This window comes from Salmo trutta, chromosome 16 (assembly GCF_901001165.1).
Source record: "Salmo trutta chromosome 16, fSalTru1.1, whole genome shotgun sequence".
NCBI lineage: Eukaryota > Metazoa > Chordata > Actinopteri > Salmoniformes > Salmonidae > Salmo > Salmo trutta.
Genome location: NC_042972.1, coordinates 20,005,734 through 20,148,867, shown reverse-complemented (window position 1 = coordinate 20,148,867; position 143,134 = coordinate 20,005,734). Strand labels below are relative to the sequence as shown.

Sequence of the window (143,134 nt, the reverse complement as noted above, 5' to 3'; positions counted from 1 at the left end):
TTTTACATTATTATTATTATTATTAGGAAAGAAATCCTTACAGTTAACATCATTCAGTGGAAATGTTGGAAACTGAAAAGAAAACATATGCTTAAAATATTTTTGCTTCCTCTTTCAAACTATAATTTGGTGAATCATGGATAACTCCATCATTTGTAACGAGTTTCTATAAATTATTTTTGGTAGAATTTATGTGTTGAAGATTCAAGCAAAATTTTGTGCATTTTTCCCCATTTTCCATCCAATTCGCTTTTTTTGTAATACATTACACTTGATCGTTCTTGAATAAGTACCTCCATTTCTTTTGTTTTTCCTCTAAGCTATTTTGTGCCTCTATAGTACAGTCCCATTACCATTTACCTGCGCTGTTACTTCCTCTATTTCCTTTATTAGTCTAATCTCTTGTGACCTAAACTGATTTTGTTTTAATGATGAGTATTGTATTGAATGGCCTCTAAAAGTGCATTTGAAAGTGACCCATACAGTAAGGGGATCTACTGTACCTATGTTGTACAAAAAAAAGTAAATTGTGAATTATTTTGTCTTAGTTAAGCACAAATTGTCATCCAGTAGATTTTGATACATTTTCCAATATCCCCGTCCACGTGGAAATTCTATTAGAGTTATATGGAGGCCAGTTAGAAGGTGGTCCGATCGCATTCCGTCTCCTATTAATACTTTTTTTGCAAGAACGAGACTAAGAAGTAATCAAGACGGCTAGCTTGATTAAGCCTCCTCCATGTATATCTCACTAGGTCAGGGTTTTTCAACCTCCATATATCCACTAGTTCTAATGTTTCCATGATCTTTGTAATCTCCTTAAGTGCTTGAGGGTGATAGCTTGTAGAATGATTTCCTTTACGATCCATTGAGGTACTTAAAACCGTATTATAATTTCCCACCATAATAATACATGATTTCGTTGCTTGTGAGCTCAAAAGATTATTATACATATTTTAGAAAAAGTGTGGATTATTATTATTTGGCCCATATAGATTAATTAGCCAGATCTGTTTTTGGTCCAATAGAATATTTAAAATGAATGTGTATTAATTAATGTAATCACCCCTTTTGAGTTTCTTTGACCATGACAAAAATATATTTCTCCCTCCCAGTTCTTTTTCCACCCAACCTCCTCTATATTTGTAGAATGAGTTTCCTGTAAACAGTATATATTTGATTCTTTCTCTTTTAGCCATGTAAAAATGGATCTTATTTGTTTATCATCTGCTAAGCCATTACAATTATAACTTTCTATACTTATTTCCCCACTTACCATAATGATACCCAAGTTTCAATTATACTTACCACAACCAATGTTTGTAAACTTACCATTCAAAAGCACCATGATGATTAAGTGTCCATATAGCAGTACCAGAATAATTTGCACTGTTAAGCATACTGTAGCTGCAACTTTGTAAACCTCCAATTGTCCTAATATTCCAGCCACTAAAACCTCCCCCCATATCTAGGTCTGTTGTCACTAAGACCATCTCCCTGACTCATGACGCACCTTTGAGTCCTAAGGCAAACCCTTGGCCGCCAATTGGCGTTGGCCAGAGGGGAAATATGGGCAGTCCCATGATAATATAATTATCTATGAGGATGCCTAAGATAACTAACCAAATAACATGGAAAACAGTCAGGGAATTAAAAAAAAAAAAATAATTGATAATATTAATATAAATAATAACAGCACAATCTTATACATGCATGCTAATATTTGAAACTCCTAACAAGGCTATAAGCACGTCCGCCCAGGCTGCTCAGTTCATTGGATCCAGTTGTTCGTAAAAAAAAAAAAAAGAGAAAACGACCTAAATATATCACAAAACCAGTCCGTTTTGTTATGTCCATTACATGCAATCATATTTCATGTAGTCCTCATTATATCCTGTTATATTCCGACAAAAAAAAGGAAGAAGGAAAAAGGAACATAGATTCTAACGGCCGCTAATGACTGCAATGAAAACTTCGTCTTAGGTATCACATTATATCCTGTTGTATCGTGCCATGGCTGTGCCAGAGCCGACCACAAGCCAACCCCGGGCACTCCCTTATGGGAAGGCATACTCAAGTTCAATCTCACAATCGATTCCGACACAGCCACGGCACGACAGCCAAGAACACATGCAGTACTGACAATCCAGAGCAAGTAAACATTATGTTTTTTATTCCAGGGTCGTTGCTCTATCACCTTGGCTGTTTTATACCTAGGCCTATATCATTAGGATCAAGAATATAAAAGGTAGCATAAATAGCTTATATAGAAATATATAATATACCTTTCCCTCGCTTTGAGAAGTGCTTCCATAAGCCAATTATTGTATTAGTTCTACCGTTAACTTTATCCCAGTGTTAACCAGCCCACACACTCTAGAGACAACAACCCTGTTGACAATACCTCATCCATCCATTCACCCGTGTGTTTCGGAAGAATAATCATCCTTTACATTTTTTTATATTGACATTTATTTTTTGAAAGTAAAAGGGCAATACCAATTATTTTAGGATCGTATAGTCCTATTCCAATAGAGAACCTAGGCAGGTTTTTAATTATGTAAACCTTTATCCTAGCCCTATAATACATCTATTCATATTTATTAAGTTTTGTCTTAAAAGCTAATCATTCCGATTCACATCGGCGAACAAGGGCCGCACTATATAATACCTTTTGTCATAATATACCCGACCTCTACAATTAGGACATATCATATTAAACAAAAACAAAAACTACCTTGGTATTTCTAATGCACAATCTTCAAATTAAATACATAAAAAATCATAAAGTAAAAAAAAGGTCAGCGTTACCCATCCTCGCTTTCCCTTATCAAAACCTGATATTACGTCCATATAGTCCAATATTCCATATTGCCTAAATAGAAAAAGGATAAGTTCATCATACCCATTCTGTATTGCCATACATTCAACCTTATATTAAGTCCACATAGTCCACGGTTCCGTAATGCATGACTAAAAACCAAAAAAAGTAGTTAACGCAACAAAAAGTTTTTGTAAAAAAACAATGAATCCATATTTGTACTGTGTAATGCGGTGCATTTTTTACATTTTAGTCATTTAGCAGACTCTCTTATCCAGAGCGACTTACATTTCATAAATGTTTTTTCTGGCCTGGCCCCCCGTGGGAATCGACCCCACAACCCTGGCGTTGCAAACACCATGCTCTACCAACTGAGCTACAGGGAAGGCTATATGTATCGGGGACTACTTCAACAGGAGGTAGCTATCACTCTCAGCCACGTTGTAATCTTCGAGTCCTTGAACATGTGATTATTTACATATAATTTATCGACCACTAGACGAACATTCTGCTTCTCTGCTCGGAGCCTTTTGAAAGTGGGGTACAGGGAACGTCATCTCTCCACAATTTCATGAGGAAATTGTTCCTTAATTAATAGAGAATGGGGTGTTCTTCAATCCCTACCCTGTTGTAACAAGGCAATTTTCATTTTGTAGTGGGTTAGCATAGCTACGATCGGACGGGGCCTTCCCTCTGCTCTGCCACCAAAACGATGAGCTCTTTGAAAATCAATTGTTTCCACCCGTTCGTCCTCATTTTTGAGATTGCGTTTCATGAACACCTTGACTATTTCCTCCGTTGACTGATAGTTTTCATTTTCATCCTCCTTTATTCCCATTATAACAATATTAATTCTCATACTTCTGCACTTTAGATCAACTTATTCGGCTTTCATTGTTTTATTATCATACCGTAGCCTCTCTGTAGTGTCTTTTAGGGAGTCCACGGTCATTTTCAATATCATATTTTACTCTCGTATTTCTTCCATCATTTTATTACTGTAATCCAATCCAAAGGTCTTCTCATGTTCGCTTCGATGTATCCGTTTCTTTTTCGAGCATATCAAAATGCTGATCAATAAATAGCTCCAGATTCTCTATATTATCCAGAATGTTTGTTTCGTAGTTATCAGCTAATCCTCAATTTGTGTGATTAATTAATGGGACAAGCTGTGCCTACCACGCTGCAACGTCATCAACTCTACCATTTCCCCTAAAGTTGATAACTATTGCTATTAAACGCTAAAAATCCAATCTTACCGAAACATATATCACTTGTTGGCCTATCCCTCTGTACTGGTACAGCTCTACTACTCACACCACTCCTCTCACCCCTCCTCCCACCTTGACCCATCTTCCTCTACGTTCTTCACTGCCTCAGCAGAGGCCAACTTCTGTACTACTTCAACACTGGAAACCTCAACTGGACATTTCAGATCCCCAGGCCCATGGGCACCCCTACAATTAACACATACTGCTTCTATCCCCAATGCTACACATTCCTTTGTCTCATGACCTTCTGCACACTTCTCACACCTAGGAACCTCCCTCCTACACACTGCTGCCACATGCCCATAAGCTTGACACCTGTAAAAATGTAATGTATTCGGCACAAAAGCTTGTACGGGATAACTAACATCACTGTTGGGCAAAGACTCAATATCAAAACTCAAAAGAACTGGCAACGACTCTTCTGTTTCACCACTCACGCCACCTTGTCTGCGTCGCACTAAACAACGAGCATCACAAACACCGGGAACCTTCCCCTTCAGTTGGTCAACTTTCACATTTACCACTACCCCAGTAATCACTCCTTTCAATGGTGCCCTTTTCTTGAGAGCAAAACAATTCACATCTCTTGTCCCCATTTGATTAACGCTGAAGTACCTGCTCCCTCTGACCAGCAGAAACACAAACAATTATCACAAGACCACTCAGGGTTGCCAGAACAATTACCAGAACAATTACCAGAACAATTACTACTCTAAAACAGCAAAAAGGCCTGAAAACTAGCCAAATTCCTTTTCACAGCAAGAGAGGATTGCAATATTTATACAATAAACTATTTTTCCACAACATTATCGAGCCAGTTAAGAAGGAATATAGTTGTAACTTGTAAGGTTTGAAGCAAAGTTAGTTTTTCCTCAAAATAATAATTATTGCGAGCTATGACATGATGTAATAAAGAAATGTAAATATATGTCGCAAGAGAAAAGATAATTTCCCTTATCCATCAATTGATGTCGATTTAACTTGTTTGACAGGTATGATCAAGCAATAAGGCACATGGGGGTATGATATTTGTCCAATATACCAAGGCTAAGCTCGGAGTGCCTGGGTACAGCCGTTAGCCATGGTATATTGGCTGTGGTATATTGGCCAAATACCATTGCTATTATAAACTGGTTACCAACGTAATTAGAACAGTAAAAGTTTTTTTTTGTCATACTGGTGGTATATGGTCTGATATACCACAGCTTTTAGCCAATCAGCTTTCAGGGCTTAACCAGGTTTATCATTGTAAATAAATTCTCTTTGCACATGTACATAAATATAGATACAGTGAGGGAAAAAAGTATTTGATCCCCTGCTGATTTTGTACGTTTGCCCACTGACAAAGAAATGACCAGTCTATAATTTTAATGGTAGGTTTATTTGAACAGTGAGAGACAGAATAACAACAACAAAATCCAGAAAAAACGCATGTAAAAAATGTTATAAAATGATTTGCATTTTAATGAGGGAAATAAGTATTTGACCCCCTCTCAATCAGAAACATTTCTGGCTCCCAGGTGTCTTTTATACAGGTAACGAGCTGAGATTAGGAGCACACTCTTAAAGGGAGTGCTCCTAATCTCAATTTGTTACCTGTATAAAAGACACCTGTCCACAGAAGCAATCAATCAATCAGATTCCAAACTCTCCACCATGGTCAAGACCAAAGAGCTCTCCAAGGATGTCAGTAGACCTACACAAGGCTGGAATGGGCTACAAGACCATCGCCAAGCAGCTTGGTGAGAAGTTGACAACAGTTGGTGCGATTATTCGCAAATGGAAGAAACACAAAAGAACTGTCAATCTCCCTCGGCCTGGGGCTCCATGCAAGATCTCATCTCGTGGAGTTGCAATGATCATGAGAACGGTGAGGAATCAGCCCAGAACTACACGGGAGGATCTTGTCAATGATCTCAAGGCAGCTGGGACCATAGTCACCAAGAAAACAATTGGTAACACACAACGCTGTGGAGGGCTGAAATCCTGCAGCACCCGCAAGGTCCCCCTGCTCAAGAAAGCACATATACATGCCCGTCTGAAGTTTGCCAATGAACATCTGAATGATTCAGAGGACAACTGGGTGAAAGTGTTGTGGTCAGATGAAACCAAAATGGAGTTTTTTGGCATCAACTCAACTCGCCGTGTTTGGAGGAGGAGGAATGCTGCCTATGACCCCAAGAACACCATCCCCACTGTCAAACATGGAGGTGGAAACATTATGCTTTGGGGGGGGTTTTCTGCTAAGGGGACAGGACAACTTCACCGCATCAAAGGGACGATGGACGGGGCCATGTACTGTCAAATCTTGGGTGAGAACCTCCTTCCCTCAGCCAGGGCATTGAAAATGGGTCGTGGATGGGTATTCCAGCATGACAATGACCCAAAACACACAGCCAAGGCAACAAAGGAGTGGCTCAAGAAGAAGAACATTAAGGTCCTGGAGTGGCCTAGCCAGTCTCCAGACCTTAATCCCATAGAAAATCTGTGGAGGGAGCTGAAGATTCGAGTTGCCAAACGTTAGCCTCGAAACCTTAATGACTTGGAGAAGATCTGCAAAGAGGAGTGGGACAAAATCCCTCCTGACATGTGTGCAAACCTGGTGGCCAACTAGAAGAAATGTCTGACCTCTGATTGCCAACAAGGGTTTTGCCACCAAGTACTAAGTCATGTTTTGCAGAGGGGTCAAAAACTTATTTCCCTCATTAAAATGCAAATCATTTTATAACATTTTTGACATGCGTTTTTATGGATTTTTTTGTTATTTTGTTTTGTTCTTTTTTTGTTATTCTGTCTCTCACTGTTCAAGTAAACCTACCATTACAATTATAGACTGATCATTTCTTTGTCAGTGAGCAAACATACAAAATCAGCAGGGGATCAAATACTTTTTTCCCTCACTGTAAATCCGACAGGAGAGTTTGAGTGATGAAAGGTGGACAGAGGACCTCAAAATCTCTGAGCAAAAAACACTTGGACTAACATAAAAACATCTAATGTTAGGCTATTTTCTAGCAATTGTGCTGTCATTATGTGCCAGATATTAAAACCTGTTGAGGCCAGGGGGCAGGATCTTATCCCGGTATTGGGATTCATTGTCATGTGACCATGGCGGGGAATTCAAAACTGCAAGAGTAATCATTTCAAATAATCAAATAATCAACTATTTTCCTCCATTTGAAAGATATATCTCCTAAATCTAACCACGCTGTCCGATTTTCAGAGGCTTTACGGAGAATGCATAAAGTTAGGTTATGTGAGGAGAGTACATTGACAATAGCTGCGTGTAATGTTTAGCCAATTCAAAGAAGGGCATCAACAGACAGAAAACTAGCTAGAATTATGCACTTACCTTTGACAATCTGCATCAGATGACACTCATAGGACATTATGTTAGACAATACATGCATTTTTAGTTCCATCAAGTTCATATTTATATCCAAAAACAGCATTTACAGTCGCGGTGAAATTCAGATTTTTTTTCGGCTTGAATGCTCCCAGTGAATCCAGCATTACAAATCACGGAATTACTATTCGAAAACATTGGTAAATTATAATATTGTCATTCAAAGAATAATATATTATCATCTCGTAATTGCTACCGAATGGCCAGATCTCAAAATAACTTTACTGGGAAATCACATTTTGCTATAAACTGGGTACTATGCTAACAACATAAGCTAAGCTATAAGCTAAGCTATACCGTTAGCATTAGCATCATCTAATATCGATAATAACATTCTAAATATCCCCTTACCTTTGATTATCTCCATCAGAAGGCGCTGCCAGCGATCCCAGGTCCAGAACAAATGTGGTTTCTTTTGACAAAGTTCATAATTTATGTCCAAATAGTTAGCGTTCAGTAGGCTCCCACAAAATGAGGTGGGCAGTGTAAAGTCACGCCGAAAAGCTAAAAAAAACCTAGTAAATAATCTATTTATGTTTGTTCAAACATGTCAAACGTTGTTTAGCATTAATCTTTTGGTCCATTTTTAACGTGAAACATCAGTAAACATCAGTAATATTTTCACACAACCTATCAAGTGTCTAGAATAAACGATTATGACAAAGACACTCTTCTCAGATTCATGCGCAGGCGCAAAAAATGAAGTGATGACGTGTCAACTTGTAAGCATTCTAATTCGGTCTGTATTCATCACAGACGCTTCAAACAACTTTCTAAAGATCGTTGACATCTAGTGGAAGCAGTAGGAGTTGCGAACTGAATCCTTTCTCACTGTGGTATCTATAAAACAATGACACTAAATAGTACAGTCACAAAATTCTCATTTTTTAAAATCTATTTTTCACAGGTTTTTGCCTGCAATATGAGTTTTGTTATACTTACAGACACCATTCAAACTGTTTTAGAAAATTCAGAGTGTTTTCTATCCAAATCTGGTAATAATATGCATATCCTAGCTTCTGAGTTGGTGTAGGTGGCAGTTAAAAATGGGCACATATTTTTTCCAAAATTCTCAATACTGCCCCCCGTAGCCCGTAGAGGTTATTAAGGCTACAAACTGTTATAAATGGCCCATTTGCAAGATTGACTTGTCATTTCAATAGGCATAGGCTACAGACTAAAATCTGTGTTTATGACAGTAATTCAACTTTGCCATGGTTTCTTCGATAAAGGCAGGTAGCCTATAGCCCCTGATAGGCATACATCTCATGTCATGTAATCTACAGTAGTCTAGACAAGATGTAAGCAAGATGTAAACTGAATGATTTAGCAGCTTGCTTAGTTAAAATTAACAGACTAATTTATTCAACATGAATAGCGAGGCGATTTCAAGGTAAGAAGTGCTTGTGTTTCCCAATAGCCTACTGAGGATGGGGTCGTACTTTCAATCACAGAATTAAATATTAATAATATGTATATGAACTGAATATGCTTGTCAACAACAGACAGTGTTTATTTGTAAAAAAAAAAATGTTTTGCCTGTATTGTAATCTGACTACTGTTACCGTCAATCTAATGCTTTCTAACAACTGATCTGGAATTGCGATAGAGCTTTGATAAATTAAACTTTAATTAACATCTACGGGATCGGTGTCCCCCCGTGGGACGGTTGAACTAATGTAGGCCAATGGGATTAGCATGAGGTTGTAAGTAACAAAAAAAAATCCCAGGACATAGACATATCTGATATGGGCAGAAATCTTAAATTCTTGTTCAACTAACTGCACTGTCCAATTTACAATAGCTATTACAGATTTAAAAAAAATACCATGCTATTGTTTGAGGGGAGTGCACAATTATGAACTTGAAAATGTATTAATAAACCATTTAGGCACATTTTGGCAGTCTTGATACAACATTTTGAAAAGATGTACAATGGTTCATTCCCCCAGTCTAAAACATTGCACATACACTGCTACCATCTAGTGGCCAAAATCTAAATTGCACCTGGGCTGGAATAATACATTATGGACTTTCTCTTGCATTTCATTGATCATGGTACAATTAAAAAAATATATTTCACCAGATCTAATGTGTTATATTCTCCTACATTAATTTCACATTTCCACAAACTTCAAAGTGTTTCCTTTCAAATGGTATTAAGAATATGCATATCCTTGCTTCAGGTCCTGAGCTACAGGCAGTTAGATTTGGGTATGTCATTTTCGGCAAAAATTGAAAAAAAGGATCCGATCCTTAAGAGGTTTTAATTAAACATGTCCATTAATAATTCCATAATAACACAATAAATGAAAGTTATAGGCTTTTTATTAAATTGGTTTGCCATGTTCAGTTAGGCTACACAAGTGGCACAAATTGATTTGCAATGACTCCAGTGATATCGTAATTTTAACATATTTATTGTATCAAATGGTAGCCTACAATGGCATTTAAATGAATAGGCTACTTGATGGCCAACAGAGGCAAATGTATCATTCTCCAAATTTAATGTCAGTTTCATTGAGACCTTTTCCATAATTAAAATAACCACCCGAAGTAATCCTATAATTTCCATTTCAAATTTCCACTTGTGCAGCCCCCGAGACCCAAGAACTGAGAATGCATAAAACTCTTAGCTTGATACCGTTTCCTTTAAGCAAAGTCAACATTAGAACGAAGTTCAAACCAATTTAGTAATTTTCCAGTGCATTGTCTACATTATTTATTGATGTGCATCAGTTCATGAGTATTAATATGTTTTACAAAAAAGGGTTGGAAATAGGTGTCTCCAAAATGACAATCTATACTGAACAAAAACATAAATGCAACATGCAACAACTTTAAAGATTTTACTGAATTACAGTTCGTGTGTTGTGTGACAAAACTACACATTTTAGAGTGACCGTTTATTGTCCCCAGCACAAGGTGAACCTGTGTAATGATCATGCTGTTTAATCAGCTTCTTCACAACATTTGAGAGAAATAATGTTTTTATGAGAAATGTCATGGCAGCTGCGGTGCAATTTACAAATAGCCCAAAAACCCGCAACTAATACATCTTGACCCGCGACATCGTTTACAAAGTAGCCCAACTTGGAATGAAAACCAAGAACATGGCACCACTGAGACCACTTCTTGTTACCTTCCTCGATTCCACATCACCGAAATCTGTTTTCACCCATCCTGAAACAATGGATCTGCCAAAAGACAATGGTCGGAGTAGGCGTTCCCTAACGGAAATATGCAAATAGATAATACAACGTGCCAATAGGAACTCGCTATCTCGTGCTTGGTTCTGCACCACCAACTACACCAATATACCACTATTTCATAAAAATAAAAATCAGCACCCCACTCCACTACTTTGACCCTAACTGATCCAACACCAGGCCGTTGGCCTGGGAGGACTGGACTCTTTCGTTAAAGCTTCCTTCCCCACTTAAAGCTACAATATGTAACTTTTTGGGCAACCGACCAAAATCACAAAGAAATGTTAGTTATAGATCTGTCATTCTCAGTGAAGGCAAGTCTAAGAAGCTTTATATATGTTTTCTGTGTGCACTGTTGCTATGCTTCCAGTTCTTTAAGTTTCATTTTTGTGTCTTTTACGTTCGGTTTTGTACATCAGCTTCAAACAGCTGAAACACAATATTTTGGGTTATGGAACAGATATTTCAAAGCGATTTAGATGGTATAATGATTGCTTGTTTTGGGATTTCTACATAATGCAGCATGAACTCTTCTGCAGTAAAACCTTGTACACCCAAGTACTTCTCTGTAGCTGCTATCACAACATCTATTTTCTGTGATTGACATTCCATTTCTGTGGTACAGTTGATAACCATGGCAATGAATGCTAAAAAGCCAACCTTACTGAAGCACAAATTCAGATCACTCTGTATTGGCCTAGGCCAGTGTTTCTCAAAGTCGGTCCATTTTGGGTTTTGCCATAACACTACAAAGCTGATTGAAATGATCAAAGCTGGATGATTAGTTGATTATTTGAATCAGCTGTGTAGTGCTAGGGCAAAAACAAGACGTACCCCTTGGGGTCCCGAGGACCGAGTTTAGGAAACCCGGGCCTAGGCCTACTAACCCTTGACCCATGATCCTATACTCTCATTACTGCCTCAGCACAAGACACCTTCTGTTCTACAATGACCCTGGCAACCTCAACCTGTCTCTCTTGCACCGGGCACTTCTGAACCCCAGCAACATGGGCACCCCCACAATTGACACACACAGTTTTTTCCACCGATACTACACATTCCTTTGTCCCATGCCATGCTGCACACTTCTACACTTCACAGTTCACCATAACAACGGACACTGTAGCTGGGTGTCTGCACCGATGCGAAATCAAAAAAGAAGCACAGTCGGTCACTAGCATGGACTTAGATATATATCAGATTAGGGCGTCTGTGAAAGCATGGGCAGCGCCATTGAGGCTATCTCCATTTTGAAGTCGTTAATTTTCTTCTTCTACTACTTCTATGAGTTGGCAAGTAAACTGAAAGGGTGCATTCTACCACTAGAGTGTGTGGTTTGAACAGGTATAAAGCCAAGTTAGGCAATTTACTATTTACTGCCACTTGCAGTTATGGAATGTTTGCTCACAAGTATAAATCAATGGCTGATCCCTCCTGATGATCCAGATGTAATCATGTGATCCTTCCTTAAACCATAGGAAGTCCCACCAAGTTGACCACTTCAAAATGGTGAAAGTCCTCAATGGCACTGCCTATGCTAAAATTAGGCTTTTGGGAACTAGAATCCCCTATCTATCTCTATGGTCATCAGCAACCTTCTCTTCTTCATTTTCTGCCATTGGCATCCAAAGTTATTGGTGCATTACCGCTACTGTGCTGGAGTGTGTGCCAGAGACAGGGAGGAACTAAATCAAATCATATCAAACTTTATTTGTCACATGCGCCGAATACAACAAGTGTAGACCTTACCGTGAAATGCTTACTTACAAGCCCTTAACCAACAGTGCAGTTCAAGAAGAGTTAAGAAAATATTTAACAAATAAACTAAAGTAAAAAATAATAAAAAGTAACACAACAACATAACAATAACGAGGCTATTGTTTAAACAAGGGGTACCGGTACCGAGTCAGTGTGCAGGGGTACAGGTTAGTTGAGGTAATTTGTACATGTAGTTAGGGGTGAAGTGACTATGCATAGATAATAAACAGTGAGTAGTAGCAGTGAACAAAACAAATGGAGGTGGGGGTTAATGTAATAGTCTGGTGGCCATTTAATTAATTGTTCAGCAGTCTTATGGCTTGGGGGTAGAAGCTGTTAAAGAGACTTTGGATCCTAGACTTGGCGCTCCGGTACAGCTTGCCGTGCGGTAGCAGAGAAAACAGTCTATGCCTTGGGTAACTGGAGTCTCTGACAATTTTCTGGGCTTTCCTCTGACACCGCCTATTATATTCTACCTGCCAGCTCTGTTTCTCTAAGAAAATAAAACAAAAGATTGGATACTGTATCAACTCAATAAACTCTTTACACTTAATTCCTGTATCCCATTTTCTCTCATACATATTCTCAATCTCTCTCCCTCCCGTACCACCCACACTGTATCAACACATGCTCTACTGTTTACATTTCCTGGCAATAATCACACCTTCCTGTTGGATGTTTTCCTATCAGATTTGATGACTTATTCAGCCAAATGTGACCCAGCCTAAGTCTTGTAAAGTCTTCTGTCTCGTGCTGACTTCCCCCATCCCCAACGTTTCTACAGTTCTACAGCTGCACCATCACGAGCATCCTGACTGGTTGCATCACCGCCTGGTATGGCAACTGCTCGGCATCTACCCTACAGAGGGTAGTGTGTACGACCCAGTACATCACTGGGGCCAAGCTTCCTGCCATCCAGGACCTCTATACCAGGCGGGGTCAGAGGAAGGCCCTAAAAATTGTCAAAGACTACAGCCACCCTAGTCATAGACTGTTCTCTCTGCTACCGCATGGCAAGCAGTACCGGAGCACCAAGTCTAGGACCAAAAGGCTCCTTAACAGCTTCTACCCCCACTCCATAAGACTGCTAGACAGTTTATCAAATGGCAACCTGGACTATTTGCATTGACCCCCCTCCTTTTTTACACTTTACATTCGCTGTTTATTATCTATGTATAGTCACTTTACCCCTACTTACATGTACATACAGTTGAAGTTGGAAGTTTACATACACCTTAGCCAAATACATTTAAACTCAGTTTTTCACAGTACCTGACATTTTATCCTAGTAAAAATTCCCTGTCTTAGGTCAGCTAGGATTACCACTTTATTTTAAGAATGTGAAATGTCAGAATAATAGTAGAGAGAATGATTTATTTCAGCTTGTATTTCTTTCATCACATTCCCAGTGGGTCAGAAGTTTACATACACTCAGTTAGCATTTGGTAGAAATGCCTTTAAATTGTTTAACTTGGATAGCCTTCCACAAGCTTCCCACAATAAGTTGGGTGCATTTTGGCCCATTCCTCCTGACAGAGCTGGTGTAACTGAGTCAGGTTTATAGGCCTCCTTGCTCACACATGCTTTTTCAGTTCTGCCCACAAATGTTCTATAGGGTTGAGGTCAGGGCTTTGTGATGGCCACTCCAATACCTTGACTTTGTTGTCCTTAAGCCATTTTGCCACAACTTTGGAAATATGCTTGGGGTCATTGTCCATTTGGAAGACCCATTTGCGACCAAGCTTTAACTTCCTGACTGATGTTTTGAGATGTTGCTTCAATATATCCACATAATCTTCCTCCCTCATGATGCCATCTATTTTGTGAAGTGCACCAATCCCTCCTGCAGCAAAGCACCCCCACAACATGAAACTGCCACCCCCGTGCTTCACAGTTGGGAGTGTGTTCTTCGGCTTGCAAGCATCCCCCTTTTTCCTCCAAACATAACGATGGTCATTATGGCCAAACAGTTCTATTTTTTTTTCATCAGACCAGAGGACTTTTCTCCAAAAAGTATGATCTTTGTCCCCATGTGCAGTTGCAAACCGTGGCTCTTTTTATGGCGGTTTTGGAGCAGTGGCTTCTTCCTTGCAGAGCGGCCATTCAGGTTATGTCGATATAGGACTCGTTTTACTGTGGATATAGATACTTTTGTGCCTGTTTCCTCCAGCATCTTCACAAGGTCCTTTGCTGTTGTTCTGGGATTGATTTGCACTTTTCGCACCAAAGTAGCAGACAGAAATTATGTTAATTGGCCTATCAGAAGCTTCTAAAGCCATGACATCATTTTCTGGAATTTTCCAAGCTGTTTAAAGGCACAGTCAACTTAGTGTATGTAAACTTCTGACTAACTGGAATTGTGATACAGTGAGTTCTAAGTGAAATAATCTGTCTGTAAACAATTGTTGGAAAAATGACTTGTGTCATGCACAAAGTAGATGTCCTAAACAACTTGCCAAAACTATAGTTTGTGAACAAGAAATTTGTGGAGTGGTTGAAAAACGAGTTTTAATGGCTCCAACCTAAGTGTATGTAAACTTCCGACTTCAACTGTAAATGGCCACAAAATCCTGATATACAGTTAACAGCGACCTCTACTGCATGGACATTGTACATGTACATTGGGAACGCGCATTGATTCCTGACCTAAAACTGTACTCCTCCAAAAATAACGTTTGAAGATTTACTGATTTGAATATAGGAGGACCTATGTGTTGTACAGGTTATTATAGCTATATGTTTAAAGATCCATTCTCTATATGACTTCGTTTGTCCCAACTTTGTTATTGTAAGTGACCTTTAATTTAGGTATGGCAACTTGGTTTAAACTTCATCCAGGTGCAGAAATAGAGATGGTCTGTTTACTTCTGTGTAAAAAATAAAATAAAATGTTATTTATTGGTCGCGTACACATATTTTGCATATGATATCGCAGGTGCAGCGAAATGCTTATGTTTCTAGCTCCAACAGTGCAGTAATACGAACAATCCAAAATAATAGACACAACTCCCAAAATGTCAACAAATGAATTAAGAAAAACCGGAATGAGCAAAGTCAGAGTCGGGAAGATAAATGTATTTGTATCAAATAAAACTTTATTTGTCGCATGCGCCGAATACAACAAGTGTAGACTTTACCGTGAAATGCTTACTTACAAGCCCTTAACCAACAGTGCAGTTCAAGAAGAAAATATTTACCAATTAGACTAAAATAAAAGTAATAATAAAAAGTAGCACAATAAGAATAACGAGGCTATATACAGGGAGCACCGGTACCGAGTCAGTGTGCGGGGTACAGGCTTGTTGAGGTAATCTGTACATGTAGGTGGGGGCGAAGTGACTATTAAGTGACTAACAAACAAACAGTGAGTAGCAGCAGTGTACAAAAAGGGAGGGTGATGTAGATGATCAAATTGGTATCAATGCAATAATATAAAATGTGGTCCATTTCTTGATTTGATAGTAATTTGATTCAATATGTTGTGTTTGTTTGTCATGGTAGAGTATTTTAGTCCAATAGACCTAGCTATACCGATTATTACCAATCCACTTAATTTCTCTAGTTCTTGACCATGACGATTTACGTGCGCGCTCCCGCGTTGCAGATGATGTTGCCACTGATGAAGATGGCGAATGCTTGGAGTATGGCGATTTACTGCAGAAGCTGATAAAGGAATGAGAAGAGATAATTCACAAGATAGAAAACCAACTAAAGAATACGTGCAGAATTACGGTGAATATCAATGCTGTTGGGGTTATGATTGGAAGGGAAATATGGTCCCTGAAAACCTGACAGAAATAGAGCAGAAACCAAACAAACCACTAACGTTAGTAGTTTCTTACTGCATCCTAGCTGGCTAACTTAACGCGTTAGCTAGCTACTTTAGCTATACCTACTAGCTAGCAAGCTATCTCTAACGTTATATTCCAAAGATACACTGGCATTTTTCATTACAGTTTTCCTCGGATTGGTAGCAAAATATACATTATTTGCCACAGTGTTAACTAATTTGATGCCCTACCATAGATGGAAATTCTAATTAGTGAGGGCGGGCCAGAAGGGATGCGTTTATCGGTGGACGTTAATGCTACTAGTAGCTAGCTAACGCTATTGTGCCAATTAGCTAACAACTTTCCTTAGTTATCCAGCTAGCTAGCTACATTAATTAAGCAGGTTGCTAGTTAGCTTTAGTTTAGGACACAACATCGGGAGTCTGTGTATTGGTTCCAGCAAATACACATACTCCCTGTCCCAAAGCTAGCAAGCTAACTTAGCTACAGTATGTCTATCCCCACCCTGTTGTAAAGCACATGTCACGTGATGGAATTGATGGAAGGCACTATTATTGTTTGTCTTTGAGCCCACCTTTTTAGTGTCATCTCCCATCCATGTCCAGGCACAGAAAGAATGTCCCGCTCTTCAGACAGTGACGATGGGTACTTTGTTGCCATGGATACAGAGGAAGATGTATCAGGGCCTTTTGGAATGGCACAGGGGGAAGATCCGAAATTGGGGACCAGCAGAGGAGAGGGGGACATAGAAGGCGGCAATGAGGGTGAGGGGACAATGGTGGAGCTGCCGGAGGAAGTCCTAGAATACATCCTGTCCTTCCTCTCACCATACCAGGAGCACAAGACCGCTGCGCTGGTGTGTAAACAGTGGTATCGCCTCATTAAAGGTATGTCTCTCTACTGATGACACAACAACCTCCACCACCATTCTAAACCCAAATACTAGTGCTGTGCAAATAACCCAAATAAAAATGTTTTGGTTATTAAACAACTAATTGACGAACGTCGGTTTAAATCACATTTTATTAGTCACATGCGCCGAATACAACAGGTATTCGAGTGGAATACAACAACAACCTTAGAGTGGAACGCTTTTTTACATGCCCCTAACCAACAATGCAGTTTAAAAAAAATACGTCTAAGAATAAGAAATAAAAGTAACAGGTAATTAAAGAGCAGCAGTAAAATAACAATAGTGAAACTATATACAGGGGGGTACCGGTACAGAGTCAATGTGCGGGGGCACTGGTTTGGTTAGTTGAGGTAATATGTACATGTAGGTAGAGTTAATAAAGTGACTATGCATAGATAATAACAGAGAGTAGCAGCAGTGTTCCAGAGGAGGGGGGCAATGCAAATAGTCTGGGTAGCCATTTGATTAGCTGTTCAGGAGTCTTATGGCTTGGGGGTAGAAGCTCTTTCGAAGCCTCTTGGACTTAGATTTGGCGCTCCGGTACCGCTTGCTGTGCGGTAGCAGAGAGAACAGTCTATGACTAGGGTGGCTGGAGTCTTTGACAATTTTTAGGGCCTTCCTCTGACACCGCCTGGTATAGAGGTCCTGGATGGCAGGAAGCTTGGCCCCAGTGATGTACTGGGCCGTTCGCACTACCTTCTGTAGTGCCTTACGGTCGGAGGCCGAGCAGTTGCCATAGCAGGCAGTGATGAAACCAGGCAGGATGCTCTCGATGGTGCAGCTGTAGAACCTTTTGAGGATCTGAGGACCCATGCCAAATCTTTTCAGTCTCCTGAGGGGGAATAGGTTTTGTTGTGCCCTCTTCACGACTGTCCTGGTGTGCTTGGACCGTGTTAGTTTGTTGATGTGGACACCAAGGAACTTGAAGCTCTCATCCTGAACCACTGCAGCCCCGTCGATGAGAAATGGGGGCGTGCTCGGTCCTCTTTTTCCTGTAGTTCCTTGGAGTCGTGCCTGGCCGTGCAGTCATGAGTGAACAGGGAGTACAGGAGGGGACTGAGCACTCACCCCTGAGGGGCCCCTGTGTTGAGGATCCCCTGTGTTGAGGATCAGCGTGGCGGATGTGTTGTTACATACCCTTACCACCTGGGGGTGGCCCGTCAGGAAGTCCAGGATCCAGTTGCAGAGCGAGGTGTTTAGTCCCAGGGTCCTTAGCTTATTGATGAGCTTTGAGAGCACTATGGTGTTGAACGCTGAGCTGTAGTCAATGAATAGCATTCTCACGTAGGTGTTTCTTTTCTCCATGTGGGAAAGGGCAGTGTGAAGTGTAATAGAGATTAGAGGTCGACCGATTATGATTTTTCAACCCCGATACCAATTATTGGAGGACCAAAAAAAGACGATACCGATTTTAATCGGCCGATTTAATAAATACATTTTAATTTTCTTTTCATTTAATTTATTTGTAATAATGACAATTACAACAATACTGAATTAACACTTATTTTAACTTAATTTATACATCAATAAAATCAATTTAGCCTCATAATGAAACATGTTCAATTTGGTTTTAATAATGCAAAAACCAAGTGCTGGAGAAGTAAAAGTGCAGTATGTGCCATGTAAAAAAGCTAGCGTTTAAGTTCCTTGCTCAGAACATGAGAACATATGAAAGCTGGTGGTTCCTTTTAACATGAGTCTTCAATATTCCCAGGTAAGAAGTTTTAGGTTGTAGTGATTATAGGACTATTTCTCTCTATACGATTTGTATTTCATATACCTTTGACTATTGGATGTTCTTATAGGCACTTTAGTATTGCCAGTGTAACAGTATAGCTTCCGTCCCTCTCCTCGCTCCTACCTGGGCTCGAATCAGGAACACATCGACAACAGCCACCCTCGAAGCAGCGTTACCCATGCAGAGCTAGGGGAACAACTACTCCAAGTCTCAGAGCGAGTGACGTTTGAAACGCTATTAGCGCGCACCCGCTAACTAGCTAGCCATTTCACATCGGTTACACCAGCCTAATCTTGGGAGTTGACAGGCTTGAAGTCAAACAGCACAATGCATTGTGAAGGGCTGCTGGCAAACGCACGAAAGTGCTGTTTGAATGAACGCTTACGAGCCTGCTGCTGCCTACCACCGCTCAGTCAGACTGCTCTATCAAATCATAGACTTAATTATAACATAATACACAGAAATACGAGCCTTAGGTCATTAATATGGTCGAATCCAGAAACTATCATCTCGAAAACAAAACGTTTTTCCTGTCAGTGAAATACGGAACCGTTCCGTATTTTATCTAACGGGTGGCATCCCTAAGTCTAAATATTCCTGTTACATTGCACAACCTTCAATGTTATGTCATAATTACGTACAATTCTGGCAAATTAGTTCACAACGAGCCAGGCGGCCCAAACTGCTGCATATACCCTGACTCTGTTTGCAAGAGAAGTGACACATTTTCCCTAGTTAAAAGAAATTCATGTTAGCAGGCAATATTAACTAAATATGCAGGTTTAAAAATATATACTTGTGTATTGATTTTAACCCCTGGTCGGGGGCCGGACATCCAGCGAAAAATCCTATCGCCATTAGCATAACAACATTTTTAATTTTTTTTTTTTTCAAATATAGGACTTATATCGTTTTATAGATACACCTCTCCTGAATCGAACCACGTTGTCCGATTTTCAAAAAGGCTTTACAGCAAAAGCAAAACATTAGATTATGTTAGAGGAGTATATCGTAAAAGTAGCCACATAGCCATTTTCCGACCAACCACATGCATCACAAATAACCAAAAAACAGCTAAATGCAGCACTAACCTTTGACAATCTTCATCAGATGACACACCTAGGACATCATGTTACACAATACATGCATTCTTTTGTTCGATAAAGTTCATATTTATATATAAAAACAGCATTTTACGTCGGCGCGTGATGTTGACTAACTATTTTCCCTCAAATGCATCCGGTGAAACAGCGCTACAATTTACTAAATTACTATTCGAAAACATTTTTAAAATGTAATATTGTCATTCTAAGATTTATAGATGAATATCTCTTGAAAGCACCTGTAATGCCAGATTTAAAAATAACTTTACTGGGTAATCACACTTTGAGATAAAAGGGGATGCGATACTCAGAATAGGCTACCGTTACAGGTCAGCGCCATCTTGGAACAATCGCATATCAAATCTACTCTTGTATACTATTGTCAATAATCCCTTACCTTTGATTATCTTTATCAGAAAGCACTTGCAGGAATCCCAGGTCCACAACAAATGTATTTTCGTTCGAAAAAGTTAATCCTTTACGTCCCAATAGCTTGTTCTTGTTAGCACGTTCTGAAGGCTGCTCCAAAACTTCCTTCGGCAGCCGTACTTCTCTCTCAACAAAATGCATTTTTTTAAAATTTAGGTTCGTTCAAACATGTCAAACGTTGTATAACATAAATCTTTAGGGCCTTTTTCAACCAGATCTCCAATAAGATTCAAGGGGGACGATTGCATTGTGTTTCAAAACGTTTCGAAAGGGGAGGGTAGCCAGGGGCGCAGGCGTCATAATGGTGATGGCCCTCTCCGTGTGACCACGTTCCACTGCGTCTCATTCATTCAGTTTTCACTTTGTAAAGACTGGGGACATCTAGTGGAAGCAATAGGAAGTGCTCAATGAACCATTGCTCACGGTGTGATTTATAGGCAAGGTGCTGAAGTTGAGTCCGCAATTCAGAATTCCACATCCTGTTACGATCGGTCTCGGGGTTTTGACTGCCATATGAGTTCTGTTATACTCACAGACACCATTCAAACAGTTTTAGAAACTTTAGGGTGTTTTCTATCCACAAGTATTAATTATATGCATATCCTAGCTTCTGAGTTTGAGTAGGAGGCCGTTTAAAATGGGCACACATTTGTTTTCAAAAATCGCTGTAGCGCCCCCTATCCTAGGCGACCGTCAAGAGGTTAAGAAAGGCATTGATGTTTATGGTTGGAGCAACGTGTACCTAAGCGATTATATGCAACGCAGGACAGGCTAGATAACTACACATGATTGATGATATTACTAGTTTAACTAGTGATTATGAGTGATTGATTGTTTTTCTAAGATAAGTTTAATGCTAGCTAACAACTTACCTTGGCTTCTTACTGCATTCGTGTAACAGGCAGGCTCCTCGTGGAGTGCAATGTAAAGCAGGTGGTTAGAGCGTTGGACTAGTTAACCGTAAGGTTGCAAGATTGAATCCCCGAGCTGACAAGGTAAAAATCTGTCTTCTGCCCCTGAACAAGGCAGTTAACCCACCGTTCCTAGGCCGTCATTGAAAATAAGAATGTGTTCTTAACTGACTTGCCTGGTTAAATAAAGGTAAAAAAATATTTAAAAAATGGGCGTCCAAAAATACCGATGTCCGATTGTTATGAAAACTTGAAATCGGCCCTAATTAATTGGCCATTCCGATTAATCGGTCGACCTCTAATAGAGATTGCATCATCTGTGGATCTGTTGGGGCGGTATGCAAATTGGATTTGGTCTAGGGTTTCTGGGATAATGGTGTTGATGTGAGCCATGAGCAGTCTTTCAAAGCACTTCATGGCTACAGACATGAGTGCTACGGGTCTGTAGTCATTTAGGCAGGTTACCTTAGTGTTCTTGGGCACAGGCACTATGGTGGTCTGCTTGAAACATGTTGGTATTACGGACTCGGACAGGGAGAGGTTGAAAATGTCAGTGAAGACACTAGCCAGTTGGTCAGCGCATGCTCGCAGTACACGTCCTGGTAATCTGTCTGGCCCCGCAGCCTTGTGAATGTTGACCTGTTTAAAGGTCTTACTCACATCGGCTGTGGCGAGCATGATCACACACTTCCGGAACAGCTGTTGCTCTCATGCATGTTTCAGTGTTATTTGCCTTGAAGTGAGCATAGAAGTAGTTTAGCTCGTCTGGTAGACTCGTGTCACTGGGCAGTTCTCGGCTGTGCTTCCTTTTGTAGTCTGTAATGGTTTGCAAGCCCTGCCACATGACGAGCGTCAGAGCCGGTGTAGTACCATTCGATCTTAGTCCTGTATTGATGCTTTGCCTGTTTGATGGTTCGTCGGAGGGCATAGTGGGATTTCTTTTAAGTTTCAGGTTAGAGTCCCGCTCCTTGAAAGCGGCAGCTCTAGCCTTTGCTCATTGCGTATGTAGCCTGTAATCCATGGCTTCTGGTTGGGTATGTACGTATGGTCACTGTGGGTACAACGTCAACGATGCACTTATTGATGAAGCCAATGACTGATGTGGTGTACTCCTCCTCAATGCCGTCGGAGGAATCCCGGAACGTATTCCAGTCTGTACTAGCAAAACAGTCCTGTAGCTTAGCATCTGCTTCATCTGACCACTTTTTTACAAATTGATTTAGTCACTGGTGCTTCCTGCTTTAGTTTTTGCTTGATAGCAGGAATCAGGAGGATAGAATTATGGTCAGATTTGCCAAATGGAAGGAGAGGGAGAGCTTTATATGCGTCTCTGTGTGTGGAGTAAAGGTGGTCCAGAGGTTTTTTTTCCCTCTGGTTGCACGTTTTACATACTTATAGAAATTTGGTAAAACTGATTTAAGTTTCCCTGCATTAAAGTCCCCGGCTGCTAGGAGCGCTGCCTCTGGGTGAGCTTTCTTAGTGCCAGCCTCTGACTGTGGTGGTATGTAAACAGCTATGAAAAATACAAACTCACTAGGTAGATAGTGTGGTCTACAGCTTATCATGAGATACTCTACCTCAGGTGAGTAATAGCTAGAGACCTCCTTAGATATCGTGCACCAGCTGTTATTTACAAAAATACATAGTCTTCCGCCCCTTGTCTTACCAGACGCCGCTGTTCTATTCTGCCGGTACAGCGTGTAACCAGCCAGCTGTATGTTGATAGTGTTGTCGTTCAGCCACGACTTTGTGAAGCATTAGATATTACAGTTTTGAATGTCCCGTTGATAGTTTAATCTTCCGCATAGGTCATCTATTTTATTCTCTAAATATTGCACGTTTGCTAGCAGAATAGAAGGAAGTGGGGGTTTTATTCGATCGCCTACGAATTCTCAGAAGGCAACCCGCCCTCCGGCCCCTTTTTCTCCGCCTCTTCACGCAAGTCACAGGGATCTGGGCCTGTTCCCGAGAAAGTAGTATATCATTCGCATCGGGCTCGTCAGACTCGTTAAAGGATTCTGCCAGTCTGTGGTGAGTAATCGCAGTCCTGATGTCTAGAAGTTATTTTCGGACGTAAGAGATGGTAGTGGTAACATTATGTACAAAATAAGTAAGAATTTGTTTTTATAAACAAACAAAAAAACACAATCGTTTGGGGACACGTAAAACGTCACCCTTCTCCGGCGCCATTGTTACTCTCAAATACAACTCAAATACTTGAATTGCATTTAGAAAAAAAATAATAATAATTTGTGATCCAGTGAGCTGTTTCTCTAGAGAGAAATCAAATAATTTGAGAGAATCAAGTCGAGAACTATGTGGGATGCTGGCGTCCCGAGTGGCAGTGGCGCAGCGGTCTAAGGCTCTGCATCGAAGTGCTGAGGCGCCATTACAACCTGAGGTTCAATACCAGGCTTTGTCACAGCTGTCCGTGATCGGGAGCCCCATAGGGCTGCGCACAATTGCCCCAGCGCTGTCCAGGTTAGTGGAGGGTTTGGCCGGGGGCCTTTCCTTGGCTCATCGCGCACTAGCTACTCATTGTGGCTGGCCGGGCGCCTGCAAGCTGACTTCGGTTGTTGGTCGAACGTTGTTTCCTCCAATACATTGGTGTGGCTGGCATCTGGGTTAAGCGAGCAGTGTGTTAACCTCTCTGGGCTAGGTGGGACGCTTAGCCCACGCTTGCGTCCCACCTACTCAACAGCCAGTTGAATCCCGTGGCGCGTTATTCAAATACCTTAGAAATGCTATTACTTCAATTTCTCAAACATATGACTATTTTACAGCATTTTAAAGACAAGACTCTCGTTAATCTAACCACACTGTCCGATTTCAAAAAGGCTTTACAACGAAAGCAAAACATTAGATTATGTCAGCAGAGTACCCAGCCAGAAATAATCAGACACCCATTTTTCAAGCCAGCATATAATGTCACATAAACCCAAACCACAGCTAAATGCAGCACTAACCTTTGATCTTCATCAGATGACAATCTTAGGACATTATGTTATACAATACATGCATGTCTGTTCAATCAAGTTCATATTTATATCAAAAAACAGCTTTTTACATTAGCAGGTGACTAGCATTCCCACCGAACACTTCCGGTGAATTTACTAAATTACTCACGATAAACGTTCACAAAAAACATAACAATTATTTTAAGAATTATAGATACAGAACTCCTCTATGCACTCGATATGTCCGATTTTAAAATAGCTTTTCGGTGAAAGCACATTTTGCAATATTCTAAGTAGATAGCCCGGCATCACAGGGCTAGCTATTTAGACACCCAGCAAGTTTAGCATTCACCAAAGTCAGATTTACTATAAGAAAAATGTTATTACCTTTGCTGTCTTCGTCAGAATGCACTCCCAGGACTTCTACTTCAATAACAAATGTTGGTTTGGTCCCAAATAATCCATTGTTATATCCAAATAGCGGCGTTTTGTTCGTGCGTTCAAGACACTATCCGAAATGGTAAATAAGGGTTACGAGCACGACGCATTTCGTGACAAAAAATGTCTAAATATTCCATTACCGTACTTCGAAGCATGTCAACCGCTGTTTAAAATCAATTTTTATGGCACTTCTCTCGTAAAAAAGCGATAATAATCCGACCGGGAAATCGTTTTTTATTACAAAGAGTGAAAGTAAAAGCATGCTATCCCCTCATGCACGAGCCTCAGTCTTTATGCCCTCTGATAGAGCACTTGCCAAACGCGCTAGTGTGTTTCAGCCTGGGCCTTGAATTACGTCATTCAGCTTTTTCCCGGGTTCTGAGAGCCTATGGGAGCCGTAGGAAGTGTCACGTCATGCCAGAGATCCCCTGTTTTTGTTAGAGATGATCAAGGAGGGCAAGAAATGGTCAGACAGGCCACTTCCTGTACAGAATCTTCTCAGGTTTTGGCCTGCCAAATGAGTTCTGTTATACTCACAGACACCATTCAAACAGTTTTAGAAACTTTAGGGGGTTTTCTATCCAAAGCCAATAATTATATGCATATTCTAGTTACTGGGCAGGAGTAGTAACCAGATTAAATCGGGTACGTTTTATATCCGGCCGTGCAAATACTGCCCCCTAGCCCCAACAGGTTAAGAACACATTCTTATTTTCAATGGCGGCCTAGGAACGGTGGGTTAACTGCCTTGTTCAGGGGCAGAACGACAGATTTTTACCCTGTCAGCTCGGGGATTCCATCTTGCAACCTTACGGTTAACTAGACCAACGCTCTAACCACCTGCCTTACATTGCACTCCACGAGGAGCCTGCCTGTTACACGAATGCAGTAAGAAGCCACGGTAAGTTGCTAGCTAGCATTAAACTTCTCTTATAAAAAAACAATCAATAATAATCACTAGTTAACTACACATGGTTGATGATATTACTAGTTTATCTAGCGTGTCCTGCGTTGCATGTAATCGATGTGGTGCGCATTCACGTAAAAGGACTGTCGTTGCTCCGTGTAGCTAACCATAAACATCACTGCCATTCTTAAAATCAATATACAAGTATATATTTTTAAACCTGCATATTTAGTTAATATTGCCTGCAAACATGAATTTCTTTTAAGTAGGGAAAATGTGTCACTTCTCTTGCAAACAGAGTCAGGGTATATGCAGCAGTTTGGGCCGCCTGGCTCGTTGCGAACTTTGTGAAGACTATTTCTTCCTAACAAAGACAGCCTACTTCTCCAAACGGGGATGATTTAACAAAAGCTAATTTGTGAAAAAAGCACAATCGTTGCACGACTGTACCTAACCATAAACATCAATGCCTTTCTTAAAATCAAAACACAGAAGTATATATTTTTTATCCTGCATATTTAGCTAAAAGAAATCAAGGTTAGCAGGCAATATTAACTAGGTGAAATTGTGTCACTTCTCTTGCGTTTATTGCACGCAGAGTCAGGGTATATGCAACAGTTTGGGCCGCCTGGCTCGTTGCGAACTAATTTGCCAGAATTTTACCTAATTATGACATTGAAGGTTGTGCAACGTAACAGGAATATTTAGACAGGGTTGCCACCCGTTAGATAAAATACGGAACGGTTCCGTATATCACTAAAAGTATAAATGTTTTGTTTTCGAGATGATATTTTCCGGATTCTACCATTTTAATGACCAAAGGCTCGTATTTCTGTGTTATTATGTTATAATTAAGTCTATGATTTGATAGAGCAGTCTGTTTGAGCGGTGGTAGGTAGCAGCAGGCTCGTAAGCATTCATTCAAACAGCACTTTCGTGCGTTTTGCCAGTAGCTCTTCGCAATGCTTCAAGCATTGTGCTGTTTATGACTTCAAGCCTATCAACTTCCGAGATTAGGCTGGTGTAACCGATGTGAAATGGCTAGCTAGTTAGCGGGCTGCGCGCTAATAGCGTTTCAAACGTCACTCGCTCTGAGACTTGGAGTAGTTGTTCCCCTTGCTGTTTCGAGGGTGGCTGTTGTCAATTTGTTCCTGGTCCGAGCCCACGTAGGAGCGAGGAGAGGGACGGAAGCTATACTGTTACACTGGCAATACTAAAGTGCCTATAAGAACATCCAATAGTCAAAGGTATATGAAATACAAATCGAAATACAAATCGTATAGAGAGAAATAGTCCTATAATTCCTATAATAACTACAACCTAAAACTTCTTACCTGGGAATATTGAATATTGAAGACATGTTAAAAGGAACCACCAGCTTTCATATGTTCTCATGTTCTGAGCATGTTCTGAGCAAGGAACTTAAACGAACTTAAACGTTAGCTTTCTTACATGGCACATATTGCACTTTTACTTTCTTCTCCAACACGTTGTTTTTGCATTATTTAAACCAAATTGAACATGTTTCATTATTTATTTGAGGCTAAATAGACTGAATTAACCAAATAAATACATGTTCAATTAAAAAATAAAAATGCAATAAGTAATACTGCAAAAAGTGTGGCAAAGCAATACACTTGTTGTCCTAAATACAAACTGTTATGTTTGGGGCTAATCCAATACAACACAATACTGAGTAACACTCTCCATATTTTCAAGCATAGTGGTGGCTCAGAATTAAAAATATGTTTGGGATCATTCAAAACAGACTTTGGGACAGTTGTGGGACGATGGGCCAGAAAAATATCAAATGCACCAAGGGGTTGAATACTGATTCAAGACATTTCAGCTTTTCATTTTTTATTAATTTGTTTAAAGAAATCCCAAAAAAGAATTCCACTGACATTATGGAGTATTGTGTGTGTGTGTGTGTGTGTGTGTGTGAAGGCCAGTAACAAAAAAATCTCAATGTAATCAATTTTAAATTCCGGCTGTAACAAAGTGGAGAAAGTAAACAGGTGTAAACACTTTCTGAAGGCTCTGTACACACAGACCACATAGACAGCATGAGAGAGGAATGTACACCACAGCGGTGACAGAGGGATAGAGACAGTTCGTGAAAGTAGGCCTTATCTACTTTGGAGAACTAGTAAAATGATTTTGTCAGACAGCTCTGCAGCATACTTGGGCAGGCTAAGCTAGCTAAATATAATGACTAATGACAGTACAGTATGGAGAGCACACAGAGATAACGTTGTCTGGCTGGCTGGCTGCTACTGCCTGAGCAGAGATAACGTTGGCTGGCTGTCTGTCTGGCTGCTACTGCCTAAGCAGAGATAGCGTTGTCTGGCTGGCTGCTACTGCCTGAGCAGAGATAACATTGTCTGGCTGGCTGGCTGCTACTGCCTAAGCAGAGATGAGATAATGACTTTAAGGAATTAAAAATATTAGTCATCAAATAAAATTAAGTAATATACACAACTGAAATATTTTATTATGTCATAGTAATTTCCTTTTTCTCAATTCATGTCTACCCAATGTGGACCTGACGGAGACAATATAATAGTTTCAATGTTTTGGCAATTGAATGTTTACAATTTTTGGCTTATTTAATAATGAATTTAATGTAAAATAAATACATAGTGAAATCGAAAACCGAAACCGAACCGACCTCAAAGCACTAATCACTCAGAATGACCAAAAAGGCAACAGCATGCCATTATGCTGCGTTTTGAGACACCCAAGTGGAAACCCAAACTACCACTCAGCTGTTTGACTGAAGTGGGTTCTTTTTTACAATGGGTCAAGTAACGTTTATCCCATTTTCAGATGGGACACTGAGTCAACCATGACAATAAGTGACTTATTATTTAAAAAACAGTTAAGATAATGACGTGTTACTTATTATGTTGCTTTTATTGTGGCTGTGACTCACATAAAACCATAGTAGTCACTCACCTCATCTCCAATCTCTTTCTCCCCCCAGGTGTTGCATATCAGTGTTACCATGGTTTTCTGCGGGCCGTCCAGGAGGGCAATATTCAGTGGGAGAGTCGTACCTACCCATATCCTGGAACACCCATCACGCAACGCTTCTCACACAGTCAGTATACAACATACTACCGCTTTGTTGAATTGAGTTGATTGGCCATGGTATAAGCTAGATAATCAACTCCAGGCTGTGCAGTCCTAAGTATTATCTTTAAAAAAGTAATGTCATACACAATTTAAATTGAAAGTATTAGGGATAGAGCATTGAAGTCAGTTGAATAGCCCCATCTTCTTGCGGGGGTTGGATTTGAAAAAGGTTATTTACGGGGGCCAGATATTTTCTACATGGGATTACTCTTTCCTAAAACCGGTATAAAAAACAATGCACAAACACAATTCTAATCTTATGAAGCTCTTTTATTAAAATGAAACGTTGCTAAAATTTCATTTTAAGTGCTTTTAAGATTAGCCTAATTCAGTGCATCAAATTGTTTAATTACATACATAACTAAAGATGAAGCTTTTATTTACACATAGGAAACTTTTATGCATGGCATATCTCAGTTGACTAGCTTTTGCGGAGAAGTCTCTCTCCCCCACATCAGTAGAGAACGTGGGGAAGAGTTGGTTGTATGTGCAATAAGCATAGAACACTATTTTATATAAGGAATTGGCAACTCGTTCTCATTCTGAGAAATAAGGTAGGCCACTTGATTTCAACATCTGAACAAAGTGGACAGGCTAGCATGCTGTTCAAACAGTTGGATAGAAGGGTGTGTTCATAACAATTCAACTGTTCAACCTTGTTAGCTAGGAAATAGATCCAAGTTGGTTTAACTTGAAATATAAAGATTAGCTGGCTGCTCACTAGCACGTGAGATTGTTTGAGACCTTGTGTTCATTTTCTATGTCTGCTACAAGAAGTTAGTCATTATTAGTGAATCTGCATTATTCATGTTTCTTTTTAAATTTGTAACAAAAAGGGCATTTTCATTGACATACTTGAAAGCCAGATCAGTGATTATTGCAAAAAAAGCAGGTTAAACTATTTTGATAAAATAATGTAATTATTAGTGGGGCTTTATACACTGAGTGTACAACACATTAAGAACACCTTCCTTTTCTCCTCAGAACAGCCTCATTCGTCAGGGCATGGACTCTACAAGGTGTCCAAAGCGTTCCACAGGGATGCTGGCCCATGTTGACTGCAATGCTTGCCACAGTTGTCAAGTTGGCTGGATGTCCTTTAGGTGGTGGCACATTCTTGATACACACGGAAAACTGTTGAGCGTGAAAAACCCAGCAGTGTTGTAGTTCTTGACACAGACCGGTGTGCCTGGCCCCTACTACCATACCTGTTCAAAGGCACACTTCAATCTTTTCTCTTGTCCATTCACCCGCTGAATGGCACACATTTTATACACTCTGTGTATTTAGCCTAATTTCACATGCACGGAATTAATCTGATTATTGCTGACTGTTTGAAATGCAGTGTATTTGACCTTTAATTGTACATCAAAGATTATTTAGAGAAAACATTTAATAAATGTATGTATATCGTGAATCACCCATGAACTTGAAAAAATCCAGATGATTTTCAGCTCTAACTGATGGTGACTGAATATAGTTGCGTAGTGTAGGGAAATGGAGCCTTTTGAAAATGTATTTTGAAAATAAGTCTGTTTTTCAATTGTCAATAACTCTTTTATCCCTCACCTGTAGTCCCAAATGAAGTCCATTCAGTTGGTTGAAGATCACTGAAAAACATCTGATACGAACTCATCAAGCATTTTCGTTAGATATGTGTTAGTTGCTTTTCTCCGCCACAAGAAAGCTATGTCCTCCCTAAGCTCACAGGCTGTTCTCTTGAGTGTTATTACCCTTGCTTAGCCACCGATCATCATTATGTAAAAGTAGATCAGGATGCTCAGCAGACTACGTTGCAGTCTAGATGTTGATCGGATAAAATTCATGATCGCCGTAACTGAGTCCATGGTCTTTTTCACTCACAGCTGAGTTAAGTACAAAGCACGCTCTGGTGTATCGGGCAGTGTAGTGATCTCATCTGCGGCGAAAGAGCCGACAGGCGGGCAGACCCTTGTACCCCCGTTAGCAGCTCTGATTGGCTGTAACTGGTATGTTGGGTGATATTGATTGACAACAATTAAGGGGTGGGACGACAGGAATACAGATTCTCCCATTGGAGAATATTGAACGAACGCTCCTCTTGGCACTAAACACCGGATTTTTACGAGGATTGTTTTTTTTTTAAATGAATATTCATAATTGATCAAAGGGCCATTGTAAATTGATAAACAGGCAGGATCTGGACCACGGACTCCAGTTAAATAGCCCTGGTGTAAGTCATTATGACAACCATGTGTGTGTTGCAGGTGCATGCTACTACGACTCCAACCAGTCCATGTATGTGTTTGGGGGCTGTACTCAAAGTAGCTGCAACGCTGCCTTCAACGACCTGTGGAGACTTGACCTCAACAGCAAGGAGTGGATCCGCCCTTTAGCCTCGGGTAAGAAATCAGCCCTTGGGGTGGATACTGCCTACTTGTAACAAGGAAAGTGAAAATAACGTTCTTTGATGGTTTGTGTGCTTTACACATGGCGGTAAAAAAGAAATTAACATTTTTGTTTTAGTCATTTTTTTACTCTGCTTGCAGATGTGATTTGTCATGTTTAAATTGACTTCCAACCTTTGTATGCATGACATAGGAGTATGTACAGTGCATTTGGAAATTATTCAGACCCCCTTTTCCACATTTTGTTACATTACAGCCTTGTTCTAAAATTGATTAAATAAATAAAACTCCTCATCGATTTACACACTACCCCATAGTGACAAAGCCAAAACAGGTTTTTAGAAATGTTTGCAAATTTATAATATGTAAAAACAGATACCTTTACATAAGTATTCAGACCCTTTGCTATGAGGTGCATTCAGTTACCATGAATCATCCTTGAGATGTTTCTACAACTTGATTGGAGTCCACCTGTGGTAAATTCAATTGATTGGACATGTCTGTTTTAGGTCCCACAGTTGACAGTGCATGTCAGAGCAAAAACCAAACCATGAAGTCGAAGGAATTGTCCGTAGAGCGCCGAGACAGGATTGTGCCGAGGCACAGTGGCCAAGAACCACCCGATTGTCACTCTTGACAGAGCTCCAGAGTTCCTCTGTGGAGATGGGAGAACCTTCTAGAAGGACAACCTTTTCTGCAGCACTCCGCCAATCAGGCCTTTATGGTAGAGTGGCCAGACGGAAGCCACTCCTCAGTAAAAGGTACATGACAGCCCGTTTGGAGTTTGCCAAAAGGCACCTAACGGACTCTCAGACCATGAGAAGCAAGATTCTCTGGTCTGATGAAACCAAGATTGAACTCTTTGACCTGAATGCCAAGCGTCACGTCTGGAGGAAACCTGGCACCATCCCTACGTTTAAGCATGGTGGTGGCAGTATTATGCTGTGGGGATGTTTTCAGCGGCAGGGACTGGGAAACTAGTCAGGATCGAGGGAAAGGTGAACGGAGCAAAGTACAGAGAGATCCTTGATGAAACCCTGCTCCAGAGTGACGGTTCACTTTCCAACTGCAAACAGCCAAGACAACGCAGAAGTGGCTTTGGGACAAGTTTCTGAATGTCCTTGAGTGGCCCAGCCAAAGCCCGGACTTGAAACCAATCTAACATCTCTAGAGAGACCTGAAAATAGTGCAGCGATGCTCACCATCCAACCTGACAGAGCTTGAGAGGATCTGCAAAGAAGAATGGGATAATCTCCCCAAATACAGGTCTGTCTAGCTTGTAGCGTCATACCCAAGAAGACTGGAGATTGTAATCGCTGCCAAAGGTGCTTCAACAAAGTACTGAGTTTAGAGTGAATACTTTTCATTTAGAATACATTTGCAAAAATGTCGAAAAACCTGTTTTTGCTTTGTCATTATGGGGTATTGTGTGTAGATGAGGGGGAAAAAAACTATTTTAATCAATTTTAGAATAAGGCTGCAACGTAGAAAATGTGGAAAAAGTCAAGGGGTCTGAATACTGTCTGAATGCACTGTATGAAGGCTTATACTCCCTTTGCCCACACAGGCTCCTATCCGTCTCCTAAAGCGGGTGCTACCCTGGTGATGTACAACAATCTGCTGGTGCTGTTTGGTGGATGGACTCGACCTAGCCCATACCCACTACATCAGCCTGAGAGGTTCTTTGACGAGATCCACACATACTCCCCCTCCAAAAACTGGTAAGAGGAAGAGACCAGAAGGTTTGGGGAGAGGCCTAGACCCAGTGGATGAATTAACTCCTTTAGCCATACAGTATGTATCAACATCACATGTTGACTAATGTTCACTCTCATACAGGTTGATAGTCAGTACTATTACTCATGACAGTTCTTTCTGTGTAGAGACTGAAAACCCATAGCCCCACAATAGTATGGCATTGGTTGAAGCTCAACATTATATTAAAATCTCCATGCCAATGACACCAATGTCAATGAAAATTCGCAAATCAACTTGGAGGTAAGACACACTCCCCGCCTATCGTCATGAGCCGTCCGGCTGTTACCAGATTTAACAGGGTTGTTAGCTATTGAGTTTTCAGAGTTCTTTTCTGTGCCCACCTCGCTCAAATTCTAGATGTCGGATTAAAATGAGACTATATTGTCCTGAAAGTGACCATTGGACTTAAAATGTCTACGTTTGTAGGTTATACATTATTAAATGTATAATTTATCCCTCTCAAATGCTAACTTCTGTCCATTAAGATTCAAATGATGTGCTACCTTTTTGTAGCATTTGTGACATGCTACCACATTTTTCAGTTGAATTTCAGAGTTCTAACACCATGTCGAACAACTCTGTTGATAGGCAACAACACAGCTGCTGCTGCAGAACCAGGCTGCCAGTTATAAGAAGTGGATGAGAACAACCTTAAGCTACTGTATGGTGTATATTCAAGCTGAGGTTAATCAAAAATGCAAACATATTGATTAGTTAGCTGGCTAGTAAACGTTACCTAGCTAATGTTAGATTGCTTATCCAAAGTCCAGAAACTAGCGCCTCTAGCTAACTAACACCAGTTAGCCGTAAGCTAGCCAGCTAACAAACAGGCAAAGTTTTTACACAAATCACTTCAGTCATTAGCTAGCTACAGCTGACCTCGACACAGACGCTAGCTAACATTAGCTAGCTTAGGACCAAATGCCAGCCCTACATTTTTCCACAAAACATAGCTACATCATTTCAAAACCAACACCCAACTTTGGGCAAATTGTCACACTGCTACCTAACTCTTGAACATTTTTCTCGGTTGGTTTTTCAGCGGTTAGCTTGGTTCAAGATTGGCTGCATGTGAACTACAATTCCAATGTTGTGTTTTAACGTTTAGAAATGTCAATCATCGCTTGCAAAACGGTTTTCGAAACATATGCTGAAAAGCCCCTTTTTCATATCAGCGAGAAAGAATCTTTCAAATAAAAACAATGCTTACTGTAGCAGTTTTGCCCAGATCCATACGCTGTGTGTGCTTCCAGTTGATTAAATATACTTCCTCCCCAGTTACGCTTACACTCAGGTGTTCGGAGCATGCTAGATAGCTAGTTAGCATAGGTGGCCGTCTTTGTCTTCAGTCTGTCTTCTGTAAACAAGCGCTGTTGCATGGAGATATGGCTGAGTGGGAACCCTAACCCTATAAAGGTGTTTAATTTAACCTTTATTTAAATTATTTCTCACTGATATGATACATTCCTTATGTTTCCAAAACCATACCGCAAGCGATGGAACAACTCAAACTGAGAAAACAAATTGCTAGCCACATGTAGCTAGCTATGTTAAATCCCCAATGCACATTTCAACAGCTCTTCGCTTGTACATTATAGTGTGCAAATGCATGCTTGCTAGCATCAGAACAATTCACCAGTTTCGAACATCCAGAATAAATTCCGGTACGCTCCTTCTCCTGTCTTGACATTTGAATCCAAATGTGTGCTGATCAACACTGCCAAACTAACAACTCATTGTATTTACAGCTCTGATCTGGATGCTGGACTTGCCCATGTGTTGGATATTTGTCAACAACTAATGCCCCACCAAACCTGGATTATATAATTGTATAGAATGCGTAGAATCTGTATAGGATGCTTAGGCTAGAAACAAGCTGTAAAATGCACAAGAAAGACGCGGCTATGGTGTTCATGGGGATATATTTTAGACTATGGCTGAGTTATACAACCTTCAAAAGGCAATGACCTAAAACCATTTTCTTTTACACAGAACAAAAATAAACACAACTAGCAACAATTTCAAAGATTTTACAGAGTTACAGTTCATAAGGAAATCAGTCAATTTAAATAAATTCATTAGGCCCTAATCTATTAATTTCACATGACTGGGAATACAGAGATGCATCTGTTGGTCATAGATACCTTAAATAAAAAGGTAGGGGCGTGGATCAGTTAAAACCAGTCAGTATCTGGTGTGACCACCATTTGCCTCATGCATCGTAACACATCTCCTTCGGATAGAGTTGATCAGGCTGTTGATAGTGGCCTGTGGTATGTTGTCCCACTCTTCAATGGCTGTGCAAAGTTGCTGGATATTCTGTGGGACCTGGAACATGCTGTCATACACGTCGATCCAGAGCAACCCAATGAGTGACATGTCAGGTGAGTATGCTGGCCATGGAAGAAGTGGGACATTTCATGAGGTGATGGTGGCAGATTAATGGCACAACAGTGGGCCTCAGGATCTCGTCATTCAAATTGCCATTGATAAAATGCCATTGTGTTTGTTCTCTGTAGCTTATGCCTGCCCATACCATAACCCCACTGCCACCATGGGGCACTTTGTTCACAATGTTGACATTAGCAAACCACTCGCCCACACGACGCCATAGGAGGTGTCTGAAATCTGCCTGGTAAAATTGAAACCTGGGTATCATCCGTGAAGAGCACAATCTCCAGCGTGCCAGTGGCCATTGAAGGTGAGCATTTGCTGAATTGCAGTCAGGTCAAGACCCTGGTGAGGACGACGGGCACGCAGATAAGCTTCCCTGAGACGGTTTCTGACAGTTTGTGCAGAAATTCTAAAGTTGTGCAAACCCACAATGGGTGGCTGGTCTCAGATGATCCCGCAGGTGAAGATGGCAGATATTGAAGTCCTGGCCTGGCATGGTTACGTGGTTGTGAGTTCGGTTAGACATACTGCCAAATTCTCTAAAAGGACGTTGGTAGAGAAATGAACATTCAATTCTCTGGCAACAGCTCTTGTGGACATTCCTGCAGTCAGCTTGCCAGTTGCACGCTCCCTCAAACCTGTGGCATTGTGTGACAAAACTGCACATTTTAGAGTGGCCTTTTATTGTCCCCAGTACAAAGTGCACCTGTGTAATGATCATGCTGTTTAATCAGCTTCTAGATATGTCACACTTGTCAGGTGGATGGATTATCTTGGCAAAGGAGAAATGCTCACTAACAGGGATGTAAACATTTGTGTACTACCTTTTAGAAAAATACGCTTTTTGTGCGTATGGAACATTTCTGGGATATTTTATTTCAGCTCATGAAACATGGAACCAAGACTTGACATGATATTGCATTTATTATTGTTTAGTATTGTTCATTCTCATTTTTCAGAGTAAATAACTCATGGACACTAGAGAAGCTTAACCAAGTTTAATTCTTCCCAAAGGGTCGTTACAGCTGTAATTCAGAAAAAACATTTCACACAAGCACTGATATTTAACGCTGTCTCCTCCACAACCGAACTGCCAATGCATCCCTGTTGCTAGTGATATCTGTTCTTCCTCACTTCATCTGACCTCTACCCCAAAGTGCTCACTCCACCCCAACTCAAGGCTGTCATGGTTATTGATACCAGACTCTTCTCCCAGAGGATCCCTGATGGCTAACAATAACATGCTGACATAATGTAAACGTTATAAATTACCCTCTCTCCCTCAGTGACATTGTTAGTTTCTAAGGTCTCCACTCATCTCCCCTTATCAATGTCTGCCACACGCAATCGCTTCCCTGCACTCAACACATTCCAAGCTTAGTTGCAGCTATCTACCTTCCTCCCCTAACCCTTAACTACTGGTGTAGACCCTCAACCTTAGCCCTCCATCAGTGACATGAATAAGTAACATTTCATATTCTCAGAACCCAACAGTATACATTGTTTTCAATGGAAATGTTCATATTTTACTGTCACAATCAATTGAGCTATTCACCTTCTGAAAACAGCAGACAATTACTTTTGACTATCCATGGTAAATTCTACACATACTTTTAATAGTTAGTTCAAAACTGATTTCAGCTGGCAACAGCCAGCAGACCAGGGTTTAAACTAGCAACCCTTGCAGTTATGCAAGCACACAACCTGTACCATTTAAGGCCCAGACCTTTTGGCAGATGACACATTTAGATGTTACAATAGCACTGCCAATGACAGACTTTTGGTTGCTTCAACAACAAAAAAAATCAAGCTTTGCATGTGGAAATGTTGTATAATGCACCTTTCACAGAAAATCACCTTCCGGTGCAAAAATCATGGAAACACAACTGTTTTAAGTGAGAAGTAGGTATTGGTCTGAAGCTGAAAAAGAAAGGAAATTCATGTGAGCACCACAATGCCTACTCCACTCATGCTTTACCAGGGGTTTTCAGCACCCAGCTTTGCCTTACTACACTATGTTGGTCTATTGTACTTAAAACAATGTATATGCGGGTTGCTTAGGATTCAAACTTCTCAAACGGCCTACTTCGTACTCTTCAGAGGAATAATATACTTTACAGTGTTCTGCTGTATGTCTTTTTAGATGTATTCCTATTGTAAATAGTGTATTGTAGCTTTAAATACAAATACACAACTTTAAGCTACATATTCATTTGACAGAGGTAATGAACTGACCATTGATCAGTACAACAATTAAAACAGGACCATATTTGCAAAACAAGTGTTTCTGAACTTATGTCAATATTACACAGGTTAGCTAACGGTTACAGAAATCCAGAATGCAGACAGGCTCTGTAGACCTCTATAAATTAGTGACTGTGTCCAACACACTTATGTTGGGTACCTACTGACCCAAAAAATGTGTTATGAAATGTATTGCTAAAATAGAGACAGGCACCACTACTACAAGACAAAACAGCTCACTCAAATAAGCTTGCTTTCATATAATAATAAAAACAGCTTGAAAAGGTAGTGGAATGGGATTAGTGTGGCATGTGTGAAGATCCAATACTTTAACTTGTATGCAGTACAAATCACATTATTATGGAGGCACCTCTAAGAGTAGGAATTTGGCTGTTTGAGAAGGTTTGAATCCTAAGCAACCTGCATACACATTGTTTGAAGTACAATAGACCAACATAGTTACTGTAGTAGGTCAAAGTTGTGTGCTGGAAAATCTTGGTAGAGCATGGGTGGAATAACATTGTGGGGCTTGTGAATTTCCTTTTTCTTCAGACCAATGCCTACTTTTCACTTAATTATACTTATAGCCTTACCTAGCCATCAGTGCTTGGTCTTTTATCACTTTACCCTCATCTAGCTAAACCCGTAAACTTCTCCCTGTGCCCTCAGGTGGAACTGCATCGTGACAACCCAAGGACCCCTACCCATGGCCGGTCACTCCTCCTCCGTCATAGGGAGCGCCATGGTGGTGTTTGGAGGGTCACTAGGGGCCCGCCAAATGTATGTCATTACTTTGAGGAGCTTTTACCTTTTGAGTTTTCTGCACATTTTACTATGCTGTGCCAAACCAGACACTACAATGGAATAACCTGACACATCAGTTAAAACACTTAAAATGAATACAGTTGTGGTGTAGCGAGACAATGTACAAAGGTTAGTGTGAATGTCTTGAAAGTAAAGGGAAATAATGTCATTAAACTGTGTTTTTCAATGTTGATAGTTGTCTGTGAATCTGTCAAGGTGTGTGCTTTTGGCTTACCGTGTCCCCCTGCTCTCTCCACTGGTCCCTAATCAGGAGTAACGAGGTGTGGGTTCTGGATCTGGAGCAGTGGTCCTGGTCCAAGCCCACCATCTCCGGCCCGTCCCCACACCCACGAGGAGGCCAGTCTCAGGTCAGGATGATGTTTTTCCTTCACACCTTCTCCCCTCAATACCTCCATTCCTCTCTACATATCTCAATTCCTGCATTTCCACCACACACCCTCCATATCCCCATCATGCAGTATTTCAGATTATTTAGTAAATACACTACCGTTCAAAAGTTTGGGGTCAGTTATAAATGTCCTTGTTTTTGAAAGAAAAGCACATTTTTGGTCTTTAAAATAACATCAAATTGATCAGACATACAGTGTAGACCATGTTGTAAATTACTATTGTAACTGGACATAATTTTTTTTAAATTATGGAATATCTACAGAGGCCCATTATCAGCAACCATCACTCCTGTGTTCCAATGGCCCGTTGTGTTAGCTAATCCAAGTTTATCATTTTAAAAGGTTAATTGATTATAGAAAACTGTTTTGCAATTATGTTAACACAGCTGAAAACTGTTGTTCTGATTAAAGAAGATATAAAACTGGCCTTTAGACTAGTTGAGTATTTGGAGCAGAAAACACCAGTCTCAACTGTGAAGAGGCGACTCCAGGATGCTGGCCTTCTAGGCAGAGTTGCAAAAAACAAGCCATATCTCAGACTGGCCAATAAAAATACATGTTTAAAATGGGCAAAAGAACAGACACTGGACAGAGGAATTCTGCCTAGAAGGCCAGCATCCCAGAGTCGGCTCTTCACTGTTGACGTTGAGACTGGTGTTTTCAGTGAAGGAAGTAGTATACACAGCATTGTACGAGATCTTCAGTTTCTTGGCAATTTCTCTCATGGAATAGCCTTCATTTCTCAGAACAAGAATAAACTGACGAGTTTCAGAAGAAAGTTCTTTGTTTCTGGCCATTTTGAGCCTGTACTCGAACCCATAAATGCTGATGCTCCAGATACTCAACTAGTCGCAAAAAGGCCACTTTTATTGCTTCTTTAATCAGAACAACAGTTTTCAGCTGTGCTAACATAATTGCAAAAGGGTTTTCTAATGATCAATTAGCCTTTTGAAATTATAAACTTGGATTAGCTAACACAACGTGCCATTGGAACACAGTGATGGTTGCTGATAATGGGCCTCTGTACGCCTACGTAGATTTTCCATAAAAACATCTGCCGTTTCCAGCTACAATAGTCATTTACAACATCAACGATGTCTACACTGTATTTCTGATAAATTTTATGTTATTTTAATGGACAAAATGTGCTTTTCTTTCAAAAACCAGGACATTTCTAATTGACCCCAAACTGTTTTTACAGGGAATACAAGTTACCTTTTTGTGGCTCGTATAGATGGTTATCTATATGTTTTAAATGTATATTCTCCTCTCTAACAGATTGTGATTGACAACGAGACTCTTCTTATTCTGGGAGGCTGTGGAGGCCCTAATGCAGTGAGAGCCTATGTTCTCTAATGAAAGGCAGCATTATTATTGTCCATGCATAAAAAGCTCTGCCCTCTTGTTTTGCTGTTTGTGACTCTGCACCTCCCTTCTCTCTCATGTCCCTGCTAGCTGCTGAAAGATGCCTGGCTCCTGCACATGGGTGCCCCACCCTGGACATGGCAGCAGCTGAGGGTGGAGAACGACGACCATGGAGCCCCAGAACTGTGGTGCCACCCTGCCTGCAGGGTATGTGTGGCTCTCTGTTTGTCAGCTATCCCCGGTCTTACTGCACTAAACATTGTCGGGATATTGTTTTGTAGGTTTACTTTCATTTTACATTTACATTTTAGTCATTTAGCAGACACTCTTATCCAGAGCGACTTACAGTAGTGAATGCATACATTTCATACATTTTCTCTCCGTACTGGTCCCCCGTGGGAATCGAACCCACAACCCTGGCGTTGCAAACACCATGCTCTACCAACTGAGCCACACGGGACCACTTTCAACTCAACTTCCTTCATTGTTTTCTGTCTGTCCATCTCACGTTCTCTCCAGGTTGGACAGTGTGTAGTGGTGTTCTCCCAGGCTCCGTCTGGCCGTGCGCCACTCAGCCCCAGCCTGAACTCTCGGCCCTCCCCCATCAGTGCCTCCCCTGGCCCCCTGGGCCCAGAGCCCCCCTCGCTGCGCTCCCAGTCCCCTGTAAGGAGCGGCGCTGCCGGGGTCGTCCTGGGGGCCGTTGAGGAGGCCCCCTGTGTGAACGGCCGCTGGGGGACACTGAGACCACGTCCCTCGGCCAGAGGGGGTGCCAGAGAGGGTAGCCCCGGCTCCTCCTCTCAACAGCCATCCCCCTCCCAGGGGCCTGACAGCCCGCCTCTGCCCTCCCTCCATCCTCTACTCAACGGTTCATCCCCCTCTCCCCGGACCAGCCCTGCCCAGGATGCCTCCCCGCCCTCTCGCCCCCCTGTCTCCTCGGACTACGGCTGGGAGTCTCCCCCCTCAGCCACCCACCCCCTTTCTGAGGTACCCAACACTAACGGCGTGCACACGCCTCCACCTGCCCCTGGCTCCCCACGCACTCCCCCGGGGGCCGTGTCCCCCGCAGCCCTGAGACGAGGCCTGGAGGCTGTCAAAAACCTGTCCTCTTCATCCTCCTCAAACCCCTTGTCCCAAGGAGCTGCTTCAGGAGGAAGTGGGGGAGGAGTGGCTTCAGCAGGAACATCCCCCTCTTCCAGCCCGCCACAGGCTGCTGCTGCCGGGTCTGACGGACACTCCATCCCGCCTATCGCACGGCGGCTTGGCCACCACCCGCCCCAGAGCCTGAACGTGGGCAAGCCCCTGTACCAGTCGCTCAATTGCAAGCCCATGCAGATGTATGTCCTGGATGTGTCCCGAGCCAAAGCAGCTGGTCTCGTCTCCTGGAGGGTTTACGGGAATGGCACCCCTGCTGCCGTCACAGGCCCCCCCGAGACCAGCCTCCACACAGTGGTCCAGGGTAGGGGCGAGCTCATCATATTCGGGGGCTTGATGGACAAGAAGCAGAACGTGAAGTACTACCCTAAAACCAACGCCTTGTACTTTGTGCGCGCTAAGAGGTAAATGCAGCTATGGACGGGTTTGTGAGTGACGCCAAAGTGTTGCTAGGTAACGGACGATCAATCCATCCTAACCCATACAAGGGAAGTAAAACAAGGCCTTTTTCCTCTACCGCTGAGGATCGTGGGAAAATAATGTGTCACATTAATTCTTGACGTTCCTCTCCCCTCTCACACTAACTTCTCTCCCTCTACCCCCATCTTCCTATCACATAACCTAAAAGAAAATAACATTTCAGACAGTACATTTAATAAGACACTTGAGGATGTTGTTGCTATAATGGTGACTGTTGGATGAATGGGCATCCTGACCTCCCAACACCTGCTCTGTGTGTGTGTGTGTGTGTGTGTGTGTGTGTGTGTGTGTGTGTGTGAGACAGACAAAGGTTGGTCAAATGGCCTGAGTGGACAACAGTTTATCCCAAGATGTAGACAGTTTCTTTTCCTCTTTGGTCGCCCCCCTTTGAACTTACTGAGAGAGAGAAGAAAATGGAACGAGCCTTGCGCTTGCTTACGAGGGCGCTACAGTGGACAACTGACTACCTTGCTTTTTTTAACTCACTCTTTCAGCCTGCATTGTTTACATTGGAAACTGCGTGAGTGTGTGTAATAGCGTGGATGTTGGTGTGTGTGGTGTAAATGCATGTTGATTGTTGTTTGGGGGGGTTGGGGCGCTCGGGAGGGTGAGGGGTGTTGCAGCGTACTGTGTAAGCATAAGAAAACAATAAAGGCCTCCATGTCTTAACTGTCAGGTTTTGTTTTATTTGTTGTTGAATCAGTTGACTGGATATGTATGCTAGCAGTTATTGATGCATTCCTGACTGGACTATAGTTATCTGAGGTTCCAGGTCTAAATCCGGCATTTATTGTAAGAATGAAAACCACCTCACAGCTTTTGTAGTTCAGCTGCTTTTTTACATGATTGTGAAAAGAGCAGGAGTGCAATCTATATACACCAATGATCTGGTTGTGATGACATCACCTGTGTTAAGAAGTCATTGAATCTAGTGGTGAGAGTTTGGGGGGGTTTATCACAAAGAGCCTAACATACAATACTGATTGGAATGCACACAGTGCTCATAAAATGATCTTGATTTTTATCTTGGCATTAGATGTGTAGTTCTTAGACACATTCATCAACCTTCAGTGGAGTGGCTAAGCTGATTTGTGTCCTGAAAGTATTTAGATTCTGGGCCATCACATTTGGCAACCATCTTACAAAATAAAGGTTACAAATAAAAGAGAAAATGACAACAGTTTTGACTTGAGGTTGTTTTTAGCGGTGCCAGGTAGGTTGTACCTGCCAGAGAAAAGATTGATTTCTCCTTTTTGTTTGGGGGGGGAATGAGTCCCATCTGATCGGTCAAGTCTACACCAATACAAAGGACTCATGTAAAAGTCGGTATGGACATACACTTTTCATATACCCTTACAACATTGGAAATAACTTAAACTGGGTTCTTTTGCATTACCAAAATAAATGATCACATAACTATGAGCTCTGGTTCCTCAAGAAAAGTCCTTTACCTCTGGCCTAAAAGCGTCCAGCCCGGTGAAGGAGTTCAGTGAACACACGTGACCTCAGTATCGCAATTGTGCTTTCAGAAAGTGATGGGTAAACCCGGTCTCATTAATACAATCAGATTGCAATCAGCTCTACCACACAACTATAAAGAGTGTCGGGTCACGTCAATTCGAATCTGGTATTAGAACAAATTATTTAGCAAAGAGTAACTCAAGTTTTCTTTGTTCTTTAATTATTGCAAACACTTGAATGGTAAATATGTTGTTCGTATATACGGTCTCATTGTGACCACGCAGGGCAGACAGAGAAGAGAATGTCACATCCTTTGTTCTCCCTTATATACTCTGGCAGAGATAGTTCCCGCTCATTGCTGGCCTGTCAGAGCGAGGATGAGCGTGGTTTAAACTTACTCATCCTATCGCTGGCATGCAGGCTGGTCCCATCCTCGTGATGCACTTCCTATCGCCGGGTGTAGTTCTTGTCTTCAGCAGTTGACTTATCCGTAGTTTATTTTCTTAATATTGTAGCATAGCTTCCTCGGTATATTATATAGGTTATGCATACAAATAGCCAGTTCAACCCTAACAATCCCCCTTTTCACACCCCCTGGGGTGTGAATATACTCCTAAAAGAAATTTCAGAGAAATGTAGGATTCCCCCTTTGTAGGATTCCCCCTTTCAACTCAATTTGTATATCTCCATTTTAATGATTATATGATTAGTTAAAAACCCTCACATCCTTCCGGCTACACCTCACTTGTACTAGGTTGACTACCAGTCACCCAGGAACTTCAAACCTTCACATAAGGAAAGACAAATAGTATACAGGATATATTCAGAACATATTTAACAAATTTATAAAAATACCTTTTTGCGACAGTGGCTACACCTAACATGTGTGGGACGGACTCTTTGTCCCAGAACTTAAAACCTTATCATCCCCCTGCCACTACATTCAATACATATGAGAACACTGTGGATAAGCTTTATTCAACCACTTCCTCAACAGCAAACCAAGGATCGTCCTCAGACAGACCCGTCTTTGGCCCAGAGCTGGATTCAGTGTTCTCCGGGGTCAATTCCATCAAAGGCATCATTCCGGTTGCTCTGACAACTTCTGTAAGAGACTTTCTTAAGCAAGGGATTATACAGGCAGCACAACACATCAATAATAGGAACACAAGCACTAGGGTCAGAAATCCAGTAACCACCATAGATGTGTACTTACCAAAAAAGATATTCATCCAATTCTCCTCGTCTACCGCTGCTACACCCTTCATTTCAGCAGATAGCTTGTCAAGTCTCAGTAGGGCTTTTAATCATATAATTTCCTTTACAATCCACCTGTTTTGCTAAATACTTCACATACATTGTAACACATCTATTTCTATTTGATTCAGAAATTTCAAACTAATTCAGCAATCCCTAAAGATGGTCTCGTCTAACACGTGCTCCTCATAATTAAATGAATCCTCCACCAGGCTCGGCGGTAGGTACTTGTCGTCCCACTGGTCTGAACTTTGACTCGGTCCGTATCTCACCATCTGCTCCGTTATCCATCTCCCTATAGTTCTGGTGATTAAACCTCATACAGGTGAAAGCAGCCCATAATACAGTTCTTACAACACTTTTCCATTTCCCAAACATGAGCTGTGTTATCAGGAATGTACGTACAGCAATGAACTTACTCATTCTACCTACACCATCTTTTGCCAATAACATATCGAGAGTCAGTCTATTTTACCAGGTCATGAGGGAGGTGGCGGATAATTGGTCAGAGAACCTCTTTACTGCATCCCCGGTTTCATTCATGAAACTCTGTTGATTATAAAAGATGTCATTAATTCAATCCACATTTTTATTTATTGTCAACTACCATAATAATGTAGTGTTAAATCCTTCACATATTTGATTCATAGCTTTGTATTCATCTGGAACCTCCCTGAGGATGCCAATAGCATCCATCTAGACAAGGCTACTCCCATCCTGGTCAAAACTCCTCCTGTGCCTACTTTAGCCTCCTATAACTTGAACTGGTTGGACCTATAACCCCAGGGCGCAAGCTCCTAACCACCCTTTGTGGTAATTTCTGTCGTATGCGTCCTTTGCTGGTACTAGCCCACCCTACATCAGTTATAGGTGCTGTGAGGTTAAGAATTGTCTATTCATCTTTCAAACCTAAGTCAGTCACATTAACAATTACTTTCCATCTATTAAAATCATCCAAGTTCTCGGTGCCATTCTTGTATCTATAACACTGGTGCTCATCAGGAATTTAGGTGAACCCGAGGTGGGTTGGCTGAGTACTTCAATCTGGCCCACCCAGTCCCTGTACAGTTGTCTTCTTTCCCAGGAAATTGTTTAATGTTTACCTTAAACCTACATCCTGATCTTCTTTGACTCCTTATTCTGTAAGTCACTCATCAGTGTAATATATAGTTTATCTTCTACTTCTTCTCAATGACAACGGTATCGTATGATTAGTACCGGAAGGTGGTGGATCTGAATGTATCATAAAGATTAGACTATGATGCAGCTCAGAGTCTCTACTCTTCCCAAAAACCGCCAACCCTCTCCTGCCCTTAGTCTCTCTGCTAGGTACCACCCCATACTCACACCTCTAGGAGCACACACAGTGATGGACGGTCGGGATAGGAAATCTTCGTTAAGGAGGTAACCCCCGGACCCTGTTGGTACTCGGTTCTTCTCCTAACTCTGTGTGTGATCAGCAGTGCTCATATGTGTACATACCTCCTTGCAGTGGGTAACGTGGACCCAAGTGACTCTCTCAGCTTCTCTAATGGCAAAGGCAGTGGTTTAACAGAACCTGGTATGGGCCCTCCCCACGGGGCTGCTCCCAGTCTTTTCTCCTCAGGGACTGGATCCACACCCAGTCTCCTGGTTGTACTGAGTGAATTACCTTCTCCTGTAATTCACCTGTTGGACACAAAATCTTGGACATACGGGTTTGGTTAACAAACAGTCTTCTCATGTGTTCTGCTAGTATTTCTTCAACTTCTATGTCTTCCTGTTCTGGTATCTCTATTCTGCCTAACTCTGGCATTCTATAGGCTCTACCTGATTAGCTAAAATGTCATCCATCATTTAAAGAGATAGATCCCAGTAAACCAACTCTAGGGATAATATCTTGTCCTAATATTCTAGCTACCATAATCATGTCCACCAAGTAAGTTGGGAACGCTTCTACCCATTTGCTATACTTATCTGTTATTGTTAAACACCCCTTCTTCCCCTTAATTCGGAATAGTTCAATAAGTCCATTTCCAAATGTTGGAATGGAAATTCTACAAAAAATGTTTTTGTTTAAGTAATATCCTAACCTGTTCTATCGTCTGCTCTACCATACTCCCCCTAATTATACATGGCTCAAGCCATGTATCAATTTTGCTGCATATCTAAACAATGTCTTTGATAAGATCAGTAAATTATCCTTATGTCAGCCCTTCTCTTGTAGGATTGCCCCCTTTCATTTTCCACATGTCCAACTCTCCCTGGGGCATTCATCCTTAGCTACCTTGTAACAATTCTCTGTCAAGTGTCTTATTTAAGATTTATCTGTGCTGCTTTGTGTGGTTTTAAATGCCTATGTGCTCGTCTGTGTAAATAGTCATATCTCTTCTTAGAGAATTTACCAAACATAACCTTAAAATCACAACTAAAATACATGCCAATGGAGCTGATAGTCTTCCATGTCACTTTTATCTTCTCTTCCATGTATTAATATCCTAACTAAACAAACCTAACTAAATTATCCTTCTATCTTCTATTCTTATGTCTTTTCTGTCTCTCCCAGTGTTATTTCTGTCCTCACCTGTTTATAATTTAACTATGCTGGTCGTCACTCACTAACCGTTATATAATTCTTCTGTGTCACTTTTATCTTCTCTTCCTGGCTTATGCTCTCCTCCTGCTACTTCCAACCCATCAAGGTCTCAGCAGTGCAGGGGAGGACTTCTCCTTCTGCCTTTCCTTCTATCTGTCTGTCGCTCTTTCTCATAACTGTCAGTATCAAATATGGTTTGTTTCCAAATATTGACTAAATGTCTCACGGCCTCCCCTGTTGCACTTCTGAATTTTTTGAAAAATCAACCTGTCTAGATATTCGTTTAATTTTATCTCGATACCCTCAATGATCCTGGATTACCTACAAATGAGTCATATATCTCTGTCCTGTTGACATAAGTCTACCATTATTAAACTTATTCACAACAAAATATAATAATACTGTTATGTCAATTCCACAGCCTTGTTGTGTTAAATCTCTTACACTGCTTACAACCACAGCTGACTTCCTAAGGGAAAATACTTATCTAGATAATGTAAAAAGTACCCCTGCTTATCAAAAAGATATTCAAATAACATAATCAGATCAAAATGACTAATCTGAACTACTCCTCAAAGAAAAATTATTGTACCCTTATCGTCCTTCTATCTTCTCATTGGCTCAAATGATCAATTGTGTCTAAGAACTTTATCTCCATCATAATTATTAGTTCTACAAATTTCCTTAAAATCAATATCACCAATGACCTTAAATTCACCATCCAAATGGCTTTTCATTGCGGCTGATCAGACCACAAAGGAAAAGTCACCAGAGGGGTCAAAAGTCATACCCCCTTTTCAGAACCGTTTTTCTTACTACATTAGACAAATGAAAGCTAAGAACTTTATCTATATTTTGTATCTCAAGTTCCCAGAACATTCCCTATCAAAATAATTTCATGTGCTTAATTCAAACTCAGAAAACAAAACTTACAAAATGCCATGTGTATACCCGTTTAAGATATCCTGTCCCTAAGAATTTTTCCCAAAGAGAGCTATGCGCTCCTTTTTCTGGCTGTGGGCGCCTGGCCTTCTTCTCGCTGTATTTGTCTCAACCCCCTCTCTGGCATCTCTTGCCTCTGTTACTTCCCTCAGATCTGCTAGCCCCCCACCCTACGAGGTTCTGTTCGATGGCACGACTTATCTCGGGACGCATTCCACTGAGGAAAGCAATTTTTAATTGCTGATAATACGGGGCATCAAATCCATCCACTACCACGGGTTCTATTAACCCACTATTAGCGTTGGACACGTCCTTTAATCTCTCTAGGTATTGGTTTATATTCTCACTGTCTTCTTGTTTACACTCGTGAACCTTAGAGAAATCTGCATGTCGGTAATGGTGGTCCCTCAGATTATTACACAGCTGTGTGATTTTCTCGACATATTGTCCATCTGTCGTCCAGGGCACTACTATCAAATCACCATATCCTGGTACCCAATTTATTTATTTAACCATTGACTCCAATCTTTCAACATTTAAAACGCAAATGAAAAAGGTATTTCAAATACACAAATGCAACCTAGCTAATTTCCAACGCATTTGTAATTGTTTTATTACAGAGGTACCAAAACTATACTTCAAGGGCTCAGAGCGATTGACCTCACCAATTTAAACGCTATTAGCGCGCACCACCGCGGTTACACTCACCCCCCTTACAAATAGCGCGTCCTCGCGTTAGCTTGCGACTCTACGTCCTACAGGAACGCGCACGCCGGCCACGCACACGCACACGCACAACTATGATTAAATTGCACTGTTCCTGCGAAATAAAATTAAACTCACTCTGCAATCCACCTTTCTGACCTGACATTGTTTCATGCAATGGAAACATTATAATGTTAGCATACATTCACTTCCCGTTCATTTCACTGGTGTTACTAATCAATCAAACCACGAATCAATAACCAGAATTTATCACATCACAAAATGCTTCCTTCCAGCTAAACATAGCCCAGCGCTCACACCCAACTCTCCTCTTTTCACCCGTAGGGAAAAACATTACCTCTTTTCAAACAGCGTTCTGCCTTACCTCTATCGTAAGATTAAAACCAATGTTACAACTTTATCTCATTTTCGGCTTCACGCTTATGAAATGTCCAAGACTTTAAAAAATACAATGTATTTCTCCAAATTTATAAAATACTTCTTTCAACACTTTAGCCTAAAAATAAGACACCTTTCGGTGTTTACAATTCTATAGGATTCGGCGAATGTTCCACACAGTATCTTTGGTTCCCTTCTCTCTGTCTTTTCCTGTTCCTCCTCGTTACTTTGTTTTTCTTTCCCCATTTTCTTAAGTTTCTCCATCATTGCCAGTCCTATTCTCTCCTTCTGTCTGGCTTTCTCCATTGCTTCCTTGATTTGACCTTTTCTGGGTTCTCCCGCTTTCCTCCATTCCCCCTCTGCTTTCTGAGTTTTCCGCTTCAATGCTCCCAGTATTCTACCTGGCTCACCTTCTGTGGGAACTCCATCGGGGGACAATACCCAACCATCCTCTATCCATATAGAGTTTCTCTCCTCGTCTCTTCCATTCCTTCCCTCCATTTATTTCGAGCGTGGATTTTAGAGCCTTTAATACCCTCTCCGCTTCTTCACTGGTAGTCATGTTTTTGTTTTACTGTATTATTTTCGTATTTATTTCTAACCAATTTGATAATCAGTCCGTTATTTAAAGTATGTTAACCTATTTATTTAAACCAAATTGTTTCAATCTATTTAGTTGAACTCTGTGCTTATTTCAACCTAATTATTTGGAACCGGAGTTCTTCAATATACATCAAACATCAAATCAAATAATAATCCAAATGATTTCAACCCCATTATTTAAACCCGTGTTTTATAACGTCAAACAGCAACCATCAAATCGAATACTATTCCAAATTATTCCAACCCAATTATTTAAACTCGTGTTATACAGTGTCCAACATCAAACATCAAATTATTTAATAAATTATCCCGCTCTAGCCCATCTATCTGAACTTGGTTATTGTACCCTTGTCAAACACTAAACATCAAATCAACTGATAAATCCCCAATAGAGCCAACAATAACCCATAATTTAAAACATATTTTTTCCCAAACCTAACCACACCCTTAGTATATCAAATCAAGTAATAACTTTCCATTAGAGCCAACATTACCCCACCATTTAAAACATATACTTTTCGACCCTAGCCACGCCCGTAGTATGTGCCTTGCCAATAGCCACAATTATCGTCCAATCTAACATATTCCTCCAGTCCCTTTGATGCCTTTTTGTTTGTAAATTCCATCAGCTATATATCTCCTTTTATTCTACACCTACATTTATCATATTATTTCCAATCCTTTTATTATACCATTACTCTCTCGTCTTTAAATTCTTAATTCATTATTCCTCTTTTACCTCGCCTATAACCTCACCTCCTTTCCCAAGAATTACTCCGCCGAACCCAATCGTACCCTCGAAGTTACGAATCTTGCCGGTCACCCAGTATTCTATCTAAAATGTCCTGCTTCTTACCGGGGTAATTCCTCGAACCTAACCGTATCTTTATATTTACGAATCTTGCCGATACCAATTACTAAACCAATTATTCCCTATATCTTCGAACCTAATCGTACCTTTATCTTTACGAATCTTGCCGAAAGATTTCAGTATTTTCTCCGAACCTAATCGTACCCTGTATGTTACGAATCTCGCTGGCAGAACAATACTCTATGGTACCAAAGTAATAACAACACATTCACCACTGGTTTGCATGTCACAATAATATTTCTTATCTACTCATAACAATTCATAATTTAGTTCACTTACATCGAACAGGTGCTTCACAAAATTAATTTGGATAAAGCCAATATGCAGATCTTTAGTTATTATAACAATAGGTGTCTGCTTACCTCTTTTTAGTTGTCCGGACTCTTTGTGAAACACACCGTCCCACGACAGCGATGTCCAATCGGCTGATCAATACTCAGCGAAGTTCCTATACCAGATCACGTCGGGGTCACCAATTGTCGGGTCACGTCAATTCGAATCTGGTATTAGAACAAATTATTTAGGGAAAGAGTAACTCAAGTTTTCTTTGTTCTTTAATTATTGCAAACACTTGAATGGTAAATATGTTGTTCGTATATATACGGTCTCATTGTGACCACGCAGGGCAGACAGAGAAGAGAACGTCACATCCTTTGTTCTCCCTTATATACTCTGACAGAGATAGTTCCCGCTCATTGCTGGCCTGTCAGAGCGAGGATGAGCGTGGTTTAAACTTACTCATCCTATCGCTGGCATGCAGGCTGGTCCCATCCTCGTGATGCACTTCCTGTCGCCGGGTGTAGTTCTTGTCTTCAGCAGTTGACTTATCCGTAGTTTATTTTCTTAATATTGTAGCATAGCTTCCTCGGTATATTATATAGGTTATGCAAACAAATAGCCAGTTCAACCCTAACAAGTGTCAAATCTCTGTAGTCTTCACTACAACTTAAATCATCACGGTATACATCACACTAAAACAAATGAAATACCTACATGCAAAAAGTTGTGGTCAGTCAGACAATCCAATCCGCCAACAGATCTCCAGCTGGGAAAGGCCACGAAGAAACAGAGGAGACCAACGTAGATCAGTAGTCAAACAATAGACATAAGTAGATCCTGCGACACGGCTACAGTACACACTTTTTTACTACAAACAAAATAAACTGTCTCTTAACAAACTTCCAAGCTGAGGGTAGAACACTTCCTCTCTCACCCCACTTTTGCGCAGCTGGTGCTGGCTATTTAACAGGGAATTAAAGGGAGAGCGACCTTTTGGAAGGAGAAGCACTGAGGCGGTTCAGACAAATTCAGGGCGGTCATAACACGACTGACAGGAATGACTCCTGGGTCAATTTCCTGATATTTAGGCCCAAAACAAAGGATGGGACGTTCTGATGGAACACTATTTACTGCACTAGCTAAAGTCTAGGCCTCTAGTGGCCCCTGCGGTTATAGCCGAATCAAATGAATGGGTATGGGAAACACGAAAAACTAACGTGTTGCCATTAAAAGAGCCCTTGGCAAGAATGTAGTAATTTTGAAACTAAAGCTACGTTCTAAAAGAGACAGCTTGATTACAGTACAATGACTGCTAAACCATCTATTACAGCATTTCCCAATTGTCAAGGTCATTCCCACATGAAAAAATACTACAGTTGACTATAGAATACTACAGTACTTACTATAGAATTCTGTACTACAGTATACTGTAGAATACTACACTGCACACTATAGGATCGCTCAATCATGTGTAGCACTTATAGAATGTTTTAGTATGCTGTAGAATACTATGGTAAATACTACAGTATTATCCAAAGATTTGTTTTTAAATATTATAGTAATGTCGTCAAAAACACTACACTTTTTAACTATAGTAAATATTGCAGTATTTAATTTGTATATACCCTGCCCATTCACTCCCCCATATCCCAATTTGTGCCACCTACATGCCATGTATAAATAATGCGTTCCATACAGATTATAGAAAATAAACATTGTCAATAGAGAAATACAGAAAACAATATATACCAGAAATTCGACATCAGTAGACCATCCCCTCACCCGCTCTGTTACTATTGAAGAAATTAAGACGAAAAACAAAGCACCTGGGGAAGACAACATTGACAGCACACTCATCAAACAAGCACCTGATGAATACCTGCACCTCCTTTCTAACCTCTTCACCACATGTCTCATGGAAGGCTATTTTCCCTACCTTGGAAATCTGCAGTTGTCACAATGATTCACAAACCTGGTAAAGATCCATACAACGTCACCAGTTATAGACCAATCAGCCTCCTCAGTCATGTCGGGAAGCTGTGTGAGAGAGTACTCACCCAAAGACTGAGCAGCCACACTGAGGAAATGGGCCTCCTTGGAATCCACCAAGCTATCTTTAAAAAACAAGATCAACTACCGATAACATTCTAAGACTGTATAAAAATATATCTTTTTTTACAAAATACAAAAGTACAAAAAATGTGTGTGTATATACAAGTGTGTGTATATAGGTGGATGCATTCCTTAGCCCCACCCCCCTCTCCCGGCGCATGGCTGTGAGCTGTAATTTTAATGAAGTCGATTTTAAACACAATAAACTTATGTTGGGAAAGGAAAATCTAGATAAACTAATCTATGCCTGTTCTAATAAAACCTTAGTGCACTTAGACTCGGGGATGCCTTGCTTGACCACACCCTCCTTCCTTGCTCCTGGCCTGCCCTGCCTCTTCCACCAATTCATTGAGCTGCCCAATCAGGTCTATTGCCTATTGTCGCTATAGAAAAGAGCAGACGCTGTGAACTATTGTTCAGACCCCAGTCATACCTACTTGCTCTTTTAGTATTTCTCCAGTAGGTTTCCTCAAGGAGAAAGACTCCACTTTATTTCAATGATAATAAAACAGAAACACTATAGTAAATACTACAGTAATGTCTGCAAACAAACTACAGTAAATACTACAGTCTGCAATAACATGACAGTAAATACTACAGTGTACTACAGTCTGCAAAAACCTTACAGTAAATACTACAGTATACTACAGTCTGCAAAAGCACTACATTAATTACTATAGTATATACTACAGTTTTCTTTTACTGCAGTACTTATACTATAGTTTACTGTAAATACTAAAGTATTCACTTTAGTGTTTTTGCGGACTTTAGTTTGGAAAACACTACAGTGAATACTACAGTAAAGTCAGTAAAACACTGGTCAGTACTATAGTATCTATACCATAGTATACTATAGTATTTTTCATGTTGGATGTTGTAATTTGTTCATGAAGAAATAATTTTATCACCTAATAAAAAGCATAAGCTTGCGGACACAAAAAAGTTGGTAGAGTTGCCGGCTAATGGCGAGTAAACTATATACAAGCTCCCAGTAATGTATTGGGTAAACCAGTTTTTTACCAACCATAATTGCCTACCACCATGACTATGATATAATACCAGCCTAACTTTAATTAGGGACCGAGTGTAGTAGCCTATAAATGTGTCACTTCTTTTGTTGTGGTTCGCAGATGAACCTGTTTTTCCTTAGCACAGGATTAGGAATCCTACTAGACAAATATCTAAACCACAGTATCAGAAGCACAGCAGTGGTCAATATGCTTTCCCCCTTTTTCCTGTGTGACACACTTCCACTCCACCCCCTCTCTCATAACTATAACCCTTTACCCAGAGAGAATCAATAGGACCAAGGCAGGGGACAGAGCTGAGCTTTCGATTGGAACAGAGCTTTTGAACAAAGCAGGGGATGTGGTGAGGTGTCGGACAGGGTTGTCTGGATTGGTTCTGGCCTAAGGCAGTAGGAGGAGACTTTCACAATGAATGGGAGTGCTGGAAACATGTTAACTGAAGTTGTCTGGCTGTGCAGGGAGGGGAAGCAGAGAGAGGAAAGGAACACAACAACAGTAAGATCTGCTTCATTTGCTATCAGAAATGTAGACATTTGTAGATATGTGCAGATTATGCAGAGTCACTCTGGGGATCAGACTTCAGTGTCTTAAGTGCTAGATTTATAACTTGTGGGCCCTCCTTACGTCCGTAATTGTAGAGTTAGTATATTTATGTGTGTGCTGTTATCGGAAGTTAATGTGTATTTTTCTTTGTACAATAAGCTGTAAAGTGACTAAACTGTAGAGGTGGAAAATATGAGTGTTATGTGACTGAGTTTTGTTGAGAAGAAATGTAGTGTCAGCTGTCCTCTTTCCTCACTTTCCTGTTACATATTATTTAAAGAAAGGGAACCAAAGAAGCAACCAAAGCAAGACATGTAGTTCTTCCTCATAACTCCTCTTTCCAACTCATAACTCCTCATAACTCCTCATAGCTCCTCTTTCCAAACTCATAACTCCTCATAACTCCTCATAGCTCCTCATAACTCCTCATAACTCCTCATAGCTCCTCTTTCCAACTCATAACTCCTCATAACTCCTCATAGCTCCTCTTTCCAACTCATAACTCCTCATAACTCCTCATAGCTCCTCTTTCCAACTCATAACTCCTCATAACTCCTCATAGCTCCTCATAACTCCTCATAACTCCTCATAGCTCCTCTTTCCAACTCATAACTCCTCATAACTCCTCATAGCTCCTCTTTCCAACTCATAACTCCTCATAACTCCTCATAGCTCCTCTTTCCAACTCATAACTCCTCATAACACCTCTACATAACTCCTCATAACTCCTCATAGCTCCTCTTTCCAACTCATAACTCCTCATAACACCTCTACATAACTCCTCATAACTCCTCATAACTCCTCTTTCCAACTCATAACTCCTCATAACTCCTCATAACTCCTCTTTCCAACTCATAACTCCTCATAACTCCTCTTTCCAACTCATAACTCCTCATAACTCCTCTTTCCAACTCATAACTCCTCATAACACCTCTACATAACTCCTCATAGCTCCTCTTTCCAACTCATAACTCCTCATAACACCTCAAACTCCTTTTTTCCACCTCATAACTCCTCATAACTCCTCTTTCCAACTCATAACTCCTCATAACACCTCTACATAACTCCTCATAACACCTCTACATAACTCCTCATAACACCTCTACATAACTCCTCATAACTCCTCATAACACCTCTACATAACTCCTCATAACTCCTCTACATAACTCCTCATAACTCCTCTTTCCAACTCATAACTCCTCATAACACCTCTACATAACTCCTCATAACACCTCTACATAACTCCTCATAACACCTCTACATAACTCCTCATAACACCTCTACATAACTCCTCATAACTCCTCATAACACCTCTACATAAATCCTCATAACTCCTCTTTCCAACTCATAACTCCTCATAACACCTCTACATAACTCCTCATAACACCTCTACATAACTCCTCATAACACCTCTACATAACTCCTCATAACTCCTGATAAGTTCCTTCATTATTTTACAGGCTCTGCTGTCTCTCAAGTTGGGCCAGATCTCTTGGCTGGACTTCCTCAATGATCATTGCACATATAGACATGTTAGCTCAGTGAACAAACACAATCCTTTAACCCATGAGTCTAAGCCCTGTCTAAGCCTGGGGGGTTCTACTAAGCTATATGGAATTATTTTAAGAAGGTCATACCAAGGATCATTTAGCTATTTGATTTAGAATTTTAAGAACCCTTGAAGTGTCAAAAAAAAATATACAAATATTTTTTGATCTTACTGCTATTAGCCCATACAAATGCATTGAATAACAGATTCACTACATGGAACAACAGATAGTCCACCCAAAAATCAAAAGGAAGTTTGTTCTTAAGTGTCTGCCTTATATCTGTGAGATGTAAGAAACAGGAAACATTATTATTATATATATTGTTTTACATGTATTTAACCACTTATTTTTTGGGCACTAAACAGTCTCCTTATATACTTCCATTCATTTGTTCAACTGGTACCAGGGGATGTTCAGAGGAGTCTTGTGAGGCCTGTGGGTCTCCTAGAGGAAAACAACCAACATGTACGTGTTCTTGAGAGGCTCTGCTGTCTCTCAAGTTGGACCAGATCTCTTGGCTGAACTTCCTCAATGATCATTGCACATGTAGACATGTTAGCTCAGTGAACAAACACAATCCTTTAACCCAATTCATCAATGTTTTCAAGAACATTGAGGACCTCAAGATGTAACTATACTTATGGACAGACTGGCATGAGGCATCTAAGACCATCATCCCAGAAACACTGAGCACCAATGGCAGAGGAGCACAGTAACAGGAGCACAGTTCACATGTGACGTCATATCAGGCAGTAATCACGGACTTCTTATCATACCAGTCACCGTCAGCCGTACAGTTCTGACCTCTGTTTCCAAGATTTCATGATCACATGCACCATACCCAGTAGTACACTCCATACCCTCTCACCCATCTGGAAGCCCTGACATAGCCTGGGCAGTGGGTAGACTCATCACCCAGGACACAATTGGACACTCCGCACTTCAGAGATGACCGGTACCCAGCTTCTAAACTACCCTGCCACAGACTCTCCCTTCAGGTCTCCCAACTCCCACTCTATTCAGCTCCATTCAGTTGCCATGACATCCCCAATCCCCCCTCTTTCCCGGGCCGCCACGGTCACCTCGCCGCAGCTCCCTCTGGCCCTGTGGCCCCCGCTGGACTTTGCCTTGGGTGCGTTGTCGTGTTGCGGGGCCTGTGTGTTCACTAACCCCCTGGAGGTGGTGAAGACGCGACTGCAGCTGCAGGGAGAGCTGCGGGCGCGGGGGACCTACCAGCGGCACTACCGCGGGGTGGTCCAGGCCCTATGGGTGGTGGGTAGGACAGACGGGCTCCGCGGGCTGCAGAAGGGACTCTTGGCTGGGCTGTTGTACCAGGGTTTGATGAACGGTGTGAGGCTGGGCTTCTACTCCTACTGTGATGCCGTGGGGGTCACTGCAGCCCCAGGAGGGAGTCTGATGTCAGGAGCCATCGCCGGGGCTCTGGGGGCCATCATCGCCTCTCCTGCCTATCTGGTGAGTAGCATGTTGGTTTTGTTGTTTCTCTCGTAGTCAATAGCTTTGTAAAAGGTAAAGCGGTATTGAAGGCACTTGGGGTCATAATGTACATACATAACATATATAGCATCTACAGTATTTACAGTGTGACGTCCCTCCCACTCTGTCTGCTGGGATCTCCTGTTTGGTGGTCTGCTTGTTGCAGGAGGCCAGTGGGCAGAGCTGGGAGGATCGTCAGCTGATGTGGCGCACCTGGGCAGGCTTGGTCTGCAGGCTATAAAGGGAGGCCACATCAGCCAACACTCTCTCTCTTCCCTGACTGGCAGGCTGGTTTCCACCACCTTATGGTTTTTTTGGTCTGTTTTCACCATATAACAACCTCTCCACTCATCCACACTGCATACACTACTGATCCTACAGACGTCCACAGCTTGTGTTACATTGTTGTATTTATTATTATTTAGTTTAATACATGTATTCCTTTATACATTTAAGTCATGCGGGGTCTCCCTTTGTTGTTACCAAATATGAGCCAGGTCGTAACAACAGTATTTACCCTATATTGTAAAAATTGATAAACAACAGCAAATCAGCTCAAATTGATTTTAATTTAGGAAATCTCTTCCAAAGTTTTCCCACAGAATAGAGAGATATACTGTATGTTATCATATACAAACGTAAGCAACGTTTGAATTGATTATGTTTTAATCAAATGTTATATCTGTTTGGGCTTCTTGCCGTCAATTTGCAGTCTATAAATTATTTGTAATTATGTTATGGCCCCCTTACCATCCGCTCAAGAAAAAATCGTCCCGCGGCTGAATCTAGTTGATGATCCCTGTGTTAAGGACAGACGCTGGGAGACGAGAAGCAAGTACAGGGAGTGAATATATAATAAATAACTGACATGAAACAGAACACGGACAGCGTCTGCACAGGGGAAAACAAATCGACATTAATGCTGACACTGAGAACAAACTGAGGACAGACAGATATAGAGGGGCAAACAACAAAGTGAAGGAGTCCAGGTGAGTCTAATGAGCGCTGATGCGCGTAATGATGATGACAGGTGTGTGGAATGATTACGTTCCAGAGAGGCGTTCGAGGGCGCCAGAGAGGGTGAGCTGGAGCAGGCGTGACACCCTGCCCTACAGTATGTGCCCCAATTTCACAACAAAGGCTTTTTGAGCACTCAGTGCATCATACCTTATGGAGTATAATCATAAGTGTCATAAATATTGCACCAACCACGTTCCCTGTTATGAGAACCTGGGGCATTTGTGCAGGTACTGTAAATACAATTATAAACTGGGTGGTTCGAGCCCTGAATGCTGATTGGTTGACAACCATGATATATCAGACCGTATACCACGGGTATGACAAAACATGTATTTTTACTGCTCTAATTATGCTGGTAACCAGTTTATAATAGCAATGAGGTACCTCGGGGGTTTGTGGTATATGGCAAATATACCACGGCTAAGGGTTGTGTCCAGGCACTCCGCGTAAGAACAGCCCTAAGCCGTGGCATATACCACACCCTCTTGTGCATTATTGCTTAAATCTATCAAGTCAGCCAGCTCAGCGTGTTACGCATCATGTTATGTTCAGGGATGCGATTGTTACTGTGTGAAGGGCAGTGGCTTCTACAGTGGCTGTGTATTTCCCCATGCGTTCAGGCAGTTGCCCCTCACTTGTATAATTTCCTTATAATAACCCATATAATAACCCAAGGTGGCCCTCATATACTCATGCTACTGTTGTTGTTGTCTTGGCTGCATCTGTTGCTCAATACATCAATGTAGCCGCATAATCTCTTCAGCATTCTGAAAACACTATACATATAGATATGTTTCTGAGTATCTGGGTCACTAAATATACCTGGCATGTATCCACTTCCAAGCACTACCCAAAATACTTCCCAGCACTCCCTCCTGTCCTTTTTGGCAGTGTATGAAGGTAAGCGAGACAGAATGATAGAAAGAGATTTCTGATTGCACCCGGTATGTGAGAAAGAGCAGGGAGGGCTCGGCCTCCGGAATATGTGTGCATGTATACTGTGGGAGCCAAACTCATCTCAATAACCTAAGTAACGGACATTGAGAGAGAGAGCGAGAAAGTGAGAGAGCGAGAGAGAGATGAACAGTGAGGACAGACAGATGTGAAATTGAGGTCATGGACATCCTGAAGGGGTGTGTGTGCAGAGTGCTGAAAAGCGTGTACATGTTGTGTAACTAATACCAGGTGTAACCACTGAACAGTGGGTCTCTATTTATTGACAGGGTTGTGCTTCTTTAATTATAGGGTGATGTACTGCAGAGGCTCTCTTTGCAATGCTGTGTATGTCAAATGTGTATTCAATACATTGAAGAATCTATGTCTTATTTTTCCTCCACAGGTGAAGACACATCTGCAGGCCCAGACAGTTGAGGCCATCGCAGTGGGTCACCAGCACAACCATCAGGTGAGGGGTGTATGCGTGTGTGTACATGTGTATCACATGTGGATGCAGGACATCTGTTCCCTGTGTTCAAGACCTGCCAATAATTTTTTGGGGTATTTTACCCTTTTTCTCCCCACTTTTGATCTTGTCTCATCGCTGCAACTCCCCAACGGGCTCGGGAGACGAAGGTCGAGTCATGTGTCCTCCGAAACATGACGTGCCAAACTGCGCTTCTTAACACCCGCACGCTTAACCCGGAAGCCAGCCGTACTAATGTGTCAGAGGAAACACCGTTCACCTGACTACCGAGGTCAGCCTGCAGGTGCCCGGGCCGCCACAAGGAGTCGCTAAAGCGCGATGAGCCAAGTAAAGCCCCCCAACCAAACCCTCCCCTAACCGGGACAACGCTGGGCCAATTGTGCAACCACCCTATGGGACTCCCGATCACGGCTGGTTGTGATACAGCCCACTATCGAACCCGAGTCTGTAGTGATGCCTCTAGCACTGCGATGCAATGCCTTAGACCGCTGCGCCACTAAGGATGCCCCATGCCAATACATTTTTAATGATGGCTCTGATATTGCAAAAATACTGTATTAACACCCTTTCAGTTTCAGAGGTAGGGACAAACATGCTTTATCTTGTCTTGGTACTCCTCTCACACTTACAATAAAACAGCGTTTCCCAAACTTGGTCCTTGGGACCCAAGGGGTGCACGTTTTGGTTTTTGCCTTAACACTACACAGCTGATTCAAATGACCAAAGCTTGATGATTAGTTGATTATTTGAATCAGCTGTGTAGTGCTAGGGCAGAAACCAAAACGTGCACCTCTTGGGGTCCCAAGGACCCTGCAGTGAAGCACAAGGCAATGTATAGATCTAAGGTATGCAGGTTTTCTACAGTAAAGTCAACTGGTACAATATCCCTTTGTGTGTGCCATATGCTGAAGCAATCCAATAGCCTGACACACTATCATTTGTGGGCAAAATGTCCACAAGTGATGTAAGTGCAGAGTTCATAACTTAATAGTAGAAAAATGTCCATACTTCAGAGAGGGATTTCCATTTGAAAACACTTTCACATTCAACAGCGAGAAGCACTAGGCTATATATGGTAGCCTACACATGTGGTTCGACACTTCCAACTTTTCTCACTCAAAATGAATCTGTCTTCTTGTGAATTTGCTTTACAAGCCAGTTGCCTCTAGCTACAGTTTACTAGAGCATACCTCTCCACACCTTGTGGTAAATAGAAGCAAAGCACTTTAACTGATGGAGGATCCCCTTTCCCTCCCTCAGGGGGTGATGAGTGCCTTCGCCAATATCTACTGGCGGGAGGGCATGGCGGGGCTGTGGAGGGGTGTGAACGGGGCTGTGCCTCGAGTCATGGTGGGATCTGCCACCCAACTGGCCACCTTCAGCTCCACCAAAGAATGGGTGGCACGCCTGCAGGTAACTATAGAAACCATGTATCGCACTCCCAGACTGTGTTGCCTATTGCGTTACAAGCCAGGTGTCACACATGCAGATGACAATTATAGTACAGTACCAGCAGATAAGGATGGTGTATATAGATTAGGGTTGTCTGTTATTGTTATGCAAAATACTGCCGGTCTCACGGTAATTGGCTGTTAATTAACATAAACATGTTTAGCATCTCCAGGCCTCCACTCATACAAGCTGCATACAAACCGCTGATGCACTCCTTTGGAACATCTACATTGAAAAAAGTATAATAAATCAATTTAATATACACCATCACAATAAATCCATTATTTATTTTAGTCATGTCTAAATAAACATTATGATATGAAGAAAATGTATTTCCGAACAGAATATAAGTTGGCCTACTGTATGTTATCTGGCTATGCTTCATGCCATAGGCTGTAGGCTTGTTCATTTAGCTGACAAGATATGCGTATAAATCCCATGCCATTATTTTATATTATATGATTTTAGAGTAAGAAGAATATAATTGAACTTAGCTGAATAAAATAGAAAGGATATTTTTGCAACTCTGGGGCGAGTGCGCATATGAAGTGGCTATGTTGAATGTACAAGTGATCATTTGAAACAAGTCCTATAGGGTAATAGCGGGTAACTGGACATCAGTGCACTCAACAAAGCCTTACTGAGATCGCACTTCCAGATGCCCACAATAGAAAATATTCTACCAGAAATATGCAACGCAAAGGTATTCTCAGTACTCAATGTCAAAAATTGATATTGGCAAGTCAAACTTGAGCAGCTATCTAACAACTTTCTGGACACCTGTAGGCAGATATAGATGGCTGAGAATGGAATTTTGAATCAAGCCAGCAACTGAAGAATACCAGTGCAGACAGTGTGAAGCCCTACAGGGACTAAAAGGAGTGAGTGTGATCGCAGATGACATTCTACTCTATGGATGTGGTGACACACATGAAGAGGCGATGGCAGAAACCTTACAGCTTTCCTGCAGAGAGCAAGAGATGTCAACCTGAAGACTCTGGTTAAAGCTGCCTAGTGTGACATACATGGGCCATCTTCTCACCGCACAGGGCCTTCGCCCTGACCCAGAGAAAATAACAGCATTCAGAACATGGGTACACCGACCGACATCAAGTCACTACAGCGGCTGTTGGGGTTTGTGAACTATCTTGCAAAATTCATGCCCCATCTACCTGATGTGTGTGAGCCGCTCAGAAGTCTGACTGACAAGGACATTGAATGGACATGGCTACCACAGCATGACATAGCAGTTGAGTCTATCAAACAGTTAGTCACACAATACCCAGTGCTCAAATACTACGACCTGAATGATGAAGTTACACTGCAGTGTGATGCCAGTGAGACAGGTTTGGGCACAGCCTTCTACAGAAAGGACAACCTGTTGCTTTTGCCTCCAGAACATTGACTCAGACAGAACAAAGCTATGCACAGATTGAGAAAGAATATCTCTCCATTGTTTTTGCATGTAACAAGTTTGACCAGTATCTGCATGGCAGAGAGTTCATCACAATACACAGCAACCACAAACGGCTTGAAACAATCTTCAAGAAATTCCTACTCATAACTCCTCCTCGACTCAAACAGGAGTGCTATCTTAATTTTTTGATTAAAGAAAGATGTTATCAGATGTCGCCAAGCCAATAGATGGCGCTGCTGTTATCTGAGTGTGATACTATATAGTACTAGTGAGCCAAGTTAGGCATTACTTACTATGCACTGAATGGAGCTGTATGGATGCTACAGAGTGATGCTGAAGTAAAGACTTTCTAATCAACAATACCTAGCTCTTATATGGAATAAACACCATACAAAACAATATGTCAGATGAATGTGCTGGGGCAACTCGCCCCCCCCCCCCAAGTTAGCTAGTTTATGCTAACTTGCTCTAGCAACTTCACTAGCAGTAAATAATAGCCAGCTAGCTAGTTAGCATAAGCTGCAAGGAGTGCTAGCTAGCAACCTTACTACTAAGTCGTCTGAGGTAAAATACATAATATAGATGGCGTAACTTAATTGCAGTTAATCTTACTTTATAGCCTTTTAGCTATTTTACACAGCATTTAATGTAAAATAAAGAGAGCTTTTCAATTGACATCTCTCGCCCTGTTTTCAGTCACAGGTGGGGACTGAATTAGGTGTGAGCAGTGCAGGAGGTGGGCTCATGAGTTGTGCTCCAATTGTACTGGGGATAGCTTTATTTGTGACCTATGTACAAATTAGAATCTTGCAATAGCAGAGCATAAGAGTTGCCACATCAATGTTACACTGAATTAAGTTAAGTTATTGTTATTAAATGTTATATTCCAATGTTATATAATGTTATAAGTTATATTCCATTCCAATATTATATTTCAATTAATATTTTTTAAAACAACTATTGAAAATCTTTTGCTCCTGAATGTCATTTTAAAGACTGCTGGGATTTAAAATCTTGCATTATTCAAATAATATTTAGTGCAATTGTACATAATGAATTGTATGGAAAGGGAACAACAAAGAAGGAACAAATAAAATGAATGTGCAGGTGAGTTAAAGAGGGATAAATCTCCTCATAGTGCGGATATTAATGGTGACGTGCAACACCGTTCCCCTCCATATTTTATTTAAATAATTAAAATAAGACAACTAGAATTAGCTTTTACGTCTTACTTAATAAATAATTTCTAAATAAAACGGATGAAATTGATTTTAACACACGTGTGTGAAACCATATGCCATAATCTTCTACTGGGGTAATTGACACCTCCGGGGATTGTTAAGAAACGCCCCTTTTCTAAAAACAACATTCATGAAATAACAAAAAAAGTGTAAACTGTAGCCATTTATTTCCCTTTATAGTTTATTTACATAACTTTTGAATTATATAAACCTTAGAATGTCTCAGAAATCAAAACATATGTAATTTATTATTATTTGACCCTGCTGGTCATCTATGAACATTTGAACATCTTGGCCATGTTCTGTTATAATCTCCACCCGGTACAGCCAGAAGAGAACTGGCCACCCCTCATAGCCTGGTTCCTCTCTAGGTTTCTTCCTAGGTTCTGGCCTTTCTAGGGAGTTTTTCCTAGCCACCGTGCTTCTACACCTGCATTGCTTGCTGTTTGGGGTTTTAGGCTGGGTTTCTGTTCAGCACTTTGTGACATCAGCTGATGTAAGAAGGGCTTTATAAATACATTTGATTGATTGATTGATTGATTGATTGATTGATTGATTGATTGATTGATGAGCTGCATGATGCGACTATAGGCTATTGATGATTTGAGAAAGTCGTAAAAAATCTAGCACCCTGTTTAATGCCTCAGGCTTCACAGCCGTTCTCACATCAAGTGATCATATTTTCACCTATCAGACTATTCTCAATTTAATTTTGTCTTTACTAATATGTACAAGTAGTTTCGCTTTAGAGTGGCCCGTTATCAGATGGGCAGGAACAGTGGCAGGGGGAAAAAGACATGTCATTTGTATGCACTGGAATAGCGAATGGAGGCCGCGTGCCTTCCCGCTGGTCCGTTTTTCTGTGACGCCTGGTAGGCTACTACGGTTTTACTACTCTGGTGATTAAAATGATCAGCTGAGAAATAAATATAAGAACACTTATTTCACTCCACTCATCAACCACTATTTGCGGTGCATGGTCTCGCTGCGCGACAGGTGATATTCCGCCCAAACTCTGTATGTCATGGGATCTACAACCCTGTTCCTGCAGTGCTTCATTTGATAAACCAAGCGAAATCTGTTCGGAAACATTGATTGTATGCAAACATGTTTTCACAACGAAACATACTAAACTAAACTGCTGACAGCCCCACTGCTCGATAAAGCAATAAAGAAGAAAGAGGAGATGGAAACGCATGGTGTCATAGGGGTCGTTGAATGGAGACCAAGGCACAGCGTGTACAGTGCTCATTCTTTGATTTAATGAATACACTTAAACAAAACAACCAACAGTCCCGTCAGGTACTCTAGACTAAACGGAAACAACCACCCACAAAACCCCATGAAAAACAGGCTGCCTAAGTATGGCTTCCAATCAGACACAACGATAGACAGCTGCCTCTGATTGGAAACCATACCTGGCCACAACATAGAAAATGACAACATAGAATGAAACTCTAGACAACCCACATAGAAAACAGAAAACCCAAAACACATAGACGAAACATCCCCCTGTCAATCTACTACACGCCCTGACCAATCTACTAGGGAAAAATGACCTCATACCAGGGTCAGGACGTGACACATGGTGGTGAAATATTCTGTATAGCCACCCCATTAATTATGCAACTATAAAAAATGCCCTATTACTAGGCTATTCAAAATCAAATAAAAATGAATTATAATTGTAAGCTACCTGTAAGCCGCCCTGCACAATCAATGAACCAACAGCATCGCCTAGGCCTATACGTTCTCTCCAAGACTCATGGATATACATGTTGGAGTGTAGCATAAGGTAACCAGTCCATCCAGTATGGATAATAATACAGTCCACACTCAACGGCCATTACTCAAATTTGTTTAATTTTGGAGTAAGGCTAGACAAATTATGTACCAAAGACATCTTAAATCAGTTGTGTTTTATGTTTTCTGCCATGCGTAATATGCGGTAGGCTATGTATTGTATAAGGCACACTCATTTCATTTTTTTTTAATTGGGTTTATAAGTCTATGCATATGGATGTTTTGAATGAAAGCTCTGTCCATTTCGTTGATAGGCTTTGAAACAACATCCACAACGACCATATTTTACACTGTTTCAACCTGCTGTTGAACTTCTTTCTTCAAATTGATCATCACAGTGAGGGGAGTTTTAAAAGCAAGATACTGTTTTGATGATGTGTTTGAAGTGATTTTCGATTGCATGTGCATTGATGTCAGAGTGGTTAGAGGGAAAGTAGAGCCCTGAGTACCAGGCCATTAGCGACCTGGTGGTCATTAGCAAGTTGGGTACTACCAAAGCATGTCCAGAGTGCTAAAAGGAGACTACCGTGACTCAATGGCCACGTGGAATTTTACTGCAGTCATGACTCATGGCTGCCGGTGTGGCCATAACACAGTGACCAGTCCTAATCTAGAACGATTGATTGTTTCTGAGTTGATTGTTCTTTTACAAGGTACATATGATACAAGAAGCCAACAAGATAGGAATAATCTGGCACCCCTACTGTTAGTTTATTTCTCTGTGTGTCTTTGTAGTGGTACAGTCCAAATAGCTGGCTGGTTGCCTTGACAGCTGCCTGTATCAGTGGAGTCGCAGTGACAATCACCATGACCCCGTTTGATGTCATCAGCACCCGCCTCTACAACCAGCCAGTGGATGAGCATCATAGTGTGAGCCTTTTTTCAATATCTTGTTGTCTGTCACCCATCATTATTGGCATTGCCCAATTCACCCTGATATTCCCTGGCCTCTCTTGGCTTCTAAGTACCTTGCATTCTCCATATACTGTACACCCCTAGCTCTTAGCTGTTCAACTCAAATATATATAAATATCTACACTGTAACTATCTATAGCTGTTGAACTCACAGTTTTATCCTCTGCCTCTCTTGCCTGTCTGTTAGGGTCGTCTGTACCAGGGCTTCTCAGACTGTCTGGTGAAGGTGTGTCGGACCGAAGGTCTGCTGGGGCTTTATAAAGGCATGGGCCCTGTATTCTTCCGCCTGTGCCCTCACACCATTCTCAGCATGCTCTTCTGGGACCTGATGAGACAGAGAGCCTTCCAGGATGTCCAGAACCAGAGCTGAAGAGAAGAGGATATTCAGCCAATCCTGGATGACAATGGAAGTTGAATTTAAAAAATAATGATTAATTACTAAACCCAACAGGTTTCGGTCTGTTGCCTTCGTCAGAGCCAGATCTGAGACAGAGGGCCTCATACTGTACATGGACAGAGTTGAGGTTTAATAATTGACAGGTCCATTGGTGGAGAGGAGAGACATTGAGGAGTAGACACTCTTGCACTCACTCAGTGGTTGACAGGAAGGATACATAATGGCTTGACATACATCACTTAACTTGACTTAAACAACTTGATCCATCTCCGGTTTATTTTACTGACACTGCAGGTTGCTGGACAGTGATGTTGAAGGAGGATATGGAAGATGAGGCTCACTCCATGCCTTAAAGGGGCAATCTGCAGTTGCTATATACATTTCTGGACTTATACATAAATTATACGTATCCACTGATTCTTAAAGAATATAACTTAGAATTTCTTCATGAGCTTAGTTCAAATGGAATACTCCATCAGAACCCAAAATATAAGCTTGTTTTACTCCAGTGTTTGTAAACAAAGTGTAAATGTAAATAAACACTATATATCCTCAAAACATGGTTACAACTATAATTTTGATATGATGGATGGTCAGTCCTTCTGTCTATGAATTTAAGAGTGGGTTCATTTCTCCAGCCACATCCCTCCACTTTGACCAAAACAGGAATCGGGAGGTCTGTTTCATTTTTGTATGGATTCAACTGCTGATCGCTGCTTTAAGGTCAAAAGTCAAACTGTGCACAAGACGAAGGTTGGTCAGATCAACAATTCTGTGTAATATGTGCCTTTTATTCTAGGTTAGTGACCTGGATCATTTTGAGGCAACAGTTTTACTGATATGTTTGTCGTTTCCATGTAATGTGTGAAAATAAAAATGCTTTGACTTGTGCATGTCTGAAGATGAGAAAAATGTGAGATCATTTGAACTAACTGAAGTATATGTATAATTGTTATATTGAATTGCTATTAATAAAGACCATTCTACTTTAAAATTGGAATACACATCTGTTTTAACATTCATAGACCCCATTGACGGCACAGATGAGTACCCCAGCCTAGCTTCTGAGAATGCATTTCTTAAAGACAACAGCCTAATCGAGCAGATTCCCTTGATGCGATTTCAGACAATCATCAATATTTAGATACAGTGCTTTTGATAATTGTTGAATTGTTAAGCCTATCTCTGACATTTATTCATTTGCAACCCCTTTTGATCATGAAACGTCTAGGCCTCCTCAGACAGGGGGCCACACGTCAGACCACAATCATACGACCTTTGAAACTTCAACATGCAGAGAACACAAGTGATCAATACGGTGAAAATGAAGGCAACATGAAAACCATCTGCAGAGTGTCGTGTTGCGGAGGAAAGAATACTAATACCTCCTACTTGGTCACTGCGTTTCTAAACAATGACAATATCACTGTACATTTTGGATCGAAGTTTCTAGCATTGGATGATTAACAAATACTTGCGCGGATCGTGCCAGTCAGAAAAAAACGAAAAAATGTCAATGTCTCCCTCAAACTGGCTAGCGTGGATTCCGGTGTGGCTGCCATTCGACTCCAACCCTTTTGATTGTGTATTGCAAGGTGAGTCGCTATACGGCTATGCATTTATCCGTTCGCGTCTTTGTTATTGCACCGGTTTCATATTAAGTCCTTGAATTATGGTGGTGATGATGAAACGATCATGTTCAGAAACTTCATTGGTGATGACGATAGTAACGCGCGCGTGTGTGTGAGTGCGAATCTGCTTGTGTTCCTCAGGTCTGGTTGGTGCATGTGGAATTTCAGTGTTCTATAATCTCATGAGAGTTCACCTACTCCTTCAGTCGATCAGGTGAGATACTGTTGCTTTTTCATATATTTTGTCTCAAAACAATAAATAACCTCTACCGTGTTCATGAATAACCTGTGTTCATGAATGCTTACATCAAATGCCATGTTGTATGTGATAGTGCATATGTGTACAACGTTATTGGTGTACACTTAACTTAATCTCTCCCCTGTGGCAGTGGTTCTGAATGTAATGGGGACAGTAAAGACAAGGAAAGGTCAGAGTCTTCGCCTGCAGCAGGGAACAAGCCATTGGGGGGACATGGGTTGAGTGGTGTGCTGCAGTTTTGGTTCCTGACTGGCCTCCTGTCTCTGGTCGGCCCCCGGGTCTCCTCCCTAGTGGTCCTGGAGTTCTCCCTCAGGGCTGTCGCTGCCTGGATCACTGCAGGACCGGTCAGACACACACAAACACGCACACATCAACACAGTGTGTTTTATATTGTTTTTTGGTTCCTTTTGTAAATATGGTACACCTGTGTTATTTTTGTCTTTTGTTTTGGGGGACATTGTCATTCATTGTTCTATAAATGTATTCCTTAATCCATGCGTTAATGTGTCTGTCTGTCTGTCTGTCTGTCTGTCTGTCTGTCTGTCTGTCCAGGATGTTCTCCCAGGCAGCACCAAGCTCATGCTGGTCCAGTGCCAGTTTTCTCTGGGCTGTGCTCTGAGCTGCAGTCTCCACTTCCTCCAGGAGGGGGCTCCCCATCGCTCCCTCAGCCTCCTGCTGGCGGCTGGCCTCAGCTGGCTGCTGGCGGGTCACTGCCACCTTCTCTGGGGCCACGTCTCCAGGCTCTACCACCTACACAGCTCCCAGCGCTACTGTGGGGTCTGCATCACCCTCCTGAACTCCGGCCACTCCCTGCTCCCCTCGCTGCAGAGAGCCGTGCTCCTGGCCTTTGCCGTGGCCGGCGTGGCCGGCCTCGCCACCGTGCACCACCACTTCCTGTCCGAGGCGGAGTCTCTGAGGTTCTGGACACCACTGACCATCTGCTACACCCTGTTGGTGGTTTACGTCCAAGGTGAGGCATCACTTAGATTGACTTGATTTCCAATGAAAATCTTAGCAGCACAAAGAATGAGTTGAATCAATCAATTGAGAGAAGTAGCACCACAACAAGTAGATAGCCTCTAAAAGATCAGGCTCGTGTTCAGTAGTGAGGAAACATTTCACAACAGAGTGTAATGGGGCAAGTACTACCTCAATTTGTCCAATAAGAACACAGATTTTCATGTTCAGTCACAAAACTTTGCAGTGTGCCCTGCTGAACAGAATCACCTTTATTCGCCATGTACATTTACACATACCTGAATTTTACTTGGTGATATGGTGCTGCTAGTGATAGACAACAATTAGAGACAGAATACAGACAGAGGAGTTTACACAAAGTTTACATACATTATATACAAATAGGTAGAGTGAGCATAGAGCTATAAGAGATTGAGCAGTGGCTCTACAAATATACAGTTGATATACAGTGGATGTGCAAATGTACATGATCAGTATACATTTATCTAGCACCCCAGTAGTGTCACGTTTGTTCATTGTCTTCTCTATTGCCCTCCACAGAGGAGCGGAATCGACGCCCTGGTAGTGAGGCCTTGCTGCAGACTGTGGCTTTGCGTCTGGGAGCCCTGCTGGTGCTCATGCTGATGGTGGGCCGCTGGACCGACATGCTCCACATCCTCATCACCTTCCTGGGGGAATTTGTCTGTCTGTTGCCTTCTCAGGACCTCCTCCGAGCCCTGCCCCAGGTTAGTGTGGCTTCACAGCCTGTACACATCTCACCCTTGCTCTGTGTTTGCTCACTTTCTGTTTCTCTCTCTCTCTCTCTCTCTCTCTCTCTCTCTCTCTCTCTCTCTCTCTCTCTCTCTCTCTCCGTCTCTCTCTCTCTCTCTCTCTCCCTCTCTCTCTCTCTCTCTCTCCGTCTCTCTCTCTCTCTCTCTCTCTCCATCTCTCTCTCTCTCTCTCTCTCTCTCTCTCTCTCTCCGTCTCTCTCTCTCTCTCTCTCCCTCTCTCTCTCTCTCTCTCTCTCTCTCTCCGTCTCTCTCTCTCTCTCTCTCTCTCTGCCTCTCTTTCTCTTTCACCTTCTTTCTTTCTCTGCAGGGACTTGTCTGTAATTACATACATGCAGCTTCTCGTCTGTCATAACTTTGCCGTAGAAGACTTAATAAAGCTTTGCTTACAAGAAAAATGTTAGAATGAGCATCAGTAATAGAATGTATCAATAATTTAGTTGAAATCGGTTACGTTTTCTCTTTCTTTTCTGCTTCGAGGACCTTTAGGGAACGGTGAGAAAACACAATACCTCTAAAACGGGAAAGATTCTTCCACTTTTATGGCACAGACTTTTGTGATCATACGGTAATCATTGATTCCAAAATGTTTTCTGTATCTTCATGACAGTATTCTCTGTTGTTCTATTGCTTTTTAGGTGGAAGCAGAAGAAGACATTCCCAGCAGATCTGCCCGGCACTCCAGCAGCACACAGCAGCAGCACATGTCCCCAAGGAGAAGCCTGTGCTCCATGTCATCAGACAGAGACACACAGAGAGTCTATCAGGCTGCAGAATACCACAACACAGACCAGTCCCTGTTTCACTCTACCTCAGATAGAGAAAAATAACTTGTACTTCAAATACAGCCATCTACTGGCCTGTCTCACTCAGTGATATGTTGAAATTCAATACTGTCCCCATTTACGCAGACATATTAAGCTTTGATACTGTTTTGTCCCATAGATGTACACCATTTATGTCATAAATCATAGCAATATTAAAATATGAATTGTTGTTTATGACCTTGTTATGACACTGTGTGGTTTGGACCAGTGAAGGGAGACCTAAACCTGCTTACACAAGGGTACTGATCTGTTGTTTCTTTCCTCTGTCTTCTCTTGAATTATTAACCAGTCTATAACCACAGTGACAAGGATGTGGTAGCTAGAGCCACAAATATACAGTTTGTTCTCTGGCTAAGTGGCTTATATAACACTCTAACTTTATGGTATAGATTTGAGCTGTAGCTAGGAGTTGTAGTCTATTTGGCTTAACCAGATGTCCTGAGTTGACTATTCAAAATATAACAATTGTGATGATCATTTCTATTATTTGAGAGGGGTGAGTATACAGTGAAAGATAGAAGGTGGTAAGGAAGTGGTTGAGTGGTAAGTAAAACGGGGGAATGATGAGAAGGAGAGGGTTGGAGAGGGAGAGGTGTGTGGTAACTGGTGTGTGGTAACTGGTGTCTCTACTGGGTGTACCTTGTCCCTTCAAAAAGTAGTCATCAGCACACCCAGTTGCGCAATCCTAGTAGATTTACATTTTAGTCATTTAGCAGATGTTCTTGTCCTGGGCGACTTGCAGTCAAACAGGAAGTACAGACAGGAATCATGCTTTATCAACTAAACAAAAGAGAGAAATTAGACCATTATTTGGTTTATGATGCCAGTGTTATGTCTAGGGTTTTAAATAGTTGCAAATAAAACCAGATTAAAGTTGAGAACAGGGTTTTATATGTGGCTAGGGCCACACAAATGGTTTCTAAAATGCAAATCATGCCTACATGCCTTTTCTGTTCTTTTACAAACACACTTGTTGTGAAATGTTCATCATCATCCTGTTTGTATTTCCCTTGGAGTCACCCTATTCGTACTGAATAAACCAAAAGGCGATTTATTTCAAAGGGATGTAACATTATGTGCTGTTTTCCTACAATGGCCATCTCTTTTCTTACAGAAGTATTAGAGTTGTGTTGTCAGTTTCCCCCTTTCTGCATCTGGGTTCTTGATGAAGGGAAGCTGTGGGGGAAGCTGCCTAGATTTTAGGGGCTGATGTCATAACTGGGTATGCCCTCCTGCAGCTGTGACATCTCCACAGAGTAGCATTCCATTTGTCAGACACTGGAACAACACAGACCCCCTGACCCAGCTCCCCTTCTGGCAGCTCCTCTCTCTCTCTCTCTCCGTTTAACTCCTCTCTAACTCTGTTCACACATCTCTGGTTTTTCTCTCTGGTATTTCCCTTCTCTCTCTTTTTCTCCCTTCCATTTTCAAGCCCACCTCTATCTTTTCATCTCGCAACCTTCTGTTTTCTTTTTCTGCCAGCCGTCTTCCCACAATCGTTCTCTCTCTTTCTTTCGTTCTTTCTTTCTTTCTCTCTCCCTGTCTTTCTCCCTCTGTCTTTCTCTCTCTTTCTCTCTATCCCCACTATTTAACCAGTAATTTTGCTATGATTCATTGCACTGTAATGTGTTTGCTCCTTACTGCTCCTATTAGTCCAATTACTGATTGAGAAGGGGGTTTGAATCATTTTTGTTTAGCCCTGAGCATACAGTGTTGTTTTACATTTTTAAATGTTTACATTTGGTTGAGTTGTAAACTAACGTGAATTCATCATGAAATCAACAAAACATTTTTGCAGAGTGGGGGATGGAAAGAGAAAAATGAGGGGGAAGAAAAAAAGAGAGGGCAGACTGGATGAGGGAGGTAGGAGAAATAAAACTGACAGAACAATAAGGGAAAGCAGAGAAAAAGAGAGAGAGGAGGGAGATAGAGAAAGAGAGGGGAAGAAGATAGCTACAGAGAGAGGGGAGCTGGAAAGGCAGGTACAATTACATCCTGCTGGACATCATAAGATAAGGTGGGAGGAAAGAAGGGTGTCTTTTCTGTGTGTGTGTCTACTCTGTGTGATACTGTACGTGCTGTGTACATTACTAATGTGTGTGTGAGTGTGTAAGACTATGCATGAGTGAATCTATGTGTTTGTGCATGACTATGTGTGCATGTGTCATGCTTTTTACTGTACTTTGTTAGTGATTAACTGTTCACCTTTTACGGTTGGGGAAGTGGTGTTGTCATTGAGCGGGAGAGGAAGGGGGAGGGAGCGAGGGGGAGAGGGAGGGTGGTACAGGAGGAAAAGGAGGGGCTTTCTGTAGATAGCTGTCCTTTCTGCCAAAGCTTGCCCTCTCAGTGGCGGCTTAGGAGTGACAATAGAGGAGCAGACCTGGAGTGCTGAAACAGAGAGGGAAAGAGGAAAAGAGAAAGACGGGGAATATAGAGCTCACATCCACATTTTTCAAGCAGGTATGCAATTACACAGTAGAAACTGATTTGCACTTATTATTAGGGGTCTCATTTCAAAGTAGTTTGGCAGCAGAGAGGATGCAAGTCTTAGTGCTTGTGTGTGTGTGTGTGTGTGTGTGTGTGTGTGTGTGTGTGTGTGTGTGTGTGTGTGTGTGTGTGTGTGTGTGTGTGTGTGTGTGTGTGTGTGTGTGTGAACGTGTGTGTACTCATTTGTGTGTGTATTTTCGACTGTTGGAGTATGTTTTTCATTGCCTGATGACTCAAACTGAATTATTCCTCTGCTCTATGCTCGCTACATACTTCAGTCAGATTGCCATCATTGAAGTCGTTTGTGGTGACGTCAAAATAAGGGTTGTTGTACAAAACAAAGTAATCAGCGATTGGATCATCTCGAACCAATCAGTGTATCAAAGCCAATGATGAATTTTCAAAACGCCGCTTTACCCATGTGTTCTGGGCTGGCTCTGGCCCAACCCATCGGTTTTCTGGGACCAATCAGAGCAGTTATATCAGAACAGAATATGCTTGCGTTCTAGAAATAGTCAGGGAGGTACTCAGATCCAGACTCATTGAAAATAAACGAATGTCCGTGGGCGTAGAATTTTGCCGGAGCAGGGAGTTTTGGTAGCCAGGCAATGTTTTTCATACAAGTACAGCATACCGTATGTATACATATTTTATAAATGCTTTTATGTCTGCGTACATTTATGTACTGCAGGAGGGAGTGAAACTGTCACGTCCTGACCAGTATAGGGGTTATTTGAATTTGTAGGTTGGTCAGGACGTGGCAGAGGATATTTGTTTCATGTGGTTTGGGGGTTATGTGTATTATAGAGGGGTGTTTTAGTTATGTTTTCCGGGTTTTGGTTTATGTTCTATGTTTTGTATTTCTAGTTTTTTTTACCAGCATCAGTCCTCAGTGTGTTCAATAGTGGCCACTGTATGTTTAGCTTGTCCCTCACGTGCTATTTACAGTGGGAAGTTGAATCAGCTTATTGAATTTGAATCAAATAAATACTATGTTGTTTAGTGTGTTTCATGTTGTACCTGACGACGGTCTGTTGCATTATGTGTGTTTCAGCATCATGGCGTCGGCTGCTCCACAGAAGAGGATGGTATCCTCCTTCTTTATTACGCTGGCATCCCCTTACAGAGCCACAGTCACACAGCACCAACACACACGCACGCACAGCGCCACCGCCAACGACATGCCACATACAGCCATGCGGGTTGGCCCTGAGGACAGCAGCACTCGTAAACTCAGTGTCAGTGGCACATAGCAAGGCACAATTCACAGGCAGGAGAGGGCTCCATCTGAGTCCCAGGGCAGTACACACGAAGGGGTCCAGAGCTCCACACCTTCCCTGGCCAGACACTTGGAGCCCAGAACTCCAGCCAGCCCGGTGACCCCTGACCTCAGCCGGGGTCTGGGAGACACACAGGAGCAGCAGACAGAGACAGAAGCCGACAAGGGTCCTGAAGGTAACCAGGAGTAGTCAATACATATATTACAAAATCTGTATTTTTTGCTGTGAAGAAGTCTAGATATTATCATTTACATATAATTGTATTGTTATGAATGATAACAAAATACATACACTGTATAAATCCTGTTAGGGACAGATGTTCCGCTAGCGGAACGCCTCACCAATATCCAATGGTATAGAGTGGCGCGAATTACAAATACCTCAAAAATGCAAAAACTTCAATTTTTCAAACATATGACTATTTTACATCATTTTAAAGACAAGACTCTCCTTTATCTAACCACATTGTCCGATTTCAAAAAGGCTTTACAACGAAAGCAAAACATTAGATTATGTCAGGAGAGTAACCAGACAGAAATAATCACACACCCATTTTTCAAGCTAGCATATAATGTCACAAAAACCAAAACCACAGTTAAATGCAGCACTAACCTTTGATGATCTTCATCAGATGACACTCCTAGGACATTATGTTATACAATACCTGCATGTTTTGTTCAATCAAGTTCATATTTATATCAAAAACCAGCTTTTTACATTAGCATGTGACGTTCAGAACTAGCATACCCACCGCAAACTTCCGGTGAATTTACTAAATTACTCACGATAAACGTTCACAAAAAACATAACAATTATTTTAAGAATTATAGATACAGAACTCCTTTATGCAATCGCGGTGTCCGATTTTAAAATAGATTTTCGGTGAAAGCACATTTTGCAATATTCTGAGTATATAGCCCGGCCATCACGGCTAGCTATTTTGACACCCACCAAGTTTGGCACTCACCAAACTCAGATTTACTATAAGAAAAATTGGATTACCTTTGCTGTTCTTCATCAGAATGCACTTCCAGGACTTCTACTTCAACACCCAATGTTGCTTTGGTTCCAAATAATCCATAGTTATATCCAAATACCTCCGTTTTGTTCGTGCGTTCAAATCACTATCCGAAGGGTGACGCGCCGGCGCGTTTCGTGACAAAACATTTCAAATATTCCATTACCGTACTTCGAAGCATGTCAAATGCTGTTTAAAATACATTTTTATGAGATTTTTCTCGTAAAATAGCGATAATATTCCAACCGGGAGACGTTGTATCCGTTCAAACACTGAAAGAAGAAAATGGAGTCGTCACATGCACGCGCGCACCAGTGCCATTGTTCTCAGAAGTACCACTCTCCAAAACCCCTACTGTTTTTTGCCCAGAGACTGCAGAGTTATCATTCCACGTTCTGACGCCTTCTGAGAGCCAATGAAAGCCTTAGAAAATGTCACATTACAGCAGAGATCCTGTATTTTCGATAAAGAGGCTACAGAAGGCCAAGAAATGGTCAGACAGGGCACTTCCCATATAGAATCTTCACAGGTTTTGGCCTGCCATATGAGTTCTGTTATACTCACAGACACCATTCAAACAGTTTTAGAAACTTTAGGGTGTTTTCTATCCAAATCTACTAATTATATGCATATTCTAGTTTCTGGGCAGGAGTAATAACCAGATAAAATTGGGTACGTTTTTTATCCGGCCGTGAAAATACTGCCCCCTATCCCAAACAGGATAAAGAACATGTTGACAGACAGGTTTGTGATGATGATTACTGCAACATTCATATCAATACAGAGAACCTCAAAAACCACAAAAAACTCTTGAACCTCTTCCACACAGATCTCCTTCCTCCCCCTCCTCCTGTGTCTGTGGATGCTGAGCTGACTGAGGATCCTACACCTCTCCTGCCTTCTCCACCCGTATCTGTGGATGCTGAGCTGACTGAGGATCCTACACCTCTCCTGCCTTCTCCACCCGTGTCTGTGGATGCTGAGCTGACTGAGGATCCTACACCTCTCCTGCCTTCTCCACCCGTATCTGTGGATGCTGAGCTGACTGAGGATCCTACACCTCTCCTACCTCCTCCACTCATGCAGGAGCCCCCTACTGCTCCCCTCCTCCAACCTGTGTCCTCAGACAGACCACAGTGTCTGACCAACTGGTAAGACTGGCTCTACATCCCATGCTATTGGTAGCCATGACATTACAACGACCATAGCAGCTGGCAAGACTTCACAAACAGATCTGGGACAAGGCTATGTTATTGCCATTCAAAAAAAAAAGACAAATTTTTTTTTTTCATTGTTTTTTTTTCACCTTTATTTAACCAGGTAGGCCAGTTGAGAACAAGTTCTCATTTACAACTGCAACCTGGCCAAGATAAAGCAAAGCAGTGCAACAAAAACAACAACACAGAGTTACACATGGGATAAACAAACGTACAGTCAATAACACAATCAAAAAATCTGTATACAGTGTGTGCAAATGAAGTAAGGAGGTAAGGAAATAAATAGGCCATAGTAGCGAAGTAATTACAATTTAGCAGTTTACACTGGAGTGATAGATGTGCAGATGAGGATGTGCAAGTAGAAATACTGGTGTGCAAAAGAGCAGAAAAACAAAAACAAACATGGGGATGAGGTAGGTAGTTGGTTGGATGAGCTATTTACAGATGGGCTGTGTACAGCTGCATCGATCGGTAAGCTGCTCTGACAGCTGATGCTTAAAGTTAGTGAGGGAGATATTCGTCTCCAACATCAGTGATTTTTGCAATTCGTTCCAGTCATTGGCAGGATAGAACTGGAAGGAAAGGCAGCCAAAGTAGGTGTTGGCTTTGGGGATGACCAGCGAAATATACCTGCTGGAGCGCGTGCTATGGGTGGGTGTTGCTATGGTGACCAGTGAGCTGAGATAAGGCAGAGCTATACCTAGCAAAGACTTATAGATGACCTGGAGCCAGTGGGTCTGGCGATGAATATGTAGTGAGGACCAGCCAACGAGAGCATACAGGTCACAGTGGTGGGTAGTATATGGGGCTTTGGTGACAAAACGGATGGCACTGTGATAGACTGCATCCAATTTGCTGACGAGAGTGTTGGAGGCTAATTTGTAAATGACATCGCCGAAGTCAAGGATCGGTTGGATAGTCAGTTTTACGAGGGTATGTTTGGCAGCATGAGTGAAGGAGGCTTTGTTGCGAAATAGGAAGCCGATTCTAGATTTAACTTTGGATTGGAGATGCTTAATGTGAGTCTGGAAGGAGAGTGTACAGTCTAACCAGACACCTAGGTATTTGTAGTTGTCCACATATTCTAAGTCAGAACCGTCCAGAGTAGTGATGCTAGTCGGGCGGGCTGGTGATTGACTCCGTGATGCTAGTCGGGCGGGCTCGTTTTAATAGCATTTAAGAGCAGTTGGAGGCCACGGAAGGAGTGTTGTATGGCATTGAAGCTCGTTTGGAGGTTTGTAAACACAGTGTCCAAGGAAGGGCCAGAAGTATACAGAATGGTGTCATCTGCGTAGTGGTGGATCAAAGAATCCCCCGCAGCAAGAGCGACATCATTGATATATACAGAGAAAAGAGTCGGCCTGAGAATTGAACCCTGTGGCACCCCATAGAGACTTCCAGAGGTCCGGACAACAGGCCCTCCGATTTGACACACTGAACTCTATCAGAGAAGTAGTTGGTGAACCAGGCGAGGCAGTCATTAGAGAAACCAAGGCTGTTGAGTCTGCCAATAAGAATACGGTGATTGACAGAGTCGAAAGCCTTGGCCAGGTCGATGAAGACGGATGCACAGTAATGTCTTTTATCGATGGCGGTTATGATATCGTTTAGTACCTTGAGCGTGGCTGAGGTGCACCCGTGACCAGCTCGGAAACCAGATTGCATAGGGGAGAAGGTAGGGTGGGATTCGAAATCGTCAGTGATCTGTTTGTTCACTTGGCTTTCGAAGACTTTAGAAAGGCAGGGTAGGATAGATATAGGTCTGTAACAGTTTGGGTCTAGAGTGTCTCCCCCTTTGAAGAGGGGAACGACCACGGCCGCTTTCCAATCTTTAGGGATCTCATACGATACGAAAGAGAGGTTGAACAGACTAGTAATAGAGGTTGCAACAACGGCTGCGGATAATTTTAGGAAGAGAGGGTCCATGATTGTCTAGCCCAGCTGATTTGTAGGGATCCAGATTTTGCAGCTCTTTCAGAACATCAGCTGTCTAGATTTGGGTGAAGGAGAAGCGGGGGGGGGGGCTTGGGTGCAGAGCTGTTGGCCGGGGTTGGGGTAGCCAGGTGGAAAGCATGGCCAGCCGTAGAGAAATGCTTATTGGGGGTGGGGGTTGTAAGTGTGTGGCGTCAGTAATGAGTGTGTGAGTGAGGGTGTATGTGAGTGTGTGTATGTGAGTAAGAGTGACAGGGAAGGTATGTGCGTCTGAGTGGTTAGAGACCAGTGGATGGGCACAGAGTCAGTGTGGATAGTCTGTGGGAGAGGGAGAGCAGTAATTTTTTGCAATTTAACAGTCTTATGTCCAGGAGATAGAAGCTGTTTCGGAGACTGTTGGTCTGAGCCATGATGCACCATAACCACCTGCTGGACGGGAGCATGGAGAAGAGTCCATGTCTCGGGTGGCTGGAGTCTGGTAATTTTTCGAGCCTTTCTCAAACATCGCCTGGCACCGCCTCCCTTTACTTAGAAGAAAAACATGAACCTCCCTGTCGCCCCATTGTTGTGTTCTGTGTTTTCGATCTCTCAGTCGAAACAATGAAAACACAGGCCAATAAGATGCCTGAACAGAGCGGCACTGGGGATTTGATGTATTTTTGCAAAGAACACTCACAGTGTGCAAGACTGGGGCCCCTTTCTCCATTACCATGAACTGTAGCCCTATTCCCTCTCCATCCAGAAGGTTTGGACACCAACATTTTTTATCTAATTTTGAAACTGAGAAAATAGAGAGAAAATGGTGTATTTATATTACTTGAAAAATGGCACTGTTGAGGAAGGTTTAAGAATACCGTGTCTGTGTGCTAAAACTAAATGATTAGTCACGCAAGTGAAGAATCTTTGACTTTATCCCCTTTTTTTACCCACAGAGCGCTGCAGTGGATAGACAGCTGGACCAAAGCACACCATCTAGTGGGGGGGAACAGAAGTAACCGTCTCAGCGTATCCAGGGCAGTCCAGAGGAGCAGCTAGTGACGGTAGAGACCAAGGGTAAGGTGAAGAGTGAAACTGTGTCTGGTAACTTTTAGAAATGTCACCCGGGCCTGGCACTTTTCACATTTCACAGTTATGATATCAGAGGTCGAATTACAGGGGAGCTAGGGGGGTGAGAGGGGCTGGGCACCCTCATAACAAATCGGGTACACCGCATAAGAATTAAAATATAATAATAATATATTACATTTACAGTAGCAGATTGTAAATGGCATACATTTAGCATCTGTTAAATTGCCAGCGATATCGACTTGGAGCACACCTAAACGTAAATGTGTAACTTGAACCCTGCTTGATATGTGAATGTGTGCTTTGTAGAGATGTGTGGCTTCTGCCGTAAGCCTGTGGCCCTGAGTGAAACTGCCATCGAGGCTCTGAACAGGACATACCATGCCAGTTACTTCCAGTGCAGACTGTGCCATATCCCTCTGGCTGGTAAACTGTACTATAACAAGGCAGGAATACCACTCTGAAGGACTGCTACCAGGTATGACAACCTGGACTCAGGTGTAGACGTAACATAGTAAATGTAAATCCAGGACACTCCAATTAGTTTGATATGTTATGGTATGTATTCATTTGTGAATGTCTATCATCCATTTCGTATGATATTTACATTTACATTTAAGTCATTTAGCAGACGCTCTTATCCAGAGCGACTTACAAATTGATGCATTCACCTTATGATATCCAGTGGAACAACCACTTTACATTAGTGCATCTAAATCTTTTAGGGGGGGGGTTAGAAGGATTACTTTATCCTATCCCAGGTATTCCTTAAAGAGGTGGGGTTTCAGGTGTCTCCGGAAGGTGGTGATTGACTCCGCTGTCCTGGCGTCGTGAGGGAGCTTGTTCCACTATTGGGGTGCCAGAGCAGCGAACAGTTTTGACTGGGCTGAGTGGGAACTGTGCTTCCGCAGAGGTAGGGGGGCCAGCAGGCCAGAGGTGGATGAACGCAGTGCCCTTGTTTGGGTGTAGGGCCTGATCAGAGCCTGAAGGTACGGAGGTGCCGTTCCCCTCACAGCTCCGTAGGCAAGCACCATGGTCTTGTAGCAGATGCGAGCTTCAACTGGAAGCCAGTGGAGTGTGCGGAGGAGCGGGGTGACGTGAGAGAACTTGGGAAGGTTGAACACCAGACGGGCTGCGTCGTTCTGGATGAGTTGTAGGGGTTTAATGTCACAGGCAGGGAGCCCCGCCAACAGGGAGTTGCAGTAATCCAGACGGGAGATGACAAGTGCCTGGATTAGGACCTGCGCCGTTTCCATTAGCCTATTATTGTCCAGCTCCCCCACCCATTCACCAACTACCTTGAGTCAGTATGTGTGATCTCCATCAGCAGCAGGGTCTTGGTCGCTGCGTGTCTAGTCTCCATACCCTTTCCAAACTACTGCTGAGTGAGTGTCAGTACAGTACATGTCAACTAGTATATTTACTGTTTGTGAAGTAAATATGGTGATTATAATTAAGGTTACGGTCTTCTGAAATTTCTGACTTGATTTTCCCTCCTGCTGTAACAAACTGGCTCAAACTAAGATCCTACGTCTTTATGATGATGAAGACAATAAACAATGATAAACTACTTTCTTTCCTTCAGGCCAGTTTGGAACTTTGTCGGGCGTGTGGGGAAGTTATCAAAGACCAGGTAATCCGTGCACTGGAAAGAGCTTACCACCCACCTTGCTTTATCTGTGCAACATGCAGCCAACCAGTTGGAGAGCAGAGCTCAGGGAGAGGTTGGGGAAGTGTATTGCCTCCAGGATTACTACAGGTACACACAAGTTCCAAGTTCTTACACACTCATATACCAGGATCACTTGATAATGAGAGCTACTAAATGGGCTTGATGTTGTTGTAATTGAAAATATTTGATAATTAATTCACAATGATGAAACACTGTGCTCGCTCTGATTTGTGTGGTGAAGGAAATACGCTACCCAGTTTAGTGCCTGCCAGCAGCTGATCATTCCAAGAGAGGATGGCATAGACAGCTACACTGTGGAGTGCCTGGGACGCTCCTTTCACGAGGACTGCTATCGATGTGAGGTACAGTTCAGGAACAAGAGAAATGCTCTAAATATGATAGCGTACTATGGGTGTTTGCTATATTTGTGTGCCGATCTCAATCAGCACAATAATTACTGGGGATTGGGCCCTTCACAATCACAGTTCAAACATCTAAAATATAATAATGTTAGAACAGAATATAATAACTTTATTTTTCACAGAGGAAACTTTGGCTGTGGCATCTGGATCTCACAGCTTTTTCTATTTTATTCACCCTATATTCAGGTCTGCAGTACCCAGCTCTCCCCAGAGCCAAACGACCATGGCTGCCATCCACTGGATGGGAGGGTGCTGTGTAAGTCTTGTCACCCATAGAGATGTAAAGAGGCCTCATCATTGTATCAATGCCATTATGGTCGTCTGTGACAGCATGGGCATTGAGACTATCTCCATTTTGAAGTATTCAATGTTCTTCTTCAGGATTGGCTGATCCCTCCTGATGATCCTGTTGCACATGACTCCAACAGGGTCACCAAGAGGGATCAGCCAACGAAGTTGGAAGTCCCACCCTGTTGACTACATTAAAATGGTGGAAGTCCTCAATAGCGCTGCTCATGCTAAAATGGCCTTTTGGCCACTAGAGGCTTCTATCATTCTCTATGTTGTCACCTGACCACAGTTCAGTCTGCCCAGCTCTAATACTGAACTCAGAACCAGGGCCCATATTAATAAAGCGTCTCAGAAAAGGAGTGCTGATCTAGGATCAGTTTGGCCTTTTAGATTAATAAGCTTTTATACAAAGGGCAGACCTGATCCTATATCAGCTTTCCTACTCTGATACACTGAATATGGGCCCAGGCTGGAACCAGGACGGGACTGAGCCAGAGCTCACAACACAGACATCCAAATGTGCAGTGGAGCCAATGGAGAAGCAAGCTGAAAGTCAACAGTCCTGATTGGATTGTAAAGGAGAACTATCTATGAAACTGGGAGAGAAGACAGGCCTTCTTAATTCTTCATCATGGGAATAAGTCATCGGACTTTGAATGTCACACTTTCTTAATCACAGTATTTTTAAATGATTTGCAATTATCCCTTATGTAGCAATAAATGTTTGTCAATTGCCTCCTATACTTATTTCATACTTGGTACTTTTGCACTCGTTTTTAACCCACACTAGTAAATGCATCAAAAATATTTTCCTGGATTCACCTGATTGGTCTATGTCAAGGAAGGAACAGGTGTCTTAAGTATTTTGTGGTATGCATTCTTTGAATATTATGTAGTGCTCAGTGCTGCGTGTCCATTCTCAGTATAGCCTTTCATATCACAAAATAAACTAATATATTATACAGTATTGCTTTGCTTTGTGCTGCTCTGCCTCTCTCCATGTCATCAAGCTTTTTTGAGACAAGCATGTTCTTTGTATGGCTTCATGCATAATTTCCTCAAGGGATCACAATACACATGCTAATTCAATAATGAAATAAATTATAGGCATATGCAAGAAAAACAGGATCTATGCAAGGGGAATAAACCCAGGGGCTGTATAGTTCTGAGAACATAAACAATGATAGGGGTGGACATGGTGTGTTATGCAAAATCAGAGCACACACAGTAGAGGTGTCATTAAAACCTCCATGATATAGACCTACAAAGATTACTTGCTTAACCAACCTCCATTTAAATAGAATATTCACAAAGCCATGATACAAATAAAGGCTCTTTGATTTGGGAAGAATTGCGCTTATCCTGTCAATTCACTGCAGGCAAAGATCGTGCCATTCCTTGTCAGCACAGGGTTGCCTTGGAATAAGCCATTTTGGGGAGCATATAATCACAGATCACCCTCAGGCAACATAGTAACGAAGTCAGAATGACTTCTCGATTCATTACAACCTCTGATGATGCATAGATGTGTTTTATAATGCAAAGCCCAAGGACTGCTACATTATTATGAAATGTAAAAAGCACGGATAATTGCTCTCGAATAGCTGTCGCATGATCTCGGGAGCGCGCAAATCATGAGAAACGAAGCCGTCGTCACAGGGAAGAATACACACACATTCGGAGGCATTGGAACGGAGCTCACTAGGCCAAGATACATTTTTTTTTTTACACGGAATCACTCGTCGTTCATTTTGTAAGGCGGACTTCCCGACCGGCGGAGATCAAAACTTGCTAGAGCATATGTGTATGAAGGGGGAAAGTAACGTACATGATGGTTCGGGAAACCAGGCACCTTTGGGTGGGAAATTTACCCGAACATGTTCGAGAGGAGAAAATTGTCGAACATTTTAAACGGTAAGTTACGCAAGAGGAGAGGCAGCGCGCTCTGTGTCCAATAGCTAGCTATCTGAGCTAGCTAACGTTAGCCATCATCAAGATACAGCACCAAATGGCCTCTGTTGTTTAAGATTGTTTTCCCCGTGATATTTTTAACCAACACACAATATACCAGAATTTCACAATTTATTGGAATCCAGCAAGCTGAAATGCCACTGAATGCTAGCTTGTTAGCTAACTAGCTACCATTTTGTCGTTTGCTCACTTGATATACGTTAACGACGTCGGTAGCTACATCAGTTAATGCCTTGGTAGCTAGTTCAGCAAGAAATATAGCTAACATACTAGTTAGGTAGCAAATGTTATTATTGAAGGATGTGGTAACACATCATCTACAACTTATGTTTTGTAGGGGCTATATTGCTAATCATTAGTTGGATTACTGAATAATGCAAAGTCATGTAACTTTAGCGCTAAATGCATGGTTTCTCCACGTTCCTCCGATGCTACTGCTAGCTTCGTTAGCTGCCGTAATTACCTAGCGGATGATATCGTGTTTGATTGCCTGGCGGCGAGTTCATCAACGTGCTAACATGATGAAAGCCCTCGTGTAACATATGGGCTTCTTGATTCTATCGCTCGTTCACTGCATAATTCATCACGTCTTAACTGCAATGTTTAGCGGTTCATATGGTCCGAAAAGTGGCTACCATAATCATGAATCTCTCTGCTCGATCCTCAAGCGTGTGCCAGGTAACGTTATTGGATCCCTCAATATTCTCAAGCTTTAAAGTTGCAGGGAGGTAGCTACTTCTTGCCGTTATGATAAGTTATTTGAAACTATTTACATCGTAATCAACTACTTTGAGCCTAACGTTAGGTTCTTTGATTCAGTGAACATGAGCACTGTGTACACCAGCACATGGATCTAGTGTTTCAGTGAAAGTGTGCAACTATTGAAGAACCAACATTTGAGTTCTTGGCATTTTTTCAATGACTTCAAAATAACAGCAGACAGAGCACACTATTTTCACACTAATAATAAATTCATATTAAAGCAGAATTGTAATCCACATGTTCCACTGACCCTCATATTCTATGGAAGAGGATTTAGTAAAGGAATAGAACAACTTTAAGTTGAGAAAAGTCATTCATTTTTTAAAAGTTCACTACGCAAAGGCGCCAAAAGACTTGGGCCTCCATTTTTAAAGGGAAAGTCCACTCAAAGTATTGTTTGGTGGTTTTTTTTCTTAGTCCACTGTTGATAGAGTCCCAATGTTTTTCATGTCAGCAGTCAAGTTTTCAAGATATTGGACTTTAAAGAAGTAAAGTGTCACCGGCCAGAGGTCGACTCTGCTTCTTGAAAGTTTAATATCTGGAAAACTTGACTGCTGACATACAAGCATTTCTTTCTGTATCAACAGTGGAGTAATGGAGGGAAAAGTTTTATATACACACACACTTAATGAGTGGATTTTCCCTTTAATGCTAATTTGACTAATTGGCTGCCAGGCAAAATCGGGCTCCTGTGCTTTCTTTGCTGTTTAAAAATCTAGCTACTAGGCTAACTATTATATTATTGTTCTTATCATAAGTCTGAATGGACGCGTACATAGTATCTCAATAGTGTGACATACTTTGTCTCTTTGTTCTTGCTCCTCAGCTATGGACGTGTGGAGAGCGTCAAGGTCCTGCGGAAGCGAGGGTCGGAGGGCGGCGTGGCAGCCTTTGTGGATTTTGTGGATATCAAAAGTGCACAGAAGGCTCACAATGCTGTCAACAAGATGGGGGACAGAGACCTGCGCACTGACTACAACGAACCTGGGTCTGTCCCTAGTGCTGTTCGGGGCCTTGATGACAACCCCACGTCGAGCAGTCACGGGCGGGATGTTTCAGGATTCTCTAGGGGGGCAGTGGGTCCAGTGTTTGGCCCCCCAGTGTCCCTCCACACCAGAGAGGGGCGGTATGAACGGATAAGAGACTGGTAAGTGGACATAGTCTCCCTCTGAAGTACTGGGGGATCAGGGTGTCAGTAAAAAATATATATATATTATATCCCGCAATAACATCATTTCATTGTTGGGTTATTAATAAAGCAAGGGCAATAGATTCCTTACAGTTTTACATAAAGGTAACCTAGGGAACAATCCCTTTACCATCCGCACAGACCTGGCCTTTTTTTGCGGGATCTAAGTTAGTTGTTTATGCTAATCATTAAAGAGGTATGGATGTATGAGGTATTATTCAAAATTTCGGATTTATTATGTGAAACGTATCCTGCTTTCACGTTGGATATTACACCTGTGGGGAATATCCTGGTGAGTTTGGATATATCACATTTGTTGGATTTTATCCTGGTGAGTTTTCGGATATTTTCATTTTACAAACCATGGATTCTAACCGCGATTTACCTGGGATCGTCGTTCTTTGGAAGTAAATCGTTGCCTGTGATGGATTAAATACCCCTATATTTTCTTGAGAATTATATTCAGGCAGGTTAATTCACCTATGGACTATACATCAGAGAAGACAGGGAGGATTGTCGTTTTTTCTTCACCACCTTTCCACTGCTGGGCAGAGAGCATTTTTCTGGAAGTCTCCAAACCAAGGATATCTGCTATTTGTCTGGATTTAAATAACATCATGGACCAAGGGATGTAAGTTGCCATCGTAAGGATGTAAATTGGCTAGGTGTCATCACAGGGCCCCATCAATACATCATTCACAGCTAGTTGATCATTTTCAGACAAGGGAATTTACATTTTACAGTGTATAATTGTAATTTAGTATGGAGTTTATATCAAAAGGAACTAAAGAGAGACTGAGGAGTAACAGAACACCTATCAAGAAATTCCATTGGAATATTTTTCAGAGAGAGATGGCCGTGAAGACAACTGAAGACATGCATTATGGATGTACCTGCCTCGTGGAAGTAACCCCCACATTGGATGTAAGGATGTTGGGTATAGGATGTACACAGGTGTAACCGCACTTCTTTTGCTGGATTACTCTGCTCCAGTGTGGATTTAGCTGTATATCCTCTCAGCATCAGTATTTGGGGTTACTAGCAAAGAACAGAAACGTCTGCATTTTCAAAGAAAACCGAATGAAGCCTGAAGATGTCATCTACACAGTGATGGGAGTAGACTGTCTATTTGCCCCTTGGGATATGTAATAGTGCTATTTTAAGGAATTAATTACGCTGCAGTGGACTAGGATTATTCCGTGCATTATGGTGAGAGAAGATCCTGTTTTTTTACTGGAGGGTATGCAAACTGGATTGCTAGTTTTGAAGAGGAATAATACAGATCTCTATTTTGGACAGTAATATGCAGACAACTCAGACTTGTTCCTTCTTTATTCTAGCAAGTTGGATATGTTTTCAGTCTATCCCGTCTCTAGTGTCACTTTTGAAATGCACCGCTATGCCCTTAAGTGGGACTCATCTTTTTTTCAAATTCAACCTGTATCAATCGTTGTCATCATAAATCAATTTCTTTGGTTGTTTTCTTTCTTTTTACATCAAACGAAGAGATTAAGAGATGGTGGATTATACCTAAGATACCTACCCGGTGTTCTACTCGAACGTCAGACTCTGTACACATGAAGACAAAATAACCTTTTTGCTCAAGTTTTTTTTTTTTTTTAATCCAAATGATTTTTGCTTTTTATTCCGGCTCTCACAATTCTGACGACCTAGATTTTATTTGGGATTATAGGTTCGGTTACTGCTTTTGGAAAAGGTTGGTATTGTCCTGCCCTCTGCATCTCTTTTCCTCGTCTCCTACACTAATTGTTAGAGCTTTTAGAGAAAAAGATGCAGCTGCTTGGGCCAGAGGGCTTGCCTTTCTTTCTCTTCCTTGCTCTCTTTCTTTTCTGTCACTCTTTTTCTGTCTCTCTTCCTTTCTTGCTTTTTCTCTTAGTTACTAGGTGGCTTAATATAGGCTAGTTAAGATCTAGCAGGCCCACCAGCATTTCCCTCAACTGCCAAGACCCACTGTTCTTACTTAATTCAGAAATTGTATTTGATCTCAGTAGGAACTCACTTGCTCACTCTGACAAATGTGATATGACACAGCTTCTAGATAATTAGAATAAATGCAAACGATGGAGTTCAATAGTTTCACAGATGCGGTTGTGTTACGTTTGGCCAACAAAGAAATTCTCACAATGTGTGTGAATGCATTTTTGAGTCTCAAGTATGGCCCTTATGAAACTAAACCTATCTGAGGGTTACCTTACTCTATGCTAGAGCTGGGACGATAAATAGAAAGTTATCGACACCAATCAGCTATTGCAGGAATTTTATTGGTATATTTCATTACGATAAGTAACCTATACTAGAGAAATCCGTAGTTTGAAATGAAATGTTTGCTAATATGGGTGACTGTTAACGTGACAATTGATAGCTACAATCATCAAACTAGTAGTAGTACTATAAAGGATCATAGAAATAAAGGCACTACACTTAGAATTCTATTTATCGTTATCGCATGAATTCTGGCAATTTATCACAATATGGATTTTTTTTCAGATCGCCCAGCTCTACTGTATGCCTCTCCAGTGTAGATCTGCCCCATTTTTATTTCCTAACAGATACAATCTGTCTGTCAGCATTAATACTAGAGGACATAATTTAATGTCTACACACCTATCGTTTGAATTGACCAAATGCCCCTCATGTATTCTATTGCTTCTAATGGAATCAGAAATGATTGGCCTGTATCTTCATAGTCCCGTGCTCAGCGGGGTCCCTGTTTGTGTGTATTTAAGTTGACATTTTAACAGTGCACTGCCTATTTTAAGCTTCATTGTGTATTGGAACTAGTTATCTGTATTTTTGGAGTCACACTAACACTCGGCCTCTCTATATCTACTCTGTCTCTCTCCCCTATCCATCCATCCTTTACCTGTGTCTTCCAGCAGCTCAGAGACCCGGGAGCGTGCATATGATCACAGCCCCTATGGACACCATGAGCGCACTGGCACTTTTGATAGACAGCGTCACTACAACGCAGACTATTACCGCGATCGCACCATGTTTGCAGCTGGAGTTAGCCCTGGCCCTGGAAGTAGCAGTGCCATGGGTGGGAGCTTTGAAACCCCAGAGCCTCATTTTGAGTCCAGGATCCGAGGAGATCCCTTCACCTTGTCTAGTGCTGCACGCCGCGACCCCTATCGAGATGACAGGGGGCGTCGTGTTGACAGGACTTACCATCACCGCCGCAGTCGATCATCTCATTCCTCACAGTCTCGACACCCCTCCCCGCAAAGGACCACGGGGCAAACACCCAAAGCCCCCCATTCCCCCAAAAGAGCCCCCCTCTCCCCAGAAAGAGGTCCATGCTCTAGGTCCCGCAGTAGGTCCTCTAGCTCTGATTCTGTCAGCAGCACCAGCAGCACTGGCAGTGGCAGGTAGGATGTGCTTTTGTGATGGTGTGGATGTTATTGTTTGTATGGATGGAGCACACATCAGTCAATTAGCCTATGTTGTAGAGAATGTAGCAACAGAAGGGAACATATTCCACTTACCCAGTTGTAAAATATCTTGCTTGACTCTAGGATTATGGAGAGAATATCGCTGACTTGAGATGCATACAAATGTACCCTTTTATTTAGTCAAGTTAGCTGAAGACCCTCTGAACATTACCCCCTCTCTTTCCTCACATTTGTCCATTTGGCAGCAGCGATTCAAACAGCAGTTCAAGTGAAGGGTCTCGTGCACGCTCTGTTCAGTCCTCTGCTACACATGCACCTCCCTCTCAGCCCTGCTCCATGGTGATGGAAGGTGATGAGCCACGCAGAAGCTTTGGCATCAGGGTGCAGAACCTACCAGTGCGTTCCACAGGTGAGTACCAATACCTAGCAGCATACTCATAAACATGCAATCTGTCTAGACTTTGCTGTGCACCTTGACATTCTGGTTCCACTTTGCTGGGCACCATGACATTATGACATTATCAAGGGGGTCACCAATAAATATCGTGTCTACATGTTCAGCTATAGAGGTAGCTAATCAAAGCACCCCCCCATTCTCCACCTTGACATAACATTTTATTTTGTCCCTCACGATGCAGCTGCATGACCCATATCAAGCATCAATTAACTGTCCATTTCCCTCGCCAGACACAAGTTTAAAAGATGGACTGTTCCATGAGTTCAAGAAACATGGGAAAGTGACATCTGTGCAGATCCACGGGGCCTCAGAGGACCGATATGGTCTGGTGTTCTTCAGACAGCAGGAAGACCAAGAGAAAGCCCTCAACGTCTCCAAAGGAAAGCTTTTTTTCGGCATGATGATTGAGGTTTCTGTCTGGAACGGCCCTGGTATGAAACTTTTTAGTGTCGTAATGTAATATCTGTAATTCTTTCATTATTTGAGCTTGGGCCTTAAATCCTAATGCAGTTGTAATGAGTGGTCATTCACATACTGTTGAGTGTACTTCTATTGTCTTGTTTAGTGATTGTAATAGAAGTCTTTCCCTCAGAAACTGAGAGCGAGAATGAATTCAGGCCATTAGATGGACGGATTGATGAATTCCACCCCAAGGCCACAAGGACCCTGTTTATCGGCAACTTGGAGAAGACCACCAGTTACCAACAGCTCCTTGATATCTTCCAGCGCTTTGGAGAGATTGTGGTATGTATGTTACTGCACACTGATGGGTTGTGCAAGTTAAAATCTCTTCTAAAAAATGCCAGAGAATTGCCTGTTTTGTTCTGTCTTTTTAATATTTATGCATTTTGTCATCCCTCATACAGGATATTGACATTAAAAAAGTCAATGGTATTCCTCAATACGCCTTTGTGCAGTATTCTGATATTGCCAGTGTCTGCAAAGCTATAAAGAAGATGGATGGAGAGTATTTAGGGAGCAACCGGCTCAAGGTATTATTCATAAATCTATATTGCCCTTACCTCTAGTTATCCATGTTGGTACAAAAGGAATTGAGTTCAGTGATACAGAACTACGCGCTGCAATTATTATTGTCAATGTTTCTACACCATGTGTTTTCTGTCTCCTTTGCAGCTGGGTTTTGGAAAGAGTATGCCCACAACATGTGTTTGGCTGGACGGTTTGGCTTCCAACATCACAGAGCAATATCTCACACGCCACTTCTGCCGCTATGGACATGTAGTCAAGGTCTACCCTTTTTTCCCTCCCCAATGTTCTTGGAATCCCTGACATTTTTGATACTATATTAGAGAAGTTGTTCTAAAGAAGATTTCTGCTTTTCCTCTTTTAGGTGGTGTTTGACAGGTTGAAGGGGATGGCTCTCATCTTGTATAACAATACAGATTTTGCACAGGCAGCTGTCAGGGAGACCAAAGGCTGGAAGATCGGAGGCAACAAAATAAAAGTATGAATAAATATGTTTCATTAATCAATCAGTGACTGACATTTTAACAGTAAACCGGATGAAGGGAGCTAATTTGTTTATTTGCAGGTGGATTTTGCCAGCCAAGAGAGTCAGATGGCTTTTTATCGCTCTATGCAGGCCTCTGGGCAAGACATTAGAGACTTCTATGAAATTCCAACTGAAAGAAGGTAAGGTTCACATTTGTAATGTGAGATGAATGGAGGGAATACTTTTGAATTACTGTTTTCTGGTGTACTTATTGGATCTCATTTCAATGCCCCCCCCCCCCCCATTCCACAACCCCCTGCTTTACAGAGAGGAACGACCAAGACCTCCATACCATGAGTTCTCAGCAGAAAGAGCTTACTTTGAGAATGTACGCACCCCTGGCACCATTTACCCCGAAGACCCTCACAGAGACTACCCCGCCCGCAGCCGTGATCGGTATTCGGAGTTGGAGCATTACCAGGGAGAACACTTTGACCCACGCTATCATGAGGACCCTCGGGAGTTCAGGGATTATCGAGATCCTTTTGAGCAGGACATTCGGAAATACACATACATCCAGAGGGAGCGAGAAAGGGAGCGGGAGCGCTTTGAGGCAGACCGAGTCAGGTGGAGCCCGTCTCATCCACGGCGCCCGATCACCCCTTCTGCCTCCCCTTCACCATCTGAGCGTGCTCCCAGAGACCCAGAGCGACGGGTCTACAGTCAGTCCTCTGAGCGAAGTGGTAGTTGCAGCTCACTCTCACCACCACGCTTTGACAAGGCTGACAAGGCTCCTCCATTGGAACATGGAGCCAGCTCTAAGAGTGAGAGGTTGGAAAAAGACGCTCACTTGGTTGAACCTGAGCGTGAGCGTGGAGCTGGGGCTGAGAAAAGCAAGCGGGGAAGACGAAAGGAGAAAGGTGACAAAGAAAAAGGGGAGAAGAGTAAATCAAGGAAAGGAAAGGTGCAATCTCCCAGCATCCCACCATCTGAGACAAAGCTAGATCCCAGCCTGGATGGAGGCTCTGGAAGGGGAAAGGTGTCGGACCAAGACAGCCTTGAGAGACAGATATATAAAGGTGACAATGACCCTCCTTCAGATCCGACAGCGTCAACCTCTCGCCATGAGCCTGTAAAAAGTGAGAGGCTTGAGTCAGGGAAAGGTGAGATCGCAGACAAGGATGTTAAAACACGATCCAAGAAACACCAAAAGTCTGACACTGGAAATGATGGGAAAGATCCATCACTGGATTCTGATCGGCTGGCTGCGAGAAAGAGGCGCTTTGGAGATGCCAGTGGGAGGACCATTCGGCAGAAGAGGAGAAGGCTGGAGGGTGGGAGTCAACCCCCAGACTTTGGAGCAAGCACTGCCTTTTCAAAAGAGACGGATGGCAACAATAAGGCTCAACAAAAAGACTCCCAGCGGAGGTATTCAAGATCCAAAACGGAGAGGCTGGTGTTTCCTGGCAGTCAGGATCCTGTAATGAGAGGACAGGAAGAGCTGCCTGAGGGGAGCATGGACCCTATAGACTCAAAACGCCACAGTATGTCTAGAAGGTTCTCCCACGATGGGAACATGGATCAGGATAATGCAAGAGATCAAGATCCACCAAGCCCTTTCAAGTATGGTGCACAGGACAATGACAAGGGTGTCAAGGAAGAGCCTCTGGATATTGACCTCTCCCAGAGTTACCGCAAACAGATGGAGCAAAGGAGACTTCACCAACAGCTCCAGGAGCCAGACAAACAAGAAAAACCAGGAAGTCCACAAGACTTAGAAAGGGAGGATCTTGAACACCGCAGTCTGGTACATGAAGTGGGCAAGCCACCTCAAGACGTCACAGATAATTTCCCATCTCATAAACTCAAGAAACTAGAGCAATTTGATGCAGATATTAGTGCCAAGAGGGGGGACCGTGTCTACAGGAGCTTCCGGCATAAGAGTGAAGATCCTGAGTGGAACAACACTGCATCTCCAGGCTTGCAACACTTCTCTCATCATGCTGAAGATCCTGAGTGGAACAACACTGTATCTCCAGGCTTGCAACACTTTTCTCATCATGCTGAAGAGGACTTTGCGGTATCTTCACACCTCAGGGAGGTTAAAACTGAGGATAAAAGCCACCCAGACCTGGAGCTGGCAGTCAAAAGGACACATACAATGCAAATGTCCAAGCCAAACACTCCTTTACAAATTAGTGAGGAAGAGCGGGAAAAACGTTGGGAAAGCAGAGTCAAGCAAGATTTTTTACCCGACTTAAACTTCTCAAGAGGCATTGCAAAAAATCCACACCATCGCAAGCGTTTGGAGTACGGAATTGTGCATGATCTGGAGCCTGGGGAAGTACGATCCGATTCTGAGGAGGACAGAGAGAACAAACCACACTCTCCTATGCCCTCCACTTCGGTACCTTTGTCTGATAGGCAGAGAGTGGACAGATTTTCAGACCCTAAGCTTGCCACCTTGGAGAGGATGAAGTTTTACTCCTTTGCACTTGACCAAACCATCACACCAGATACCAAGGCCCTGCTAGAGCGAGCAAAGTCTCTGTCCTCCTCTAGGGAGGACAACTGGTCTTTCTTGGACTATGATTCACACTTTGCTGGTTTACGCAGTAGGAAAGATACTGAAAAGGTTGAGTCAGCACCTCGACCTACACCCTCTTGGTACATGAAGAAGAAGAAAATTCGCAGTAGTGGGTCTGAAGACAAACTAGATGACCGGAAGGAAGAGCCCAAGCCCAAGCCAGAGGAACATGAACGCAGGGAACTGTTTGCCTCACGTTTCCTTCACAGCTCGATCTTTGAGCAGGACTCAAGACGTCTTCAGCACCTTGAGCGAAAGCATGAGGACCCTGAGCAGAGTCAGGGTCAGCAAACTGGTCAGCAAGGCCCGGCAGATGGGCAGCCTGACACAGAACCAGTTGTCCTCTTCCATAGCCGCTTTTTGGAGTTCACACGGCTTCAACAGCAGAAAGACCAACCGCTACCAGATGTGAAAAAGGCAGATTCCATAGATGACAGTAGGGTGGAGAAGTCACCTGAGGCAGAACAGCAACCTCTGCAGTTACCTAAAACCTCAGAACCTGTCATGGATCAGGAGATTAAACCTATTAGCCCTGCTGAGGACATGATTTCCCAGCCCCCACTTATGCCCAAGGAGATGTCTCGACCCAAGCAGATGTCTCCACCCCTTCCACCCAAGCAGATGTCTCCACCCCTTCCACCCAAGCAGATGTCTCCACCCCTTCCACCCAAGCAGATGTCTCCACCCAAGCAGATGTCTCCACTCCTTCCACCCAAAGAGATGTCTCCACCAGTGGAAACATGTGTCATGTTTACTCCATCCCTAGATCCAGCTGCTCTAGAACCTTTGACTAAAGAAGAAAACATAAAAAATGAACAGCTCCCTCCCCTCCCACAAATGTCTCCCCGTTCAATGTCTCCCCCTGCTTCTGTTAATTTAGTAGCCCCCGAGCCCATTCGTTTGGTGAGAAAAGTTAAAAGATTCCCTAGTGAAGAGAAATCTAAACATATAGCTCAGAATATTGAAACATTGACCCCTGAGCAGTCTTCCAACAGTGATTGCCATATACATAAAACGTTATTGAGTCGTTCTGAGCTTGAGCTGGCACCTCCTGAATTACCACCTGAATTGAAAAGTTCCACACCACCTAACCTCGTTGATGAGATTTCAAAAGAGGATACCAACACTGAAGATACAGACACTCATACAGAGGTGGAAAAGAAACTCGATCTCAATCAGATACAGGTGCTTGTTGATAATCAAACCAGGGATGAGTCAATTTCACCACCTCAGAAGTCGAAGAACAAAAAGAATAAGTCTCCTACTCAAGTCCCACTGACTCCTTTGGTTTCAGCAAATAGTTCAGAGAAACCACTTACACGCAAGAGTGAACGCACAAAACGTGCATCATCCCCTAGAGCGGAGTCTTTGAAGGGAAACTTGGATTCCAAATCCACAGGCAAGTCTCCCATACATGGTGCAGACCCCGAGCATGGCACAGAGCAAAGTATATATGTTGGAAGAGCAAGGCGTAGAAATGTGAAGTCTGTATATGCCACCCCAGTTGAGGAAGATGCCACTAAGGGGGCTGGAAAGGATGTAACTGAGTCACCACGTTCTGCACGAAAGCGAGGTGGAGACAAAGAAGCAGCCTCTCAGCAACCATTAGAACAGGATTCACTTGCACCTATCACCTCAAGGCGGGGACGTCCTCCTAAGAATCGTCAAAAAGGAGAGGACACGTTAACAGCTAAAGGGGATAGATCAAAAATGGAGACCAAGGATACAGACTCCAATGAATCAGAGAGTAGTGAAAGAATCTCAAAAGTGTCAAAAGGCAGACATTCTCCTCATGGTCATAAAGTGTTGGCAAGTCAGTTACCCATGCCCACAGTGACTGGATCCAGTAGGAAGGGGGAAAAAACTGAGCCCCCTGAAGATGTTGCTCAACCTATAGATTTTACAGAGGAGGACAATTTGGCCATGCCAGATTCCACTGTCTCATGTAAAGAAGATTCTGTGGTGCCAGTTGTGACAAAAAAAGAGGAGAACGTCAAGCAACAACTAGGAACAGAGAAATCAAGAGATAAAGACGGGCAGAAAATTGACCCTATTGAGGAGAAAGCCAGTGGAACTAAATTAGGTGAGAAAGAGACTGAACCTCCAGTCATGGAAGAACAGCCTGTTTTGGAGAAGAGTGGGAGAGGAAAAGCCCCACGCTTGACACGGACCCCAAAATCTCCTGTCCTCAAGAACCTCAAGATCAGACTAAATGTCACTGAGGTGAAAGATTTACTTCAAATGGGGGATGAGGAACCCGGAAATCAGGATGATTCTTCTAAAAAGACTAAACCAGGCGAACCTACTAATGACCCATTATTATTAGAGTCTAGTCCAGGAAAAGATGTAAGTTCTAGCAACGAGGATAAAGATGGGGTGACATCAGAGAATAAGCCTCCAATAGATCCTAAAACTTTGCTACAACAGGAACAGGAGCTGGAGCAAGCTGTGGAGAACATTGCTAAACTGACAGACCCAACCCTCCCAGCTGAGCCACCCACTCCACCTGCCCAACCACCTGCAGAATTAAAAATTGAGACTGAGGAAGACAAACCAGCCAATCCTGCTAGTGAGTATGAACTTGCTGCTGCAATTGATTCCATTATGGGTGAGGATATAGCCGTCCCTCTGCCTCAAGAGCCGGTAAATAGTGCTGTTGTGGAATCAGATCTAGAGATTCCAACCTTCATCCAGCCGACCAAGGGAGCTGAACCTGTGACTAACATATCTCCTATTCAGGGGGAGGCCTTTTTCCCAACCACACCCAGGAAAGGTGCTAAGGGCAGAGCTAAAACACCGAAGCGGTCTAGGAGCCAAAAATCAAACAAAAAGGATGCTGTAAAAGAATGTTCATCAGAACCGGAGAACACCGCTGTTATCACATCAGACAGCACACCCTCCAATGAACAGCCTGCTCCAGAAAGTATTCCCTCATCTACAGTTGCTGGTGTCATTACAGCCACCTCTTGGAAGCCTGAAACGGCGCATTTGGCTCCCAAGACTACAGACATGCCTAAAGAATCAAAGTTGCCTCCAGCCCCTGCAGAGCAACCTCCACCTAAACATCTGAAACCTGTCTGCCCCACAACCAAAAGTCCCACTCTCCTCAAGCCTCATACACAACCACCACCACCGGAGTGCATCTCACCCTCACTTTCTCCACCCCCAACCCGGCCAAACATCAGAACCACACAGCCAAGCAGGATCCCAGTTTCCCCACCAGATTGGCTCAACCAGTCCAAGGATGCAGTTGTCCCTTCCTCTCCTAGAGCATCAGCAGCTCCTGTAGAGAACCCAGGACTTCCCCTTGACACTGAGCACATGGAGACTGATCACAACATCAGTGACTTACGTAGGATTCTCATGAAGCACAAAAATGTTTCACTCCAAGTCCCATGCAGTAGTTCTGTTCCTTCAAATCTGGGCACCTCGTCCCTTAGGGATCCTCCACACCCTTCTGATAGTAATACTCCAATGGTTGCTGTACCTAGTAAGGCCCCTCTAAATGACAACAGGCCTCATCCAGCTCAGCCTGTAGTCCGGCCCCCAGCCTCACTACCATCCCCTGAGTCGAAGTCTGTGATTTCTGTTATCGCCTCCACTGCCACTTCTGTTATCAGTCGTGTTTGCAATCCACCCGACATGGAGAAAGTCAATATGTCAGTTGACAGAAATCCCTGTGTGGACATGCCACTTCCCAAGCTGGCATACAGGCCGCCCAGCATGGAGGATAGGGACAGTGGTTTGTACCATGGACCATCAGTTGGTGAGGAGGGTGGAAGTGCTGGGAGGTACTTGGTTGAGAGCTCCGGTCTGGGTACAGGCTCTATCCCAGGTCTAAGGGTGAATACCTCAGAGGGAGTGGTGGTGCTGAGTCACTCAGGGCAGATCAAGGAGGGACCACAGAGGATAAGTGCCAAAATCAGCCAGATCCCACCAGCTACTGCAGTTGACATGGAATCTCAGCAGCTTGTGTCCATGCCCCAAATAAAACAGGAGATGTATACCCACTCCCAGTCAAACACTCCGAAGTGTCCTCAAATACAGACAGACCATGGGCATCCTAAGACGCAACAACCTGTGTCCGCCATTAAACAAGAAAACACTGGTATGGAAAAGTTAGAATCTCCCTACCCATCAGGGCCTCAAGGAGTTGTGAAGAGGCTCCAGCAGACAGTTGGTAATCCACAAGTGATGGGTTACCATCATCCAGAGTTCACAATGTTATTGAAGCATCCAAAGAAAGTGGATGGGGCTGATGCTATGACTGCTGACGGGGGTAAACCATCTTGGAACTCTGCCATAAGTCCTGCAATGAGCCCCCACTTGCCCTCTCCGGCTGGCAACCACGTAGGCTTTGTTTCCGGCTCGGCCACTGACAGAACTCCGTCACATCTCAGTGGGGTCAAACAGGAGCCCCGTTCGCCTCGCAAGTCAGGCCACCCACACTCTCCATTCACTAAAGTGTCCTCGCCCATTGGCGGCTCCTCTCCGAAAGGCCTCCCTGGGATGCAGCCCTCTGGCCTTCCCGCCATGCAGCAGTATGTCACCAGTGTCCACCACCCTGAGCAGTCTGTCATCATGCAACCTCACAGTGCTCACGGTGGCATTGGCAGGATGTCACCCCATCGTGTCTCCCAAGCAATCCCCATGGGGCACCTTGTCCAAGGAGAGGTCAGGGTGAACACACCACCCCTCTCTGTGATGAGTTTCGGGAAGCATGGAGACCCTCTTGCCTCTCCCTGGTCTGGTCCTCTCCAGCAACGTCCCACCTCGCCCCAGGCGGTAGGCAGAGACATGGTCCTCAAGGTTAACCCAGGGAATGTAAGGGGCCACGAGGGAGAGCAAGAGGATGCCAGACGCTTCCATCAGGCCACAGGGAGACCATCTGCCACCCAGCTGAAAGCAGAGACTATGCAGGTGGATCCCCGCGGAGCTCTACGCAGCGGGCTACAGCTGGACCCGTACATGTCACCCAGGGATATGCGTGTGCTCATGCACCACCCGCAGGGAGAGCGCTCTGCCTCAGAACCACACCAGGGACACATCCAAGAGACTGTCCCACCCTCTTCGACATCTACCAATATCACCTCGTCCCTGTCCCCCAGGGCACATCTGCTGACTAAAGGTGTTTCTGAGAAGGATGGCATACAGCCACAGGAGGTCAAGAGCCCACACTCTCCTCTGAAGGATGGGATGATGGGGATTCGGCCATCTATGGCCGCCATGGCGTCCCCGCAAAGGGTGCAGTTGCTGCCATCAGGTACGGGAGCTTCCTTCTCAGAGTATCCTGGAATGTACAGCAACACCCGGGCCGTCCATTCCCAGATCCCAGAGACTTCTTTTGGGATCAACCAGGCACCTATCAACATCACTTCTGCCTTAGTGAGTTAAACCCTATTCAGTGTACAGTATCTCTGCACAATTTGATAATGATCATGGGGTAGTGTCTTGAATGATGTTTGGAAAAACAACTTGTTTATACTAAAATCACTCTTCTGGGCCTCAGGGTACAGACCCCAGCCAGTCACAAGCTGATGGCAAGGTGAAACAAGTTGGACACCAACCTGTCAACATGATGCAGCTGCTCACGGTGAGTCACTTAAGGATGTATGGAAATGGGGAACAGACAGCAAATTAGAGAGAGTGTAAAACCAGAACGACAACTGAACAGGACCAGAGAGGTATGGGCAAGAGCTTTGGGCAAAGTGGACAGGAAAAAGTGTAGTGTAGGTAAACTATTCACAATTATATTGTTTTTATATTATTATTTTAAATATTTGCAAAAATAAATAGCATTTTGTATCACTGTTTTATTTTCTGTTTGAGCAGAAGTACCCGATAGTGTGGCAAGGGCTGCTAGCACTGAAGAATGACCAAGCTGCTGTCCAGTTGCATTTTGTCTGTGGCAACAAAGCATTGGCTCTACGATCGCTGCCCCTACCAGAGGGAGGAGCGCTGCTTCGGATCGTCCAGAGAATGAGACTTGAGGCATCACAACTGGATGGTGTGGCTAGAAGAATGACAGTAAGTTATTTTCCCTATCATGCGGATGAGGGTCCATCCTAAATTGTGTTAACTTGGCCCAGTGTAAGTGGATGCAAACAGCAAGTGAGTGGATGCTACTTGATAAGGAGCACTTTTCACTAAACTATTCACTCAGCAACTAAAGTAATGGTCCAATCATAAAGGACTGGCGAGATGGCCCCGATAGACATGGTCGCCCTGTTCATGGCTCCTAAGCAACTTTACAGTGTAAAGTTTTTTTGTGTTATTTCTCACATTATTAGCTCAGAACGTCCTTTGCACTATTACATACAGCCGGAAATAACTTTTGGATATTAGAGCGGCGCTAACTTTCCTGAATTGGAGTATTTGTTCATACCGCTTCCAAGTATATTGCTCGCTAATGTTCAGTCCCTGGACAATAAAGTAACACTGATTTATGGAATCATGGCTCTCTCCGGATATACTGTCCCCGTCCATACAGCCAGCTGGGTTCTCAGTACACCGCACACACAGGAATAAAGAACTCTCCGGGGAAAAATAAAGCGGAGATATATGTTTCATTATTAACTACTCATGGTGTGATTGTGGTAACGTACAGGAACTGTTCACCCGACCTCGAATACCTCAATCAAATTCCGACCGCATTACCTCCCAAGAGAATTCTGTCATCACAGCAGTGTATATTCCCCCTCAAGCCGATACCACGACAGCTGTCAAGGAACTACATTGGACCTTGTGCAAACTGGGATTTTTGTTTGCCACATTGAAGGTCCCCAAGAACCCAGTGGCCTCCATCATTCTTAAATGGAAGAAGTTTGGAACTACCAAGACTCTTCCTAGAGCTGGCTGCCCATCCAAACTGAGCAATTGGGGGAGAAGGACCTTGGTCACTCTGACAGAGCTCCAGAGTTCCTCTGTGGAGATGGGAGAACCTTCCAGAAGGACAACCAACTCTGCAGCCCTCCACAAATCAAAGTAAATGGAGATCCTTGATGAAAACCTGCTCCAGAGCGCGCAGGACCTCCGACTGGGGCGAAGGTTCACCTTTCAACAGGACAACGACCCTAAGCACACAGCCAAGGCAACAGAGGAATGGCTTTGGGACAAGTCTTGGAATGTCCTTGAGTGTCCCAGCCAGAGCCCAGACTTGACCCATCCAACCTGACATACAATGACATTCTAGATGATTCTGTGCTTCTAACTTTGTGGCAACAGTTTGGGAAGGCTGTTTCCTGATCAGTTTGACATTGCCCCTGTGCACAAAGCGAGGTACATACAGAAATAGTTTGAGATCGGTGTGGAAGAACTAAACTGGCATGCACAGAGCCCTGACATCAACCCTATCAAACACCTTTTGGGGTTAATTGAAATGCTGACTGCGAGCCAGGCCTAATCGCCCAACACCAGTGCCTGACCTCACTAATGCTCTTGTCTGAATGGAAGCAAGTCCCCGCAGCAATGTTCCAACAGTGGAAAAGCCTTCCCTGAAGAGTGGAGCAAAGGGGGGACCAACTCCACATTAATTCCCATGATTTTGGAATGAGATGTCCACTTACTTTTGGTAGTGAATGCGACCAATTCAATTTTAAGGAAGAATTTCTCAAGTTCATGTACATCACATGTGCCTGTTCTAATGTGTACTTCTGTTTCCTGCAGGGGGAGAGTGAGTTCTGTCTCCTGCTAGCTCTTCCATGTGGACGGGACCAGGACGATGTCCTGAATCAGACCCAGGCCCTAAGGACCGCTTTCATAAACTACTTGCAGGCCAAGCTGGCTGCAGGCATCATCAATGTCCCCAACCCAGGCTCCAATCAGGTGAGTCTGTCTGCTTGTTTGTTACTGTAGATGTCTGTCTGTTTTTGCAAACATTCAGCCACTGCTGGTTTTTGATAACTTCACATTTACATACAAATAAAATGTTGTGTTTTACATTTTAGAGCAGTCTATAGATTGCATAGTCTTTCAACTGATCCATTTTTTATCGCTCTTCTCCAGCCTGCCTATGTGTTGCAGATATTCCCACCATGTGAGTTTTCAGAGAGCCACTTATCCCGGCTAGCCCCTGACCTCCTCAACCGGATCTCCAATATCTCCCCTCACCTCATGATTGTCATCACCTCTGTGTAACAACCCACCCCCCTGTAGCGGGGAAAAGGAACCACCTCTTCTCTTCAGTGGACGTACACCAAGTTGAGCCTCAGGAAACAAGAGGAATGCCAGGGTCTTTGCTCCTGGAGACACTGGGAACATTTGGGAATAACGTCCTATTCAAACCTTTTCCAAGTCACCTCTTTTTTTTCTTCACACCTGGCTGGTATTTTTGTCCTTCTCAAAAGAGCGAGCTCAGGGATGGACTAGACCAGAACCCTATATCTCTGCTGTATTTGTATTTATTAGGGAGTTTTATTTTTACGTAGGGAGTTACTTTGAAGAAAAAGAATAGTTTGATGAATAAGAAGAATGAGTTACTTTGTGGGTGGCCTTTTATTCTTCATCTTTTAATGATTGTTGTTCATTTTTTAATTCTTCATAAGGATCATGGAAGCCATTAAACAATGGCAAAAATACACATTTCAACGTGTATTTTTAAGTACAGTAATTATGTACAAACAAACTTCATTGTTCAGCCTTTCCCATAGAGGAAGAAGGAACTTTAAAAAAACTTTTAGGGCACGTCTCAAATGGCACCCCATTTCTTATATGGTGCACTACTTTGGGCCCTGGTCAAAAGTAATGCACAATATGGGGATAGGGTGCCATTTGGGACGCACTGAGATCTTGTAGAGAGGACTGTCAGCCTAACAAACCCCTTTTGATTCCACCAGCTCTGCTGTTCCATTCTCTACTTAAACAAGACAAGGCTGTTCCCTTCCATCTGTTTCCGCATTATACGACCAACAGTGGGATTTAGGAGTTTTTGGAATACTGGACTCTGTAAATATTTTAAATATTTAAAACTTTGACAAACTAGAACTTGGGACAACTTGATACCAAGAGACTACCAGCCAACCATGGAAATACGAGATGGTAAGGTGGGATGAACGAATTGGGGGTGTAAGGAAGGACACAGAGGGAAACCCCTTGCTTTTGTGGTGTAAATACTTGACACAGCAGGTTGGAAAACTTGTGTGGAGTTTGCTGAGTGCACTTCACATTTTGTTACTCAAATAAAAAATGAATCCAGAAAACTAAAACAGTCATGACCTCTTTCATCTGGATGTTTTTTTTCTTGTTTCTCTTTTGAGATGCTGTCTGTTTGAAATAAATATTTGAACATTGTGTAAATATAATCTGAGCTTTCTACTAACATTTTTTTAATGCTGGGGATGTATATTCTGTTGCAGTTCAGTAGAAGTCTACTTCTGCATTCCTAACAGTTGGGTTAGATTTCTGTAACACATTGATAGGATGCGGTAGGTGATTATGTGCTTTTCCCCTTCAGTCAGCCAGTTCCTTTTGCATGGTGGGGGATTTCAGTTAAGGACCAATGGAATTGTCTAAAATGTGCAAACTCCGCCTATTCAAAGTGAACTCGCCCATTGTCAAATGTTTGCAAATGCATTCCATTATGGTAATGTTCTATAGTTTGATATGATTTCATCACTGATACTGTCTACCAAAGGGGTGACTGTGTATTGGAATTGTGTAGCTAATCACAGAATAGTTACATAACAGTAACACGTTGGTCCAAGTCCTTACACACACTGACAGTTGGCTCTCACACCACCTGAAGTTCAGTAAACTCCAGTGCCACCCAGCACATCATTAACACAGCACAGTTTAAACTGCTTCAATTAAAAAGGTAACTGCAAAAATCATTGCGTAATACCAACTTCCATTTACTTTATTGACAACATTTTGACCAGGGATTACATTTATGAAATCTCCCCATCTGCTGATGAAAAGTATTTCCATATCAAAGCAAAGCACATATTCATATTTGATTGATGGACCTTTGACCTCGAGGCAATTTCAGTACAAAAACAGCATCTGTTTGTGTGGAAGCTATTGGGCTAGAATTATCAATAAATTGGGCTAACATGCATGAAAAATTGCCAAGTCAACACGGTGAACAATACAGATACTTCCACAACAATAGTCAAAAAAGGAAAATAGTACATATAAACAAAATTATCCAAGTAATTTGAGACAGTTCACATTGTAATGTTGATATCAATTATTAAATCATGTCGAGTAGATTGTACAGTTAAATGTCAAATATGTTGTATGTAAAGCTAGTATGCGTTTAGGAAGCACTCTGTGGGACTGTGTTAGTGTGCTGTTTCTTACAATTATACTTTAATGTTTCAAATCTACACTAGAACCAAACAGAGCTACCAGCTGGTTCTCGTATTGGGAAATGTTCCTCTTCATAATCTCCTTACAGGAACCCAGCAAACGCTCAAACGCCTGAATGTCTATTACTGGGGGGCGGGGGTGTAGGAGGAAAGAGAGAGAAAAGGAGGGAGTGCAAGTCAAGTCAAACAATAAAAAGCCGATAAAGCTAAACGGACCCAAACTGATCTGCTGGGCCTTTATTCATTCCGACCTGAGTTAAGCGTGCGTAAATGGAATGGAATTCCCTTTTTATGCACTTTTCTCTCTGACCTTGAATTTCATGAGAATAGCATGCTATTCGCCTGCGATTCGTTTGGGGTGGAGATTGAATAAATGAAGGTGTGTCTACAGATACACCGTATTCTGACCTTGACTTAATTCCCTCGTAATTCCACCACCTTTACACGCGAGGAACCTATTAAGGTCTCGCCAACCTACCTGTTTCAAGTGGAAAAAGCATCTACTTTATTTTTTCCCAATAGAAATAACAGCATTCTCCATGCACTGTAATTTACAACTTGATAAGAGCTAGGTAAATGAGTAATCTGTTTGGATAACAGAATTGCAAATATAAATGACACTTGTTTTAGATAGCCTTTATTTTACCTTAAAATCGCTGGAGACAAATGTAGAACCAGTCATATGGCAGCAAACTGAAGCATATCAACTTTCCCACAGTAAAGTTTATGAAATGCTGTGCCATTATGCAGAATTTAAATTGTACGGTCTTTTAACTTCCAGAGATGGGCACTTTCAAATGTCTTAATTGTAGGCTACCCACATTTTCTGTTTCCTATTTTTATCATGTTAAATATTAGCCACCGTTTTACGACCCCACAAGTTTCACAGGACTCGTCTGAAGGTAACCCACACAAATGAATAGAAGTATGGAAATAGTTTTGTGCCAATAAAAATAAGGGGTTAAATATGTGCCAAATAAACACAAATATTTCCTGAGCTTTCTTGTATCTCCTAGATATTGGACAGGCACTTCAAAACCTTGTTCCTTAAGATTTGCTTTTTGACTAGCTAAATGATCCATGGTATGACTAACTTAAAACAATTCCATATGTTAGCCCCCCAACGGCTTACATGCTGATCACATCGCTCGCGTTGCAAAATACATTTACACATACATGTTATTCAATCGTTGTACCCACAATGCTCGCGAGCGTCAATGAGCGTTTGCGTTGTCAGGTGCTAAAATAGAACTTGGTTCATTTGTGACACTTGATGCGCTGCAAGTCCCACCTCTCTCATCTCCTCATTGGTTTTTAAGGAGCATATAACCACGTGGGTGATTGAAAAATGAACTGAGATCCACACTCCAGTCCAGTTGGTTGAGGTAATGCACCTTAAAGTTGGTTGTCAACCACCATATAAAGTCCAAAGAAGAAGAAGCCTGAAGGAGGAGAGATGACTAGAAACTAACTTGGTTTACCCTTTTATCTGATTAATTGTCAGAGTAGAGGAACTTGTGCATTTCAGGTAAAATAACAACCCAATGTTTATATCCCAGGACAAATTAGCTAGCAACAGCAAGCTAGCTAGCTAAATTGCCATAAATGTTTAATGCTTTTCGACATGTCCCCAAATTAATATAGCTGGTTGAGAGTTCGTTTTGATATTTCAACCAGCATGCCCTGATTGCTTCTGGTGTGGGTGGACAAAATCAACATGCGTGCGATGGCGCACGCGGAAGCAAGCGCGTGAGTGGTCTGGTCAGTATGTTAGACATTTACACGGAACCCAAACCTGCTGCACGCGTGCGCCATCGTGCATAAATTAATTTTGTCCCCCCACACCAAACGCGATCACGACACGCAGGTTAAAATATCAAAACAAACTCTGAACCAATTATATTAATTTGGGGACAGGTCGAAAAGCATTAAACATGTATGGCAATTTAGCTAGCTAGCTTGCTGTTGCTAGCTAATTTGTCCTGGGATATAAACATTGAGTTGTTATTTTACCTGAAATGCACAAGGTCCTCTACTCCGACAATTAATCCTCACATAAAAACGGTCAACCGAATCGTTTCTAGTCATCTCTCCTCCTTCCAGGCTTTTTCATCTTTGAACTTATATGGTGAAGGCAGGACTTGCAGCGCGATCTGCGTCAGAAATAGGAATGACTTCTATTTTAGGCCTTGGCAACGCAGACGCTCGATGGCGCGCGCGAGCAGTGTGGGTGCAATAATTGAATAACATATATTCCTACATTTATTTTGCAACGCTCGCGCAAGCGACGTGTCCGGTCTTGTCAGCATGTTATCGGCTGATCACACCGCTCGCGCGCGCCATCGAGCGTCTGCGTATTCATGGTTTACTCACGCGTAAAGGTGGTGGAATTATGAGGAAATGAAGTCAAGGTCAGAATATGGCTTATCTGTAAACACACTTCCTTCACACCTTCATTTCTTAGATCTCCATCCCGAACGAATAGCGGGTGAATAGCATGCTGTTCTCATGCTTAAATTCAAGGTCAGAATACAGAGTACGCATAAAGAGAGAAGGACATAAAATGGGAATTAAGTTCCATTTACGAGCACTTAACTCAGGTCAGAATTCCCCCCTGTTTGAATACACTCCCTGATCTATTCATTTCTGACTGCTTTAGAGACAGAGAGACAGTTATTGTAATGGTGAGAGGTTAGCATGTCTTGGGGGTATGATATTTGTGCGTCTGAAAACTAGCAGTGTAGCAGTGTTTAGAAACATATTCTATTGTTATTTACAATAAAAGTGACTCTAAAATGACACAATACATTATTTACCATTCATTTCTATTAGGCACAAAATAATCTGAAACACAACCAAAACGAAATGCATCCAACAAGTTTGTAGAGTCACGAGCTTCATTGCATGCTAGGAATATGGGGCCAAATACAAAACTTTTGACTACTTTAATACACATAAGTGAATTTGTCCCAGTACTTTTGTTCCCCTAAAATGGGGAGGACTATGTACAAAAAGTGCTGTTATTTATAGACGGTTCTTCTGAAATGGATGAAAATACCTTCAAATTAAATCTGACAGTCTGCATTTTAACCCCATAGTCATTGTATCATTTCAAATCCAAAGTGCTGGAGTATAGAAACAAAACAACAAACAATGTGTCACTGTACCAATACTTTTGGAACTCACTGTTGGAGCTCACTGTATGTGTGTACAACGTACCCAAGCACTTGGTGTCCCCTACAGCATAGACGGATGCTGCACGTGGTTTGTTGGTGACCAGAGCCAGCTCTCCGAAGTATTGGCCTCTAGAGCAGCGTGCAATCTCCACCTCTGCATTGTCCAGCTGCCCTGCTTTAGTCTAGGTAGGGAGACATACAGCTGAGTCTGTTGTACCACATTCCAATGACGCTAGATGCATACATTCAGTACAGTCAGCTGCTTGCAGCAAGTACCCACAGCAAAGTCATTATTTCTAGAGTAGCCAAGTACCCACAGCAAAGTCATTATTTCTAGAGTAGGTCTAACAGACACCCAAGTGAAGAGCAAAACATATACACCTACTTTGCTTACTATCATGATCTTCACCTGGCCCGACTCCACGATGTAGAAACAATCTGCCTTCTCCCCCTAAAAGTGTAGAAAAGCAGTAGAAGAAGCAGTGGTTCTAAGTAAAGAATAATCTTAGATGAACTGTACAGTAAAAAGCCATAATACCTGTGTTATGATGCACTCCTCATCTTTGAAAGCTCTCATTCCCACGACATCAACAATCTTCATCCTCTCAGAGAGCTGAAGAAAAGCAAGACGAGGACAGAAGATGAAGGTGTGATAAAAGTATACATCGATCTTTACATGCATTCTGAGTGAGGATTGTTTACAATGTGAGCCTCTCATGTACCTTCTCTTATGTTGTACTTTGAATACACAGTACACTTTTGATTGTAAAGGACACAAAAACAATTCTGTGGTCAAGTGAAACAGACATAGGTATTCACACACCTCGAGAGCCTTTAGAAGGGGTACACACTCAATGAAGGCTTCGTACATCTTCCTCTTCTTGGCATTGTTCTTCACTATGAGTCTATGGAATGTGACCCGATCCTAAAATATTCACATAAAGGTTACAACTCATCTCTCATAGATACACATTAAACACACACACTACTGTGACTCACCAGTCCCCACAGTGCCCCCTCCTGGGTGGCCATGATAGTGGCAGAGCGCGGGGTGTTGTACATGAGAGCCAGCTCCCCGAAACTGCCCTTATTGTCATACTTCCCCACACACTTTCCAACTCCATCAATCAGCACAATAACGTCATACACACCCCTACAGCAGACAGAGAGAGGTACACAGGACACCAGAGGAATCAGAGAACATCACATTCACATGATTAAGCCTAATGCTCCTCAAACAGAACAAAACTGATAGATTCAACACACACACTTGCACACACACACACACACACACACACACACACACACACACACACACACACACACACACACACACACACACACACACACACACACACACACACACACACACACACACACACACACACCGCTCTATGACATAGAAGTTGTCTCCATCCTCCCCCTGGTTTATGATGTGCTCCTGTGGTTTGACCAACACCTGAAACATGCCATCCAGAACCTCTGAGAACTGCTCCTGAAAGAGAAAAACAACAGTCACACCCAGCAAGTATCACACAAATGAATCCATACAATCTCTAATGTGTATTGTCTCTACTGAGAGGGGGCTTGTTTAGTTCATAACCGAACAAAAGATAAAAAGATAAAAGAGTAAGTGCTATTACTTTTAACTCACTTACTTTTACTCTCACTGACTTAGAATGAATTACTCTCAGTGGCTTACAAGGACTACATACAACACTTTACCTGGTCGAGAGTTTTGAACAGTAGAATGTCTCGGCAGGCGTCCTGGAGTCGGCGACGCTGCTCGTCTGATTTGGAGTGTACCACCCGCGGCTCAAAGTCCTCATCCTCATCATCGTCTGGGTTATAGGCCTCTGCACAGACTGGGGGAGCAAAATGACTGTGACACACACTGGGGACAACCAAATACACTCAAAGGGGATGTTGTAACTAACACACAAGTGAGACTGAAATTATATTCTTCATACACAGCATATAATGGATGACACTCACCAGATGCTCTGCGACTGTATTTATTAGGGCTGGGGGGGGGCACTATCGAGAGAGAGAGAAATGTTTCAGCACTAGAAATTAAGTTGGTCCCACTGAACATCAATATTAGTTGTTGTTATGGATCCATTGCCACACTTTAGCTTACAGTGCATGACCATCCCCCTACTGCCATACCAGATTATTCCCTCTTATTTTCTCTCATCACTTTTTGTCAGGGCACAGAAACCGCTTTATCAAGAGGCAGAGATACCCACAAACAAACTTGTATTATTTTGTTATATATAGACTACTGAATAATTATGAAATAATTCAGGACAAATAGCTATTCAGTAGGCTAAAACACTGCAGTAGCATCCTATAATCTGATAACCTCTGGCAATGAAATAGAAAATCCTGACTACACAGGCCCTCACGTTACTTTGATGAGACCCATTCAACTGGTGTGCAGTTGACTTAAAAAATGGCTTCATAATACCATAAGATAATGGTTCCTTAAGTATTCTGTGCGCTTGTGTAGCCTATTATGTGAGAGAAAAAAAGTGATTATAATTTAGAGTAAAAAGGTTATAATACAAATACAGATGAGAAAATCTTTTAAAATAGATTTAATTATCAAATCATGAAGAATATTGCAAAAATAGTGGCCAAATAGAGATGAAAAATGTCACTCACTATAGGCATCATCAGAGTCTTCATCTTCATTTGATTCAGCTGAAATACTATCAAAAGCCACTCCTTTCTGTGTAGAATCGGCTAGGCTTTCTTTGACATGTCTGTCATGTTTTCGGCTGTCTTGTAGACGCGTGAAATATTGGATTGCGAATTCAACCAAATCTGGCGGTCGGCGCTGTAGTACCTCCACAGTGTATCCTTGCAGCAAATCCGTCAAGCCAGCAGGTATCTCGATGCTCATCACAGAACTATGATAGGCCGAGCCTATAAATTATCTTTAACAAGTTTAAAAATACAATTTTGAATGAAACTATCTGCCTAATCCATAGCAATAGGCCTAAGAAAATCATAGAACTCTATACTAATCAAGAGTTTCCAAGACCGGGGATTTGTAAAATTTAAGAACTCATAAAGAATGCTAAATAGCCTGAGTATTAAAAATACAATAGCATTTGAATATAACCTTCAGTGTCTGTCCAATATAAAATGCATCCATCCCCCAATGTTGCCAAGACTTTGTGAGGATAAAGAGTGCCAGATCAATGATCAGCAGCCATGGCAAATATCAAAGTAGGTTAAACGTCAAACAAATGCATTTACTAAAAACTACCAATGACAACTATCAAACAAATACATTTTAAACCAATCTACCGACCTCCTTGCATTGTAGCCTTTTGAAGAGGAGTTACGGTCTGACATAATGCATGGCCTACTTTGATAAATGCACACAGCACGGTTCTGCCCCCCCGGCGAAAGCCACCAACCTTTACCCCACCCCCGTCCGCGTCGACTGGTTCATTGACAGGGCTACCGGTTTCCCCATTTAGACTAGAAGCAGCTTATCGGAAAGTATTGACCGGGTATACTAGGTTGTCAAAACTTTCAGATCAAATGTAGTTCATGCCAGTCTAACCTAGGCCAATTGTGTATCGGACCTTGACGCAAGGTGCTCTATCTGTGGCCTGAAGTAGGCTATTACAGTCATTCATTTTTGGGAAGGGGAGCTTTATCAACTATTTTCTAGTAAGCAGTATTACTATGGACCTGTCCGACCGACATGCATATTGGATGTCACTTTCAAAAGACACAACAGCCTAATATGAGCCACACAGCATGTATACATATGTACATATGCTAGACTATCTGGACCCTCTCTTTCTAAAATTATCTGCAGAAATTGTTGCAACCCCTATTACCAGCCTGTTCAACCTCTTTCGTGTTGTCTGAGATTCCCAAAGATTGGAAAGCTGGCGCGGTCGTCCCCCTCTTCAAAGGGGGGGACACTCTAGACCCAAACTGCTACAGACCTATATCTATCCTACCCTGCCTTTCTAAGGTCTTCGAAAGCCAAGTTAATAAACAGATTACCGACCATTTTGAATCCCACCGTACCTTCTCCGCTATGCAATCTGGTTTCAGAGCTGGTCATGGGTGCACCTCAGCCACGCTCAAGGTCCTAAACAATATCATAACCGCCATCGATAAGAGACATTACTGTGCAGCCGTATTCATCAACCTGGCCAAGGCTTTCGACTCTGTCAATCACCACATTCTTATTGGCAGACTCAACAGCTTTGGTATTTCAAATGATTGCCTCGCCTGGTTCACGAAAGCGGCGTACACTTTCGAGAGCTTGTGATGGAAAATGTTATGTTTGTGTTTTTCTAATAACGAATTTCTGTGTTCATGCAAGTGACTGATTGAATGAATCCTCACTATCAGTATCTGCATTTTGGCAGTACGCCCAGAACCTTGTTTTGAGAACGAAAGGATATCTCAGTTTTAAGGTCTCAGCTTGGAGAGAAGAAGCTTTGTGAAGTATTGGTCTATCACATGCATAAACCAGTATTGGTCGGTCACATGAATGAACCAAACGTTAATGATGAAAAAGCTAAATCATGCAAATATAACTTGTCTGTGTCAGTTTATAAGAGAACTAATGGGACTGTCCCGGGGGAGCTCACTTCAGACTGGTACTTTATGCATTTAAGTTTGACAATGTCATCTCCAGCATGCTGTTAATAAACAATGATTAATTTAAGATTGACTTCGAGTGTCCCATGTGTAGAATTTTCATGACAATTTGGCATCAATGAACAGGATGATTGATTCTGCCTGCGGAGCTTTCCAGTGGGGGTCTGTGAGGAAAACCGGTGTCACATTTTATGAAGCATGAGGGAAATTCCCATCTGACCAAAAGATGACGAGGACCCGCCCAGACCCTTACTGTGAGCTGCCCAGGAGGAGACACATCATCAGCGAACAATTGAGGGACAGTAACTGATTTCAGTAAGTCAATTTAAATGAATTTGTAAAAAAATAAAATAAATACACAACCAGTAAAATGAAGGCGAGTAACACATCAAATGTACCCATAGTCTTATAGGAGAAGACTATTCACTAGTCTTATGAGAAGACTAGAGCGAGGGCATAACGTTACCATGGAAAGCCCGGCTGACAGCTGTCTGTAGGCATTTACAAAGAGAAGTGTCTAAGTGGTCTGCAGCCACTACTAATAGCACGTGGTGTTATTATATATGTATGTGAAAGATACATATGGTAACTAGGAAGTAACGACAAAATAATCGTTGAAGATGCACATGGGGTAATAAGGGAGATTACCGAGTGTGTTTGGGAATAGTACTAAGTGAATGTGGATGTGAGAGTTGTGTGAGTGTGAAAGAGGTGTGTGCCTGAATGAATACTCCAACCAGTTCTGTGAGCTTAGGTTTTCGACCTATAACGTTATCTAGGGGTTCCGTCCACCACCGCTTATCGTAGTCTGGGACTACTAGTAATAGCACAAGGTGTTCTTTTATATGTATAGGAAGTAGCGGCAAGAGAACTGTTGAAGATACATATGGTTCATAGGATGTAATGATAGAAAAGTCTACGTGGTCTGAGAACCACTGATAATAGCACAAGATGTTATTGTTATTATAGGCATTTAGAATTGGTGAAGATGCACATGTGGTAGTGTGGATGTAAATACTTAAGTTGATTTACAAGGTCATTATAAGGGCACACAGCGAGACCCAATTGAGGACACAGGAGGCAGATGGTTGAGCTCCAATATTTATTATAACAAAAGGGGTAGGCAAAAGGCAGGTCGGGTACTAGCGAGAGTTCATAAACCAGGTCAGAGTCCAAACAGTATCAGACAATAGGCAGGCTCGAGGTCAGGGGCAGGCAGAGTGGTCAGGCAGGCGGGCCCAGAGTCAGGACAGGCAAGGATCAAAACCAGGAGGGAGAGAAAAGAGAGACTGGGAAAAGCAGGAGCTGAGATACAAAAATGTTGGTTGACTTGACAAACTAGACAAACTGGCACAGAGAGACAGGAAACACAGGGATAAATACACCGGGGATAATAAATGACACCTGGCGGGGGTGGAGACAATCACAAGGACAGGTGAAACAGATCAGGGCGTGACAGTATCCCTCTCTAGGGGCTATACTGCTGTCCTACCTGGGCGCATACCTAGTTGACCAGGGTGTAGGGGGTGGAGGTCGGCGATGAGGGCTGGATCCAGGATGTCTCTAGCGGGAACCCAGCACCTCTCCTCCAGGCCGTAACCCTCCCAGTCAACCAGGTACTGGAAACCCCTGCCCCGTGGTCGAACACCCAGGAGGCATTTTTTTATATATTTTTTTTTTATTCAAGTTGTACAAAATGTACATCAATGTAAGTACAAAGATTTTACCATATCCCAACCACCCTCCCTCCATACAACACATCCACCCAACCCCCCTAGTCCCTTCCCTACCTCTCCGCCCCACCTCAGTCCACCCACCTCGGTTCCCAACCACCCCCAACCAACCACCCACCCTGATCACCCCATATAGCCAACCAATCCCACACCCTCCCTCAATTCGGTCCTAGAAAACAAAAATTCTACAGAAATTTCACAACAAATAAACAATCAGGCATACAGGGGGAGAAAAAAATACAAACAACTCAATACAGATTCAAAATACAAAAACAGAAATAAATAAATGATCAGTAAACTTTAGACAAACTTGCTTGGACTGGATAGCATTATATTGATGACTGTACCTATTATGTAATGCCTACTGGCATCTCAGAGGGGAGACTCTGCAAGCCATTAAAGTATGATATAAATGGTTGCCATTTTCTAACAAATGTATCATTGGAACCCCTAAGAGACAACTTATTTTTCTCAAGCTTTAGGAAGAACATTACATCGTTGAGCCATTGAGAAGTAGAGGGGGGCTGAGCAGACTTCCACTGGAGAATAATTCTACGTCGCGCTAATAAGGATGTAAAAGCAACAATATCGGCATGTTTGGGGTCCAAGGAGAACAAGTCTTCTAGAATACCAAAGACAGCTGTCAATGGAGAAGGCTGCAGGTTAATTTCAAGCACCTCAGATACATTTTTGAAAACAGAATCCCAGTAATTTTGTAGTTTAGAGCATTGAATGAACATGTGACTAAGGTCACATGGTGAGACATGACATCAATCACACTCTTCATTTAAATTTGGATATATGTCAGACAATCTGGATTTGGAAAAATGCACCCTATGTTAAACCTTAAATTGTCTGAGACCAAGAGAAGCACAAGACGTAGTGGAGCGTACTCTATCAATCGCCTCATCCCACCACTCCTGTGTAAATTCAACACCCATTTCCCGTTCCCAAGCAGATTTAATTTTGTTGGTGGAGTGTTTGTGCAATGACAAAATAAATAGATAGATCTGAGAAATTACTGCTTTCTGTTGAGGTAATAGTAATAATATGCCATCCCAGGGTTGGCAAGGGGGTGGAGCAGGGATGTCAGAAACACAATGCCTAATTTGAATGTAACGGTTAAAAGTGAGATGAAGGCAAAGAGTATTTAGAGGCCAGGTTGGGAAAACTAGAAAAAATTATATTTACAAATAAGCAAAGATCTACTGACTCTGGGTACCTTTCCTCCCCAGATAAATGTGGTAACAGCCTGATTGATTGACTTAAAAAACACTTTGGTAAAAACAATGGGATAGATTGAAATAGATAAAGGAATTTGGGTAAACTGTTCATTTTTACAGCATTAATCCTTCCTATAAGTGATAGTGGTACGCTACCCCATCTCTGAAAATCAGTTTTCATTTGTGCAAGAAGGGGAGCAAAGTTTGCAGAAAAAAGAGCATGTAATGAACGAGTTACGTTCACTCCAAGGTATATGAAACCAGAGCGGCTAAGCTGAAAGGGCAAGTCTGTCTGCTGGAGCTGTAGCGCTGCTGGATTGATTGGGAAGCATTCACTTTTCTGGAGATTCAGCGTGTAACCGGAGAAAGAGACAAAGTTCTCCAGAACAGAAAGGATAGAAGGTAAACAGGTTACAGGGTTATTTACATAGAGTAACAAATCATCTGCATATAATGATAACCTATGTTCAACTCCTTCCCGTGTTACACCTTGGAAAGAGGAGGATGCCGCAAAGCTACTGAAAGGCGCTCCACCCGAAGGGGCAGGTCCCATGTGGAAAGCCATACCCTCTGCCCAATGCGGTAGCGGGGAGCTGGAGTCCGACGGCGACCTGCTTGTTGACGATACCTGGAGTTGGTCTTGAGAAGTGCCGCCCGAGCTCTTCTCCAGGTACGTCGACAACGGCGAATGAACATCTGGGGAGAGGGTACATTGACTTCCTGATCTTGTTCTGGGAAGAGCAGAGGCTGATACCCCATGGAGCACTCAAAAGTTCATGGAGTCCTGTGGCTGAACAGGGAAGGGTGTTCCGGGAATACTCCAACCAGACCAGTTGACGGCTCCAGGTAGTGGGGTTGGTTGAGACCAGGCATCTTAAAGTGGTCTCCAGGTCCTGATTAGCTCGCTCCGACTGGCCGTTTGATTGGGGATGGAATCCAGAGGATAGCCTGGCTGATGCTCCAATAAGGGTGCAGAACGCCTTCCAAAACAGAGATGAGAATTGAGGACCCTGGTTGGAAACCATATCCACCGGGAGACCATGGATCCGGAAGACGTGCTGCACCATCAACTGGGCTGTTTCCTTGGCAGAGAGTAGTTTAGGGAGAGAGATGAAATGAGCGGCCTTAGAAAACCGATCCACCACTGTAAGAATGACGGTGTTGCCATCAGACGGGGGAAGCCCAGTGACAAAGTCCAGAGAGATATGGGACCAGGGACCATGAGGGACCGGTAGTGGCTGAAGAAGGCCAGAAGGAGCTTGCCATAGAGTCTTGTTCTGGGCGCACACCGTGCATGCGGCGACAAAGACAGAGACGTCAGGAACCATTGTGGGCCACCAGAAACGTTGTCGAAGGAAGGCTAGGGTACGGTGGGAACCAGGATGACAGGTTAGCCTGAAGGAATGAGCCCATTCCAGGACCCGGGATCGGACTGAGTTGGGGACAAACAGCCGGTTGGCAGGGCCCCCTTCAGGTCCAGGCTGGGAGTGTTGTGCCTTGCGAACCAGCGTCTCAATACCCCAATCCATGGTGGCTGCTAGGCATGAGGTAGGGAGAATGGTTTCTGTGACCAAGGGTGTAGCAGAGGAACTGTATAGGCGAGAGAGAGCGTCAGGCTTCACATTTTTGTACCCTGGGCAGTAGGAAATGGAGAAGTTGATAAACTGGTAAACAACAGAGCCCACCGGGCCTGCCTACTTTTAAGGTGCTTGGCTGTACGGAGATATTCCCGATTTTTATGGTCGGTCCAGACCAAGAATGGCTGTTCTGCTCCTTCCAGCCAGTGCCTCCACTCTTCCAACGCCATCTTGACCGCCAGGAGTTCTCGGTTGCCTACGTCGTAGTTCCTCTCTGCAGAATTGAAATGATGGGACAGGAAGGCACAGGGATGAAGCTTTTGGTCCTGGGCAGATCGCTGGGATAGGATGGCCCCCACTCCAACATCAGTTGCATCCACCTCAACCACAAACACAGGTCTGGATAGATGAGGATGGGTGCTGTTGTGAACTGATTCTTCAGGCCCACAAAGGCTTTGTTGACAGCAGGAGACCATTTGAACGGTACTTTGGAAGAAGTGAGTGCCGAGAGGGGGGTCGTCAGGGTGCTGTAACCTCGAATGAAACGGTGGTAGAAGTTTGTAAATCCTAGGAAACATTGCAACTGCACTCTGGACGTAAGTTGAGGCCAATCCACCACTGCTTTAACCTTTCCTGGATCCATCTGAACATTACCCTCAGCAATGACATATTTCAGAAAAGCAATTGTAGAGCGGTGGAACTCACACTTCTCGGCTTTCACGAACAGTTGGACCTGCCTGATGTGAAGAACATGTTCTTGTGCAGACAGGGGAAAAATCAGGATGTCGTCAAAGTAGACGAACACAAAATGGTTGAACATGTCCAGGAGAACATCGTTTACCAGGGCCTGAAAGACAGCGGGGGCGTTGGTGAGTTCAAACGGCATGACCTGATACTCATAATGTCCGCTGGCTGTGTTGAAGGCTGTCTTCCACTCATCCTCTTCGCGTGTCCGAACCAGGTTGTAGCTATTCCGAAGGTCCAACTTGGAAAATAATTGGCCCCCTGGAGAGTTTCAAAAGCCGAGGAGAGGAGTGGTAAGGGGTAACGATTTTTTACAGTAATGTCATTCAGTCCCCGGTAGTCAATGCACGGGTGCAGGGTCTTGTCCTTCTTCTCCACAAAGAAAACCCTGCGTCGGCAGGTGATGCAGACGGATGGACGGCCCCAGTAGCCAGAGACTCCTCTATGTATTCCTCCATAGCCTTGGTCTCCGGCCAGGATAGAGAATATAGCCGACCCCGAGGTGGTGTGGTGCCTGGGAGAAGATCAATGGCACAATCATAAGGACGGTGCGGGGGTAGGGAAGTTGCACGTGCCTTACTGAAAACTTCAAGTAGGTCATGATACTCAGTGGGAATAACAGAAACATCCAAAGCCTTGCTGACGTCCTGAGGAAGACGTCTGGGGGAAGGCTGTGCTGCTTGAAGACAGTGGGAATGGCAAAATGGGCTCCAACCCATGATGGAACTTGTGGTCCAGTAAATAACAGGGTTATGTTTTTGGAACCAGGAAAACCCCAAGACAACAGGAACATGGGGAGATGCAATGAGGAGGAACTGTATGGTCTCACTGTGGTTACCGGAAATCCGTATTTGAATGGGCACAGTACAATGGGTGAGTCCACCTATTGAGCGGCCGTCCAGTGCCCTGGCATCCATGGGAGCCGAGAGAGGTTGAATGGGAATACCAAGCTCAGAAGCAATAGTAGCCTCCATAAAACTTTCATCAGCCCCAGAGTCAATGAGCACTCGGAGAGACTTAGATTGGTCTCCCCACAGCACAAGCACAAAGAAAGGTGTGCAGGTGATGGGAATTACGGAACTCCCAGTCTGACTCACCAAAGTACTTGGGGAAAACAAGCAACACCTGGAGGGGGTGGGGACAATAACAAGGACAGGTGAAACAGATCAGGGTGTGACACGGACCAGAGAATCTTGTTTCTCATGGTCTGAGAGTCCTTTTGGTGAACTCCAAGCGGGCTGTCATTTGCCTTTATCTGAGGAGTGGCTTCCATCTGGCCACTCTACAATAAAGGCCTGATTGGTGGAGTGCTGCAGAGATGGTTGTCCTTCTGGAAGTTTCTCCCATCTCCACAGAGGAACTCTGGAGCTCTGTCAGAGTGACCATCGGGCTCTTGGTCATCTCCCTGACCAAGGCCCTTCTACCCCAATTATTTATTAAATGTTTTATTTAACCTTTATTTAACTAGGCAAGGCAGTTAAGAACAAACTCTTATTTACAATGATGGCCTACCCCGGCCAAACCCTAACCCAGATGACGCTGGGCCAATTGTGCACCACCCTATGGGACTCCCAATCACGGCCGGGCGTGATAAAGCCTGGAATCGAACCAGGGTCTGTAGTGACGCATCTAGTACTGAGATGCAGTGCCTTAGACCGCTGTGCCACTCGGGAGCCCCAGTTTGGCCATGCAGCCACCTCTGATGGAGGCTGCTGTGTTCTTGGGAACCTTCAATGCTGTAGACATTTTTTGGTACCCTTCCCAAGATCTGTGCCTAGACACAATACTGTCTCAGAGGTCTACGGACAATTCCTTTGACCTAATGGCTTGGATTTTTCTCTGACATGTACTGTCAACTGTGGGACCTTATATAGACAGGTATGTGCCATTCCAAATCATGTCCAATCAATTGAATTTACCACAGGTGGACTCCAATCAAGTTGTAGACACAAAGCAAAGGGTCTGAATACTTATGTAAATAAGGTATTTCTGTTTTTTATTTGTAATACATTTGCAAACATTTCTAAAAACCTGTTTTCGCTTTGTCATTATGGGGTATTGTGTGTAGATTGATTAGGAAATGTTTTATTTAATCCATTTTGAAATAAGGCTGTAACGTAACAAAATGTGGAAAAAGTGAAGGGGTCTGAGTACTTTCCGAATGCACTGTATATCTTGATTAGATAAGTATTCAACCCCCTGAGTCAATACATGTTAGAATCACATTTGGCAGCGATTACAGCTGTGAGTCTTTCCTGGTAAGTATCTAAGAGCTTTCCACACATGGATTGCGCAACATTTTCCCATTATACTTTTCAAAAATCTTCAAACTCTGTCCAATTGGATGTTAGTCATTGCTAGACAACCATTTTCAGGTCTTGCCATAGATTTTCAAGCAGATTTAATTCAAAAATGTAACTCGGCCACTTAGGAACATTCACTGTCTTCTTGGTTTAGTTAAATTAGGATTGCAGTTTAGGATTGCAATTAGGATTGCAATTTAGGATTGCATTTTGATCCACTGCCGTGTAGATTTGGCCTTGTGTTTAAGGTTATTCTCCTGCTGGAACGTGAATTCATCTCTCAGTGTCTGGTGGAAAGCAGACTGAACCAGGTTTTTCTCTAGGATTTTGCCTGTGCTTAGCTCCATTTCATAAATTTTTTTATCCTGAAAAACTCCCCAGTCCTTAAGAATTATAAGCATACCATTAACATGATGCAGCCACCACTATGCTTGAAAATATGGAGAGTGGAACTCAGTAATGTGTTGTATTGGATTTGCCCCAAACATAACAATTTGTATTCAGGACTAGGGGTTGGAACCGGGTCAGGGAACAGAACCGAAAACCAGAAAATAACTAACATTTTCAAGGAACAGAAACGGAAACGGGCTACGAAAGTGATCCATACTGTTCCGGAACAAAGTTGTTATTTTAAAAGCATGGTAAAAAGCCCTCACACTCTCACTCAGAAACGTATTCCAGTGTCTGCCTGAAAGCTGAAAATCATGGTTTTATTAACTACAAAAAGGTAAGACGTGTTTCTAATTCTGGTGCTGCTCTGCACACACAAGCTTGATAGCTCAAGCTTGTTAGCTAGCTAGCTCAAAGGACATTCAAAGTTCCTTCATAGAAGCCGCTCCTCCGTAGGTATAATTATGTTGACCTAATTCAGATAATGCATGTCATAAAAAGATGCCTAGTGCTTTAAGCCTGCTCCTCAACCTTCTCTCGCTCTCTCTCCACCCGTAAAACTTCAGTCACATCTTGTGCTATAGGCTACACTTGTCTGTCCATCACGCATGTAAACAACTAGCTTGCCTGCTCTATCTGCACTGATTATTATTAGGTTCCAACCTCTGTTCAGGACAAAAATATAATTGCTTTGCCACATTTCTTTGGCAGTATTACTTAAGTGCCTTGTTATAAACAGGATTTATGTTTTGGAATGTTTTTTATTCTGTATAGGCTTCCTTCTTCTCACTCTGTCATTTAGGTTAGTATTGTGGAGTAACTACAATGTAGTTGATCCTTCCTCAGTTTTCTCCAGTCACAGCCATTAAACTCTGTTTTAAAGTCACCATTGGCCTCATGGCGAAATCCCTGAGCAGTTTCCTTCCTCTCCGGCAACTGAGTTAGGAAGGACGTCTGTATCTTTGTAGTGACTGGGTGTAGTGACTGGGGCACCATTCAATGTGTAATTAATAACTTCTCCATGCTCAAAGAGATAGGTCAATGTATTTTTTTTTTACCCATCTACCAATAGTGCCCTTCTTTGCGAGGCATAGGAATACCTCCCTGATCTTTCTGGTTGAATCTGCATAGGAATACCTCCCTGATCTTTGTGGTTGAATCTGTGTTTGAAATTCACTGCTCGACTGAGGGACCTTACAGATAATTGTATGTGTGGGGTACAGAGATTAGGTATTATGTGACTTGTTAACGTCTATGGGCTAGGTGGGACGCCCACCTGCGGGACACAGCCAGTGAAATATCAGGGCGGGAAATTCAAAAACAACAAAATGTCATAATTCAACTTTCTCAAACATACAACTATTTTACACCATTTTAAAGATAAACTTCTCGTTAATCTAACCACATTGTCCAATTTCAAAAAGGCTTTACAGCAAAAGCAAAACATTAGATTATGTTAGGAGAGTACATAGACAAAAAGAATCACACAGCCATTTTTCAAGCAAGGACATGTGTCAATAAAACCCAAAACACAGCTAAATGAAGCACTAACATTTAACGATCTTCATCAGATGACACTCCTAGGACATTATGTTACACAATACATGTATGTTTTGTTCGATAAAGTTCATATTTATATCCAAAAACAGCATTTTACATTGGCGCGTGATGTTCAGAAAATGTATTCCCACCAAAACAACCGGTGAATGTGCACATCAATTTACAAAAATACTCATCATAAACGTTGACAAAATATATAACAATTATTTTAAGAATTATAGATAGACTACCCCTGGATGCAACCGCTGTGTCAGATTTTTAAATAGCTTTACGGAGAAAGCACATTTTTCAATATTCTGAGTACATAGCTCAGCCATCACGGCGAGCTATTCAGACACCAGCCAAGTTTGGAGAAACCCAAACTCAGAATTAGTATTAGAAAAATGTTATTACCTTTGCTGATCTTCGTCAGAATGCACTCCCAGGACTGCTACTTCCACAAGAAATGTTGTTTTTGTTCAAAATAATCCATATTTATGTACAAATACCTCCGCTTTGTTCGTGCGTACAGATCACTTATCCAAAGGCATAACGCACGAGCGTGGAACGAGAGACGAAAAGTCAAAATGTTCCATTACCGTACTTAGAAGCATGTCAAACGCTGTTTAAAATCAATCTTTATGGTATTTTTAACGTAAAATTGCGATAATATTCCAACCGGACAATAGCATATTTATTCAACAATGAAAAAGAAGGTGGGGCGCGCTCGCGGGACCGAGCATATCCAATCCCTTTGTTGCCAGGCAGACCACTCAGAAACTGAGCTCCTATTATCTGCCCAGTGACAGGAAAATGCTCAAACCACTTTCTGAAGGCTTTAGACAGCCAATGGAAGCCTTAGGAAGTGCAACGTCCCCCACAGACACTGTAGTTTCGATAGAGAATCAAAAGAAGAACTACAATTCTCAGACTTTCCACTTCCTGCTTGGAATTTTCTCAGGTTTTTGACTGCCATATGAGTTCTGTTATACTCACAGACACAATTCAAACAGTTTTAGAAACTTCAGAGTGTTTTCTATCCAAATCTACTAATAATATGCATATTCTAGTTTCTGGGCCAGAGTAGTAACCTGTTTAAATTGGGTACGTTTTTTTATCCGGCAAAAAATACTGCCCCCTAGCCCAGACAGGTTAAGCACATTTTTACTCCTGAACTTGTTTCGGGTTTGCCATAACAAAGGGGTTAAATATTTACTGACTCAAGACATTTCAGCTTTTCATTTTAAATTCAGGCTGTAACACAAAAGGAGGAAAAAGTCAAGGGGTGTGAATACTTTCTAAAGACATTGTAGATGCCCTTTTTTCAATTATTGAATTGGAATTTCAGATTACTTCCTGAAATGACTGACTTCAAGTGAAACTGACCGCAACCCTTGCATACACACGCAGAAACGCACACAGAGTAAACACACACTCACCTCTTGCCCTCTGGTATGAGGAGGTGCTTCAACCATTCATAGGTCATGAAATACATCCCACTGGCTGGCACGTCTGAGAAACAAAGTCGGACTGTCAGAATCACTGGCACAAACTCACAGTTGTCTAATAACACAATCACTACTGAACAAACATATCTAGATTTTAGATAAAGAGTTGGATATTAGAAACAGGGGTATATGATATATAGTCAATCAGTCAGTCAGTAGAGTTAGATATTAGAGATGCGTATAGGATATATATTCAGTCAGTCAGTAAAGTTAGATATTAGAGACAGGGGTATATGACATATAGTCAATCAGTCAGTCAGTAGAGTTAGATATTAGAGACGGGGGTATATGATATAAGGTCAATCAGTCTGTTAGTAAAGTTAGATATTAGAGACAGGGGTATAGTGTATATATATATATATATATATATTCAGTCAGTCAGTAGAGTTAGATATTAGAGACAGTGGTATAGGATATACTGTATATTCAGTCAGAAGAGTTAGATATCATAGACAAGAGTATAGGATATATATTAAATCTTTCAGGAAGTACCTCTCATGAGGGTGAGAGCAGTGCCTCTGTAGATTCCCCTGATCCCGCTCTCTTTGTACAGCTGCTTCACATAGTCCATGGGCCCAGCATACTTCAGCTCCCCTCTGGCAGCCTGGATCTATTGTGATGAAGAAATCAGAATTAGCTAAGTAACGTAGATAATTAAGATGTCTTATCTGCAGAATATGCTTATTTGATTGAACTGTTGAAACTCTTGTTATTAGAATGTCTCCTTTCGGACTATGGTGTTGGCAGCTGCACTTCCTCCCTCATATGGGCCTGAGTCACCTTGGGTCCAGAGAGGGGAGAAGTCAGGCTTGTCTATCACATGTCCCTGTTGCTATGCAGAATATTAGCAAGGACTATGGCAAAGGAGGTCAGAAGGAAACATTGTTTCCATATGTGAACTATGTGTATTTATTACAAACCATGTGAAGGGATGGTGTGAGTAGTAGGGAACCAATCACTTGTCTCTACAGTGTCTATGCGTTAGTCACCTCCTCCTAAGGGGAGATTGTTCTCTCCCCTAGTTCAAGGTGGAAACTAAGTAACAACAAATGTCCTAAGTTCTTAGTACTGAATTTGGGGCCTTTGGGGTATTTGGGGCCTAAGGTCTGGCACAGGATGTGTGGGGTTAGTGTTTGGAACACTTGTACGTCATCTCTGAGGTTGCACCTATCCTGACCTATCCTGAGATAGTATATAACCCAGAGGCTCACCCCACTCAGGGAGCACTCACTCCATTCATTTGTGTTTGATGTGACCTGCTCCCTTATTAATTAGTGAATGAAGATTTAGTTGAAGTGTAACTCTTACTTGTGTGATGTTTGTCTCTCCTCATTTGATAGTATTTAAAATATCCACCACATCACGTTACGTAATCAACTGGGTTCAAACCCCGGGTCATCTGCATGCTACAAGACCGTGTCAGCCAGCTGAGCTAAAGCGTAGGCATTAACTCAGGGAGCATGCACAAGTCTTCAGGACTCAGGGAAGGTTTTGAATCACGTGAGCATGGTTCACTGAACAATCTCCGTTAACCTAAGCCTATTATCCTAAACCCAGTTAACTTAAGCCTGTTAGCCTAAACCCAGTTAACTTAAGCCTGTTACCCAAAACCCAGGAAACTTAAGCCTGTTATCCTAAACCCAGTTAATTTAAGCCTGTTAACCAAAACCCAGTTAACTTAAGTCCAGTTCTGTGTGGTCTTACTGTAGGTGTTTCTCACCTGTAGGAGACACTCGATGTGTTCTCCAGGGGCCATGATGGCTGTGGTGAACATGCCTGACAGCATCCCGGCAGCAAACAGCTTTGGATACCTGAGAAGGACAGCAGATGGTTATGCTCAACACAAACAAGCGCACGCACATAAACATATGCATGCATACACACACACACACACACAACTCTTTCAACATAAAAATGGGAGAAGACTACTATGGAACAATCCCCTACAGTTGAAGTGGGAGGTTTACATACACTCAGGTTGGAGTCATTAAAACTCGTTTTTCAACCACTCCACAAATTTCTTGTTAACAAACTATAGTTTTGGCTAGTCAGTTAGGACATCTACTTTGTGCATGACACAAGTCATTTTTCCAACAATTGTTTACAGACAGATTACTTCACTTATAATTCACTGTATCACAATTCCAGTGGGTCAGAAGTTTACATACACTAAGTTGACTGTGCCTTTAAACAGCTTCGGAAAATTCTAGAAAATGTTGTGGCTTTAGAAGCTTCTGACAGGCTAATTGACATAATTTGAGTCAATTGGAGGTGTACCTGTGGATGTATTTCAAGGCCTACCTTCAAACAACGACGAGACAGCCTATTGGGAGGAGGTCAGAGACCTGGCCGTGTGGTGCCAGGACAACAACCTCTTCCTCAACGTGATCAAAACAAAGGAGATGATTGTGGACTACAGGAAATGGAGGATCAAGCAAGCCCCCATTCTCATCGACGGGGCTGTAGTGGAGCAGGTTGAGAGCTTCAAGTTCCTTGGTGTCCACATCACCAACAAACTAACATGGTCCAAGCACACCGAGACTGTTGTGAAGAGGGCACAACAAAACCTATTCCCCCTCAGGAGACTGAAAATATTTGGCATGGGTCCTCAGATCCTCAAAAGGTTCTACAGTTGCACCATCGAGAGCATCCTGACTGGTTGCATCACTGCCTGGTATGGAAACTTCTCTGCCTCCAACCGCAAGGCACTACAAAGGGTAGTGCGTACAGCCCAGTACATCACTGGGGCCAAACTTCCGGCCATCCAGGACCTCTACAGCAGGCGATGTCAGAGGAAGGCCCTAAAAATTGTCAAAGACTCCAGCCACCCTAGTCGTAGACTGTTCTCTCTGCTGCCGCATGGCAAGCGATACCGGAGCTCCAAGTGTAGGTCCAAGAGGCTTCTAAACAGCTTCTACCCCCAAGCCATAAGACTCCTGAACATCTAATCAAATGGCTACTCATACAATTTGCACCCCCCCCTTTTACACTGCTGCTACTCTCTGTTATTATCTATGCATAGTCACTTTAATAACTCTACCTACATGTACATAATACCTCAATTACCTCAGCTAACCGGTGCCCCTGCTCATTGACTCTGTACCGGTACTGTATATAGCCTCGCTGTATATAGCCTCGCTATTGTTATTTTACTGCTGCTCTTTAATTATGTTACTTTTATTTCTTATTCTTTTATTTTTTTAAATAATAAAAAAATGTAACTGCATTGTTGGTTAGGGCTTGTAAGTAAGCATTTCATACACTTGTTGTATTCGGCACGTGACAAATAACATTTTATTTTATTTTACAAGCCTCTCGTTCACATATCCTTCACAATAGGGGGCTTATTCGAGCTGTCATTTGTGACTGAGACATGTAAAAGTGTGCTTTAAAAAATGTAGCTTACATTTGTTGATTGCTAGGCATACAAATAAGATTATGTCTTGATACATTTGAAACAAGGTCTAGTTGTGGCAGCATCCAGACTAGACTGTAAGCGACCCTCTGCGGAATGTATTGCTTGACTGCCGTGAGAGTATTATGCACAATATTGTTTGCAAATTGCTTCCACCCCAAACGGTTTGTTCTCGAGTTCGAGTTTGTTGAACAGAGCTTTGTCCATCATGACATTAAATATTCAATTCATTGCATCCATTCTTGTATTTTTGTTCTCTATGCTGCCTGCAGCATGATATATTTTCCCTCACGCACATGATAGACAGTTGCTGGTTGGAGCATGTCTTCGGAGTCGCTGAGCCGGAGAAGCGCGTATTAAAACCCCCTAGAGTCTATTGACGCAATGGTGCGTGAATATAAGTAACATAACAAAAAAATACCCATCAAAATCCGGTCAGTTTAAGCCAGAGATGCATGGGCTGCGTCTCAATCTACTGCATCCACCTATGGCAGCCTTCCATATCTGCGGTGGAAGGTGGCCGAGCTGCAGCGTGTTTGTCAGACCATGAGACATCCCGAAAATCGGTCTTCTCCCGAAAAGACTGTAGCGTTCGAACGGGTTGGCCTACAAATTTATAAGACTCTCATGAACACGATGGTGGTCTCCGTTTTACTGTATGACCCGCACAAGCCCCACTGGACTCAGGTACGGTCTTCTTGAACTGCACTGTTGGTTAAGGGCTTGTAAGTAAGCATTTCACGGTAAGGTCTACACTTGTTGTATTCGGCGCATGTGACAAATAACATTTGATTTGATATGCCAACTTGTTTGACCCGTTTCGGCTACAAACTAATGTGACTCAACTGTGGAAAAGGGAGATTCTCACGAACATCATGGTGTTCTCTGTTTTGCTCTACAAATCCCTCTACAAAGTGTCACGGGACTCGTCTGAAGGTAACCCGTACAGGTTTCAAAAATGAATGGAACTATGGAGGTAGTTTTATGCCTACCCCAAAAAAGGGTTAAATGTGTAAAAAATGTATACAAATAACAATAAAAAAATGATTATATACACTAATGTTCAAACTTTTGGGGTTACATTCTTTGTACATTAAAATAACAAATATCAGAAATACAGTGTAGACATTGTTAACGATGTAAATTACTATTGTAGCTGGAAATGTCTGATTTTTTTATGGAATATTTACATAGTCATACAGAGGCCCATTATCAGCAACCACCACTCCTGTGTTCCAATGGCACATTGTGTTAGCTAATCCAAGTTTATCATTTTAAAAGGCTAATTGATCATTAGAAAACCCTTTTGCAATTATGTTAGCACAGCTGAAAACTGTTGTTCTGATTAAATAAGCTATAAAACTGACCTTTAGACTAGTTGAGTATCTGGAGCGTCAGCATTTGTGGGTTCGATTACAGGCTCAAAACGGCCAGAAACAAAGACCTTTCTTTTGAAACTCGTCAGTCTATTCTTGTTCTGAGAAATTAAGGCTATATATTCCATGCGAGAAATTGCCAAGAAACTGAAGATATCGTACAATGCTGTGTACTACTCCCTTTGGTACAAACTCTTCCACTAACCCTTTGACCTAACTCCTAAACGTAACCCTAACCCCTAGCCTAGCTAACTTAATAGCAACTTTTCCAGTACTAACAACTATTGAATCTACTTTGTAACAACATAGCATGTTAACAAACTCTTCCACTAACCCTTTGACCTAACTCCTAAACGTAACGTTAGCCAGTCAGCTAATATCATGCATTTTGCCAATTCGTGACTGTTACGTTTTTCTTGTTCCCCATTTTGCCCCTGTTAGTGTGTTTGTGTCCTGGGCATTACAGGTGTACGGAGTTGCGGCTAACGATGGTGGGCGTGGCTGTAGCTGATTACAGAGAGGATATCTGTTTGCAGTGTGAGGAGAGGGGGAGAGAGAGGACACTTGTTTTTTGTGTTAATTTCTTTGTTTGTGTTTCAGCCTGTCCTCCTGAGGTGCTCCACCCTACCTAGGTCCTGGAGAAGGGAAAAGGTAGATCTGCCCATGGGTGTACATTCTCACGTAGATAACCCATTGTTTTATACACTAGGTTAGCCGGGCGGGTGTCACCCTTGTATTTTTCTTGGAACCAGGTAGGACAGTGGGTTAGGGTTTAGAATGTGTTAGGAAGGTTTAGGTGTGTAGAAGAGGAGGGACCTTTTGTTTATTTTCATTACTTGGACCCCGATCCCAAACATTCCCTTCTCTTACCTTGTTGTGGTTGTTCTGTTTCTTACTGATTATTTATGGGTGTGTTATTGTTTATTTAACTAATTCACTAAACATCCCCTGAGGGTTAAAATTGAGTTGTGGTCTGATTTATTTATCGCTCATTGCACCCCCACATTTCTTCCCCTTTCATCTGTGTTACCTGGTGTGTTTAGGCCCAGGCATTTACGTCTCCTCCTCAGACGAGCTATACCCGAGGGGAGAACGTAAGAGTGACATATTGTAATGAAACAGCAGGGAGCAGGTCTCGAACCTACGACCTTCTACCCCGAGGTCCGACGCGCCTTTGACTGTGCCGCAAAAGCATGCTCGAGCGGCAGAGTCGACATCCGCGCTTATAAACCCAGGGTCGTTACACTATAGTACATTTTGTACATTTGTAACTGGTAATTCTTAACATATCATACGAAATGGGTGATGGACATCCACAAATGAATACATAACATACGAAATGCTCTGACACCAGGTTGGCCAGCAGGTCAAACTAACGACTAAAATGGAGTCACTCGGAAAAAAACAATCATGACTCTCGAGTCAGTAAAACGTCGCTCAAAAAGAACGATTCGTTCGCAAACTGCACAATACTACAGCTCAGTGCTCATTGTGTCAACTGACAGTCCCTGTCATGAGTTCTATGACATTTAAAGAACAACGACACTAACATCCAGTAACCAATTATACATATTTAAAGATACATTTGTATTGACTACTTTGCTAGGAATGCTGCCTGCAGCAGAGACCAATGAAAGTTCGGTTCGTGAGGCAAGCACAGGAGGCAGGATATTAGCAGCTAGCTACTTTGTTATTCAATTCGATAGCTAGATGAGCAATGAGTTACTTTGCGTGAAGTAAATAATTACTTTTATGGTATCAAGTGGATGTCTAGTGGAGACCAAGCAGACACCACCAAAGCCCCCTGCGAAGAAGTTCTTCCCTGGATTTATCGCCTGCTATTTATACATGGTTTCTGTTCAAGAAAAGACAGCTAGCTAAGAATAAATTAAACACAAAATGTTGCGTCTTTACGACCAGCAGCTATTTGGGGGAAATAACGAGCTAACTAACCGGTCCCTGTGTCACCAGTATCGGTTCAAATGAGAGGTAGATATATTTTCTTGACATCCACCGTCGTGCTTTATCCAGTACGGACATTTTCAATCAATCAAATGCATTTATATAGCCCTTCTTACATCAGCTGATATCTCAGTGCTGTACAGAAACCCAGCCTAAAACCCCAAACAGCAAGCAATGCAGGTGTAGAAGCATTTCACCCATATATGTGGAAGGACCGAGTAAAGGGTTACGTTTGCTTTGGTCTCAAATGTAGTTATACCATAAACCCCATTATTTGTAAACATACACCACAGGAATCATTTTAATGCAATTCTTGGACATACTATTTCAAATTAAAATACTTGGTATTGCTAAGGATGCCCCTCCATAAAACAAATCTTATTTAAATCCAAAAGAAGTACAGCACACATATACACACACAAACAAACAAAACTGGACCACCATTCATTGGGATGTTTGTTTATTAGTAGATTATAAACATTAAGAAAATACACTTTCTTACCATCGCCTCTCTGAACAACCATTTCAAATATATTTAATTGGGAAAATAGTTCAATTGGTTTTATTACTATAACACAGTGGTGGCTTTAAGGGACAAAAGAGGTCCAAAGGACAATGATAAAACAGGAAACCATACACATACACCTCACACACTTACAAAAATATACACAAACCGTACATAGACACAGACACATGCATAGCTTTATGCATGAACACAGGATAATAAAAACATATCACAGAATACACTGGTATATCCCATGTTAAAATAAGTAAACACTAAGTGTGTTAAAGGGTACAGTATATGTGTATCATGATGGCCACTACAACATTTTGCCACAGAAATGCTTCCACTATTAGCTCTAACAGAGCTGAGTAAAAATAACCTATGATACAAGGGAGAAAAAGCTTTGATAGGGTGGGAGACAGTGACTTAGAGAAGTCATTAAGAGTGAGACTTGCAATGTGAAAAAAACTGGATGTGTGTGTCCTGCAAAATGGGCGGAAACTAAGATGTCCTTTGTGTCGTGTACAGTGATTCTCAGGGGTACTATAGTAAGGGGTTGAATTATACAGTAGGGGGCAGAGTGGCGTGCCATCTTAAGGACGGGACTGATAACTGAGATAGATTTCGTACCAAAATGATCAAGGAAAAGCAATCAATCGCGTTTGGGGACAAGTCACTTAGTTAACCCCAGACTGCAGTTGAAGTAATACTGAACAATCGAAACATATAAATCCCTTATTATTTCGTACTAATAAAGAACTACCAGTGCAAACACCATTCCCTTTCACAGAGCCATAACCATATAGGAAGTTAGTCAAGGCTTAGTATGTAGAAGCGACGTGTTACAGCTTGTTGTTACGTGGTACAGCCTTGTTATTACAGTACTGTTACGTTCCATCTACAGCACAAGCAGCAGAGTAGGAGCGGCCTTGTTGGAAAGAATTTAGAGCATGTCATAGGTTAGCCATGCCTAGAGAGGAGGTTACTATAAAGTGTAGGGCAGAAAGCAAGGTAACAAGTAGTGCTCAGTCAGACAATCACAGCCATAGATATTAAGTGAGGTTCACCACATAGCAGCATTGCCATTGCAATAAATAGTGAGTTTTAAAACTAACCTCAAAGCCTAGAATGTCTTGTTGAGAGAGGGCTTGTTTTCCAGACACAGATTAAGCATAGTTAATGGAGATTCTCCACTGAGCAGGCTTTTTAGTCCAGAGAACTAGGCTTAATCTGTGTTCAGGAAACCGGCCCAGAATGTTTTGTTATCAGTGTATTAGCTCATTTGTCTTTTCATTTCATTGAACATACTGTGAGGCCATGCGATGAGGAACAAGAATGAGTGATAAAGAAGTGGTCTACAGCAGAGGTTCTCAATCTTGGTCCTGGGAACCAAAAGAGTGCATATTTTAGTTTTTGCCTTAGTACTACACACCTGATTCAAATCATCAAACCTTGATGATGAGTTGATCATTTGAATCAGCTGTGTAGTCCTAAAAACTAAAATCTGCAACCCTTTGGGTCCCCGGGATCAGGATTGAGAACCACTGATCTACAGAATACAGTACACTAGTACCAGGGTTACAAGGCCCTACATAGAACACTGTAGTCTGGCCCCTCAGTACAAGGGATTACATCATAAGGGCTTTAGGGTTCATAAGGGTTCAAGTCAAGTGTAACAGTATGTTATCTCAGAAACTAAGTAGCGGTCTACAGTCCTTTCTTAATCCTAGGAAGTTCCTCAGTACCATCCCTCAGTCTACAGGAGCAAACTACTGGATGAGTGCACATCACCACTGTCATATTCAGTCCTCCTAGCTCTCGCTGATCTGAGGGAATTCCTTGTACATCTCCTGCACTATTAGCTTATCCATCTGTTTAGCTGTGGCCCCGCCCTCGTCCGCTCCTGAGTTATCCTCCTCTCTCAGAATCCTTTGCAGTGCGCCCTGCAGGTCGGATAGGCGGTGCCGGTGCTCCAGGTAGTCTGTGGAGCGTATGATGGAGTGCATGAGAGAGAGGTACTCCATCCTCAACTAGGGGGGAAGAAGAGAGGGAGCGAGAATGTGAACCCATTAGCAAGCACAGTCATTATACAGATCACATTCACTTTCCTTTTGAAGATGCATTTATCAAGCTAAACATAAGACTCAGCCATGCTTAGGTCCCAGGCTGGCTGGCCAATGGGAAGTGTGGTGTGTGCGCGTGCATATCAGTCTCACCTTGTCCCCAGGTGAGAGGTCAGAGATGCATCGAACAGCGATGTCTATCATCACCATCATGTCCGTGCGGTAGAAGATGTCTGAAGAGTCTCGGCTGGCGAAGACATCCTGCAGGAACTTAAGTACTGAGTGTGGGGCAGGGGGAGCATGTTTAAAGACACACACAGGGTCATCTGGAGAGAGGAGAGAAATAACAAGTAAGAGGGTGTATACAGAGAGAAAAGTGAAAAAAGAAGCATAGAAAGAAGAAACCGAAAACAAACAGCAAAGTGACTTGGAATGGATTCACACTGTATCGTATTGAATATCGTCGATGTAAACAAAGGTGTGTGTCTCACCTCCTCTGTTTAGTAGAAGCACTATTTTCTCAGAGAAGATCTTCACATTCTTCTTGACAACAGTCTGCATTATCACGTTGCTGCTGGGCACTGAGAGCAAGAAAGAACATACACACCTTGAAACAACAACATTAGCACAAATACCACACCTCACAGGTAAAGCACACAAGAAGGTCATTTAAAACACTCAAAGGGGTCCCCTTTGCCATAATACATAAAAGCAGTCAATAGGGAACATTCCCTTTCACCACTTTTTAACCTCATATTGATTAAATATAGGACACAGAAAAATCACTGTTTTCACATTGATCTGGTATGGAGCTACAGACTATGAATATGAAGTTAAAGAGTGGTGAAGTACCCCTTTAAGAGTGGTGAAGTACCCCTTTAAGAGTGGTGAAGTACCCCTTTAAGAGTGGTGAAGACAACTTAAAATAAAAGGTGTATGTTCTGTCTAAAGCCTGTGTCCTCTCACCTATGAGGTGCAGGTTAAAGGCCAGGATGAGATTGACACAGAGGTCAGGGAGCTGCTCTGTGGGGTCAGAGGGAAGACCGTCTTCAACCACATCTAGCAGGAACTGAACAAAACTAGCGTTTAAGTGCTCTGTGGAGCGAGAGATAGACAAAGAGAGATATAGATAGATAGATTTTCAGCTTGAACATATTGATCGATAATGTGATGGCAGTTTGTAAGGATTCTAAAGCAACATAGTGGTCCTATGTAATATTATTCATACCATAGTGGTGATAGGGCACCTGCTCCCCCATAGAGAAGATCATAGTCAGGACCAAGGCTGTGTAACACATCTTCTGATGTTCTGGGGAGAGATAAAACAGAGACACACAAACATTCATGAAAGAGATATAGAGGGGCACAGAGATGCTAAATAAAAAAAGAGACAAACTGAAAGACATGAGGAAAGAGACAAAGGTCACAAAGAGAGAGAGAGAGAGAGAGAGAGATGCTCAAGAGAAGATAGGCTATGTGCACACTGCCCACAAAATGAGGTGGAAACTGAGCTGTACTTCCTAACCTCCTGCCAAATGTATGACCATATTAGAGACACACCGTTCCCCTTCAGATTACAGAATTCGAAAACCAAATCCAATTTTGATAAACTTCTGTATGTATTGGGTGAAATACCACAGTGTGCCATCACAGCAGCAAGATGTGTGACCTGTTGCCATAAGAAAAGGGCAAACAGTGAAGAACAAACACCATTGTAAATACAACCTATATTTATGTTTATTTATTTTCCCTTTTGTACTTTAACTATTGGCACATCATTACAACACTGTATATAGACATAATATGACATTTGAAATGTCTTTATTCTTTTGGAAGTTGTGTGTGTAAAGTTTACTGTTCATTTTTTATTGTTATTTCACTTTAGTTTATTATCTATTTCACTTGCTTTGGCAATGTTAATATATGTTTCCCATGTCAATAAAGCCCCTTAAATTGAATTGAGAGAGAAAGAGAGAGAAAAGGAAGTGATAGAGGAGGCCTCCTCACCCTGTGTGTCTGTCTGCAGGTCTCTGGCCAGCTCCATGGGCAGGATGGAGTTGAGGAGGGTGGAGATGAGGGCAGAGTCCAGGCTGCACATCGCCCCAAACACCTTGAGCAACAGCAGGCGTAGAGACACTCGGTGTTCCTGCACAGTGACACATGAAGTAACACTGTTACTACGCAACTATGCATTTACAACATGCCGGTGAAACATCACTCATCTATGATAATTAAGTTGATTCATACCACAAATAACACGTTTAAAAATAATGCACTGATAAAATATTGTTTACATTGTGGCCCTCTTGGGTGGGAAACAGGATGACAGGGTAACACAGGGTCTGATAGTGAGTGACATGTAGAATATCTTACCATCTGGTAATAGGTCACTAGTGACAGCACTGGCTCTGAGTGGTTGACCCTGCACATCTTCTTACACACCTCTGGATCTGCATCCGTCTGGGGACACAAACACCATCTTCCTTAGATTCAAGTTACCAAAGGTCTCAGTGGTAATACTATCACATCTATCGAAGAATCACTTTGTCCAGGGTCGTATTCATTAGTGCACACCGTAGCAAAACGAAGACAAGCGTTTCTTATTGGACACATTCAGGCGTTCCCTCCCCATTTCAGTCCGTTGTCTTCCGTTTGGCGTCTACTGAATACAACCCAGGTGTCAGTCCTAAGTCAACTTTCCCTGAGTGCACATATCTCACCAGTATCTTCAGCAGCTCCTCCAGGTAACATGCGATGAGAGAGTGGTCTTCGTGAAGGGCCCAGCTGCGCTGCTGAGAGTCGTCAAAGTGACGGGCAAGGTCGCCTAAGATGACCTCCAGGCGCTGTTCATCGTGACACACTTGTCCCTGTGGCAACGCCGAACTCTGATCCTACAGGGAGAAGTCTGGGTTATTTTGGGGTATGTTATGTGCACATGGAATCGGTTTGACCTGACGAAGATCCACATCAGATCGAAACATTATCACTGTTATAATTGGTATAAAGAGCATTTTAATTTGCAAACTTTCCTGTTATGTACAAGTATAATGTGCATGTACAACAGCACATTGCTGACCTTGCTCTCTACCAATGAGAGGAGGACTTTCTCTAAGGCAGATGAGGCTTGAGGTAAGGTAGTTTGCAGGTGACCCACGACCACACCCACCGCTACCCGAGACAGATCGTAACTCAGGCCCGTGTTCCTCCTCACCAGCTCGATAAGCTCCGCCCCTGTTGTCCCGGGGACAGGCTCTGAGTGAGTGGGGCTGCCGGGGGGGCTTTCAGCGACAGAGGGCGGGGCAAGAGGCCAGTCGGTTTCTGATTGGTCCTCAGTGCTGGGCTGTGGTGGGGGAGTGGGCTGAGGTTGGGGTGCGGGGCCCTTCTTTGAGGGAGCTGGCTGGGGAGAGGGGTCAGAGGGAGGTAGGTCGTCTGGAGGAGGGGGCGGGGGCTTCACACGGCTTGGCACTGGGGGCGGGGTGCTGGCAACGCTTGGAAGGCTGACATCAGAGGAAACCACAGAGTGGGAGGAACCAGAGTCCAGGGAGGCAGAGCTGACAGAGGGGGACAGGCCAGTCCCTGCAGCAGGGGCGGGGCCAGTAGGAGGAGGAATGGATGACTCTGCTGAGACAGAGAAAATGAGGAAGAAAAAGGAGGAGCGAGAGAGAATAGAGTAGAAGTTGCAGTAGATGGCATGAGTAGTGTGTGTGTGTCTGTGAGTGGAAAGAAGATGTGTGTGGAGAGAAGATGAGTAGCTGTGTCTCCATGGTGACGATGAGACAGTCACCTGGGTGTCGGCTGGCTCTTAGTTTCTCAGGAGGGGGCGGAGTTATGGGTGCTGCACGACGGGGCTGAGGAGGCACCTGCAAGACATAACAGTAAATCAGAGTAAATATCAGGATATCAGTTATATGTCTCAGCCTCCTCAAAAAAAATGGACTATCATGTATTCTTCTTTTGGTGTGAATGAATGCAAGTCTCTATCCAAGACCTGGTAAAGCCCCTGCACATTGTCGGTACTCTCTGACATTGTGCGGCTGATCCCATTGGGTGGTTGAGGGGTGTGGCTGAGGGACAGTTCGCTGGTAGATGAGGACAGGCCCTGCTTAGGACTGGATGGAGTTGGACTTCGCCTTGACAGGGTCTCCTTCCTGTGATGGATCAACTTCCTGTTCCAGACGCAAAGAGAGAGTCAATGGCTATGTCTGAAATGTAATGTATTCCTACTAAAGTAGTGTACCAGGCTATGTAATGAATAGGGGGTCATTTCAGATGTAGCCTATGAAGATAACTGATCAGAGAGAAACGATGCAGGTTTATTTGTATTTATTGTCACATACAACGGTTAGGTGCAGTGAAATATGTTGTTTTACAGGGTCAGCCATAGTATTATGGCACCCCTGGAAAAAATGAGGGTTATGTGACTTGCTCAAGGGCACATCGGCACATTTTTCACCTTGTCGGCTCTGGTATTCGAACAAGCAACCATTCGCTCTAACCTATAGGCTACTTGCCACCCTATGATGATGAGGAATCAGCACCAATCAGGAAACTGTAGTGTGAGGATTCTACACATCAGTGTGTGTCTGTGTGTGTGTGTTAATGTTGCACTCACTGTAGCATGTCTCGCTGCTCCAGGTTGTATTTGCCCCCGTTCTTCATGGCCAAGTTATGGATCCCTTCGATGGCCCGGTCGATAGACTGTAAAACCTCATCCTGCTCTGGAGCCTGGGGCACAGAGAAAAGGAGGGCAGAGAGAGAGAAAGAGGAGGGCAGAGAGAGAGAGAGAGTTAAATATTCAACATCAGCATTAATTATTACGAAACAAAAAAAAACATTTGTCAGGAGGGCAAAATGGGACTCCAGTCAGAAAAAAACTACGACAGCACAGTTATATAACCAAAATCAAACCCTCTGAACAGTAACACGCCAACCAACGCAGTCCAGATACAGACACCTAGCCTGACCTCACCTACACGGCCCAGGCAGGGACACAGTCAGACAGAAAATCCTGCTGCACAGTCAGAGATAGCCTGGAATCTACACTGACTGAATATCGCTCTGATTGAGCGTGGTTTCATTTCACCAAGTCAGATACACAATACACAATTTCAGCAAAACACACTCATGCAGTTCACACTGAGAACTCATTGACTAAAATAAGAGTGCATTGGAGCATCCAGCTGTGTAGCTGTATAGAATATGGGATGCTGGCATTAATCTGAAAGGCTGAGATTTCACAAACTATGCACAGCTCTTCTAACTTAACTCTCCCCATAGAAAGCATGAAACATTAGATTACAGTTTTTTTTATTGGTGTTATGTGATTAAAAGCAATGTATCCTATGTACGTACTGTATTTTCTCTAATCACATCATCAGTCACGAGATTTTAGACGCGTGACACACAAATAACAGATGAGTCGCCACATTTTTCATGCATTTTGGCTTATGTCCCAACTACCCCTGCGGTACAGACCCAGCTGGCATTGCAAATTTGGCATGACTCTCTGAGCCGCTCTCATTAGACCATTTGGGTTTATTCTGGAAAAATCTTTTAGTTTGCATGTAAACGTCCACATATAATAGTGTCGTGTTGAATATGGAAAATTCTCTTAATATGCAGCTAAAAGCATATAGAAACAAATGAGCAAAAGACAGGCAATGCAGCAGAGCATGTCTCCAGTTCACGTAGGACTGTCACGTGAAAGAAAGTCACAAAAGTAGCTGAAGTCAGGTCTATTGGAATGCAACGCAGCAATTGAAACCTCTCCCGATCGTTCAATTCTTAGACTGACTGGTCCACTCTTTTATCATGCTAACTAGCTAGCATGGAATACTTGTCAAAATCCACGTTCCACTTTCACTAATCATGAAAGTTAAGAAACCATGGTTAAACATACCTGAATCCTTTCGATGTAAGAAGCGGGAACGTAGCCTGTCTCGCCCGAACTGCAGCGTGAGCCGAGCCACCAGTGTTTGTTGCTGTGTTCCAGGATCAGAAAGCTCTCGCCGGCCCCGAAGTGGAGCGAGTTGGGCTCCGCAGATCGGAAGGCATACAGAGACCGATACATAGCTATTTCTTCTGCTTTAAATCCCTTGTAATTCCTCAAAAACACATATATGACTGTTTCAGGAAATACACAATTAGCTAATTATTACATGTACTCAGTCGGAGATAATTTGAAATGTATATTTACGACATGGGTGAATGATTCTCCTGCTTTCTATTTACAATGTACTACAACTTGCGACTCTCGCTTGTCCCACAGTAGGGAGCGCGCACGCACGCAGAACAGCTAGCGGGCGGGCACGCCCCTTTGGTATTCAGGCAAATGAATCAATGACAGAGCTGACGGAGGAGGCTTGTTGTTGTCCAATCTTTATACTTGTGCAAATTAGGTAAGATAAGGGAGTTAAGGCAATAAATAGGCTATAGTGGCGAAGTAATTACAATATAGCAATTAAACACTGGAATGGTAGATGTGCAGAAGATGAATGTGCAAGTAGAGATACTGTGGTGCAAAGGAGCAAGATAAATAAATAAATACAGTATGGGGATGAGGTAGATAGATGGGCTGTTTACAGATGGGCTATGTACAGGTGCAGTGATCTGTGAGCTGCTCTAACAGCTGGTTCTTAAAACTAGTGAGGGAGATATGAGTCTCCAGCTTCAGTGATTTTTGCAGTTCGTTCCAGTCATTGGCAGCAGAGAACTGGAAGGAAAGGCGACCAAAGTAGGAATTGGCTTTGGGGCTGACCAGTGAGATATACCTGCTGGAGCGCGTGCTATGAGTGGGTGCTGCTATGGTGACCAGTGAGCTGAGATAAGGTGGGGCTTTACCTAGCAGAGACTTGTAGATAACTTGTAGCCAGTGGGTTTGGCGACAAGTATGAAGCGAGGGCCAACAAATGAGAGCGTACAGGTCGCAGTGGTGGGTAGTGTATGGGGCTTTGGTGACAAAACGGATGGCACTGTGATAGACTGCATCCATTTTGTTGAGTAGTGATGGAGGCTATTTTATAGATGACATCGCCGAAGTCAAGGATTGGTAGGATTTTCAGTTTTACGAGGGTATGTTTGGCAGCATGAGTGAAGGATGTTTTGTTGCGAAATAGGAAGCCGATTCTAGATTTCATTTTGGATTGGAGATGCTTGATGTGAGTCTGGAAGGAGAGTTTACAGTCTAACCAGACACCTAGGTATTTGTAGTTGTCCACGTATTCTAAGTCAGAGCCGTCCAGAGTAGGGATGCTGGACGGGCGGGCAGATGCGGGCAGTAATCGGTTGAAGAGCACGCATTTAGTTTTACTTGCATTTAAGAGCAGTTGGAGGCCACGGAAGGAAAGTTGTATGGCATTGAAGCTCGTCTGGAGGTTAGTTAACACAGTGTCCAAAGAGGGGCCGGAAGTATACAGAATGGTGTCGTCTGAGTAGAGGTGGATCAGAGAATCACCAGCAGCAAGAGCGACATCATTGATGTATACAGAGAAGAGAGTCGGCCCGAGAATTGAACCCTGTGGCACCCCCATAGAGACTGCCAGAGGTCCGGACAACAGGCCCGCCGATTTGACACACTGAACTCTATCAGAGAAGTAGTTGGTAAGCCAGGCGAGGCAATCATTAGAGAAACCAAGGCTGTCGAGTCTGCCAATAAGAATGTGGTGATTGACAGAGACAAAAGCCTTGGTCAGGTCGATGAATACGGCTGCACAGTAATGTCTCTTATCGATGGCGGTTATGATGTCGTTTAGGACCTTGAGCGTGGCTGAGGTGCACTCATGACCAGCTCTGAAACCAGATTGCATAGCGGAGAAGGTACGGTGGGATTCGAAATGGTCGGTAATCTGTTTGTTAACTTGGCTTTCGAAGACCTTAGAAAGACAGGGTAGGATAGATATAGGTCTGTAACAGTTTGGGTCTAGAGTGTCACCCCCTTTGAAGAGGGGGATGACCGCGGCTGCTTTCCAATCTTTGGGAATATCAGACGATACTGTTGGCATGTGGACTAATATGTTGTTGAGTTGTGTTCTTACACTGGTACAGTCATGCCCTATGAGAGATGTATGACTGCGCATGTGCGAAAATAAATAAAGTGCATTTTCCCCCGTTCTGGTTAAGACACCAATGATGAACATGTGTGTTTATTCCTCCGTTAAGTAAACCGGTATTCCTGTCCTGAAGATGTCAGCACCAACAGGTTATGGGCCCAGGAGGGAACATGGAAGCCGATGGAATAGATTATATTTCGACGGAGATGAAAAAAAGTACGAGTTATGGGAGACAAAGTTTTTGGGGCACTTGCGTTTGCTTGGGCTAAAGGCCGCCATATTGAGCGTGGATGAAGATGAAGAAGACAGAGAGAAAAATGAAGAAGCCTACGCCGAATTGATACAGGTTTTGGAATATAAACTGACATTTGTGAGATGAATAACTGTAAGCTAAATGTGTTGATAAAGTTAGGTTGAATACGACTTGTACAGTATAAGAGCAAGTGGGGGTGTTGGCATGTGGACTAATATGTTGTTGAGTTGTGTTCTTACACTGGTACAGTCATGCCCTATGAGAGATGTATGACTGCGCATGTGCGAAAATAAATAAAGTGCATTTTCCCCCGTTCTGGTTAAGACACCAATGATGAACATGTGTGTTTATTCCTCCGTTAAGTAAACCGGTATTCCTGTCCTGAAGATGTCAGCACCAACAGATACGAAAGAGAGGTTGAACAGGCTGGTAATAGGGGTTGCAACAATTTCGGCAGATAATTTTAGAAAGAGAGGGTCCAGATTGTCTAGCCCGGCTGATTTGTAGGGGTCCAGATTTTGCCGCTCTTTCAGAACATCAGCTATCTGGATTTGGGTGAAGGAGAAATGGTGGGGGCTTTGGCGGGTTGCTGTGGAGGGTGCCGGGCAGTTGACCGGGGTAGGGGTAGCCAGGTGGAATGCATGGCCAGCCGTAGAGAAATGCTTATTGAAATTCTCAATTATAGTGGATTTATCGGTGGTAACAGTGTTTCCTAGCCTCAGAGCAGTGGGCAGCTGGGAGGAGGTGCTCTTATTCTCCATGGACTTTACAGAGTCCCAGAACGTTTTTGAGTTTGTACTACAGGGTGCAAATTTCTGTTTGAAAAAGCTAGCCTTGGCTTTCCTAACTGCCTGTGGAGGGCTTCATATAGCTCCACATTGACATGATTGGTTGAAAGTAGGTATTTGTATTTATTATGGATCCCCATTGCCTTGGCAGCAGTTACTCTTCATGGGGTCCAGGAAAATTAAGGCAGTTTTAACAATTTTCAAAACATTACAATACATTCACATATTTCACAACACACTGTGTGCCCTCAGGTCCCTACTCCACCACAACCACATCCATGTGTATGTGTGTATAGTGCGTATGTTATCGTGTGTATGCATGTGTCTGTGCCTATGTTTGTGTTGCTTCACAGTCCCTACTGTGAGGTGAGGACAGGAGGTCCTGTATAAACATAAACTGACTGACTTCCTTGACAACTTCCTCCACAACAGCTCTGTGCTGCTCTGCGAAACGCAAGAAGTATGAATCCCCTGACTTCTGCAGAGGCCATATCACTGTAAATGCTGCATGGCTAATGCAGAAGCCGGGTTGACCATGTAGCGCCTTTTAGGGCTGTATGCAGGCACTCCGCTTTGTGTGGTTCTTAAGAACTTCCTTTAGCCATTGTATATTAGCAATATACCACACCTC

General features: G+C 42.7%; 7 protein-coding genes and 1 pseudogene across 19 annotated transcripts; 5 read left to right on the top strand and 3 right to left on the bottom strand.

Moving 5' to 3' along the window:
• The first annotated feature begins 16,031 nt into the window (after positions 1–16,031).
• On the top strand, positions 16,032–42,462 carry LOC115150264 (F-box only protein 42). The gene is made up of 10 exons (XM_029693373.1): positions 16,032–16,197; positions 16,862–17,143; positions 28,642–28,758; positions 31,040–31,174; positions 32,748–32,901; positions 38,246–38,356; positions 38,652–38,748; positions 40,069–40,125; positions 40,246–40,362; positions 40,675–42,462. Exons 1-10 carry the CDS (start codon positions 16,098–16,100, stop codon positions 41,713–41,715), a joined length of 2,211 nt encoding a protein of 736 aa, XP_029549233.1. The 5' UTR covers positions 16,032–16,097; the 3' UTR covers positions 41,716–42,462.
• Positions 42,463–54,169: 11,707 nt separating this feature from the next.
• LOC115150263 (solute carrier family 25 member 34) lies at positions 54,170–68,268 on the top strand. Its single transcript, XM_029693372.1, has 6 exons — positions 54,170–54,514; positions 56,519–57,585; positions 59,966–60,031; positions 61,310–61,462; positions 66,698–66,832; positions 67,065–68,268. Exons 2-6 carry the CDS (start codon positions 57,061–57,063, stop codon positions 67,245–67,247), a joined length of 1,062 nt encoding a protein of 353 aa, XP_029549232.1. The 5' UTR covers positions 54,170–54,514; positions 56,519–57,060; the 3' UTR covers positions 67,248–68,268.
• Positions 68,269–68,573: 305 nt separating this feature from the next.
• On the top strand, positions 68,574–72,797 carry LOC115150262 (transmembrane protein 82). Its single transcript, XM_029693371.1, has 6 exons — positions 68,574–68,869; positions 69,047–69,119; positions 69,295–69,508; positions 69,717–70,134; positions 70,683–70,867; positions 71,548–72,797. The coding sequence occupies exons 1-6, from the start codon at positions 68,734–68,736 to the stop codon at positions 71,737–71,739; spliced, it is 1,218 nt and encodes a 405-aa protein (XP_029549231.1). The 5' UTR covers positions 68,574–68,733; the 3' UTR covers positions 71,740–72,797.
• A 1,267-nt stretch (positions 72,798–74,064) lies between these two features.
• LOC115150261 (filamin-binding LIM protein 1-like) lies at positions 74,065–84,086 on the top strand (annotated as a pseudogene).
• A 521-nt stretch (positions 84,087–84,607) lies between these two features.
• Positions 84,608–104,248, top strand: LOC115150257 (msx2-interacting protein). Of its 6 annotated transcripts, none has more exons than XM_029693358.1 (15): positions 84,608–85,034; positions 86,680–87,000; positions 89,943–90,431; positions 90,701–90,864; positions 91,143–91,343; positions 91,493–91,656; positions 91,779–91,904; positions 92,047–92,160; positions 92,264–92,377; positions 92,465–92,565; positions 92,693–100,337; positions 100,462–100,545; positions 100,785–100,979; positions 102,618–102,776; positions 102,957–104,248. In XM_029693358.1, exons 1-15 carry the CDS (start codon positions 84,949–84,951, stop codon positions 103,086–103,088), a joined length of 10,095 nt encoding a protein of 3,364 aa, XP_029549218.1. In that variant the 5' UTR covers positions 84,608–84,948; the 3' UTR covers positions 103,089–104,248. The 6 variants fall into 6 exon arrangements, with proteins under 6 accessions (XP_029549218.1, XP_029549217.1, XP_029549220.1 ...); XM_029693357.1 differs by having other exon boundaries at positions 89,940–90,431; positions 90,704–90,864; XM_029693360.1 differs by having other exon boundaries at positions 89,940–90,431; positions 91,505–91,656.
• Positions 104,249–104,779: 531 nt separating this feature from the next.
• LOC115150258 (cAMP-dependent protein kinase type II-alpha regulatory subunit-like) lies at positions 104,780–111,847 on the bottom strand. 3 transcript variants are annotated; one of them, XM_029693364.1, is made up of 11 exons: positions 111,758–111,847; positions 111,103–111,377; positions 110,431–110,472; positions 110,161–110,300; positions 109,824–109,930; positions 109,435–109,588; positions 109,259–109,360; positions 108,974–109,048; positions 108,821–108,886; positions 108,479–108,617; positions 104,780–105,385 (listed from the first exon to the last, which is right to left on the bottom strand). In XM_029693364.1, exons 2-11 carry the CDS (start codon positions 111,341–111,343, stop codon positions 105,261–105,263), a joined length of 1,191 nt encoding a protein of 396 aa, XP_029549224.1. In that variant the 5' UTR covers positions 111,344–111,377; positions 111,758–111,847; the 3' UTR covers positions 104,780–105,260. The 3 variants fall into 3 exon arrangements, with proteins under 3 accessions (XP_029549224.1, XP_029549223.1, XP_029549225.1); XM_029693363.1 differs by having other exon boundaries at positions 111,103–111,847; XM_029693365.1 differs by lacking the exons at positions 111,103–111,377; positions 111,758–111,847 and having other exon boundaries at positions 110,431–110,536.
• Positions 111,848–114,943: 3,096 nt separating this feature from the next.
• On the bottom strand, positions 114,944–128,911 carry LOC115150259 (mitochondrial carnitine/acylcarnitine carrier protein-like). 5 transcript variants are annotated; one of them, XM_029693370.1, is made up of 5 exons: positions 128,876–128,911; positions 125,814–125,904; positions 124,586–124,703; positions 124,025–124,097; positions 114,944–115,449 (listed from the first exon to the last, which is right to left on the bottom strand). In XM_029693370.1, the coding sequence occupies exons 2-5, from the start codon at positions 125,877–125,879 to the stop codon at positions 115,362–115,364; spliced, it is 345 nt and encodes a 114-aa protein (XP_029549230.1). In that variant the 5' UTR covers positions 125,880–125,904; positions 128,876–128,911; the 3' UTR covers positions 114,944–115,361. The 5 variants fall into 5 exon arrangements, with proteins under 5 accessions (XP_029549230.1, XP_029549226.1, XP_029549227.1 ...); XM_029693366.1 differs by lacking the exon at positions 128,876–128,911 and adding an exon at positions 127,500–128,272; XM_029693367.1 differs by lacking the exon at positions 128,876–128,911 and adding an exon at positions 127,805–128,272.
• Positions 128,912–131,289: 2,378 nt separating this feature from the next.
• Positions 131,290–139,845, bottom strand: LOC115150255 (NCK-interacting protein with SH3 domain). Of its 2 annotated transcripts, none has more exons than XM_029693353.1 (13): positions 139,314–139,845; positions 138,027–138,139; positions 137,403–137,580; positions 137,199–137,274; positions 136,491–137,035; positions 136,135–136,305; positions 135,788–135,874; positions 135,422–135,560; positions 134,643–134,723; positions 134,381–134,509; positions 133,906–133,995; positions 133,568–133,740; positions 131,290–133,381 (listed from the first exon to the last, which is right to left on the bottom strand). In XM_029693353.1, exons 1-13 carry the CDS (start codon positions 139,482–139,484, stop codon positions 133,163–133,165), a joined length of 2,172 nt encoding a protein of 723 aa, XP_029549213.1. In that variant the 5' UTR covers positions 139,485–139,845; the 3' UTR covers positions 131,290–133,162. The 2 variants fall into 2 exon arrangements, with proteins under 2 accessions (XP_029549213.1, XP_029549215.1); XM_029693355.1 differs by having other exon boundaries at positions 136,491–137,032.
• Between the last annotated feature and the right edge of the window lie 3,289 nt (positions 139,846–143,134).

Excerpts from the sequence above, each read along its gene's own strand:
- LOC115150264 (XM_029693373.1), top strand. The coding sequence starts at position 16,098 with ATGCTTGGAGTATGGCGATTTACTGCAGAAGCTGATAAAGGAATGAGA. Across the intron at positions 28,759-31,039 it reads CACGCAACGCTTCTCACACA|GTGCATGCTACTACGACTCC; the intron begins GTCAGTATACAA and ends TGTGTGTTGCAG. Across the intron at positions 40,363-40,674 it reads GGTGCCACCCTGCCTGCAGG|GTTGGACAGTGTGTAGTGGT; the intron begins GTATGTGTGGCT and ends CGTTCTCTCCAG.
- LOC115150263 (XM_029693372.1), top strand. The coding sequence starts at position 57,061 with ATGACCGGTACCCAGCTTCTAAACTACCCTGCCACAGACTCTCCCTTC. Across the intron at positions 60,032-61,309 it reads GTCACCAGCACAACCATCAG|GGGGTGATGAGTGCCTTCGC; the intron begins GTGAGGGGTGTA and ends TCCCTCCCTCAG. Across the intron at positions 61,463-66,697 it reads AATGGGTGGCACGCCTGCAG|TGGTACAGTCCAAATAGCTG; the intron begins GTAACTATAGAA and ends GTGTCTTTGTAG.
- LOC115150262 (XM_029693371.1), top strand. The coding sequence starts at position 68,734 with ATGATTAACAAATACTTGCGCGGATCGTGCCAGTCAGAAAAAAACGAA. Across the intron at positions 69,120-69,294 it reads CTACTCCTTCAGTCGATCAG|TGGTTCTGAATGTAATGGGG; the intron begins GTGAGATACTGT and ends CCCCTGTGGCAG. Across the intron at positions 70,135-70,682 it reads GTTGGTGGTTTACGTCCAAG|AGGAGCGGAATCGACGCCCT; the intron begins GTGAGGCATCAC and ends TGCCCTCCACAG.
- LOC115150257 (XM_029693356.1), top strand. The coding sequence starts at position 84,949 with ATGATGGTTCGGGAAACCAGGCACCTTTGGGTGGGAAATTTACCCGAA. Across the intron at positions 91,657-91,778 it reads AGCGCTTTGGAGAGATTGTG|GATATTGACATTAAAAAAGT; the intron begins GTATGTATGTTA and ends TCCCTCATACAG. Across the intron at positions 102,777-102,956 it reads CCAACCCAGGCTCCAATCAG|CCTGCCTATGTGTTGCAGAT; the intron begins GTGAGTCTGTCT and ends GCTCTTCTCCAG.
- LOC115150258 (XM_029693363.1), bottom strand. The coding sequence starts at position 111,343 with ATGAGCATCGAGATACCTGCTGGCTTGACGGATTTGCTGCAAGGATAC. Across the intron at positions 110,301-110,430 it reads ATACAGTCGCAGAGCATCTG|TCTGTGCAGAGGCCTATAAC; the intron begins GTGAGTGTCATC and ends TTGCTCCCCCAG. Across the intron at positions 109,361-109,434 it reads AGGGGGCACTGTGGGGACTG|GATCGGGTCACATTCCATAG; the intron begins GTGAGTCACAGT and ends TGAATATTTTAG.
- LOC115150259 (XM_029693366.1), bottom strand. The coding sequence starts at position 127,573 with ATGCTGCCACAACTAGACCTTGTTTCAAATGTATCAAGACATAATCTT. Across the intron at positions 125,905-127,499 it reads ATGCCTAGCAATCAACAAAT|GTATCCAAAGCTGTTTGCTG; the intron begins GTAAGCTACATT and ends TGTCCTTCTCAG. Across the intron at positions 124,704-125,813 it reads ACATCGAGTGTCTCCTACAG|ATCCAGGCTGCCAGAGGGGA; the intron begins GTGAGAAACACC and ends TCATCACAATAG.
- LOC115150255 (XM_029693353.1), bottom strand. The coding sequence starts at position 139,484 with ATGTATCGGTCTCTGTATGCCTTCCGATCTGCGGAGCCCAACTCGCTC. Across the intron at positions 134,724-135,421 it reads CCTGCAGACAGACACACAGG|AACATCAGAAGATGTGTTAC; the intron begins GTGAGGAGGCCT and ends ATCTCTCCCCAG. Across the intron at positions 133,996-134,380 it reads CTTTAACCTGCACCTCATAG|TGCCCAGCAGCAACGTGATA; the intron begins GTGAGAGGACAC and ends TCTTGCTCTCAG.